This window comes from Cottoperca gobio, chromosome 5, assembly GCF_900634415.1.
Source record: "Cottoperca gobio chromosome 5, fCotGob3.1, whole genome shotgun sequence".
Classification (NCBI taxonomy): domain Eukaryota; kingdom Metazoa; phylum Chordata; class Actinopteri; order Perciformes; family Bovichtidae; genus Cottoperca; species Cottoperca gobio.
Genome location: NC_041359.1, coordinates 18,916,194 through 19,060,372, shown reverse-complemented (window position 1 = coordinate 19,060,372; position 144,179 = coordinate 18,916,194). Strand labels below are relative to the sequence as shown.

At 40.3% G+C, this 144,179-nt stretch overlaps 9 protein-coding genes and 1 pseudogene across 17 annotated transcripts in view; 7 read left to right on the top strand and 3 right to left on the bottom strand.

Moving 5' to 3' along the window:
- Nucleotides 1-595, top strand: part of LOC115008910 (inositol 1,4,5-trisphosphate receptor type 1-like) — a 72,197-nt gene extending 71,602 nt beyond the window's left edge. Inside the window, 1 exon segment of the mRNA XM_029432800.1 lies at nucleotides 1-595. This exon segment is cut by the window's left edge and continues 1,156 nt beyond it. The gene's annotated coding sequence lies outside the window, so the exon portion shown is untranslated.
- Nucleotides 596-2,947: 2,352 nt separating this feature from the next.
- On the top strand, nucleotides 2,948-6,727 carry LOC115008915 (class E basic helix-loop-helix protein 40-like). Its single transcript, XM_029432810.1, has 5 exons — nucleotides 2,948-3,397; nucleotides 3,520-3,583; nucleotides 3,815-3,922; nucleotides 4,340-4,463; nucleotides 4,634-6,727. Exons 1-5 carry the CDS (start codon nucleotides 3,327-3,329, stop codon nucleotides 5,533-5,535), a joined length of 1,269 nt encoding a protein of 422 aa, XP_029288670.1. The 5' UTR covers nucleotides 2,948-3,326; the 3' UTR covers nucleotides 5,536-6,727.
- A 1,240-nt stretch (nucleotides 6,728-7,967) lies between these two features.
- ttll3 (tubulin tyrosine ligase-like family, member 3) lies at nucleotides 7,968-14,857 on the bottom strand. The gene is made up of 13 exons (XM_029432802.1): nucleotides 14,776-14,857; nucleotides 13,977-14,043; nucleotides 13,787-13,905; nucleotides 13,502-13,670; nucleotides 12,360-12,415; nucleotides 12,106-12,234; nucleotides 11,876-11,990; nucleotides 11,610-11,690; nucleotides 11,320-11,500; nucleotides 10,438-10,586; nucleotides 9,856-10,099; nucleotides 9,248-9,683; nucleotides 7,968-9,136 (listed from the first exon to the last, which is right to left on the bottom strand). The coding sequence occupies exons 2-13, from the start codon at nucleotides 13,990-13,992 to the stop codon at nucleotides 8,363-8,365; spliced, it is 2,469 nt and encodes an 822-aa protein (XP_029288662.1). The 5' UTR covers nucleotides 13,993-14,043; nucleotides 14,776-14,857; the 3' UTR covers nucleotides 7,968-8,362.
- Nucleotides 14,858-16,214: 1,357 nt separating this feature from the next.
- Nucleotides 16,215-44,183, top strand: slc4a8 (solute carrier family 4 member 8). The gene is made up of 25 exons (XM_029432801.1): nucleotides 16,215-16,452; nucleotides 26,135-26,216; nucleotides 28,044-28,196; nucleotides 28,667-28,802; nucleotides 29,642-29,802; nucleotides 31,462-31,638; nucleotides 32,092-32,180; nucleotides 32,970-33,127; nucleotides 33,234-33,321; nucleotides 33,437-33,583; nucleotides 33,727-33,827; nucleotides 34,844-35,018; nucleotides 35,149-35,282; nucleotides 35,390-35,635; nucleotides 35,796-35,901; nucleotides 36,154-36,315; nucleotides 36,795-36,908; nucleotides 37,005-37,166; nucleotides 37,272-37,523; nucleotides 37,604-37,672; nucleotides 38,102-38,275; nucleotides 38,378-38,509; nucleotides 38,600-38,706; nucleotides 38,951-39,056; nucleotides 39,232-44,183. The coding sequence occupies exons 1-25, from the start codon at nucleotides 16,414-16,416 to the stop codon at nucleotides 39,235-39,237; spliced, it is 3,276 nt and encodes a 1,091-aa protein (XP_029288661.1). The 5' UTR covers nucleotides 16,215-16,413; the 3' UTR covers nucleotides 39,238-44,183.
- A 5,650-nt stretch (nucleotides 44,184-49,833) lies between these two features.
- LOC115008244 (fidgetin) lies at nucleotides 49,834-64,508 on the top strand. Its single transcript, XM_029431706.1, has 3 exons — nucleotides 49,834-49,945; nucleotides 50,727-50,948; nucleotides 60,610-64,508. Exons 2-3 carry the CDS (start codon nucleotides 50,924-50,926, stop codon nucleotides 61,761-61,763), a joined length of 1,179 nt encoding a protein of 392 aa, XP_029287566.1. The 5' UTR covers nucleotides 49,834-49,945; nucleotides 50,727-50,923; the 3' UTR covers nucleotides 61,764-64,508.
- A 7,363-nt stretch (nucleotides 64,509-71,871) lies between these two features.
- Nucleotides 71,872-121,960, bottom strand: scn8ab (sodium channel, voltage gated, type VIII, alpha subunit b). 4 transcript variants are annotated; one of them, XM_029431701.1, is made up of 28 exons: nucleotides 121,856-121,960; nucleotides 117,616-117,959; nucleotides 108,054-108,172; nucleotides 107,686-107,775; nucleotides 107,467-107,595; nucleotides 105,805-105,896; nucleotides 100,999-101,220; nucleotides 100,722-100,785; nucleotides 99,608-99,749; nucleotides 98,335-98,541; nucleotides 97,967-98,248; nucleotides 93,973-94,296; nucleotides 92,562-92,694; nucleotides 91,815-92,053; nucleotides 88,971-89,144; nucleotides 87,956-88,312; nucleotides 87,664-87,837; nucleotides 87,233-87,526; nucleotides 85,472-85,589; nucleotides 85,209-85,363; nucleotides 84,239-84,412; nucleotides 79,942-80,064; nucleotides 77,812-78,096; nucleotides 77,662-77,715; nucleotides 77,442-77,579; nucleotides 76,907-77,011; nucleotides 76,515-76,785; nucleotides 74,758-75,923 (listed from the first exon to the last, which is right to left on the bottom strand). In XM_029431701.1, exons 2-28 carry the CDS (start codon nucleotides 117,901-117,903, stop codon nucleotides 74,758-74,760), a joined length of 5,919 nt encoding a protein of 1,972 aa, XP_029287561.1. In that variant the 5' UTR covers nucleotides 117,904-117,959; nucleotides 121,856-121,960. The 4 variants fall into 4 exon arrangements, with proteins under 4 accessions (XP_029287564.1, XP_029287561.1, XP_029287563.1 ...); XM_029431703.1 differs by lacking the exon at nucleotides 121,856-121,960 and adding an exon at nucleotides 119,525-119,742; XM_029431704.1 differs by lacking the exon at nucleotides 121,856-121,960 and having other exon boundaries at nucleotides 71,872-75,923; nucleotides 117,616-117,903.
- Nucleotides 121,961-127,443: 5,483 nt separating this feature from the next.
- LOC115008603 (methyltransferase-like protein 7A) lies at nucleotides 127,444-127,966 on the top strand (annotated as a pseudogene).
- A 3,498-nt stretch (nucleotides 127,967-131,464) lies between these two features.
- On the top strand, nucleotides 131,465-133,725 carry LOC115007756 (methyltransferase-like protein 7A). The gene is made up of 2 exons (XM_029430717.1): nucleotides 131,465-132,050; nucleotides 133,065-133,725. Exons 1-2 carry the CDS (start codon nucleotides 131,556-131,558, stop codon nucleotides 133,296-133,298), a joined length of 729 nt encoding a protein of 242 aa, XP_029286577.1. The 5' UTR covers nucleotides 131,465-131,555; the 3' UTR covers nucleotides 133,299-133,725.
- A 229-nt stretch (nucleotides 133,726-133,954) lies between these two features.
- LOC115008724 (methyltransferase-like protein 7A) lies at nucleotides 133,955-135,737 on the top strand. Its single transcript, XM_029432493.1, has 2 exons — nucleotides 133,955-134,437; nucleotides 135,217-135,737. Exons 1-2 carry the CDS (start codon nucleotides 133,955-133,957, stop codon nucleotides 135,451-135,453), a joined length of 720 nt encoding a protein of 239 aa, XP_029288353.1. The 3' UTR covers nucleotides 135,454-135,737.
- Nucleotides 135,672-143,653, bottom strand: atf1 (activating transcription factor 1). Of its 6 annotated transcripts, none has more exons than XM_029432492.1 (8): nucleotides 143,460-143,648; nucleotides 142,553-142,644; nucleotides 141,405-141,530; nucleotides 141,160-141,257; nucleotides 140,946-141,067; nucleotides 140,392-140,571; nucleotides 137,198-137,351; nucleotides 135,672-136,512 (listed from the first exon to the last, which is right to left on the bottom strand). In XM_029432492.1, the coding sequence occupies exons 2-8, from the start codon at nucleotides 142,637-142,639 to the stop codon at nucleotides 136,368-136,370; spliced, it is 912 nt and encodes a 303-aa protein (XP_029288352.1). In that variant the 5' UTR covers nucleotides 142,640-142,644; nucleotides 143,460-143,648; the 3' UTR covers nucleotides 135,672-136,367. The 6 variants fall into 6 exon arrangements, with proteins under 6 accessions (XP_029288352.1, XP_029288350.1, XP_029288349.1 ...); XM_029432490.1 differs by lacking the exons at nucleotides 135,672-136,512; nucleotides 143,460-143,648 and adding exons at nucleotides 136,533-136,920; nucleotides 143,347-143,419; XM_029432489.1 differs by lacking the exons at nucleotides 135,672-136,512; nucleotides 143,460-143,648 and adding exons at nucleotides 136,533-136,920; nucleotides 143,294-143,417.
- Nucleotides 143,654-144,179: the final 526 nt, after the last annotated feature.

Here is a 144,179-nt window from a genome sequence, read left to right as displayed (position 1 = left end):
AATGATTGTTGCATCACTTTGTAAAAGACCCACTAGAGAATGACTGTTTGAGTGTCTGAGCATATGTGAGGGGGGGAAAAAAGATAACTTATAAATGTCATTTGGAGTGCTGCTTGACCAAACTGAACTTTTATACTAATAGATGGTTTGAGTCTGAATTGTACATTCCATTCTTGGAGTCTATTTAAATAAACAAGCGTGTAAAATAATCTGTTGAGCGTAAAGTGGTATCTGCGTCAGTATGGAAGTCAATGCAAAGACCAGAACATATTCGAGACTAAAGGTAATGAGGATGTTGCCATTTTATTATCTGTCTAAGTAATTATTGGTTGACCATTTGAGAGGAGACAATTCTTCTAAAGTACTTCAGTCGGATGAATGAAAAACCTCACAGAAAAAGTACATTTGGGATTTGCCGGCAGATTAAATCTAATCTGTGGTCCTACAGTTCAGGAAGTTCACTTATTTTATAATGAGGAAATATGTTGGCATGTTGGGTATACATAGGGGTTGCACAGTTTTAGTTTTAACTTGACCTTTTTGGATTTTATTTACATCACAGATGGATCATGTAAATATTAAAAGAAAATTAAAACTGCCTTTTTTTTTTCGCAAGACTGACACTATATTATAAATATACTTCATAACAAATACACACTTTACACGTAAGGAGAATTTTATAACCTAAAATGTTAGTTTTTTAATGGCCTATTGTAACTCTTCTGACACCATTACAATTTAAACATCCTGCTATTTATCAGTGGGCATATTTATAATTTAAGTAATATTTTTAGCAGCTCAAGCTTGTGTCCAATTAAACATTTATAATCTTAACATTTTTCAAATAATTTTTGTGGAACAGAATAGACACTTTTATTTTCGGCTTACAGTTATGGGCAAAAGGTGTTTTCCACAATATTCTACAAGAATGAACAAAGGTGCCATTATCAGGATTTTAAAAAATCTAATTCAGTCTTAAATTGTGTTACATTTACCAAGACTGTCTTCAAGGGGCTTTCCATCGTTGTTATTTAATTACAGCTGCATCACTGTGACCGGTGTTATGGTCATTTTGTAATTACAGAGCCCACCCCATTTATATTTAATTAACTACACTCGGGGAATTTTCTAACTGAACATTGGTTGAACTTGTTGAATGAAGACCCTCGCTTGTTTCTGTGAAAGAAATTACTTTCCTGAAAATGTGTTTATGAAAATGCTAATGCTAAGCCAACGGTTCGAGGCCGATGGCTCGGGAGGTTGTGAAAACGAGTTTGGCAGACATTACTTTCCTTATTTATTTTTGTAAAATAAAATAGATGGATAGTGCAAATGAACTAACTCATACTAGTGTGGGGAGAAAACCTCAAAAGGAGCCTTTAAATATTATATTTATCGTAGTAATTTTTGTGTCAGTTGTCCAAAATGATCTAAATAATGTACAATACCTTGTTTTGTATTGACATAATATAGTTTGTGTTGCATCCCGAGCTTGCAAAAAGGGATTCTGCTTTTCTATCTTGTAATCATCTCCAATCATATCATCATTCTTCCTGTGATGGATGTAATTGTTTACAGCTTCGCAAAACCTTCAGTCTAACTTCAGAAGGAGGTCATTAATCCACATTTTAGTTTAACTAGCAAATAATAGCTTTTAATTGGACTATAAAATATGTGATAGTCTTGACATGGATTAGTGTGACCCAATGTACTGTTTACATGTGACATTTACAAACTGTTGGTATATTAGCGTGATTATCCTTGATTAAAGGTCATTAAACTGTAATGCGCCTATAATAGTCTAATTGAGTCTGGATCTGTCCTTGTTTATTACATTTGTTAGGACATAATCAGACCCCAGGCCTACATCAACATATCCTATTATTGTAGGGAAAAATAATGTTAATGAGCGTGTGGTGCTCAGTAGTGGGTTTAAAGACATTTGCTTTTATTTAAGCTTGGATATTACTTTGGAGTCATTAGAGATATGTTTTTCTAGTGGGCTAAATGGAAATAATTGAGGAGTCGTGATCATTTCAATGTAAATGTCAACAGTACTTTTCATTTACAAAAAGGAAAATTACATTATGAAAATCAGCTTTTGAAAAAAGGCTGTAAGTGTGTGTGATCCGCGCTTATAGCCAACAGCAGACAGGTGCAGCCGCCGTGTGCTGGATGAGCTGGATGTGCCCTGCTCGCTCAGCAGGCTCCCGGGGCCATGAGGAGATCAACGTGACAGCCGGCACCGCCTCATGACAACAAACCCACTCCACACGATCAGCCACTAACAGGTGCATGTTGTTTTCCCGCCGTGACCGCATTGTTAATACCGCACATGCCTGCTGCACACATTTGGTTGGATAGAATACACTGCTGAATGTTGTGTATGATCAAATATTATTATCACTATGATATATATATATATATTTGTAGATTATTTATATTTAGTATGAATCGACTCTAACTTGAAAGGAAATCAATAAGATGACATTGTTACTGTAACTAATGAAATGTTGACTAGAAAACTATATTAAAACAATCCTCTATGCATCATAAAACATTCATAAAGCACTATGTTAAAACGTGACTGCATTGCACTTGATTACATTTAGCATCACTGCTGTATAATAATCCTTCAGGATATTAACAGTATAGGCCTACTATTATATTTGTAATTGTGTTAGTGTATATATTTTTCATTGGCACCATACATACTCGCCTCGTGCCTCAAGCCTATTGAAGTCATGCACTCTTTCACTGCCAGCACGTTTCCCGAGCCGTGGCGCACTCAGCCTTGTTTCAATACACTTCAGCATGGTGGTACACGGGATCGGACACGCGCAGCCCTCCGCTCTGACGTACTCCGCCTTCTGCCCACTGAGGCTCCTTATCGGTAGAAAGTGGGCCGTCCCTCCGCCGAGGATACAGCGCCGTTTAACACGTGAGCCTCATGTGACAGAGGTAGGTCAGGCGGAGCGGAGAGTCAGAGGGTTTATTTAACTCGTCGCTCTGTCCTCCCCCACTTCCCCAACGCGCCACCAAGAGGGTTGCTTTCATTCTGCGGTAGGACCACAGCGTGGAAATCGCAGGAACTAACTTGGACCCATCTTCACACGCATAATAACCTTTACCATCAGTACGATTAGTTTTAAATAATTAGAAATTAATACAAATCTTGGCTGTTTTTTGTTGCAGCATTTAGTGCATTTCTTTAGCTGCTGCTTTTTTGCAACTTTTTTTTTCTCCACGCATAAATAAATGCGTATTTATTTGTGACTGCATTGGAAAAGTACCTCGACTTTACTGCGTAATTGGAGTAAAAAAGAATGGAGCGAATTCCAAGCGCACAACCACCTCCTCTGTCCAAACACCAGACTGATCTGTCGGACGTGCAAGGGTAAGTTATACTTTGAGAACATGCTTTCGTCACACGCATGATATATTATTTATCCTGTGTCCTACACTTCACCAAAGCATTACCTCATACCTCACTGTTGTTCTCTCTTTGCATTTCTTCAGGATGGATTTCCCGATGTATGTTTATAAGCCCAGGCGAGGAATAAAGAGAGGAGAGGAGAGCAAGGTTTGTTATTATTTTGATATTTGCCAACTTGTTAAGTTATAACCAAACATTTTGACGGTACTACAGTGGTATTAGTTCTGTAGTCTCATAAATGGTTGACCTGAATTATGCTATGATATCACTCCTGGAGTCCTCCATATCGGAGTGACTGCCTCTGATCATAAAAAAAAACTATAACTGTGTGCTCTCAGATCTGCTAAATGTAACCAAAAATGTCCTTTATTCTTGCAGGAAACATACAAGCTGCCTCACAGACTTATTGAGAAGAAAAGGCGTGACCGGATAAACGAGTGCATCGCTCAGTTGAAAGATTTATTACCAGAGCACCTGAAACTCACGGTAAGTTCATGCTATGGCTGGGAGGGATAATGGGATTCACTGTATTGAGTGGCATACACCATCGAGTGGCTGTACAGTGGTATTACATCCTCTGTGCTGCTGAGTGCGTCAGCAGTCAGTAAATAACAGCTCACAGCCAAGAGGGTGTAAATAAAGAGGATGTGTAATTATTTGAACTAGGGATTATGAAAATGTAATCTAATGCAAATAAAAAAAATATTGCAATATAATTAATACTCATGACTGCAAATTAAATGTATATGTCATATCATATTGAATATTTCTTATGGATTACTTTTGCTGCTGTAGTGTTTTGATGATGAGACAGCTAAGAGCATGTGTACATGAGCAGTAGAGTAGTCTCCACGCGCTCTATCTATGAGTTGAGTATGTGCTGACTGTGTGTGTTTCCTACAGACTCTGGGCCATCTGGAGAAGGCTGTGGTTTTAGAGCTTACACTCAAGCACGTGAAAGCCCTCACCTCTCTTCTGGAGCAACAGCAGCAGAAGATCCTCGCTCTGCAGAACGGCATGCAAATTGGTGAGTAGCAAAACCCACAAGCAAACACAAATACGCACGTGCAGCAGGATGCTTTTGTTGGACAGAATGCAAATGACCAAGATGAATACACAATGACAGGATTGTACAGAACTACAGGCAAATAAGTGATTTTGGATAAAGTTATGACTGGTTTCTTGTTGTCTTTACAGAGCACCCTTCTATCAACCAGGAGAAGTCAGAGGAGATGTTCCGCACTGGCTTCCACATGTGTGCCAAGGAGATGCTTCAGTATCTCGGCAATCATGAGACCGATGCAGACTTCACACCATCCCATGTGATCAATCACCTTCACAAGTTAGCCGCCGAGGTGCTGCATGGTCCAGTCCGTCCTCGCACTTCCCTCAGCCCTCAACCTGAGGAAATCCCTACCTACCACCAGCACCAACTGCACAAGGAGATGCCCACCAGCTTACCCCCTAAACCCAGCGAGGGCTATGGGAGGAACTGTGTGCCTGTTATCCAGCGGGCATACGCTGCAACGAGCAGTGAGCAGAGTGGCAGTGATACAGATACAGACAGCGGCTATGGGGGAGAGCCGGAGAAGGTGCCACAGGGACGTCAAGAGTACTACGTCCAGGAGAGCCAGCTGAAGCGAGCGCTGGGCGAGAGGCAGAGCTCCACCATAAAGCAGGAGGATGACGAGCCGCGCCACAAACGACCCCGGGTGGAGTCGTCTGAGGATGAGCTGCTCTCAGGTGGAGAATCATCATCTTCCTCTTGCGGTTATGGCAGTTACATGAGCGTATCCCCTAACCATCAGCCTACTCCACATCCCCTCTGCATGCCTTTCTACCTCATTCCACCTTCTGCTGCAGCCTACCTGCCGATGCTGGAGAAATGCTGGTACCCCGGGGCCGTGCCCATGCTCTATCCTGGCATGGGAGGCTCTGCATCCACCATGCCAAGCGAAAGGCCGTCTCCATCTCAGTTAGTGTCGTCTAAAAGGGGAGGCTCTCCAGCCCCAGCCATATCTCAGACCCCCATGGACTCCCCTGCCCTCCTTCAGGCACTAAAGCAGGTACCACCCCTTAACCTGGAAACCAAAGACTGATAGATAAGAGAACAGCGGTGAAGAGATGATCCTGTTCTAGTACCAAGGAGCAGAGACAGCAGTAGGAATGATAACATGACTGAACCTTTCCGTAATCCATCCTCATTCCCGTCCTCTGTTCCTCAGCCTGGAGGTCAAAGAGCAAACTAGAGGACTTGTAGAATTAATCAGGAGGAGATGGAGAGAGAGCGACATCCGTCCACACTCGGAGGATGCAAAGCTCTGGTTGAATGTTATATGCTCAGCGGTATTACTCAGTGCAAATGTATCATATAAAGTGGACCTGCCCTGCACATACACACACACACACACACACACACACACACACACACACTTGGTTGAATGTAAAGAAAGACATTTTAGATGCTGCTGTTAAAGTATAAACGCTGATGACACTGATGCATCTCACTTGTAGCTGTTGCGATAGACACGTCATCCTTGTACTTTACAAAGTGTTGCACCAAATGTTAGCAGTAATTTTTCACCCAAAGTTTGTTGCCTACGCCCTATAGGTCACCATTATCATAACTGAGAATGCCCTTTGAACCAGACACTATGATGACTGGCACCATAAGATTAAAAAAAAAGGGTTTCCTCAAGTGTGTACAGACGAGAGTAAAGGTACACCCGATGTATGGATGAAGGAACGGGCCACCACACGACCACACTGAATGAGAAGTCTTGTTTTTAAATGACAGACAGTTTAGATGGATTTTCTGTAATTATTGTTCATAGACTTCTTGTACATTTCTATTTTTGATACCTGTTCTCGCACTCTGACCGTCCGGAGAGATAGAAGGTGGGCAGAGTGCGGACAACTGTACGTCGTGTACTCAGAAACTGTGTACATACTGTAGCACTGTGCTGGACCTGGTCTGCATTCTCAACATCTGTTTCTGCTCAAGTCAAACCTGGTGTTTGTTCTTGCTGTTGCCTTTTACTTGTGAAAAGCTGATAAATCTCAGATGTTTATTCTCTGTACTATGTATGAATACTGGAGTCAAAAGGGGTGAGGAGGAGAGAAGCTGAATGTAAACGTTTTACCAGAAGACTAGTTTTCTACAGAAAGAGGTACTTGAAATGTTATATTTTGGGACCTACATGAAAGATGTTCGATGTACATATTTTGTCTATAAATGTTGGCATACATTCTATAAGTGTATTAATAAAGTATTTTTTTTCCCGTGGAAAATGGCTTTGACTGTATTTATATGAAAGAGAAGGGGAGAAAACATCTAGCAGCTGTTCTTTAACAGTGCCACAATATTCATGTCACAGGGAACACTTATATAATGTCAGATCTGTAGCTCGGCTCTCCTGCTGGTTAACCGTCTGCGCCCACCAATACAACACGTAAACACATGTGAGTGTAAACAGTTTCAGTTACACTCATGAGGCAATGATCAGGATCCATCTGCATCTTGTCAACAGCCTGGACAGGGAGATTCTTTCTCTGTTTCTTTATTGGCTGTATGATTCAATATGAAATGTTGTTATGCCACAATTGCGACATCTCTCTGTATTTACACTCCAAGCATTATGAACGCGTAAATTGCAACAGATACTACTTATAGCCACATCATGTGTTGTGTAATCCCATTTTTTTTTAGCTATGTGATTGCACTTACAATCAACAAGGCTTATCTCTTGCTACAGATTTCTACCCCTGCCTAGCGTATCCAATGTCCAACTCAACCACATATTATTGTTGTTTACACTATCGTTCCTGAGCTGTAGGAGTGTAGTCTAGTTTGTTCAAACTAAATGTCATCAGTTCCTTCTAAACTGATTCTCTTGAAATTAATTTGCAGTCATTTGTTTCAGAAGGGGCTCCATGATTTATTGCTAGCATGAAATATAATATGCTAATGTTAGAGCTGAAGTGAATCCATTATTTCAGCTAGCTACTATTTTTTGTATAGTAAAATAATGCTTTTAACACTCGTCTCAGTAGTCGGGTCCTGGATGCCTAGTGGTTAAGACTCATACCATACAAACACAACATCCCCGGTTTGACCTTGGTTGGTCTCTCCCTCCCTCATCGTTTCCTGTCTGTTTATATTTCTGTCAATGTGACCAATGAAGGGAAAAAATGCCAAAAATAGTGTGTATAGATGTCTAAATCTTTCAGGAAGGGTCTGTTAATCAAGCAGCGGTCAACCGTTTCATGAGCATCGACATTGCTGTAGCTCTCCCAGACTTTTAAAAAATATATATATTTTTAGACTTTGTGTTTTAATAGAGGCCAGATGTTGATGAAGATGTACCAACATCTGGATATGAACTGCCAATTCTTTCCTTTTTAATTCCTTCTCCTTGAAAGGCTTTGGCATAAACATGCAGTTTGATTATTGAGCTTTTATTGCCACCTGCTGGGCATTTAAAATACCTACATCCTGTTCACGCGAAAAAGATTACCTTTCAGCAGAAGATGGAACCAGTGATCATTTTATTATAATTTTCTGCCCAGTCACCTTTGAATATCTGCTGCACTGGAGACTTCTAGATGAACTCTTTCCGTTTGTTTGTTTGTTTGTTATAATACAAATGCAACACATAATTACATTCATGACATAATCATAAAGCATTTCCATTTAGATTCCAGTCATCCAATCAAAGACCTAATTCACATTTACCACGCTCACCATGATTGTATCAAGTTTCTAAAAATAAAATCTGATGCCATCACATCTTGTGATCTACAGTAAATGTATGTCATTTGTTGTTTGTTAGGCTCCGGCCCACTAACATACACATTGATAACAATGTTGTTGCTTTCAAAACCTCTTTAGCCTTCCAACTGTTTTCTTTTCCATCTTTTTAACACTCAATACCACTGGTGTTTATGTTCCCCTGTGCACTCTCCTTTATATTTGGATGTGCTTTGCCTTCGAGAGCAGAGGAATAACTGATGCCTGTGGACGGTGGGATGAGAGGACACGGCAGTGGTTCCAGCCACAATGTTTGGTCGCAAGCTTAAGACCTCCAGGGTAGGAAGGGGACCGCGGAGGGAAGGAAACACCTGGGTAGGAGTCCTGTGTTGGGGCTCAAAAGCTGTCTGGGGAAGAAAGGATCTGGTGATGAGGGATCCATGGCCTGGGTTAGTCTGAGATTTGCAATCTGACAGACCGTTAGGGGGGCTGAGGGAAAAGGAAAAGCTTCGTGGGACCAGAGTTGACCCGTTGGCTCCAAGACTCAAAACCAAGCATTGTGGTTTCCTCTGAGGTTCAGTGTGTACCACCCGAGGCTGTTCACATACCAGACCGAAACCCGTCCTGCGAACACAGGAGGTATTCTGAGCATCTCTCCTCCCTTCCCGTTCCCTTTTAGGAGATGTTGATGTCCACTGCCTCTTTTTCTCCCCAGCAGCTCGGTTCTCCTTGCCTGAACGACAAAGAGCAGAGACTGCATGGGATCGCTGACTTGATGGTTTATGTGTTGTTTCAACCTCTTCTGACGACGACAGGTCTTGAGGGAACTGGATGGTGAGAGGTGTCTGAGAAATAACAGTTTGTCTATGAAGTAGAGGTCTGGATCGCCTTATGGGGGCTCCTTCCACCAGCAGGTTCACTCCCACATACTGAGGAACTTCAACTGCGGCCTGGGAGGGTGATAAAGTAAGACACAAATAAATGCACTTGGTGTAGCCTCTAATATTTAGTGAAATTAACACCCATTGCATAGGCATGATGTGTAAAGATATATTTCCAACCTGCTTCAAGATTAGCTGGAAGCCTCCTGTGTAAGCACTAGGATCAGTGCGTCGGTCGAGCACAACCCTCAGTGTGTCCAGCTGCACAGCAGGGCAGAGGCGAGCGGTCACAGAGGTGGAGCAGGCCATAGTTGGACTGGCATTGATCTCCAGAAGCCATGGCCTCAGATCTCTGCCCAACATGAAGTCGGCTCCGTAGAGCTCAAAGCTCGCCTTGCGGGGCTCGACCAGATCCTGGGCTGTTTGCAGGGCACGGACCACCGCTTGCTGCATGCCCGGGACCACCACTGACTCCCACTCTGCCTCGCGGCCCTGTCGCTGCAGAAAAGCCCTAAACTGAGAGCCGGACCACATGTTGTCCTCAGGCACTCCTGGATGGCGCTCACAGGACGGCTGGAAGTGCTTCTGGATGGAGTTGTTGCACAGGTGGACTGAGCTGAGGAAAAGTAACGACGGAGGAAAGGCCATGAAGGTAAGTGTAAAACATGCTTTGAATGAAATGTGTCTTTTGTATTGCATTGTTAAATCAATTCCTCCACAAAGCACTCTAGATACATGATACAGTAAAGGTAAAGTACAAATATTATAGGTAATATTGTCTGTCTGACCTGTCCAGAGTTTTTGTCGAATAGGGCTGAGTGGAGAACCGCAAGTAGCACTCTCTGTAGAACCAGACAGTCAGAGGGTTCCAGTCGCTGACGAGGAACCACTGGCGGAGGTCAAACTTGGTGCTATGGACCAACAGAGGACGTTCCAGGTATTTCTGAACTACCCACTTACTCTCCTTAGTCGGGGCTCTGTCACTGTCCACGAGTGCCAGAATCTCATCCAGACGATTCATACACATTATACCTTGGTGGTTAGTGTGACATGGAAAAGAAAAAAACTTTTCTTAAACATATCAAACATGCAATTAACTAAGAAGACATGGTGTTTCTGATGACCTACACAAATAACAAATAACAAATAACGTTCCTTTATCATACTGAAGCATTTTTCCAATTTAAAGTAGAAAAGGAAGCAATAATAATATCCGCATGGCAATATAAATGTAAATAAATAATACATGTTGTAATAATACAAATCAACACAGTATATTTTGTTTTCAATATTGTTTCAGTAAAAATAAAATAATTAAAAGATTAATATACCAAGGTGACTATTATTATTTGTATTTGTTTAAACCTCACCTCGTCCTCTTGACTTGGCACCTGGTTTGATGATCCAGATGTTATTTAGTCCATCTGTATCCAGCTGAGGGCAAACCTCCTGCAGTCTGATTAACATGGCCTGGCAGCGCTCCACAAACACACTGCTACCCCTGATCAATGCACCTTCACTACACACAAACATTAGTCTCACACATCGAGTGTATCAATGAGCAGATTCACTAAACCCTTAGTAATTAGAAGGCACACTGTATATTAACAGAGGGGGAAAATGACAGAATTGGACAATAAAAGTACCAATTGATATTAAAAAACGCTTAATTTCTGAGTGTGGTGTTAATACACTGTATTGGCCAATGCAGCGCACAAGGGAAATAAAGGAGCTACTCACAGACTGTGAGGCTACAGGTCCACCGAGCAGGTCAGAAAAAAAAGGTTTGAGATTAAAATAGGCAGTCGTGTTCTGACGGTGTAGCTCATTGACGTCTGTTTGCACAAGTGTTTATACAGCAGGGCTATATCAATCTCCTGTACACCAACTGCAATATTAGCATGCGGTATCATGTGTATTTTATGGTATTTGTAAATACAGTAGTGTGGAACTGGGACATGCTGTATATTTCCAGTGACGTCTACTTTAATGAAAACCCTACACGACTCTATATTTACATGAACTCTAGATAGTGTTATTTTAAGACATGTACTCTGTGTATAGTGGGACCAACTCTGCTCTGAACTTCACCTAAAAGAAATTCTTTAAGATACATTTACAGATACAGAGTTTTGAATGACCTATATTCATTTGATAAACCGACTTGGGTTGTCAGTACCGCAGATAAAGGAAGTGTTACCTAAGAAGGATCATTTAAGGAAATGCAGGAAGCTCCCAGGAAACATACTCACTGCACAACCATGTAGTAGTCTTGCAGAAACTCTGCCCACTGCTGTTCCTTCACTGAGGGTGGTGTTTCTGCAGTTACATCGATGTCGCCGTGTTCTAAAACACTGAGAAACTCTTGACACACGTTCAAAGCTTTGTCGATCATTTCTGGACCAACAAATCGATGCTCCACTTTATCCAACTCTGCAGAGAGAAACAAGATTGGTATCGTAGAATCAAGGCCAGGTCACAATGGAATGTATTTAGCATTTATTATCATCAGAGACACTGATTTTGGCTTTTTATTCCTCACCCTCTGCTCTGTCTCTCCTCCATCTACTTTTCTCAACCACATGCTGAAGCAGGCTGGTGCACGCTGTCCTCCTGAAATCCTCTTCATTGCCAAGAGAGAGAGAAAGGGTGTGTAGTTTTATTTAAGATGATAATGTATCACTAAAAATATAAAAACAGCTGGTGTGACACTTTGTGCATCTATGTTACATTTACACCTGGACACATCTTTGCATCTTTGGTAGGGCAGAACTTTGGCTAATGTGTGACTGGAGCTATACAGCAGACCTATGAATGCATGCTTTTCATCCTGTGCCCCAAGCCTGTAGCATCTTGGGAAGAAAGTGTCAGGATCTGCTGTATCAAACCACTGAAGGTTACGCAGGTTCACACAGAGCCCCACCTGAAAGAAACAGACATATATACATAGGTGATAAAGAGCACTAGTTGACCTATGTCCAATGTTGAAACTGGTATTTTTTACTAGTCGATCATTGGAAACTCTTAAGAGACGAGACCTTGGTAGTAAACGTCCCAGAATTTGCATAGTGATTGATCATTTGGTCATTCCGTAAGGAGCGACAGTCTATGTGATCCCGACGTGTTGTCCAGTGGAAATATGTTGTTTCATTTCGAACCAGGCGAGACTAGAAAAGGTTAGACAAAAGTTAAGTTAGCGAGCTGACTCAGCTATAATGCAGAGCGCGATGACAAAAGACACATGGAAATAGTACTTTTGATTGCTTTCAGACTGTCAGTGTCGTTATCTTACCATGAGGTCATTCATGTCATCAAGGTTCTCCTCTTTCTCGCCTTCATCCACTCTCTCTGTAAAGAGATAAGTAAAGAGTGTGTGTGTGTGTGTGTGCGCGCATGCAGGCTTACATGTATAGATGGGTGTGTTTAGAGGGTAGGGGTCTCTTGTTATAGGTTGGTGTCTGTAATGTGGTACACAATGTATCATTTATCAGGTGTAGGAGTATCCATGTAGCCTTTTAAACTAGTTCTCAAATTACACACACGCTAACTCCTCCTGCACGTTTAGCTTTGACTGAGAGAGAATATTACTGATCTCTTTTTTACACCAAATTTGAATCACTGAATGAACCAACAGACACAAGATGGATGAGTGCAGAAAACATTTGGTAACACTTTATATGACGCCCATTTCTATAATGCATTATAAACATACTTACAATGTGTTATAATCTGCTTTTCGCTCTGTGTAATTATAGTTATAAGCACTTATAGATATTCATAATGCTTTATAACAATAATCATAACATATCATTTTATAATGTCTTATAAAGTCAAGTACCATAAAACGTCATTATTGCTGCTCACACACTGACATTCTAGATTTAATTATATTTTTTTCACTTTACTTTAAGCAAAGAATGACCACTTAGAGTAGCTTTAAACCACATGATAATTCATTATAACCATGATTATAATTATTATTATTACAACTATAGGAATTATAATACAATATGATCCTTGCAAAAGTGAGTGACCAGCAATTAGTATGTAATACTATGATATTTCACCTTATAAGTCATTTTAAAATGCTTTATAATTTGTTATGATTATTTATATAAAGCATTATGACTATTTATGAGTGCTTATAACTATGAGTATTCAGTGTTACAAGCCGATTATAACACATGATAGTTATGCATTACAGACATAGGCCTCATAGAAAGTGTTTGTAAATGTCTGATGCTTGAAGTAAAATAGTACTTTGTTAGTAATACTGTGTACACCTCCATTATTTTCCCAGTATCTCAATCACTCATAAATAATTATGTTTCTTCCCACAGGCTATGAGATCAGTGTGTTATTTGCATGAACATTGCATTTTGTTTTCTCATTATAAATGTCTAAAAGTAAAATGCTCTTGGGACATTGTCTCACCAGTAACATCAGCATTGACATCACCATCGTCGCCATCCTCCTCCTCATTACCATGGCAATGAGGTGCTCTCTGGGCAGGATGGGGCAAACGACGTTCCACCCACCCTCTGGCCCATAAGGCAGCACGGACCACAGGGTAGGGTCCCTGTACTGAAAACACTTTCCTCAGCTGAGAATGAGTGGAAGAGATATAGAAAGAGTCCAATAGGACACATATCACATAAGAGCATAGTGGGTGAACATGCAGAGATGTTACAGTGAAGTCTAGTTTTCACATATAATCACCTTCACGGCTTTCTCCACCAGCGTTTTAGCTGTTTTTAGTCTGTCTGGCTTGATTGCTGGCAGGCTTGGCACGCTGTGACGTAACCTCCCCTCCACTGGAGCCACTGTGGATTGTAACACTGAGACAAACTGCTCGGTCATATTACAGTAAAGTAACTGGTTATGTATACGCAGATGTCTATTCACTTACCTGGCATTTGTTGCATGCTATGTTTATTAAGTTCTATCTTCAGCTGATCAATGTACAGTGTTCAGTTCTGCAGGAGTAGAAATATATTAAACAGCATGATTTCCACATCATATATAGTAGGATATACAATTATACAGATGTATTCATATTAATTACAAGAAAGCCAGACAGACTAGATAGATAGATAGATAGATAGATAGATAGATAGATAGATAGATAGATAGATAGATAGATAGATAGATAGAGAGAGAGAGAGAGAGAGAGAGAGAGAGAGAGATAGATAGATAGATAGAGAGAGAGAGAGAGAGAGAGAGAGAGAGAGAGAGAGAGAGAGAGAGAGAGAGAGAGAGAGAGAGAGAGAGAGAGAGAGATAGATAGATAGATAGATAGATAGATAGATAGATAGATAGATAGATAGATAGATGTAACAACATGAAGCTACAGTACTGGTCTCCTTCATTATACCATTATACTGAAGATGTAAATTGGGTCAAGCTGGCATCTAAATCTGGATAGAGCTGACTGAGGCTGTCATAGCATCTCATTGACATACACATGCGCAAAAAGGCGCGCGCGCGCGCACACACACACACACACGGGCAGACATGCAATACATAGGCATGCACAAACATTTTTAAAAAGCAAGTATATTAGGACATCTACAGCTGGCTCTATCCACGATGGATACATGTGGATTTACGGACCAGCTCTCTGTATGTCATCTATGACTACAAATAAAATGCATCTCAAACTAAACAAACTAGATCATTTACTTTGAACATTAATAGCCTATACAAACCTGTTGCCTCCTCACTGACCCGAGCTCTCTGCCCATAGACTCGCGCAGTCCTGCTTCCTTCATGCTCCCGCAGACCGTTCCCATAACAACTGTGCATGCTCCCACAGAATGTTTACGGTTGCCACAACGACCGTACCCAAGAGAGACAAGACGCCGTGCAATGAAAAAAATCTGCCATCTTCAGCAGGAAGTGGATGACGTATCTGATCTGATGCTATCAGTTGCAGTGTAGCTTACACGTGTTGGCGTCCAACCAAGTGTTTAACAGTGTGGCACGTGGACAGTCTCATATTTGGTTTGATCGAGAGTTCATGCTGAGGCCAATGTGGAGGTTGCTCTGTGCGTCCTTATAGATATGAGCGAACATCAACAGAGGTTAAAGAAAAACTACGTGTCTTGCATCTTAAATCATAGGCCACGCCCGAGTTGCCGTCACTCTGTCAGACATGTGCACATGAGCTTCATGCCAAGCAAACATATATCCACCTTTGCGTAATGCTCTACCTTCCCACAAGGTGGCACCCAAGGCTTGCTAGTATGTTCTTTGTAGTCCCTAGTGTGTGTTGCAGGATCAATAGCTGCTGTTCTCTCTTTCATTGCATGTGCTCACTGCTCACCTTTGCATTCAATTTTTTTACTACTGAAGAGTATTCTACCATTCCATGTCTTATTAGATAATGTACAGGGTGAATGGGCAATATTATCTATATTGTATCACCCCTGCAGATTCACACATATTTTTTTTCTGTGGTGGAAAATAAAGCTTACAAATACTGTATTAAAGTAAAATGTTGAGGTAGTTGTATCTAAGTTGTCTTTCCATTTGATCCTATTATAATAAATCCTAATATGATAGCCTACAATAGAATATAATTGAATGGAATAATAACATAAGCCTTTGAAATGTTAACATTATTATTTAATATAAAGTTAAAGTATATTTTGCCACAAATATTTAGCTACTTTTTCTAGAGTAGACGTTTGAATGTTGTTACTTGTAATGGAGTTTGTTTTTGTTTTTTGCTTTGTTTTTAATTGTGGTATTGTTACTCACGTATGTAAAGGATGTAAACACTTTTTCCATCACTTCTCAGGAAAAGTTTTATCATCATATATTCTAATTATTGTAATAGCTGCCAGGATGCAGAGTGCAGTATGTTAAAAGTAAAAAGAAAACAACAGCTGAACAACATTTTAGCATACTGAAATGTGAGAAGACACCAAACTGGACATTGTGTGGAGTGACGTAGCTCTAAGGTTATAATAGTCTTGGCTTTATTGTGTTGGGTAGCAGCAGTGCGTTGTGTGCCTCTGCACTCTGATTGGCTGAGGCTGCAGTGATGCTCTCTGCATCCTGCTTCCACAGCCAGGACAGGAGGAAGGGGAGCTGGAAGCGCGGCCGGGAAATCAACATAACACACGGGGGGGGGGCACACTTATCATTTTCACGGTTTACCTAATCTTGAAGAGATGTTTACACTCACCATGTCCGCGAAAACAGAAGGAGTCGCAGTTACCAACTCGTGAATGCTTCTTCAAAACGTCCTAAAACAGCGCTGAGAGGCTGATCAGCCCCTGAGAAAGTCTCACCTGTACACTCCGTGAACACTGAGCAGGTTAACTCAAAGGGCCACGAGCATGCCTGTCAACGACCCCGAGAGCATGCTGAGCTACCAGGTACATTTCCCTTTAAATGTCTAATGCATTGCGCGTTGCTTTGGCACTATGGGATGGAACAGATCAAGCTGTACAAAAGCTCCAACAACTGTAGGAAATGATCTAATAGAAATTAATTATTTGCAGCTGGAATGATGGACTGTCATATTTCAGGAACTATTTAATGCCAGCAATTATCACACCTGCTTGTATTTCCTCATGCATGCCTTAGATTGCTGCAATGTTTTAAATGTTTGTTTTTTTTGTGTGAACATTTTATGTTTAAGCTGACTCACTTAATGTTCTCCCAAGATGCTAAATTGTATTAGGTTTATTTTCCTGCAGAATGATGCTGTATGCGGAAGATGTTGTTGATATTGTTATTCTGAGGCGCTAACACGTGCAGTAATTCCGGGCAGCGTATCACATTGCGATGCACTGAGTTATTTTTGACTGTTCCTCAAGCACACACAAAAATGTGTTGTAGCCACGTTAATGTGAGATTGCAGTAGATTATTGATAAGATACAGATGCATTGTAAACACATAAAAAAATGTAAATTGCTCGTCCTCAAGTCGCGTGTGTGTGCGGAATAACTGGAACGGGACAGTGTGCTGGGTTTTCAGATGGCTCTCTGCTCTGACGGCGTGTTATTTTCTCAGTTACCCTCAAATGACCTTGACGCCATCCTTACACCGTGCACCACATACTGTGCTGAACCTTTAACTTCCATGTGTTTTCCTTATTAGCCAATCCTGGCAGCATGGAGAGGATAGCCTGTGGTCAAGTGAGGTTTGGATGGGGAAAATGGCATCATCCTTAATGTGTTGTTGATGTGTGGTCTATTATCAGATCCTGGGTCAGCTGATGAGACAGAGGTAAATGAGGAACCACATCATGTTTATTCAAGCTGATATGCAGTAATGTTTGTATTGCTTGATTAGAACGACCACGGCATGCAGTATGGGACTCGCTTCAAAGGACTCTGTGTAGCCTACCACAACAGAGTCATGTCAACATGGTGATTTAAAATGAGGGCAGGAGACAAGTGGAGGACCAGAGGTCAGACAAGGAGGGGAAACTGCCTTCAAATGTTAGGGCTATGCCAGATTTCTTTCACTACAGAAAACTTGTACGTTTGTCTCTCTTCACCGTTTCTGTGACGGCCCGCTCCGTCAGCATGGACTGTAATCTTTGCCATTGTCGCCTGAGACCAGTTGAAATGTTTGCCAAAGCTCTGAAATGTTCCAAGCAGTGGGAAAGGTAATTGGCTTGTGCAAAAACAGCTATATGAAGATGTATCAAGTAAAAGTTCTGCGTTCAAAATCCACTTAAAAAGTTATGGAAATATTAGGAGAGGTACTGCTTTTGATACATCACTGAACAAAGACAATCACACCCTCCTAAAGCTTAAGGTGATCGTCTGAGCAACTGTCCCAAATGTATTGTTGTGTATTTACAAGTGTGTTTGTAAAGAAGTTATAAAACTGCACAAAAATACTTATTCTACTGAAGGACGATGGACGTAAATGTATGCCTTATATTTATGTGCGCAATGGGACATTTTGAGCACAGGAAAATATTTTTGTTAGATAGATTATATTTCGTAACAAATTAATCTTTAATAAGTATTTCCTGAATAATCCAGAATTGAGGACTATATAGCAGATAATGATATATATATATATATATATATATATATATATATATATATATTATATATTAATGAATCATTTAGTAATGGGTCATGAATGTCTGTGAATCGACATGCTGACATCTTTGTCCATGAGTTGTTCCTGATTAACTATGAATCAGCACAAAACTAGTAACAACTCATTAATTACTCATTACTTAATAGTTAGTTATTTTGTGTATCCCCAGGTAAAGTGATACATCACACTGAGTAGTTAATAAGTAATCCCTCATTACTTCATGATCACCTGACTGTTACTTGCCCCTTTTCTGCACCCTCAATTAAAGTGGTACATCCCACTGAAAACAGCAGCAAATATAAGTTTATGAAGCAATCTCCAAGAGAAGTTGTGTTTATGCAAATACATCTAATGTCATACTGCTGCTTCTTAACTGACAAGTTGACAGCCAATATTACTCTTTATATGTGATCTTTCTGGGAATGATGATGACTCCTGTTCACTGTTTAATCAGTGAGACCCCTCACAATGGGATTGTCTGACTAGCACTACATTATCTCCAGTGCAGGTCCACAGTTACAGACCAGCCTCTTCATTTTCAGTTTGTATTGAGTACTTTTTTAGTACCATTGATGCATACCGAACACCTGCACCACAGAGGAGCACTGTGTTGACAGAAGATGTCTTCTTCAGTTACAGCACTGATTCTCTGATTGTTTTATCATCGTACCGAGATGCGTGGAAATCAATCAGTAAAACAAACAACAAAACCAAGCGGAGACAAATTCACGTGTCATACTACAACTGGCAAAGCTATACTGTACTATAACTGAGCCAAACTAAACCAGTGTGAAGAGCAAAACATATCCACAGAGGTTTCATCTTCCCACCAGTCAGTATAACTGATATGAGGCGGGGAAAAGTCTACAAACAGCAGGTCCAGTTACATTTCACATGAATATTTATCATATGACCAGAAAATCATCCAGATTTGGTCCCTTTAGTCTTTGATTTTGATTTAGAATATTCTTTAATCTTTTATGGTCTCAATTTAAAAGCATATTTTGTAGGTGAAACTCCAAAATGGCTAGGCTGCAGTAATCATTCTGTAAAAAAAAAGCAAAACAATTAGGGAGGGAGGGCTGTGGAGAGGCAGAATTGTATGTGTGGTATTGAAAAGGGTGTGAATGACTCATGCTACCTGTGGGCTGAAGCAGTCAAAACAACCACCCCTTTCATCCTATCTCCTGCAGCTCCCTCCTCTCCTGTCTCACTTACCATTACCTCTTCCTTTCTTCCATTCATGTTAGCACCTGAGGCTCTGCCACATGTGTCTCTCCAGCAGTTTTAGCGATGCCATGCCATGAAGGGGCATTGGTAGGCTGCGGCTTTGATACAGAGCGGCAAGCCTGGCCCTCAGACACGAAGCCTAGTCTGGAAGTGACAGGCCCAGTTGTCTGAGTCAGGATCTGTGTCCCTGCTGTCAGGTCAGGGTACTTCTGGGAAGGAAGAAGAGAAGGCTCAGCTTCCAAAGAGTGGGGGGTGAGGGTGTTAGCGTGGAAAGAAAAACAATCAGGAGGAGTAATGGACATGTTTTGTTAGAGGGAAAGAAATCATCGTAACAGTCAGTTGAGTCAGCAGTGACAGACACCTCGAATGACTTGAAAGCCCACGCTGTGCTGCTGAATCATGGACGCACTTTAATAAATCTAATGTTCACTGTCTTGCTGCGCTCACTGCTGATGTAGTTAATATGTTCATACAGAGTGAAAATCCCCCTTGATAAACTTGCTCTTACAACAATGGAGTGTGCTCACACAGAAATGTTTTTTGCTTCCTTCTTATGAGAAACTACCCGGTCTGTGTCTGCGAGGTGTCTTCTCAGGGTCTCAGGTCGCACTCAGGCTCGTACAAGGTCAGCTGTATATTCTAGAGCTGAAGTCGTGTATACAAACATTTTGTTTTGTCATTTCATAAGTTGGTTCCAACCAAACCTCACTCAAAAATCTGTGATTTGAGTCTGCGTGAAATTTGAAATCCACTCTAAGACGGACGAGGAGCCAATGTGGAGCCAAACCGGTGTGATGTGTTCGCTCCTGTTGCACCTGGTTATGAGTCTGGCTGCAGCTTTTTCAATCAGCTGGAGTTGATTGAGGTTTTGTTTTGTGAGACACGAGAAAAGTGCATTGTAGTAATCTGACCAGAAGTAAATGAATGCATGAATTACTTGTTTGTAAATTCTTTGGCAGAAATACTATTCTGGTCGAAGTTGAGGTGGTTACCAGGGATAATACATATGATGATAATCTCAGTTTACAGATACATGTCTTGTTAGTTAACTTCCCACCTCTTCGTAGTAACCATCAGGCCTCACTCCTCTGGAGCTCATTTCACAGCTCCCGTGCGGTCCTGATGGAGTCAAAGGCCAGTTTTACAGAGTTCATTGATTGCCCCTCTCAGGCCGGAGACTGGGATGCAAATCATTGCTGCTCTATTTGTTCAGGGTGATCACCAGTTCAATGTGTTGCACTGTAATGCACTTTGACAATACCTTCTGATTTTGCTTAAAGTTGTTGCCAAAAAAACTTGTTTTATATCTGGGAGATGTTGAATTGCAAGAATTACAAAAGAGCTTTAACTGCTCACTGACAACGCAGCCTCGGTGTGTTTCCCGGACAGCGAAGTCGTGAACTCTCAGGAAACATATGTTTAATCTAAAACAAAAAATGGGTTTTGTGTTCAACAAGCAGTAGTCTGAGGAATGTTTGATGATTTATCATCCTTATAGGCTGTTTTACAGGTAATTCTTAACTATCAGTTTACATTTATGTCCATAGTCACTTTCTACATCCGTGGGAAGTTTATCAGCATCATAAGTAGGACACTGTGTGCGACTGCAGTATCTTATTCTGCTCTGGGAATCCAACATCTTTCTGGAACGATTTGCCCTGCCAAAAAATTCATCTTGTATTTGTTTAGTTATCAAACGTAGGCGAGTGATAGCATCTTCCTATTTTTAGCTTTTACATGCTGACACACTAAATCAGGGTGCCTGAAGTCCTTGAGCAATGAATAGAAGGATTAGTTTGTGTTTAATCTCTATAAACACATGTCTGCATTTAAATGCAGAATCTGTATACAATATACAAAGCATTCTGGTTTCTGTTTGTACTTCCAATAGTATAGAGTAGACCGATCATGTTCGAGCAGGCTTTGGTTGAATGCAGGCAAAGAGTCCATGTGGAGAGCACAAGAGGGTGTTGGTATCGGATATCGTCTGGCGATGATTTCTCTTTTTATAAGCTTAACATCAGCTTAACTGGCTACTTGTGAAACAATCCGATTATAGACGTCTTCTCTCAACTCATACTCATATGGTACCCTGACTGTTTTTGTAAGATAGACTTGAACATTTAATAAATACAGGTTACACGCAGTTAAGAGAAATCAGATAATATGGTCTTGTTTCTTGGAGCTTGGTTACCACTTGTTCTCTTCTTGTAAAGGACGGAAACTCAAGGACAGGCAGCCATTTTGGGCCTAGCTGTGGAACGCCTCTATGGTGCAGTGGAAGTAATCTGTGTGGAAAATTATTTTTGAGTCATAAACCCTCCCAAGCACTGTGACTGATCCAGAGCTAGAGGACAAGGGTGGAGAAAAAAGTGACGGTTGCCAGGAGAAAGAAACAGGCAGCAAAGCACAATTGGTGTGCCCTGTCAGTGGAAAATCACGCACACGTGCATGCTTTAGGGTCACACAAACCAAACTTTAAGTGCCATGAGAGCTTATAATTAGCTGACGCACATAATGTGACACAAGGGAGGTGAGCTGTGAATGACAAGGAACCATTAACCTGTTGAAAAAACACATATCTGCATATATTATATCTTAGTGAACTGTGACGATGGTCATATTGTGTTGCGAATAGCATGGACAAGGAGAAAGAACATCATAATCACAGCATGGATATACAGCAGTGCAATCTGAAACAAGAGAACATGTTTCTGCCATGTGGTTCTCTTTGTAGTTATAGTTATTGAATGAACCTCAGGAGGTGATTTCCCTCATTTGTGTGTGTGTGTGTGTGTGTGTGTGTGTGTGCATGCACCAAATGGATATAAACTAATTGATGAACTGACGGTCTACAGTCTTTTCTGGGACAAAGAGCTTTTAGTTTCTCTCTCTCACATCCATTCTCTCCTGTTCTGTTTCTATGTGTTCGTTCAAGCTCCAGTTCTAATGGGACCGACTGCCTCCAGCCTGAGCCCAAACCCACACACTGCATAGCAACCCTAATTCACCAGCTGCAGCTGCTCTGACTGATAACGCTGTGTGTGTGTGTGTGTGTGTGTGTGTGTGTGTGTGTGTGTGTGTGTGTGTGTGTGTGTGTGTGTGTATGTGTGTGTGAATCAAGGTTACATGTGAAAGCAAGGAGAGATGCACCCAGGGGAGGTTGCACATTGTTTTCTTTTAAGAAGTGTTTTATCTTGTTTTTCTTTTCTAACATGTTTCAGTTCATTGTCTAGCAACTTTACTGGTTTGGTTCACGGCTCTCATAGCGCATAGTCACGGTTAGCGACTAGCTGGTGAACATAGTGGAGCATTTAGCAGCTGAAGAGATAGATATTTGCCCTCAGGAGTTGGTGGAGACCAAAATCAGAGCTAAAAGAGATTGAATATTGGACTGACATTTATCAGATGGAAACATACACGAAAAACAATGAATGCCGCTCCATATCTGCTGGATGTGTAAATATGCAACTGTTTGCTAACACGCTCACCATAGCAACTTAAAAGGTGATAATAATATGTCAATGTTGTGGTCACACCTCTGGTGCCTCAAAGTGGCAAAAAATGAATTCAATTGACATGGATGTGTACTTAACATGATCCAATATCTATTGTACTCCTAAACATCTGGCTCATTTCTTTCAGTGGCTTTTATTAAACCCATAAGACTAAAGTATGTGCTAATGACATTGTGTAGCTACACTTCAGTCAGTGCAGTTCTTCAAGTTTGTCAATATCTGAACTATCTAAGATAGAAAGACAGAAAGAAATGAGAAATGTTTGGTGTCAACTACCTTTATTCAAAAGCATTTTGACCCGGCAGGTTGACTGGGTGATCTTTCTTATTCACAAAGATAAAGAAGGATATAGTGTGATTTCTTTTTCGCCCCATTTTATCAAAATCAGACGCTGAAATCCTCACACATGCCCTCAGAAGGTCTGCCGGGCTCCACTTCTCTGGAATAATCTCTCACTGCACATTCGGGAGGCAAACTCTGTTAATACTGTCAAATCCAGTGTGATTAAGATCTTTCCTAATATTACCGGCTAAACAAACTGAAGTTGAAATTGATTTGCTGTATATTTTCCCTTCTCGGAGTGGCTCAGTGTTCAGTACAAGCTCCATTGTAGCTACTGCTAGTAAACCAGCATCTCCAAGTGCTGCTTTAGTGCCTTGCTTAAAGCCACTTTGATAGTAACTGATGTTTATCTGTAAGCACTTGTTCTGTTACTGCACTTAATTTCTTGTATAAACATAATTATAAAACCATGAGTCACATTTGGTGTTTGGCCCAAGCATGACTTCTTAATTAGGTGGCCTTATTCTTTACAAGGACATAATTATCTTGGGACAAAGAAGTGCTCAGTCATGGAAAGAGGAAGAAACCCACGGCACAGATATGGTGGAGAGGGTGTGAGACGAGGCAGGGAGGCAACTCCAGGCAGACCACAGCTGTAAAATAAGTGGATGTCTTGGGATCTAAAAGCAGTTTGAAACTGTTGTGTGAATTATAAGTGGCTGTCTGCGCTGCTATTACAGCAGTTGGTGTAATCACAGAAAGCTTTTTGGATCTGATGTTTTGCCTCTAATCAGGTAAGACATTTATCTGGCTGCATGTTAATTCGTTTTTTTCTTATCACAAACGTATGTTAAGCTGTTCAGATTTTTAACAGCATGGAGTGGCTAAAGAAATGAGACAGAAGATTAAAAAAAGCTTAGGGACTTCAGTGGAAATGGAAGAAACCTCAGGGAGAGACTGAGGAGGGATCTCTCTCCCAGGACGGACAGACGTGCACTAGATGTCGTGTGTACAGGATAAACAACAAAGTACAAATACAACATCAATGTGACAGAACTGATGGTGTGAATCCAGGATGATGTCAAAAAGGCTTCCCGGTGTCAGGCAGGACCAGGACAGCAGGTGCAGCCTCGAGTCATGATCCGTATGAAGACATGCTCCACAAGTCCTCCTTTATAACATTTCATAACTGCAGGCGGACACCGGCACCATTCAAAAGTAGGTTTTTTTTGTCAATAAACTGTGTGTGATGTTTTATCAGCCAAAGCCCAAGAGAACTAAGAACAATCACTGCTCTTGCTCAATACACACACATACAGTAATACACACAGTCACACAGACACAGGGCACTTTAGTGCAAATGTAGTTTTATGACTTTAATAAAGGGACCAATCACTCTTATTAACAAGACATATGGTTTTATCTTTTTCATGAGCCAAACTATAATGTTTTTTTCCCCAGAATAAATGAGGATGCTACTCTGACAGACATTTTCATTTCCACTAATACAACGTTTCATGCTCTCTCCAATGGCACTTCTGGAAGACAAATTGCAATTATTTTGGCCCCTGTGGCCGTCATGCAGCAGCCCGACCGTAGTGTGTGCCGCACTCACTGCTCGCCGTTGGATTGACCAATTACAGTAAAAGACTGCATGCACTGTAGATCTTCCATGTTTGACCCTCAGTTTTCACCCTGAAAGGGAGACTTATTGAAAGACTTCCAAGCACACACAAACACTACTCCTTTGTGTGACGTTTCTATTAATATAGTCATCATTAGTCATTATTTCATTTTCAAATCGATTTCCTTTTTTTTTTCTTCGAGAAGTTCAACACTATTATTCCTTTTCTAAGAGTGGGTGTCAGTTTGACCAAATGGTAGATATTTCAATTTTCTGTAACAGAAAATGACATTTGCCACCCTGACGCTCTGAATACATCCAGTTCATACAGATCATGTGTTCATATAGAGTAGGTGGAATCATCTCATATGTAGAGATATGCTTTATGTGCCAGTGTGCCTGTGTGTGTCTCCCTCAACCATTTGTATATATTTATAGATTTTAGCTATAGACCGTTTCAATGAAATTGCATTGCTAGGCAACAGCTTGGGTCTACTTCCTGTCAGTTGCACTGCAACGTGAAATAAACTGGAAACACTTCAAATGTTTATGTTTACAACTTTGAAATGGTTTATTGATTCCATCAACTGCAGCCAGCTTTCTTTACATACTGTGCTCACATACAGGGCGTAATGCAGCATCCAGATGTGTGTCGATCATCCGTGTCAAATGTTTGTTCATACCTTCATGCAGTGGTACATAGTCGACGTCTTTAAACGCATGTGGGAGGTTCAGAGAGATTAAAAATGAAAGATTTACTGTTGCATACACTTGAGGGATGAAAAGAGATCCTGAAAACAGAGACACTGCAGCAGCAAAGACCTCCAGAGCCACTGTAGAGGTTCCTGCAGCACTCTGCCCTCATGACCACGGATAACACTCGCCGCTACACTTAAAGCAAACAGCAGTGTTTCTGAGAGCGCCTCGTCACTGGGATAGTATAACACACAACATCCTGCAGCAGTCTGCCCGCAGCAGCAGGCCTGATGGATGTGGCTCTTTGCTAATTTGATTAGCTTTTCCCTCGATATTAGAGTTTAGCCCATTCTCCAACTGACTCATGCTCTGCGTGTGCTTATATGGATGTGCGTGCGTGCCTGTCCTTCTCTGTGTGTCTGGATCAGATGGTCTGAGAATAGATGCGCATTGTTGAAAAGCTGTTGCCAGTTTGGCCAATTATTGGCTCTGTTACAGCGTGAGGAGTTTGTCTTTAACAGGACATAATGACCTTTCGAAGTTTTCCATAAGAACTGCATGGCTGTTGGAGACAAAGGGCATTATAAATATCACTTTAAAGAAGTAACATTATACTTCCATGTGTTCTGTGTGTCTATCAGAGGCCAGACGAGGAGGTGGTGGTAGACCAGGGAGGGACCAGCTCAGTACTGAACATCCACTATGAGAAGGAGGAATTAGAAGGTGAGTAACACGTGCAGGTGGAAAACATCGTCAAACCCTTTACTTACAAGTATGTGTAGAATATTTCTGTTTATTTCGAATGGTTCTGATGGGATAAGCTTTGATATTGTCACAATGTATCAAGAGTTAGGATTATCAATGATGAAGAATGCATTTGTCTCTTTTTTTAAATTGTTTTCTTCCACTTTCCTCAGCCATTCACCTTTCACCTTCAAGTGTGAAATGTTAATTGCACAGTGAGTGACAGACAGTGATCGAACACTGAAGCAGAAGTTCATTTGATTGGGGTGTGGTCAGGTGTCAGGACAGTTTGAACCAATACAGAGCAGAGCAACTGCTTCAGTGCTTGAAGCAGTTAAAAATGTTTAAACATGAGAAAACATAAAGGGAAGTTGTGTCCTCACAGATGTCTTTCCACCACTTGGATTTCTCAGGACTTTGGATATGTTATAAATGACATATGTATGAGACTAGAGCAGTTGAAAGAGTTTCTGTTGCAATTTGTGTGGGGTCATTTCATATAATGAAGTGTGTGTATTTCACTTTGACATGTTGTGGAGCAGAAGTATGGCCTACATTAACATATTTAAGAAAAGTTCCTATTCTTCAAATTTGTACTTTGCTTAAGGACAGTATACTCCTCAGGTAATTACCTAACACCACCCCACCCCACGGGGGACTTGATCTAACTCAGCCAACAGCAGATCCCCTAAGACCAATTAGGCTACTGTATGTTATTTATAATTTATGAGATCACACAGTTTGATGGACCAGGATTTTCTGTAATTGAACATGTTTGTGAATATGTGTGTGTGTGTGTATTTGTCATGCACAAACAAACACACACACATGTCTTGCTACATTGTATTTCTATACATTTTATACATTCTTACATTCATTCTTTAATTTTGGGATCTCTGCTTTGATATTGGAATAAAACTTCTTGTCAGCGTCATGCTCTTTTGGTGTCCTGTTATCACAGCATGTTGCGTTCAACACTGAATGCACTGATGATGATTACAGATGGCAGTGGTTTGGACTAATGTTGGACAGGAAGCAGAGTGTTTATTGACTTTCACTTTGAGTCTCTTTAACCATCTGAGCAGAGAGAGCACAGTCCACCTTAATCAGATCTACTTTCCCCCATTAGCAGTTGTTCCTTATGGAATACAGAAAGATTATCATCTAAATTAGGATTTCTTTATTATCTCATCAGAACGCCTGAAATTAAATGAACTTATGTATGTATTTATAGAAAGTTACAAAAATACCACAGCCCAACGATAGAAGAGTCATGTCGGCTGGGTGGATACAAACATGAGCTCTACAGTATGTGTTAGCTTCAGAAGAAGTCTGTATCACATCGCAGTCATACCTTATAAAAACTGCCAAATTAACAGAAGGTAAACATGGCAACAACAAAAAGTACAGAGCAGCTGTAAAGGAAACAAAATGTGAAAGGTTTGTACCAGGTTTTGCTTCTTAGAAGCTGCTGAGAAGTAGAAGCAAAAGCCTGTGTTGTTTGGTGCAGCAATGCTCATCGTGCTCTCAAGGCCAAAGTGAAAAATGTTGCAACCTTCATCAGACCACTTGCCAAGAGTTTCATTGTGAGATTTCTCTAAGTATAATTACACACACACCGTTCAGGAAGACAACAGCTTCAATCTTTTTTAGATTATAGTATTCAAAATATTATAAAGTGCTCTTTATTTTGTCCAATTACTGAACCCTCCAGCATCTTTAAGGGCATTAATATCACTATGATGATTTATTTATGCTTGTGTATTGAAGCTTTACTCAGTAACAAAAGTAAAATCTCTTTATCAGGCCACAGGGCTCTGTTTGTTGGGGTTCGGATGCCCAGGCAGAGTCATCGTCACCACAAGGCCCACGGCTCCCGCCACCGCAAGAGAGACAGAAGGGCGGGAAGCATCGCGGCACAACAGAGCGAGGAAAGCGAGACGGCCTGCTCCAGTCATGGTAACACACACGAAACCTCTTCTTTAGGCTACTCCTTTGCTGACAGTGTCTTTTACTTCTCAAATCCAGTCATTTTTCAGTCAGAGAGGGGAAAACAATAGACATTTTGTTACGGCCACGTGTAGAACATTCACATCCACCTCCGAAAGAGGAGGTAGTGGTTGTTAAACAACGCCTGTCAATACTGTTGGCACTTCATACACTTGCACACACACACACATGACACCCTGGGCTAAAATTGACAAGCCCACTAATTAGAAACCAAAGAGTAGGAACTAGAAAGCATTTTGCATGTGTGTGTGTGTGTGTGTGCATGTGCTTGGTTAGATTTGTGTTAATCTGTGTGCGTGCCAGTAGTCATTTAAAAGACATGCTATGACAAAGTAAGCAGTGTTATGTGTGTTTGTGAAAGTCCTTTGAGAACCACAGTTCACCATTTGTTCCTCCCTCACATCCTCTCGCTTCCTCAGACACGCCGTCCCAGCGGGTCCAGTTCATTCTGGGAACAGAGGAGGATGCTGAACATGTGGCCCACGAGCTCTTCACTGAGCTGGATGAGATCTGTGTAAAGGATGGAAAGGATGCTGAGTGGAAGGAAACAGCCAGGTCAGGATCTCCTCAGGGAGCTGTTGGCAACAACGCTTATCAATAACTCTTCGAACAGCCCAGCAGCTCTACAGCTGTACTGTTACGAAGAGAGACGTGTACAAGCGGTTACATTTAAAGCTAAGATTAACTTTTCTTTTGTCGGTTTGCTCGAGGCAAAAAGCTCCAAACAGAGGAGTAATAAAAAAAACTCTGCTGTGATCTCATTCATGCTGGTCTATTGCCAAATCTCAGTGTCACATGCTAGTGTCAAACCTGTCCCTCATATTGTGTGGTTCATATTAATGTCAAAAGCATTTTTCCTGGGAGGACATGATGTACACCACAATGTAAAAGATGTAAAGTTGATGCCCAACATAGGGAGCAAACACTCACACTTACTCCTACACACAGTGAAGTGTAGGAGTAACATTTTGCACATCAGAGTAAAACATTTATGCTACATTTAACATATTGTTAATTTTTTTTTTTTTTTTCATCCTTTGATCAGTTTGATTGTTTAAAAAGTTGCTTTTATTTTCGTGAAATCCTTAATACCACTATAATATCACTAGCATTTAATATGTGAGACAGCAATCTATTTTATATTTCTAATGTGAAAATAGCCTTTCATAAATAGAGATTGAATAATAGTAAAAAAATAAATGTCTGAAATGGAAATGCATTCTGCTGCTGGCAGATGAGACACAGAGATAGCTTTATATATTAAGGAAAATGTAGTATCATATTGACAATAATGATGGCAAACAAAATTATTGTCAGCTTTATTCTTGTTTTTTGTCAAAAAATGTAAAAAGTTAAAATGCATTGCAAACATCTTGCCTGTCTTTTCCCCGCAGGTGGCTGAAGTTTGAGGAAGACGTGGAGGATGGAGGGGAGCGGTGGAGCAAGCCCTACGTCGCTACTCTCTCCCTCCACAGCCTGTTTGAGCTCCGCAGTTGCCTCATCAATGGCAGTGTGTTGCTTGACATGCACGCTGACAGCATCGAAGAGATTGCGGGTGAGAATCTTTCCAACTGACATTAATATATCTCAGTAGCAGAGCGCTGTCTATTCGGAGAGAAGAAGGCAAGCTCTGGCTGAACAATTCTTCATAGGACTGGTGTCACTTATTCAAGTAGATATCTGATTCCACAATTTGTTCTCCTGTCTTCTTCTTGCTCCTGTCCTTGAGTAAATATAACAGTCCCGCTGGATGTCTTCTACAAATTGATTTATCCTCCTAAGAGAGGGGGCACGCCTACAGTACCTGGCCTGCGGGGAGCATCATCATCCTGCTGGATGCAGGAAAAGTCAAAATGACTTTCTTGAGATGTAAACATAAACAGCACTGTCCCATGTCAATACTTACAGTGCGCGAGTGGCCGTCAAGGCTCGGTTAGTAAGCTGAGCAAACTGTATGGTTGCTGTGTGTTTTCCTGGAGTATTGCAGATGAACTTAAGTTGAACCTGAATTGCATTTCAAATCTACAATTAGATAGAACTGCTGCCACAGTTCAAGCACATTTGCATGTAACTACGCACCTTTAGTTTGCATGCAAGCACACGATTGGTTAAGCACTGTCCATGTGAGTGAGTGAATGACTGCAAACAGTCACACACACACACACACGCACACTCACACACACACACACACACACACACACAAAAGATCACAAGGTTCAAGGCTCTCCATCAGTCTTCCTCACAGTCGTATTATGACAGGTTTACAGCCCGCACAGCCTTGTTGCCTGCAATAATTCCTCTTCTGCAGCTCTTCTCACTTCCCTCTCTTCTCCATGTGACTCCTGCCAGCAGCACCTGGACGCCGAACGGTAGCCAAGATGGTAGAAGAGATAGAGACAAAAAAGTTATTTATTTCTTTGCTCGTGTAAAGTGAGACCTGAGAAAGTGTAATAGAAAAGGCTTGAAGTAAATGCATATTTTACACTAGTTCTTTGAACACTATAGAGATCATATTGTCATATGAGTAACTCATGGTGCCTGGTCAAGTGATATACCAGAGGAGGCAGAGCTGTTGCTGCGGTCTTAAATTAGATGAAGCGTTATCCTGTCAAGTGTATGAAGTGTGAGATAGATGTTCCATGATCTTGGTTTTGATTTTAATTTCATGCGGTTCTCTTGTCACTGTCCTTATTAACATGGCTGATTATACTGAGCTCGCAGGCACTGCAGTGTGTGTGTGTGTGTGTGTGTGTGTGTGTGTGTGTGTGTGTGTGTGTGAAAGAGAGAGAGAGAGAGAGAGAGAGAGAGAGAGAGAGAGAGAGAGAGAGAGAGAGAGAGAGAGAGAGAGAGTGTGCCAGGCAGACACTTTGATTGACTGTGGAGGAGGGAAGGAAAGGAGGAAGGAAAGATTCAGTGCTGACTCGGCAAATGTTAGTTTGTAATAGAAAAGACTGGGTGAGGGAGATAAAGAGATGGTGATTATTCTCTGCAGTTCCTCGTGGCCTGATATCTCCACCAAAGCAATTTAAGGAAAAAGCAAATATTTAATAGTTCAAGGAAGCTAATTGGAGCATTATGATTCTTTATTAACGAAGCATTTTCTTATTGATTATAAATGGAATTAAAGTTGTTCTACAAATATAAACATACAAATATCTGTCTGATTCCAATCATTACATTTGCATGTGTGCCTTTCTTTGTCCGTGTGTTGCAGACATGGTGCTGGACCACCAGGAGGCGTCCAATGACCTGGACGACAGTGCGAGAGTGAAGGTGCGTGAGGCTCTGCTGAAGAGACACCACCACCAGAGCGATAAGAAGAAGAACCTGATGCCCATCGTGCGCTCCATCGCTGAGGGAGCCCGCAAACAGTCAGAGCCCCATCTGACAGGTAACATTAGGTTATCACAGATCATTTCTTAGTATGAATCACATGTAGAAATCCACTGTCATGGATTTAAACTATAATTAATTGTGCACATCGGGCTACATAATCAGTGTAAATTATAATAGTACTTTAATATATAAGATGTTTTATCAGAATGATGGATGGAGATAAACTAGAAATAAAAGTAGACATGAGGAGAATAAAGTAACAGACATACACATAGAAAAGCATCTTTAAACAGTGACACAGGCAGACAGGAAGAACCTGTTCCCGAGCAAATGGTCGATATAATGACAGTCAAGCATTATTGCCCTCATAGTTAAGTTTACTTCACTCAGGCAGGCCAATATATATTTGTACTAACTCTGATTCTCTCTCTCTCTCTCTCTCTCTCTCTCTCTCTCTCTCTCTCTCTCAAACACACATACACACACTAACACCATTACTATCGAGCAGGGTCAGCCACATCTCCCCAGGCTGCGCCAGCTACAGAACTCGCTAAGAACGGGGGCGGACAGGACAACACCCATGTGGACCTCAGCAAGGTAAACAAGCAGGCACTCATAAATGTATGCGGTTTCTGAGGATGCTGTGAAGACCTCAAAAGAATATTTAATCTTTATTTTTTATCCGCTCATGGTAGTGCAAAATAACCTATAATATATAATAAACCTTATTTTGCCTGCCCCTTACTCAAAACATAAATAAACAATGTCAAAATAGATGCTTTGTCAATAACAGCTACCTTATCAACTTAATATCTATATGAGTATAGAAAAGGGTATATATAATTAAAACATCAGACAACAGCAGTGTAGACAGACTATGCACTGTAGCACCCTGCTAAGATCTGCACTCAATGTTTGGTGTGCTGTCAGCTGCTACGTCACATTGTGCCCCCGAGGAAACAACAGGAGACTATATTTGTTCAAAGCCCATCACTGCAAGACTGTTAAGTACAGCCAGATAGGACAAAGATAAAAGTTTCCATTTAGCCATTTGTTTCCATGTATGTTATATTATTGAATTATAATTATTGATTGTATTAATGTGTTCATCACTTTAATGTTGAAGCTGGTAAAGATGGAGCTTATTTTATTTATATATATATATATATATATATATATATATATATATATATATATATATATATATATATATATATATATATATATATATATACTACCAGACACATGTCCATCTCCTTGATAGAAGACATTTCTGTTTGCACCGTAGTTCTGAAGTTACAGGATGCAGTTAGTGTATCACTGTAGGTATTACGTGCTTTTGTTTTGTATTCGTAACTGATATTAACTTCTGCCTCGTCTCACCAGGTGGACCTGCATTTCATGAAGAAGATCCCAGAAGGTGCAGAGGCCTCTAATGTACTGGTGGGAGAACTGGACTTCCTGGAGAGGCCCATCGTGGCCTTTGTCCGCCTCTCCCCTGCCGTGCTGCTCACCGGACTCACTGAGGTCCCCATACCTACCAGGTAGACGGCCACACAAACAACGGTTTAGTCATAAAAATCAAATTGTGTGAAGTCAATAACCCAGGAATGATTTTCATACTCTACAACATCTGCGGACTATTATCAGGTTCCTCTTCATTCTCCTGGGCCCAGATGGAAAGGCTCAGCAATACCATGAAATTGGACGCTCCATGGCGACCATCATGACAGATGAAGTAAGAACTCTCCGTCAACTCCAGAAACCTTCACAGAACAAATCAAATCTCAATATCTGTCTCGCAAAGGCAGGCAGTTAAGTTTCCTCTGTCCTTCACTTTTGTCTGGAACCAGATTTTCCATGATGTAGCGTACAAGGCAAAGGACAGACGTGATCTGCTGGCTGGGATAGATGAATTTCTGGACCAGGTGACTGTCCTACCACCAGGAGAGTGGGACCCGTCCATCCGCATCGAACCCCCAAAGAATGTCCCCTCTCAGGTACACAGCTATGGTGACAGGTTTGAATTCTAGCTAAAACTTTGATTAGTTGCTATAAAAATAAGAGTGGTTGTATACATATGTAAGTATCAAGCTATTTGTTTTATTTGTCTGTTCCTTTGTCTGGTATTGGGCGCCTGCAGGAGAAGAGAAAGATGGCAGGAGTCGCTAATGGCACAGCCGGCCAGGGAGAAGAAGAACTACATGCTGAGCACCACGGGCCAGAGCTGCAGAGAACTGGAAGGTAAGCTGTCAGGTTGATCACACAGACTGCTTTCTATAATACATGGTAAATATAAAAAGCAAGTTCAGGTGTCAAGAAGAAAAGATGGGTAACGCTTACTATGTCCATGTCTATAAGGCATTATAAACATACTTCTGCTTATAGAACTGTATAATTATAATAATAGGACAAGGCTTAATGCTTTGCAACAATAATCATAACACATTATAAAGTATTACAAAATGTTGTGGTCACATTTCTATTGATTATATAAGACATGTAACATCTTTTAAAAGGATCATAGTGTATTATTATTATTCTGATTTTTATAATCGCATTATAATCATATACTACAAGCAGTTTAATCTTATAACTCATTATTAGTATGTTGATCTCTATAATCCATAATGTGTCATACAAAGTGTTCCTGAAAGATGTTATACCCCACAAATGGTAAATATCAGGATATGCTGTCATAAAAACGGCCTGTGGAAAATGTGAATTCTGCACCTGCTATGTTTTCTGAAGGGGTGTGTGGAAGCCTGGGGCTGAGTTCGCACTCTCCACCAGTTTTTGTCAGTTGCTGGTGCCACCAAATCTAAATTTGGATTTGTGAGGAGCTGAGGTGGGACAAGCAAGTGACAGCCCATGTGTGATAGCCTGAAAGACAAAACAACATTCTTCCTTTTATTTCTTAAAGAGTGAGTTCCCGTCCCCTGAACATCTTGTTTTTGCTTGATGCAGTGATGTTTTCCTTTTCTCTTAATTAATAAGAAAGAGACATTCAGCAGGTCATAGATATTCTAACAGAGTGTACAAAGGTAAATGTCAATCCAATGTAATATGAAAATTAAATACATCAGTTTAAATATAATGACATGAAATCATAAATTAACAATACCATCAAAAAGTCAATATAGGGGGCACACCGACCACACCCATCGGTGGTTTTGGTTGTGTCAGCTTGACATCTCTTCTCCAGACTCTAAAGCTCTAAACTTCAGCACCTCTCTTATTTTGTTGTTTTCCTTGATCAGGTTGTTTGGAGGTCTGATACTGGACATCAAGAGGAAAGCGCCGTTCTACCTGAGTGACTTTAAGGACGGTATGAGCCTCCAGTGTGTGGCCTCCTTCCTCTTCCTCTACTGTGCCTGCATGTCTCCTGTCATCACCTTTGGAGGACTGCTGGGGGAGGCGACAGAGGGACGCATCGTAAGAGCACAGACGCACTCAGACACAGTCACGTATTGCAATGTGATTAGAAGATTACGAGTCCAACATAGACATTGTACGTGTTACTGAACACGAGAAATACACTCTGTATTTGCATTATGTGTTGTAGAGCGCCATAGAGTCCTTACTCGGTGCGTCTATGACTGGAGTCGCCTACTCTGTGTTTGCTGGTCAGCCTCTCACCATTCTGGGCAGCACAGGTCCTGTGCTGGTTTTTGAGAAAATCCTCTTCAAGTTCTGCAAGTATGTATTACAACAACCGGACATTTTTATGATCCAGCCGCAGTCCTTTGCTAACCGATTATGTCTTCCCCATCATCATCATCTCTCCTCTTCTCCTTTCACATCAGGGACTTCGACCTGTCCTATCTGTCGCTGAGGACTTGCATCGGCCTGTGGACGGCCCTGCTGTGTTTGGTGTTGGTCGCCACTGATGCTAGCTCTCTGGTGTGCTACATCACTCGGTTCACAGAGGAGGCCTTTGCCGCCCTCATCTGCCTCATCTTCATCTACGAGGCCTTGGAGAAGCTCATCCACCTGGGAGAAGTCTACCCCTTCAATGCACAAGGCGATCTGGACAAACTCACACTGGCGTAGTGAGTAACAAAATGTTCACCCTGGTTGTCTCTTCGTTCCCGCTCTCCTCTACCAGCCTGCAGTTCCCTTTATGTCTGGCCTTATTGAAGTGATAAGAGCATGCAAGCCCTACATTCTCATTCCTTTTTCTTCTGTGTTGTGCTGTTTCTGTCTCTGTAGCTGTAGGTGTGCAGAGCCTGATAACCCCAGTAATACAACCTTAGAGCTGTGGAGTGGGAGAAACGTCACAGCCTCAGCTGTTCCCTGGACCAACCTCACTGTCAAGGTAACGTAACTATGTGGGAACACACACACTTTTGTTAACATTCAACTAACCCCCTCACCTTCCCTGGAGCAGCTGACCTCTCTTAAGAACGCATGCGAACACTGACAAGGACATTCAATCGATGAACCTTTCACTGACGTGTGTATAACGAAGCCCGTCGAAAGGCTTGTCTTGTTTCTTCTGTATTGTTGTTTTTTGATCTATTTTTGAGTAATCTGAAGCATTTTTCTTCACCTCTGTGAATCTTTACAGGAGTGTATCAGTCTGCAGGGCCAATTTGTTGGGACGGCATGTGGCCCCCATGGCCCCTACACCCCAGATGTTCTCTTCTGGTCTACCATCTTGTTCTTTCTGACCTTCTTCATGTCTGCCTTCCTCAAACAATTCAAGACAAGTCGTTATTTCCCCACCAAGGTAATCAACCATTACGATTGTTCTTTAAGCAAAGGTGTCACCAGACATCCACGAAAACCTGACACGCTACATTAGTTTATTTTCTATTCTTTACGTTGTTTTTTTAACCCCTTACCCATACCCAATTTAATACAGTTTAACAAAAACAAAAGGAAGAAAGGGAAGGAAAAAACAATCATTTAAACCCAGGTTTTTATTTCATATGTCTCTGTTCTATATCTTTCAGCTGGTTTGTTTGTTGTTGTTTGTCTGCTTACAAACATGTGACCTTGTCTACGCTACTTTTTATCTTTAAAAAAAAGTTTTGTTATCCTTATGACTATTATGATCATTATTTCTATTATCATTTTTCTTTTACCTCATTGGCTACTAATTTGGGAAAACAATATAAACATAGTAAATGTAGTCCTTTAGGTGGGTGGAGACACATGACGCATAGTAACCACTGATATCTGGGTGTTGTTATTTTCCGTGGCCAGGTGCGGTCCATGATCAGCGACTTTGCAATTTTCCTCACGATTGCCCTGATGGTTCTGCTTGATTATGTGATTGGCGTGCCCTCCCAGAAGTTGAAGGTGCCCAGCAAATTCAAGGTAAAGAGGAACTAACAATATATAATGTGAACCTTGATATAAAACACCTCATGGTTACGGTTGAATCATGGCCTCCCTCCTCCTGTGATCCTCCAGCCTACCAGAGACGACCGAGGTTGGTTGATCAATCCAATAGGACGCAACCCATGGTGGACAGTTCTGGCTGCAACTATTCCTGCTCTTCTCTGCACCATCCTCATCTTCATGGACCAACAGATAACTGCCGTCATCATCAACCGCAAAGAGCACAAACTGCTGGTAGGGAAAGATACAGCTGCCCTATGAACCTGTATCTCTGCACTGTTGCTTCCAGCTGTAGCTTAGTTACACATGTACCTATCTGTCCTTCTCTCTGTCATGCAGAAGGGCTGTGGGTACCACCTGGACCTGCTCATGGTCGGGGTGATGCTGGCAGTGTGCTCCATCATGGGTTTGCCCTGGTTTGTAGCAGCCACGGTGCTGTCCATCTCTCACGTCAACAGCCTGAAGCTGGAGTCAGAGAGCTCGGCTCCGGGAGAGCAGCCTCGCTTCCTGGGCATCATAGAACAGAGGTTCACTGGCCTGCTCATCTTCCTGCTCATGGGCTGCTCTGTATTCATGACTGGAGCCCTGCAGGTCAGTCAGACAAGCTATGCAATGCTGCCCCCCTCTGGCTGGGATGCTCATTGATGTATGTTGTTGTTTCCCCCCCCCAGTTCATTCCTATGCCAGTGCTGTATGGTGTTTTCCTTTACATGGGAGTCTCTTCTCTAAAAGGCATCCAGGTAATGTGAAATATGACATTTATAAATGAGACACAGGGACATATGGTAAAGATGATTTACAGGAAAGCCACTATGAGTATCGTAAATGGGAGTCGCTATTTTTCCATATAATCTGAAACTTGTTGTATTCATTCATGTATTCATTCATGTATTCATTCATGTATTCATTGGCATGTTTTCAACTTTTACTATATTCATACTTCAAGTACAAAATGCTCCAAGTTATTATTTTGATCTCTCCAACTTTTATTAATGTGGCTGCTGTCCCTGACGGTTAATTGTCAGACTAATCTAGCTCAATTTGTCATTCATAATCACTTTTATTTATTTCTTGTCATATTCACCATCTGTCTCCCTGCTCTGCTTTCATTCATCTATCTCTCCCCTTTACCCTCTCTCACGTCCCCACCACCTGCGTTCCCCTCTCAGTTCTTTGACCGTCTGAAGCTGTTCGGCATGCCGGCGAAGCACCAGCCGGACTTCATCTACCTGCGCCACGTCCCCTTGAGGAAGGTGCACCTGTTCACTATCACCCAGCTCACCTGTCTGGTGCTGCTCTGGGTCATCAAGACCTCACCTGCCGCTATCGTCTTCCCCATGATGGTGAGTTGACCACTCTCTCTCTTGCTCTCTCTCTCTCTCTCTTTGTTGTTCTCTCAATGTCTATCGTAAAAAAACGGATGTGTTCTTCTTCTGTGCCTGAAGGTGCTTGCTCTGGTTTTCATCCGCAAAATGATGGACTGGTGTTTCTCCAAGCGAGAGCTAAGTTACCTGGATGACCTTATGCCTGAGTGGAAGAAAAAAAACCTTGATGATGCCTCCAAAACGATAGAAGAGGTAGTCTAAAAGGAATCTTGAAATACACAAGACGAAAATAAATAAATATGCACATATTCACATGTTTGTGATATGGATGTGTCTTTGCAGGAATCACAGGTTATGCTCAATACAAACACGGAAGATACTACAACTTCTGTTCAGATTCCCATGGAGCGCAGCAAGCCTGTTCCGACCCCCAAAGCACATGACCCCAGGTGAGCATACACACAAACATACACACCTCCACATACACTCAAATGCACAGGATGGACGTGCGATGATCGGAGTGGTAAGATAATGAGATAAATGCTTCACCTTCTTTATGCACGCTTGTCTTGTTTAGTGTGTTGTGTTCCGTTTTCAAGTGCACCCTGTGAATACTAACACACTGAGACCTCTCCCTGAGCCCCAACTCACTCCCTACAAACTCCCTTTTTCTCTCCTCTCCCCGCTACTCAGGTGTGACCCCTCTGATATTAATATATCTGATGAAATGTCTAAAACTACCGTCTGGAAATCCCTCAACTCCAATCAAAGGGACACTCGTCCTGTGGCTGCTAAGAAGGCAAGGCCATACCCTATTTTTCCTCACCCCCATCATCTGCAAATATTCCCGCTGCACATTGTGGTTACTCGCTTCTTTTGTGCTTTGCAATTGTTGCTCCAACTACTAATTGCAAATTGAGTGCAGCCAAACTGTGCTCTGTTCTGTATTAATGCCAATTTGTTTTACTCTGCAGGATTGAAGGGATCACGTTCATAGACGAATAAACGATGTCCGCCGACAGACTCTAATTCTGGACCACAGGACACTACAATTTGGCTGCTTTGACCGTCAGCCACTTCAGTGGTTAGAGAAACAAGTCTCGATGATTTCTACCAGCTACCTGCAACACATAATACTGTCCACAAGCACACAGTCAAAGAGAAGGTAGTAAACTCTCGCGCACGTAGATAGACATACACATGCACTTCTATCTTTGTGAGGATTAGAAATACTTTTAGAATCTTTATTCCCTAAAATTAAGCCAGTGTTTAACTAATCCTAACTCTGATCCCTTCACTATAAACTAGCACCAACTTCAGCAACGTTAACCATCTTACCAAATCTCAACCATCATCATCGTCTACTTTCAGCTTTCTACTAAACCAGACGGAGAAGCCCTTAGTGATCAGTTCTGGCTTGTTCACTGCCTTTGGCTTCCTGTCTTAATGGTGAGGTTGAAGGATGATGTAAAGCATGACACTTAAAGGCGTCCTCTCCTACAGCAGCAATCACCTTTGAAAATCGAATAGTATCGAATAGTTCTGTTTTAATTCATTTGCGTCTAATAATGTAATCGTGAGACACATCGTGGAGCGGCTCCATTCACAGAGACAGTGAATAATGAAGGACACTGTGACAGCTGCTGGCAGCCATCGGGATTTCACTGAGATAAAGGGACATTTACTGATTCACACCTGAAAGCCATGCATTTCGATCTATCATTTCAAACAGCCTCACAACATGCCGGTTAGTCAGTCAGTCAGTGTCACTGGTCTGTGTGGATGATTCATTTTGAACTCATGGGGGCACAGCTGCTGTTTGTCTATAGATATCCACTTTACTGCCTAACATCTATAAAATAGCTCAAAATAATTTATCTTGTAGAGTGGATTCTTTATTTAATATCAGAACTAGCAATGGCCAAAGCTGTAAACTGAATCCTAGCGCAGATATAAACCAGGAATATGTCCAGTTAATACAACAGTCCTGCAATACATCCTACCTCCATGAAGCTAATGATGTTTGTTTCAGAAAAGAGTAGATATGAAGGCCTCGTTCCAAGGTAACGAAAACACAACGTTTCTTAGTTTCAAGTGATCGTACACTAATGAAAACATAGTTATGAATACTATATTAATTTCTGCTAATAGATACTCCTAAATCCTACACACTGGACCTTTAAATGTAGCTAGTTAACAACTTATTTCACTACTGTTTAATCTGCAATAAATGAAATATCTTTGCCCACTTGGGGGCACCAGAAACCGGATGTAAACCCAACATGGACACATTATCTCCTTATTATAATCATCATCAACCAAGTAGATACTGTGAACTTGTTGGCAAAAAGTTGCTTATTTACATCCAGCAGATATGGAGAAACATAATTGTTTGTGTTTTTGGCCTCCTGATGAATATTCACTCTGCTTTTACCTCCTGAGAAAGTTATCTGACTCTTTAGCTGCTCGATTCTTCACAATGTTCACCAGGTAGTTGCTAACTGTGTCTGTCTGCTGTTTGGTGCTAAGCAGCAGTGTTGGGGAAGCTACTTTGAAAGCGTAGCTTAGCAGCCTACCAAGTTCTTCACACTGGAAGAGGTTTACCTACACCAGAGGACCTATGGGAGAAATATAGTTTGCTTAACTACTTAGAAAAAAGTATTCCATACTACTCAATTTGACCATGTACATGTGATACAAATGTTTAAGAAAATATAATACCACCAAAAAATGACATTGTCATACATAAAGCAAAACAATTAAATACCCCAACCTCTTTTTTGACTTGCACCACACCGTATGAGCAGCTTGAACACTGGTCTGAACAATGTGTCTATATTCTGGCTTGTCAGAACAGAATCACAAAGTTAAATTACAGTAAAGAAGCAATGGTGCATGAACTCATTCGTTTCCTTTTATGGCCCAACATTGTTTTTAGTAGCAGTAAAAACAAAAAAAGGATTTAAACTACTTGAATCACTATGCAAATATGAATGTAGTTAAACTACCAGCAAGCTACTGCAAAATGCAGTTAAACTGTTAGTTCATCACTACAAGCAACCTCTTTCAAATACAAGTAGTCATGTGATCCACCGTTAAACTTTAGACATTTAGTCCTCACAAAAATAGAAGAACACACACACGCATCTAACAACAACAACAACAACCTCTCTTCTCCCTTGTTCACCCTTTCATCACAAACATCCCCCGGGTTTCACCACCTGGGCTACATGATGGAGAGGAAATGCTCCTTTTAAAACAAAACATGTTATTTTTATTAATCGAAGTAGGCCGTCCGTCATCATTCCTTAAATCTACTAAAGGTATCTTTTTATTTAATGTGAGTGTGTTATTTTTCTTAATAGTGACGATACGGTTGATTATTTGTTAGGTTTTAAAACTACGTTGCAGGTTCAGTGATAAATAGCCAAATCTTCTTTTGGGGCATAAAAGTTTGTATCAGTTTTGTGTGATGTAAACTGAAAATGTTAGAAGACCGACTTCAGTTGAAGCAGCGGCATCAATAACTTGTTTTTTGAGCAGTAATATTTTCCCTTTATGGTCGTTTGTCTTTCAACTAATGATTGTGTACAACAGAGGTTGTTCTACAGAATATTTGTCCTGTGTTAGTGCAGTGTCTTATTTCTTTACCTCAGACAAGTTCATGAATCCTCCTGCAGTTCAGCAGAGAGAGGGTGTGTGTGTGTGTGTGTGTGTGTGTGTGTGTGTGTGTGTGTGTGTGTGTGTGTGTGTGTGTGTGTGTGTGTGTGTGTGCAAGAGAGGGAGTGTTAGTCCCTTTGAGTATCAGGAAAATAATGATTGTTTCATTTTGTTTTTGGGGGGAGCTGCAGGGCTTTCTTTTAAGCAATAATTTACCTAAAATCCAACCCAAATTGACCGTACCACAACTCTTTATTTATCAGGGTCCTTTTGGGCCAGTGCAACCTTTTTTATCCATCCCTGTGTGGATTCAAAGCAGTTCAGGATAGATAAACACGGTTCAACTATAACGTGCTCCCCCTCATTCTTAATTATCAGTCACATCTGGTGGTCTTTAATTCATTCTCTCGTTTTGTCTTACTTTTGAGTTTTACACTCCAGTGTCACCTCAAAGCTCGGAGAGCCAAAGGAAGCAGAAAGATTATGGTGTGAAAGAATGACCTTTTAATAATACTTTATTTGTAGTTGCACTTTCTGTAGATAAATAATTTGAAATATATTTTATTTTGAAGAATCTACTAAGCAATGAAATGATTTTATAATCATTTATTACAGTTATTTATTTTTAGATATACAACGAGTTCTCTTTACTTTCTGTATATACTATATTAGGTGAGATGATCTAAGAGAAAAGCTGAAGAATGCAGCACATGAAAAATATACTTATATGAATGAATTCAATAAAATACCTTCAAAAGTTATGATGAAGAGAGCAAAGAGCTCTGATCGGAGACATCCGGATGTCGTCTAATAAACCGCGATTGTCACACTTTTGTCCTCGATGGACCTAGAGAGCCTTGAAACTGATCATAAACCAATTATTGATTAGTAATTAGACAATAAACGTTGAATGACTCATCATTTCAGGCATTTTTGCCTTTTATTTTTGATAGAAATGTGACAGGAAATAAGGGGAGAAATTGGGGATGACATGCAACAGGTCCCAGGACAAACTCACCATTTATTTGAAGATGGATCTTTACTTTAACGTTAAATATCAGAGGATGAACACATTAATATTCATCTATCTAATGTTGTTGATCCATTAATTGATGGATTAATGTAGTCGTGTTTAAAACTCCCTGTCTTACCGTCCAGTTGAATATCAATTCATGAGTTGTTTTATTACCATTTTCACGGCTACCTCCTCTAGAGTCTCCATCATTTCTATTCAAGTGACTTTAAAGCAGAGTGCACAAGTACAGTAATCTATCACTGTAACATCACATGCAGTAATACCTCCTCCAAGACACGTATGAAAGTTTTGTACATTGTGTTTGCTGTCATGTACTTCTGCTTTGACTTTTGAATGTGAATATTCTCTGTGTGTCCGAGGACCCATAACTAAACTAACGAATGGCATGACTAAATATTATTCATTGTGTACATATATGTATTCTAAATTACATGAGTGAGTGCAAACAAATGAAGTGTAAAATGAGAAAAGACGAGATCAAATTGTGAAAAAAAACACTTTTAAACATCCAGAGCTGTAGAAGTGTTTTAACAAAATAACTTAATTATTAAGCAATTGTTCTAGTCATTTTTAATAAGCATCATGTGTCTTAAACTTGATTTTCAAATCATTAATGTATATGCGAATGTATAGTAAACATACAGTTAAATGCCTTCAGTATACTGTATGTTTACTGCATATACATGTGACTCAGAAGGGTCATACATTTTCGATGGATGTGAGTATAAATATACGTGCAGTACGTGTGTGCCTGTCATAGAATACGTAACCATTTCCTGTTGTGCTGTCCTTTGACATCTGACCAAAAACAGGCCTTTTAAAAGCCATTAATGAGGCACAGGCTGCCGAGATAACTTCATCATCCCTGTGTCCCATTTTGTACCATTTCTTTGTCGCACAGCTCATTTTTAAGTGTAGATAAAAGTGAAAACTGTGCACTGTGTGAAGCTTTGTCCTTCTAATGAATATTAGACAAAACTCGTGACTGTTTTAAAGGACAAAGTCGGAGTGACGGAAGAAGAGAAGGATATATAAGACAGAGAGAGAGATGTTAGAAAGCAGGAGGCTTTCCCTGAAAAGAGCACTTGTACTGCAGAAACCTTAATCTTATAGTCTTGGAGCCATAGAAAGAGCGATGCCTTGTCTTGAGCAAAAATAATTCTACATGTTTTATATGTATATGTAATTTAAATTTTGGTTATGTAAAAATTAAAAATAAATACAGTTAAAATTAAATCAACTCTTGTTTTACTTATTGCATCTTGTGTTTACATGTTTGTGATGTGTTTAATGAATTGTCCCACTAGGAGGCAGCAGAGTCACAATCCTGTCAAGTAAATTCTGCCCATGAGGACTTTGCCCTCCTAATATTTATTTTAATTCAAGACTTAATTTTAAGAAAGATAATCTGCTAATTGTGGTCCGAGCACTGGATCCTGAACATGAGGAGTCCAAACCTCCTTCCTCTCTCTTTTACTTCCCTCCCTACCTCTTGGCTATTTCCATTTTCATTGCACTGTCCCCTCCCTCCTTGTGCCGCACCCCTCCCCCGTTTTTCTTATCCTGAGGTGAGAACACAGTGTGCACATCTGGAGGTGATCCTGACTGCAAAGGAGTAGCCTGTTGGAAGGGGTATGAGGTTAAAGATGCACTGCACCCTGTATGTATATATCTATGTGTGCATGTGTGCCTCGAGGGTGTCATGAGACCCGGCCTCCCAAATGCTCCTGATTACAAACAGCTGGCGGGCTGTGGCCTCGACCAATCAGACAAGCTGCTGGCTGTGACATCAGGTGGAAGGAGGGAGGTGGTCAGGATATTTTAGATGGGTTTTTTTAGCCTCTGAATTAAATCAACAACATCAGGCTGATCCATTAAACTGTAGCACTAAAATGCTGCCAGCTGGTCAAGATACACATCATATTTAACCACTATGTCCTTTCAGCTTGTCTGTCTGTGTATTACATTGATTATTATAAAGTGGGTCCAGCATCATTATGGCTCATGGCCAGCACAGGGCCAATTAGCTGAGGAGGGACCCTGGGCCTAATGTCTCTGTTCTAAGACTTAAGCATTCAAAGAAATCCTTTGTGCTCATGGGAAGGTCCTGTGGTTTTTGCGAAGGAAAGCTGAAGAGCCAACGGGAGCTGGAATGCAGACAGGAATGCATTTTTTTCACTGCAGGACTGCCACAAAATATTAAATGATTAGCAGTCATTTGGGGGATTAATGATTTTCAAAAAATTGTTTTCAATTACTTTACTAGAGCATCTGACCTGATGCATTAGAGGGTTTTCACAACAGATTTGTCATGGCCGGATAAGCATTAGGTGCAACTAATTATATTAAGAATATGCTCTGTTTCTATGCCTCATGCATAATATCTGAAAGTGAGACACCTGAATGGAATATGGCTTTTATTACAGTTACAGCTGTGTTTGACAATCAAAATATCTTTCTTAAATAAATGTTTTGATTTACAATATGGTACACACAATAGTGAGTAGTTTCTGAGTGAGGAATGAAAGCTATTTGCTTTTTTTCCGAGAGTTAGATACGAACATTGATACCACTCTCATCCCCAAGATAAATATAAAGCTAAAGCCAGCAACCGGTTAGCTTAGCGTAGCGTAAAGACCTGAAACGGGGAAAACAGCTAGCCTGGCGATTTGTTTCTTTTACCATTTGGTTTTTGTACGGTCTAAACAAACTAGATACAACATGTTAATTAGTGAGCTTAAGAGGTGCTGGGAGGCAGATTTCATTTACTTTGGACAGAGCCATGCTAGCTGTTATGATAAGCCAACGGGCTGCTGGCCCAAGCTACGTATTTATCATGCAGACGTTAGAGAGGTATTGTTCTTCTCATCATACTCTAGGCAAGAAAAAGAATAAGCGTATTTCCCGCAGAGTGGAACTGTTCCTTATAAATCTTCATCTTCTGCCTATGGTTAATTGTTCAGCAATAGCATAATAAATAAATGTAGCGCATGACTGATAGCCTTTGTTCACAGAACAGGTTTTGACAAGAACAGGTTTAAAATAATAAAATTAATTATGGCTGCAGAGCTATCTTTAATTTGATTAGTAACACCTGTGCTTTTTCTACTATGACAAGTCAAAAGGTCTGTGTGAACTACTCTTGGTGCTAATTAAAGAGTGATTTATTGGTATGACTTAAGAATTCAACTCTAACATTCACCATATTGCGTTTGAGAGAAATAAAAGGAAAAAAAGACATTTTTGGAGGTACATTTTCTGGTTACAACAGCGTTACGTATATATTGTACAGTGTATGCCTCCTATAAACTCAAAGACAAAATTGTTGGTCATGTGTAAGATCCCACCAAAACATTCCTGTTTTTTTTCTCTGTTTCTATTTGACTCGCTGAGCTGTTGTCCTCTTTTCTCACTGAACAGAGGCGACTCTCGGCTCGTCCCTCCCCTCCATCAATCTCTGTCATAAATCTGTCAAGCGGAGAGAAAGGGAACTGCTGAATACAGATTTGTCAGCAATTAATCTAACCTCTATTACTAGACTTGGATATTGTGTTCTCTATAACAGAGAACAATAAGCCACTCTAACATGGAGCACTGCGCTGCATGTGTGTGTGGTGTGCAATCATGTGTGTATGCGTGTTTGAGGAAAAAAGTGCATGTGTGTGTGTGTGTGTGTGTGTGCATGCATTAAGCTTCCTTGGGTTGTGTTTCAACTGTTTTGTTGATTACATATAAAACCATGTGAATCAAAGTCCACATTTTTCTGCTCAGCATTATTATTTTTTGCTTTCATTGCCTTTTTAAACAACAGTACAAGCTGCTGGCAGACAGGTACCTGCCATTTAACCTTGAAGAGACATACAGTATGCTGAATGTGAGGCATTGACATTCTGCACTTGATGAGAAGTGCGGACACATGATGACTGTTAGTGAGTGCATACACATTTGCTGGTGTGTGTGTGTGTGTGTGTGTGTGTTTCTTGGCTCTGTCTTATTGATTTTTCTTAAGGATGTGGATTCTGGAGTCAATATCATGTTTCCCAGACAAGGAAACTATGAGGATAATAAATCAACAAAAATCAGCATTAGTAATATTAAGTGTTCATGTTTGCATGTTTCTGTGCTTATTCACAGCACATAAATTCATTTGAACAAATCCCATGAAAAGACCAAAACCTACTACGCATTAGTCTCTCAATACTCTGACCTTCTTACCGTGTCACACTCAGAGCCAGGCCTATGTGTCCCTGTCCTTCTGAAGACATAAATCTTTAACGTCAGCTCATACATATGCAGTTAGGTTTTTCAATTTCCTAAAAACATGTTTCTTGACTATTGCAGTACTTTGCCTATATTGTTATTTCCTCCGAATATGTTTATTGTATGCACCAAAGACCAAGGCAAATCTCTTATGCATGTGAATAACTATCTTGCCAATAAAGCCTTTTCTGATTCTAAGATGGACGTGTATACATGGTTGATTTAAAATAACCCATGTTTGTCATGATGAAGGAATATGTCACGCAGTGCAACAGTGTGACTCAGTAGTGTGTTTGTAATTGTTTTGTTTTTTTAACAAACAGTGGCGCTCTATGGCACAGTAGAATAAGACACTGGCAAAACCTGTTAGGGGGATTATTCATTGTTCGTTTTTGTCTCGTCAGTGGATTTGTTGACAGTCAGAACAATATAAAATATCACCAGATAATATCCATTGAGTACACGCTCAGTGCTGACAGTGACATTGCCTTTTGGAGACAATACACACATTTCCTGTTCTTTTTCCAAAGATTTCCTCTTCCTGTTTTGCCCTCTCTCCTCTCTGCCAGATGATTCACCGCTCACATTATTTTCTGTACATGTGAACATGCTCAGGCATGTGGGAATGAAAGTTGTACTCCCGCTTTTTAACTCTGTAGCCACAAGCTACTTTTGAAGGTATGGTCTTATTTTCATCACTAACCTCATTCCCTCTTCCTGCATGGACGCACGTACGCACACACACACACGTACACACACACACAATTATCATTACTGGGACAGTTCAGTGGAGCAGTGGGCCAGTGCTCAGCTGCTTGAGACAGAATTAGAGTGGCAAACAGCTGAGCTTCTCTGGGGTGCTATCATGTGACCTATCCCACCCACAGGGCCAAAGGGACCAACGTTTAGAGTTACCATTTCCAATTTCCAGCATAGCTGTTGTGTGTGTGTGTTTAAATCTGTCTTCCTGTGTGTAGTATCTGTTCCAGTAGTTGTAAGAGGAATTTCTCTCCTCTGTCTCTGCCAGTAAACTTGCTCTCCAACCTGCTGATAGCCGCACCTTTCTGTTCGCCTGTCATTAGCACACACTTTGCCCTTTGTCCCTCTGCTTGTCTCAGTGACCTGCTTAGGGCCACACGGCTACATGGGGAGGTGTTCCTGACGTAACAAGAGACCACATCTGGGGGAGAATGTATCAAACAGCCTACCTTATCTATGATGAAAAGAAAAGCCCCTGCAGCACATTTGGGATTGTTTAGATGTATTGTTTCCTAGCCTGAAAAATAACAGCGTGGCTTTTTTTTCAGTGTCCGTCAGCAAAGCAGGTAAGGGAGAAAGAGCTGAGCGCTGCACTAGCCATTACTCCTCACCTGACGAAAGGTCTTGTAACAAACCTCCACGGCTATTATTGGCAACAGTCTAACTGAGATGACAGTCCACTTATGGCTCACAAGAGCTTTATCTCCATTAATCAGAGGACACTGCAATCAGCAACTATTGTAGAGTTTTGGTGTAACGACGAGGTTATTATTATGAAAAGTGTTCCTTTTTGTTAAAACGGCGCTTTGTAATCATAGTCATGTGATTACGGTCCAAAAAAAATGAAATTGCAAAGGAGTGTTATAGTTTGAGCAGTGAACGACCTTCTGAAACACGGCTCACACATGTCAAACATGTGCCTGTGTGTGTGTGTTGTTGGGGGGGGGGGGGGAGAGATCAGGGCCCAAAGCAGAAGGAGTGTGTCCTGCAGGGCCTTGAGTGTTTACAGCAGAGTAACATGAGGAGTGGACCAGCTTGTCCCGCCTACTCCATAACTCTAAATGCAGAACCACAGCTGTGTTTCTATGTATGAGTTACTGGGGAGCAAAAATAGGGACTAAAGGGAAATAGTTAAATGAGCCCATGAAAATAAAATGATATAAAAAGCAGTGTGAGTTTATATTAGAACATCAGGTATTGCGTTGATCAATTACAGATGAAGAAATGTACCCACTTCTTAGTCAAAGGGTTGAGGCCAATGTGGAGGTCATTTACTGCTGCCCATGCATGTGTGCAGGCTAGTGTGTGTGTGTAAGGGGGGATGGGGTACCACAGGAATTAGGTAATATTGACATGGTTCTTTCAACTCCACCCTCCCAACACCACTCAGATCAATGTACCAGATCAATAGAAGTCATTGACAATAACTGAACTTCTCATGTGATCAGTGAAGGAGAAAATTCACTATTTTTCAGTAGCGTGTGCCCCCACATGCCCATTCATCACACTGAAGGTCTGCAATAAAAAACAAAAACATGCAAACACACTTGCACATAAGACCATACACAAATGCACACACGCCGAAATTTATGCAAACACACACAGCAGGGGGAAACAGGCTATTCTCTGACACTGTATGATTGGTCACTTTTTCCCTCTCTCTCCCTTTCTACTGAAATAGTTTTAACAAAAGAGAGGGAGAGGGAGGAGGGGGAGGGGTGGCTTGGTTGGGGGAGGGGATGTATGTGCTGCTCTGTTGTCACTGGGCGAGGGAGAACGAGAGGGGGGAGGGAGAAGGGAGCTGCAGGGAGAGCAAGCGAGGGAGAGAAGGATAGGGTCCCAGAAGAGAGTACAAGCTGCACACACACACATACACACTCACATGTACATGTCGGCTCCCCTGTTGTACTTTGTGGAATAGTGGATTACTTTCCAAATTGATCCACTCGTCCAGCAAATCCAGGCATGATCAGGTCAGTAACCATTTAGTCACTTGTTGAGAAAATGTTTTGCTTTTATCTCCTTTCAGCAGGAATGTCAATGTTTCTGCTGCTTCTTGCACATTCCTGTCATTTCCAATGCTCTCTATTCCCTCTTTTATGTGCTGCTTACTCCATTATACTTGCTATAGTTTCTCTTCTTTACATATACGTATGACATAATCAATAGTTTGTCCTTTATATGTCAAACCAGGTTACATGTCTTTGCACTCTCCTATTTTTCCCCTCATGTATTTCATGTTAGACATGATAGCTTCCTTGTTCTGCAGAGAGTACAAAGTTCCTGTGGCTGTTGTGGTTTGTAGTGTTTGTGTTGAAACGTGGGTGGCTTCAAAGAATTAGAAACTTGTCTCCGCTGGCCGTGCGGTTTTGTGGTCAGAGGGTAAAAGCCCCCTCTCTGTCAGTGCATTTAGCGTTCAAACTCTCTCTTGATCGGACGCTCACACACGTGCATGCACATAAACAGACAGAAAAACTGAGGAAAGCAAAAGTGAGCATGTGAGAAACTCATTATGAGTCAATATCAGTTGCTTTCTGCAAGTATTTATCTTATTATTTTCACTTTTATATGAGAATATTGAATTCACCAATTAATAACTGCAAGCAAAATATGGGCTTTCTTTCTGTTTATACATGAATTGATTTCTCAAAATTTCCCTATAATCTGGCCTTGAGTGGCCGAAATCAAAACAAACACTCTCGTTTTATTCACTGTGTGTTTTGGCTCTGACATTGGCATGTGTATGCTCTTCAGGTGGCAGCGTGTCGGAGCGGTGTTGAACTGTGAAATGAACCATGGAGGGGTCCAGGAGGCCAGTCACTAGCCGAGCCAACAGCCGCACAAGCAGCAGCAGGAGAAGCAGGAGGCCCCGCAGCATGCAGCTGGGCCCTCACTAGCACCAAGTGGACCCGGTCCCCCCCCCCCTCTTCACCTGGGGCCAGGGCTGCAGAATGCTCAGTCCTGTCACCCCATACAGTAAGTCTGCACTGCTTTTTAAAACGTTTTTATTTTTTTACACGTGTGTACACAGCCCGTGTGCTTGGATTAATATGTTGGTATTGTCCAATGATGGGTCTGAGGCTGCACGTGAACAATGCCACCTCGATTGGTTTGAGTTTTTCTGTACAACTTCTTCTTTTGTCCAGGGCTCATCTCCTGTGGCTCAGTAGAGGGAAGCGAGGGGCTGGGGGGTCTCAGAGAAGTCATTTTGAGAAGACAGATATGCTAATGGCTTTAACAGCTGAGTCTTCAGGCTTTGCATTGAGGAATTTCACAGAAAGTGTTCATTTGCTGTTTTTTCAGCCCCTCCATGTGAATATAGTAAGAATTTGTTGAAACAGACAGCAGCAAAAGCACCACTGTCTTCCTAAGGAGCAGCGTGCACTTGTGAAGCAGTGCAGAGGAGCAGTTATTCAGAGCTTTTCTTTAAGAATGGAAGATACATAAAATCATGGTCATACTTATTTTGAAACAATGATAGCACTATCCCACCTTAATGTATCTATATAAATGAACTTAAATGTAAAAGCTTGTACATATGTTTGCATTATTAGTATGTAAAAGCAGATTAAATCACATAAATCTCTGCGACACATCACAGTATAGGCCTCGCTTGTGTGCTAATCATGAGAGGTTGCTATCCCGGCTGATGAATATGCTCATATTGATTGACTGGGCTATTGATTCGGCCAAGCTTTAACAGGATTACAACGCTAACCTGATTGGAATAATGCAACAGGGATTTATTGATAGGTTTTAATATTCTAAAGAGCGACGCAGATGCACAGAGACAAACCACGGAAAACTTCCAGGGAGAAGGAGGGAGTTCTTTCTGAGCGGACAGAAGTTTTAGTAACGTACGTATGTCACATTCCTCCCTCAAAAAGACTCACAGCGTCACGTTAGATTTCCTACCACAGATACTTCGACTACACACAATCCTATGATGCCAGTAATGTTTTACAACCACAACTACTCAAACCAAATCTCACAGAATCACACACACACAGACACACACACACACTCAAACAAGTAAACATACAATCACAATCAACCACACCTCATCATGGGCTATGTCTATAATGATGATTAGCAGTTTTAGCCACCAGTTACCAGGGTGAAGCGATTCTGTGGATAAAAGCCAGATCGTTAGTAACCTGGTGTCACCAGCTCCTCATTAGTCCTGTATAGAGGGACAAATAAACATCACCCTCCGCCTCCATTCACACACACACATTAGTCCTCCATGGCAATCACAAAAGCTCGTAAAGCAAATTGTAGCACACCTTAGATCCTCATTAGGTGGTATAGTTAAGACCTGTGCTGCTGGTGGTAAAATGACAGAGAAAGAGCAAAGTGAAGGGCAGATGGAGGGGGACGTGAGGAGGGACTGGTCAGCTGCAGCCTGATATATGAGTGGACACAATAAGCAAAGAGGGGCCAGGCCAGCCTCTGCCACATGTGTGTGTGTGTGAGCTAAAGGAGTGGGGGAGGGGGAAACTGACCACACAGGCTCGGACACACGGTCCTGTCTTTGCTACAGCACAGAGAGAAGGAGGGAGGCCTAAAGAAAGGAAGACGTTGGGGGGGGGGAAATCAGAGTGAAAGAAAAGTAACACAATTAAATACAATGAGAGGAAAAAGGAGGATAGACATTTTTCAAAGTAAACTAGTTTCTCAGTCGTGCTTTGAGATAAATCTGTGTGATGTGTCCGTTTTAGTGGGTAAAACCACAATCTGACTTAAAGCGCAATGTGATTTGAAGTAAGAAATGACTTGTAGGTTAAGAGGTGTGTAAAACATAACTTAGATAAGGTACAGTAGTTGATTGACTGACAGCAGTTTGGCCTGGTGGACTGTGCAGGCCTGGAGCAAAGGGGGAAGGGGAAAAGGGTGGGAGAGGGTTTTTTTTTTCCTCTCATCAGCAGATCCTCCTTCACACTGGCTGCAGCGTTTAGACTTACATAACAATCTAACCCTCATTCACTCTGTAAGCAAAGAAGACATAGATAGCTGTGTGATGTGTGTGTGGTCCATTGTATATTGAGAATCTCGACATGCTCCGTGTATATTCATATCCCATTTCTCCTCTGATGTATTGATCTTCCAAGCAGTGGTGTGAATTAGCCCTAACTAATACAAATTGCCCAATAATGTGCGACCAGCTGATAGGGCATGTTCTCTGGCTGCCTTCCTTTAGCCTGAGAGTGGATGCTGCGTGCTGAGCGTATGGAGAGGATATGTGCTTTGTAAATAGATCTCAGGTTAGATTCCTGGCATTCCAGCCGCCTGACTCATCCGATAGATGACTAAGAGCTCCTCTGCCTGTTGGCCAGAAGAAGCTAAACACAGCGCCCAAAGCACAATATAGGAGTTTGCTTGAGCCTGTGTGTTCTTCTGGGTGTGTATTTCTGAGTGTCTGTCCATCCTCAGGAAATGTAAGTCTTTGTTTATTGTGAGTGGAGTAAAAAGCACTAACAGAGGACCTTTCAGCTCCAGATTTTTGTTTCCAGCCTCTAATGCCTCACAACCCCCAAATCCCCATTCCGGTCAACCCCTTCCCCCACACGCACTTTCATCTAATTAACCCCTAATTACTCATACTGACCATGCAGTGGACTGCGAGTCAAGCTAGCCTGCACTGATGCACATAATACATCCATGACTTGCATAAATGTGTTTTCCTTAAAAGAGAAAATCATTTGGTGAATATATTACATATCCCATCGATGATCATCGGAGACTCATTAAGACGTGACGGTTGGAGCACTGAAACTGGTTTTAGTGGAGGTTGTTGACAGCTCAACAGAGAGCTGCGAGTTACACTCAGTCCCTCTCTTTATTGGATTGATCCGTTCCTGTTACAAACACACGACTACCTGCTTTCAGGGTTTCTGCAAGTTTCAACAAGTGAAATGTAGGACTTCTAAAGAACACATAGAATTAAATAAAAAAACCCATTTGTATGTTGCGCTCATACTGGCAGAGGGATAGAGTCCTAGAATGACTTACAAGTACATGCAATAATTGACATTATTATTATTAAACAATATAATAGTAATACACTATTTAACAGCAATGAATATATTATACGGTTAGTTTACTGAGGAAAACCTTTCAATTCAATTCATTCATAAAAGACTTACAAAACCTAATTTACATAAAAAAGCTAAGGATTAAAACATGGAGGCAAGAAAAAAGAAACTAATTCTGATAACCCTCTTGTTAATTTGCAGCTCATTTTAAGACCTATAAAATCGAATTCAAGACAATCGTAGGACACATTTTAAGACCCACAGAAACCCTGGCATTACACATTGGTGCGTACAAACACACACACTCACACACACACACACACACACACACACACACACACACACACACAACATGCTTATTTTTGATGTTTTGGTGAACCCCGAGGCCGTGTAGGATCCATGTATGGGTCTTGATTCGGACAGAAGAGGAAGAGTTTACCTCACTTCCTGCTCTGGGTAGATTAAAGGAGACTTACTTGCTTGTGTTGGGATGATTAATTACACGCACACTCAAGTCCGATTTATAATTGCGAGTGTCATGGCAGCTACACTGTAGGTCACTGTGGTGTTTCTCTGGGTTCCCAGAGGATTTCGCCGCAGCCTACAATCGCCTCTAACCACATGTATATAACTACATGCAGTGTCTGCTTGGGATGTTAGTATTTCCCTCTAACCTCGTTATGCTTGATCCCCTCTTGCCACAACACGCTCAGTGCTCTCACAGGCCATCCCCTCTTCTGATCTAATCTCGCTCTTCTCAATAATGCTACATGAATCTTTCATCTCGCAAAGCCATTTTGAAGCGTAAACGTTTCCTTCACCACAACTGTTACTGGTCTATGTGATGAAGTGAAGGTGAGAGTATGTTAACATAACTATGTTTGGATTTAGAATAAATGCATAATAGCAAAAGTTCCTACTTGTCTGCCAGAGGCCGCCTTTTTAGTGTCACATCACCTCAGCTAGAGGTCAGGTGTCTGAGGTTTCTGCATAAGTACAAATGATTAGACATTCTCATTCATTTCAATGTGAGAAAGATCCCACCGCAAAGGGCTCTGGCAAGAAAAGGCAGCAAACACTGATCTGTAGATACATTGAGTGTAGGGCACTGCACATGCAGTACGTTGTCAGAAGGTTTCAATATGTTAGAAACATATTGAACACAGGGAGAAAAGTGTATTTTCTTATGTGTTTATGTTTTTTAGGACTTTTCAACTTTAAAACATTTGTTAGAAAAGTAATCAAATGTAATAAAGTACATTATTTTGATTAAGTAATTAAATTTATAACTAGGTTATTATAATTATTTTTACTAGGGTAACTGGTAATCTGTTACATATCTATAGTAACTTGGGGTGACGTAGGACGTAGTGACAGCGCAGCATAGATAACATATTTCTTAAATAAACCGCCTGCTCTTTCATGCTCTGGCTTTCTTTGGTTTTCTCATCCCTGCTAGCTTCCCCTCCATCTGATGTGTCCTGTAGCCAAACTGCTGCAGGACAAAAGAGGAAACACTGGTGCTGGTCGACAGTATGATAATCACAATGATTAAGGAAAGCTGTCATAGCATCAAGTCGGCTTAGTACTCATCTTTGTCTCTTGGTAAGCCAAGCATGGCCAAGAATGGAGGGGTGTTTCCAAGCCCTGAGCCAACATGAGGTGCTAGATTAGGGCTAGGGGCTCCCTCACTCATCCCTTCTAATACCCCAACCCTGTGCCCTAATATCCTCACTTTAACACAGATGTCTGATGCTACAGCACTCGTGAACAGTAAGAGGTTTTAATCTGCCGCAGGAATTCCTGGAAAATAGGCAAACATGGTCGCATTCTCTTACATTTCTTCTTATTAAGAAGCAGTCTTGGTAAAATAAGAACTATTTTACTGTGTACAAAGAGAAAGAATGAGGAGTTGGGAATATAATGGGAGCGTGACTGAATTTGTAATATTGGTCATCTGATAGAGAACACAGAGTTACATTAACACACTCTAGTTTTCCCCTTTGAGACATTTCAGTCTTTTTAGTAATTAGTGCTTTCCTATAATAGGTACGATATACCCTCTATTAGGTAGATCTACTGTATGGACTTGTATCTCGTGGTGTCATCTGCCGATACAGTGTGTAACAAAACAACAGTTTTTTCTTTCAATAAGAAAGAAACAGGTGAAAGTTTGACACGACAATTATTACCAGTATTAATGGCCAAGTCACTACTGCCTAGGGCTGGGCGGTGTGAGCAGATTCACTTCATGTTTCTATAACGATATACATCATGATAGAGTATGTTTCTGGTAATTCAATAACCAAATAGTCTATATATGATATAACCACTAAATTTATAAAAATAGTCCGAGCCTATACCACAACAGAAACGATATAGAAAGTATACGCTGTAGACATTTCTATATCGTCATATTGCCCAGCCCTAACACTTCCTTTAAACAATCTTATTTCATAGTTACTGCCATAACAAAGAAAATCAATATCATTTTGTGCTATTGCACACAAACATAATCAAGTAAGATAATCGTTGCTTAGCCTTGGAATAAAGCCTTCCTTGATTTTTAAGTTTACAGTCAGCCTAAGGAGTAAGCTCAGCAGTGGTGATGCTTCTTTAATTCTTGTCCACGACTGTCAGATTGTCACAGAGCACTGACACTGCCATAAGCCTCGTGTGCTCTAATCCTTCATTAGACTGGGACTGGAATGAGTGTGTAAACATTGCAACCAGGCCACAGATTATTTCAACACACATGATTCTTCATATAGTGATGGATTTCATATTGTAGATTAATGTTCTGTCCGTCTGCAAGAAGTGTGTATGTATTAAAGCATTTCTAAAAACATATATATAATATATTTAGCATTTAGCTGAAGTCTGCAAAGAGCTGCAGAATGATTTTCATTGGGAGAACAAACAAGTTTTTCAGATTACAGGGAGTCATCTGATACTATACGACATTCACATCTTCCAATGAACACAACTGTTTTCCAGGTTCTTATCTTCCAATCAACTATATATACTATATATATATATATATATACACTATATATATATATAGTATATACATATATACTATATATATATACTATATATTATAGTATATATACATATATACTATATATAGTAGATATAGACATATATACTATATATGTATATATATACTATATAGTATATAGATAGATAGAGATAGAGAGGATAGATAGATGAGATGAAGAGAGAGGAAGAGATATAGAGATTAATATAGATATAGAGATAGAGAGGTATTAGGAGAAGAGATGAATGATAAGAGAGAGGAAATGAGAGATTAGAGAGAGACATAATAAGACGATATAACTCTATTCGAAGTAGATAGTATCTATATATATACTATATATATAGTATATTATATAGATTATAGATACTATATATATTAGACATATAGTAGAGACACATAGATATACAGAGATAGACACTATATATAGAATATATAGAATAATAGACTATATATATATATATACATATATAATATATACATATATATACACAGATATATACTATATATATACTATATATATATATACCATATATATACTATATATATATATACTATACATACACATATATATATATATACTATATATATATTTAGTGTATATATATATATACACATATATATATACACATATATATATATATACACACACTATATATATATATATATATATATATATATATATATATATATATATATATATATATACACACACTATATATATACATATTTATAAAACGGACATGTCAAATCAAGCAATCTGATTGGTTCTTAGCCGTGATATAATGAGCGTATATCACGGGTAGAATTGTAGTTACTTTTCACAACAAGTCAGTATCCCTCAGCGTCTGACAAAAAGCTACAACCGTTACAGCTGTTAAATTATGTCCGTTAAGAAACAAACTTACAAAGCTTTACTATGTAAATAAGAACAGAGTTCCATTCATTCGGTTGCTTTTATCATAAATAATATCAGCGTGAAATGACAATAATCAAACACGTACTATACAGGCTGAAACACAGACATGTTTACAGTTCAATCTGCTTCCGGGTTCCGGTCGCGCATGCGCCAATACAAGGGACTGTCCATTTATGCAATCCGTATAGTACAACGTTCTCTACTATGGAGGAGTGGATTGATCAGTGCCTATCGCCAGATAAAAAAGACCCTAAAAGACGACATGCAGAGCTACGTGTAGAGCAGGTAGACCAAATGGAAAAAAACGAAACGAACAGAACACCGCGCTAACTGTTAGCGCGCTAGCTGTTAGCACTATGTTTTGTGCAGAAGGCAACGGAGGGACTATTTTATTTTGAACATCATTATTTAATAATAAAAACTATTTAAATTGGAGTGTGTATTTTTCTTTCATATTGCCACACTTGGTAACCGTTTTATAAAAGCAATAGCTCACTTCAGACCGTGATATATGGTCATTATATCACAGTTAAGGGGGTTGAACCACGCCCCTTAACTGTGATATAATAAGCATATACCACGGCCTGTGGTGAGCTATTGCTTAAATATACACTATATATATATATATATATATATATATATATATATATATATATACATATACACTATATATATATATATATATATATATATATATATACATACTATATACACATATACACATTTATATACATATATATACTATATATACACATATATATACTATATATATATACATATATATATATATATATATATATATATATATATATATATATGTATATATATATATATGTATATATATATATATATATATATATATATATATATATATATATATATATATATATATATATATATATATATATATATAAACCCTGATGGCTTCTTCCTGGTGAACATTTAGTGTATCTCCTCTGGTTTTTCCAAAGGACCTTTCGGGGCTCTGATATTGACATGGAACTTTTTGGCTCGGTTGCTCCACAGTAGGCACTGTGGTTAGGGTTTAGGGGGCTTAGGGGCTTCCTGACCCTGCGCCCAGAAGACCCATTCAGTAATCAAGCCATGATCTGTAGATTACTGTTAAATACAATGAATATAACCCTCTGGTATTTTCCTAGATTGTGATGTGCAGTGATTTAGATTATGACCTTAGTGTACAGAAGGATCTCTCATATTCCTTCCTGAGATATTGTGTTTAGCTAGATATGAATGTGTGTTGGTGGGAATATAAACAGTTTTCTGCCCTGTGCCAATAATGTTTTTGTGCACGGGATGAGCACCGTAACCAATCAGAATTCCCAGGAGCATAGGGTGGAGTTTGTGCTGGTCGAGAGCGCTCCGATCCCTGGATTGGATGAGTGGAATTATTGGGTTGAAGGATAATTTAATTCAGGGATCAACATGTGGACCGTTTGAGGCCCATCTGTTTCAAAACAGTTTCAGACCAGACGTGTGAGTGAGTAAGTGTGTGTGTCAACACCTGCCACTTCTGCTTTTTATGCATTTTAAAATCTTCAACAGGCATGGCCCAATACATAGAACATCTAGATAAACGGGCTTGAATAGAGATGGAACAATACGTCTATTACTTGAAGGACAATTAATCAGCAATTATTTTTGATCATTCTCATTTTTTTTACATTTTCTGGTTCCAGGTTCTCCAGTATGAATTATTTGTCCATCCCTGTTGGTGAAACTGCGGCAGTAACTTCTTCCTCTGTCCTGTGCTGTTGCGGGGAAGCCCCTCTGGCTCAGGCCCGAGGTCAGGACAGTTTATTAATAATCTCCAATGCCTGGAATGTCAGAGTAATGCCAGTTCAAAAAGACCAGGCCTGCAGAAGCCAATCAAAGCCCACGACCACTAAACCAGTGGATCAATTGTTTGTGTAGATGTTTATGTATTATCTAACATGGCATGTGGAAATCAGATCAAATTAATCAGTGCACTTGTAATAGTGTTCCTGGATATACTGGTGCGGTCTCTCAGTGTGTAGTATAATAAAAAAACTACTCTGATCCCCACTCTCCACACGGACCCCACCTCCTATTCCCCCCGTTCAGCAGACCCCTGAGGTTTGGGCCGAATTAGATCACACGCTCGGTGGGGATGGCTTTGTGGACTAAGAGAGTCACAGAGAGACAACAATGGCTCTAATGTGAGAGAGGCAAAGGCAGAGGGCAGCCTGATAGAGGCTTATCGCCGTGGAGACCAAGCTGGGGGCTATGTTGCCGGCTTCACATAAAGATTACAACAGTTGTCCCCTGCCTGGATGAGACTGTGTAGAAGAGCACAGGCTAAGCATTGACATGATTCTGGAAAAGGGGCGGTCAGCCGATGTGATTATGAGGGCAGATATTCATGAAGTTTTGGAAGAGGCTAAATATAATAAAAAAAAACTATCTGGTCGAGATAAAATGCTGTATAAGCTGTATGTATGTTTCATTTAACACATCTTAAACATTTTGGAGGGTTCCTGATCTTCAAAAAAACAAACATAAATATATATATATATATATATATATATATATATATATATATATATATATACATATATAATGTCACTATTGTGTGAACTAACTCAGCTTTGGTCTTGTATCTGTCAGGTCTGTTGAAGATGCACTGGTCCCCGGAGCACGCCGCCCCCTTATCTCAGTGGCCTGAGCAGCACCTAGATGTCACCTCTACCACCTCACCGCCGTCTGGCCACAAACACGACCCTTACGCCACAGCTGGTCGCCGTGGCTATGCCCCTGGAGGTTACCCTTGGGCCAGTGATGACATATCAGCCCTTACAGCTTCTTCTCTGCTCAAACGCTACGCTGAGAAGTACTCGGGTTTGGAGCTGTCCTATGATCGCCCTCCTACAGGGGTCTACCCAGAGCCTGGAACTTTCCTGAAAACTGAATCTGAGCCATGGGCTCTGGGTCAGGGCATCGAGTGTTACCCTGGACTGGAGGCATTAACTGGCACCAAGGTGGGCTCTCTATCTGTGGGCATCCCAGCCACAGGAAGTGTGACAGTAGTGAGCAGTAACTTGGCCTCTGAGCCAGGTTATAGTGGCGCTGGCACCTGCAGTGCTCCGTCATCTCAGGAATACCCTCCTGCCTACAACAGCACCTATCTGTCCTCAGGATACTGCCCTCAGCCCAGCGCAGCACTTCCCCCTGGCTCTCTACACTCTTTGCAGGCCGCACCCACTCTAGTGCCCAGCTACAGTGCCAGCACTCCTGTCTACAACTACCCTCCAGGGTGCTACCCCCAAACCAGCCTGTCCTCTGGATACAGCCACCCCAGTGCCTCCTACCTGCCCCCTGGGATTAGTGCCCCAACTCCTCTGGCCCCTAGACCCACCATGGTGGGGGGCAGTTACAGCTACCCATCTCACAGCCTTGGAGGGAGCTCCGAGGGAGGGGTGCCGCTGAAACGCAAGGCCTTTGAGATGGCGGAGGAAGGACAGGAGGGAGCAGAGGTGGAAGGATCCCGCTACAGAAAGTACGGCAACGGTCATAGTAAAGGCCACGGCAACGGGCACGGCAATGGCTACGATATGAGCGGCTCTGCCTCAGACCCACAGGCCTACAAACCTGGAAAGCCCATGATGTCACCCCCTTATGGAGGAGCAGGGGACTACAGCCCACCATCAGGCCTGGCAGGAGAGAGTGTGTCAGGGGAGCACAACTTTCCTCAGCAACAGAGAATGTCTATGAAGATACCCTCATCGCACACACGATCTGAGGACCCCACTGCAGGGCGCTGACGACACTGAGAGGATCTCTCTCTTTGAAACCAACCAGGGTTCTTAATCCAGGGAACAAAATTGGATTAGTCAATGAAAGGTTTAATTTCACTAGCGAACACAAGAGGGCACAAGACTGGTATTTCTTATGTATCTTTACCATTTTCATTATTCCTGTTTTTCCAAAGATTCACAGGGGCATTTGCCCGGTAAGGTTGAGGTAAGTCTTAGGGGTGAGGTTAAGGTTCTCTACATAGATAGCTTTAAGACAGTCTAACGTATGAGTGTCTGTTTCTCTCAGGATCCTATTTATTTCCTTTCTGCTACTGCTGCAGCCGCACTGCAACGTGTGCTGTTTTAGAAGTGTGGCCATTATGTATGTAAAAGGAGTTTGACTGCAATACGTTCTACCGCACCACAAAAATCATTACCGACCAAAAAGTAAGGAGAGCAATAACTGAAATGGTGAGATTGCCATACTACTTCAGCACAATCACTGCTACTTTACACAGCTGACTCCGAGGCTCGGTGTGTCACCCGGCCTTGAGAAATGAATGTTTCCCAGCTCATCCCTCGCTTTCCCCCTAGCTTTACTCATTCTTGACTTTTTTTCAGCTTCTTTTCATGTTTCTTGATCTTATTCTATCCCGGTGTCCTGCTTCTTGTTCGCAACCTTTTTCATTGCAGAACAACCTTTTGTTTTTTTTGTCCAGTTTATACATTACAAGCTGCTTATCAAATGATTACATATAGTATACATGAAGCCGCCCTTTAAAATTGTTTTAGTTTAAAGAAAGGGGAATAATCTAAGATTGTATGTTCATTTAAAAATGTATTTAGCATTCACACAATGACAGCATACGAGTAGATGCGGATCGTCTTCAAAGTGTGTTGTTTACTTGCAGATTTCTTCTGAACTTGGAAATAACAAAGAATCTGCGAATATTGGTGCAGCTTACGCCTTTAATATTACAACTATTACAATAAATAATGAGTATAGAAAACAACCGAAAAACAAACAACCATGCTTAAGTCTGCATACTGCAAAGATTCACTCAGAGCGAACGGTTTAAAAGCCTGTTTGTTACTTCTGTTTGGATGCACAGCCCAGACTGAGAGGCATGCAAGTCTCAGAGGAGGATGAATGCGTCCGAGTGAGTGCCTCAAACTATTTTTGCTCAACATTATATTCTTTATGATCATCTTACCTGCTTGTCTGCTATAGGATTTACATTTTTTTTTTTTTTATATGCATTCTCTTTACTTTTGCCTCTCAAAAGGATGATTTATAGTCGTGTTATTGAATACTCAGGAAGAATAATGTTACCTCAGAATGATAAAATAAGAATGTATGTTATTACCTTAGGGTGTTTGTAAGGAGCTTTATGGAGCAAGATGAAAACGGAGCCATGGCTTTTATTAAGAGCAAAACATACTCTGAACACTTCAGGGAAACCATGAACTTACAAGGCCTTTGATGCTAACAATAGAAAACGCACGCACGCGCACACACACACACACACACACACACACACACACACACACACACACACACACACACAGCTTCTTAGCTCTGGGAAAATGAAACTTGAGGTTTTTGTACCAAGGCCTGAAATGTTGAATGTAATTCAGATATTTTTTTTAAAAGGACAATACATGCCATAATGTACATCGATGATGTTTTTAGATATACAAAACATATTTTCTTCATGTATAAATGTAATTCTCTTATAGGTTTTTGGTGGAGAAATGAATGACATGTTAAGTGTTAGTGTAGTTAGCAGTGGGGAAAAGGTTTTTTGTGGACAAACTCGAAATAAAGCACTCCTGATAAACAACTTTTGACATATCAAGACGTACACATATTACATTATATGCTCTATAATAAGTATGTTTATTAAATGTCTTAATAAAGAGTCCAATTTTAAAGTATGTTAAAACCGCTTGACACAGTGTCACCAGTCAATCAGCTTCATTTGAGCTCTAACATGAATTAACAACATGAAGAAGGGAGAAGTTAAATATTTAGCAAGTATGTGCACTGTCAAAAAATATGTACAGTTACAACTGTAAATCCTTTTTTTTTAAACGAGTTGTAGCTTTGTTGCTCCACTAATGCCATCCCTTCATAAATTGTGCCATATCAATATTTCTTTGGCAAAATTAAGAACTCATGCCTCAAAGCATGCCCAGAGAGTGGATCCCCTTTAATAGTAAGATTTAGGCTGAAACGCAGCTTCAGATTTAGTCTTAAATTCAATGTGATGAAAATGTATTTTAATTTGGAAATATATTCATAAAATTGAGCTTGCTGAAAAAAAACCATCACAAAAATATTTAGCTTCAAAATATGCTGGAGTAAAAATAGATTAATAAAAAGGTGTTACGCAAAAAACAACGTGTTCTTACCCCCAGATTAAAAAAAGTATTTAAGCGCTTAGCTACAAAAATGGAATGCTCTTCAATGCCACACAAAGAATGTGCTCTACATTAACCTACACGCTGGTGTTACTCTGATTCATTGAAGTAATGAGTTGAATTTGTCCAACTGATGGAAAAAAGCATTTCAGTGTTATCTTTCAGTTGTACTTTTGTTGTATCTTGTACATTCTCTGTAACCATTTCTACCTCATTTTGAAGACATTGTACATGGAAATATTTATTTCATGTCATTTCACATGCCAGTTTAAGGAGCAATGTTTCCAATGTTTTTGACCTGTTATAGTCTACCTCACTAAAGACTGTTGTGTCATGGAAATGAAGATATCACACCAAAAAAAAAACTTGACTCTGTCTTTTTGTTTGTGTAATTCAACAATGTTTGAGGTTTGAGTGTCCTTATCATTCACTAAAATATATTAATGTTTTCTCTTTGAAAATATAAATCTGCTCTATTCAACCAGTGATAAACCTGAGGTTAGATCTTTGATGGCTAATTTCAAATCTTGATAATGATTTATTTTATATATTCAAGACTTTTTCCTAATAATTTCCTCGGACGTTTCCTGGAAAGAAAAATGTAATTTGGCACTATATTATATTCAGATGGTACAATTAATTCCAATTAATTAACGTAGAGTCTTTGAGTCAGTAGACAACAGATCAGCTGAACATGCAAAAGTGTGCAATTGCATACAGGCAAGCATACAATTCACCAGATAAGGGGAGTAAAGGCTCCTATTATAAATGAAAGACTATAAATGTTTAACTGGATTTAAATAGAGCTGTTCTTTCAAGACAAGTCCTCTGGAAAAACAACAAATAAAAGTAAAGTAAATTAACTACCAGTCTCAGAACATTGTCCATGTTTCAATACAATCTGTATCATATCTTTCCTATAGACTTTCTAGAAATTCTTAAGAAATAATAAAAGAGCAGTAAAATCAAGTGTTACCCAAATCTTTATTTCTCTTGTGAGTAATTTTATTAAATCAATATTTTTAGCCGAAGTTGTCAAACTGGTGGGAAACCACAGGGCCATTTGTGTTGTGTAAAGACCCCATACGAAGCTCAAGAGAGCATAGAATAAAAGGACAGGAAGAGTGGAGAAGATCCTGACCCTCTTCCCCTGGACACCACCCCCTATCCACAGCTTTATTGTCTGGAGGGCGGAGGGCATGCGCTGGCGTGTGACAGATGTCTAAAACTTTTGTCCTTTCCATCCACAGTGAAATAACCCTCCTGCCTGCAACGTCAAAGTATCTCACAGCAAACCCTCTTTGTCCAAAGCTCTTTAACATAAAACGTATCTTTAACTATAGTGATCATTAGCATCAATCGCTTAAAGACCCTGCATCTTAAAGAAACCTCAAACCACATTCCTGACACTGGCTGCAGGAACCACCAGCCATCCTCATTAAAACCTTTCACTAAGTGTCTAGTCCCATCTATTAACCTCAGCAGCCTCGCAGAGCCAGGCTCACTTCTCATTCTGAGCAACCAGTTTAGCAAACCATAAAAAAAGAATTACGTTTTAATTTAAATGCCATTAAATTGAATGTGTAAAATGCATATATAGCCAGCCCCTTTGCCAAAATGCAGTGCCTCTGTCTGCCTAACAATCATATCAATTTCTTCTTCAACTCACACAAACAATAGCTGCAGCAGCTGCTTATGTGGCAGATAACAAGTACAACAGTGACCCCTACAGGGTCCTATTTATACCTCATTAAACAACTGTGAAAATAATAGTGATAATTGGTAGACATTCAGTCATTTACCAAATATAGTGACCATGGAAATAAATATGAACAAATAAGCATAAATGTAAAAGGACCTCCTGATGAAGGAGTATTAACAAACATTATAAACAGATTATAAGCAAATGAACAAAACATGACTTACAGCTTCCAGGTTTAGTTTGTGCTTTCACTTTTCACTCCTCTACTCCGTTTTCTTCTTGTCGTCTCTAGGCTGGGTTCAGGTTTACTTATAAAAGAGTGATGTCTTTCCCAAACAGGCTCTTGATCTCCAAAGGTCGGCACAGTTTGCACTGTAGGTGTTTGTACAAAAAAGTATAAAACGTATAACACAATTGGTATCTATTTAATATACAGTGGACTGTGCATGAGACATGGCCATGTTCATTCATTACTGTCACCCTGATGTGTCAGGATCTCACCCAGTGGTGATACCATACTGTTGTGTGTTGATGTAAGGAGAAGTAAATAGGGCACATAATTAGCACCATTTACCAGCCAAATGCTGGAAAATATGCAAATAGTTATTAGATTTAGAACACTTACCAGCCCAAAAACATAATGGTTATCTATTGAGTGGCTGGTAAAAGTTGAACATTGACTTTCCATTTGGCCAGTGGAAAAAATAAATTCATTTTGCACTCTGCAAGTAAAGTACAAGCACTTGTGTACATTTAATTATGTTACGCCTCTTAAAAAAGCAGTCAATATTAAGGAAAGGATAACCTCCTCTGTTTTTACATTTGCTGGCCATGCTTTTTAGAAACAGATTTACAGCAGCACATCTTGTGGTTGGTTTTAGTTGTAAAAACATTCCTTCTTTAAAAATGTTTGTTTCACATTTGCATTAGCTAATATTTTAGACTAGACTTGGGGTACATTTTAACAATGCCTCCCTGTATATCTGACCAATGCTTCTCCTTATTATTCCAAGTAAATCATATATGTGTATACATTTCAGCAGCTAGCTTAAAGTTACATCTGGTATTGGACTCACTGCAGAGAGGGGAGTTAGCTGTTAGCATGTTAGCTAGCTGTGAATCTAACAGCAGAGGAGAACTGGGGACTTCATGGTCTGAACTGGAAGGACATGTGGTGGCAATAAACAACATTTTTGGTAAAGAATTATCTTTGTAAGTTTAATTAGTAGCATTTTGACTGCATAAAGTTGTCACCAGTTGACGCAGTCGTTTCAAGCCCCTCGAGGCCGGTGTTAGGCTCTGTTAGGTCGGGTACTAGTAATGCAATTGCACTTATGTCTATTTAACTGTAGCTATTTGTATGATTAAATTACTGTTGATTAAAGCTGACACATCTTTTCACTGAGTCCCAAACAGGAAGCTAGAGGCAATTAACCTTTGAAACCATCGGACTTGTTTGGACTTTCACAAATGAAAGGGGGTTTGAGCCCTACATTTGTCTTACAGGCTAACCAGCAGGGGCGTAGCTAGGTTTTCAAATTTTGGTGCGCTTAGCCCAGAGGTGAGGTGAGCTGTGTGCACCTCCATGGTAGTACAATTACCATTAAAGGAACTCAGATGGCATGATGATGGATAAGTAAGTCTGGGAGTTTTGCACTAAGCAAAGACACTACACACCCATAGTGTTTTGTGCTGGTTGCGTCATGTTATCCAGGTCCATGTTACCTGGCCTTAGTCATGTTGACATGTTTTAGGAGTAGGGTGGACTTCACAACATTTTAAAGTGAATTGTATGCATCTGGTGCACTTTGAGAGCAACATTAAGATGCTAGATCTAATAGAACTTTGTGGTCTTGGTTAGGGGAGTGGGCACAACTCTCAACACTAATATGAAAAATATATCAATCAATCCATAAAATACCATAACCAATGACAATTAAGTGAAATATTTTCATTTTGAAAACGTTATTCTTCAAAAAGGAGCATGTTTTTTTCATTTGGATGTGAATTTATAATTGTTTCTTACTAATCTTATACTTGCTCATCTCTGTGAGCCCATGGGGTTGGGGTGAAAATATAAACTGTAGCCCACCTAAAATAGGCCTAGCTACGCCACTCCTAACCAGTAAAGAAGATTTCACCTTTATCGGTTTATTTTTTTACATTTATAGGTTATTATTTTTTTAGGTTTATTAAACTATTTCATAAGATAATGTAAACACATTTTTGAAATATAGATACAATTCATTGTATGTAAAATGTGTTGTAGAAGGCTCTGCTACAAAACCCTGCTTTGAACCTGTCATTATACTTTTACAGATTCAATTAAGTCAATTGTAAGTCAAGATAAATTAACCGTAGTGGGTTTCTTCAAGAAGCTTTACTTGCCCAGGATTGACACATATTCTGCCCGTGTCCACGTTGAGACTTTAAAAATAACAATACAATTGTTGGATTTGTTTTATGTGATATAGGTGCCATTTTCTGACTAACTGCTGGCTTGGTGTTATCTCCGAACATAGGATCACCAGACATTTAATACCCATACACTACACCCGTAAGTAACTCTTACCACCTTATGTCTAATTTCAAATATCCCTCTAACCTTCGGATGTGACACACTCGTCTTGAGGTCTTTCCTTCAAGCCCCACTAGATGGTGTTAGATAGCTGTAAGAAGTTATTTCACTTCACTAAAGTCTACTGGAGGTGTTACAGCCATAAACACAGTAGATAAAAGCCGTGATCTCCGCAGACACTTTCAGGGGCAGGGATGAAAAACTGAAAACCCAACCCAGCAAGAGCAGAGAGCGCTCTGCTCTGTGATAGACAGGCCAAACCAGGGATCAGCATAAATCTGTCACATCTTTTTTTTTTTTTTTACATTTTTGCTAAATGGAATTAATTTAAATTCCTTTCTCAGGTAGGTAATAGAAACTACGTGAAAACGGTTGAACTCAAGACAATAATATCATGCCCTTTTGTTCAACAGTGATTGGACTGAGTGAAACTGGGTGTGTGTGTGTATATATATATATATATATATATATATATATATATATATATACAGTATTTGATCCATGCATACTGCCTTTCCACTCATCTTCTGTAGACATGACACATAAATAGAAAAACTATAAGTGACCAACAACCACTGCCTCACCCAGATACTTGATCATGGCGATACTGCAGATTACATGTTATTGATTCCTTAAAGACATACAATCTTCCTCTCTCTCTATCCCTTACACACACTTCCCTATGTCTCCCTCCCTCCCCCTCCCTCCCTCTCACACAAACTTGCTCAGACAGCCCGACAGATCAAACCAATGTCCTACTTAATCCATGCCCCACCTCTGCAACCAAATCCTGCTGTTTAGATAGATGCAAGGTGGAGAGAAACCTAAAGGGAAAAAAACAAGACAAAGCATGTGTATAGCGCAGAATTTGACATTTTGATACTAGAGGAGAGCCACAAGGTATGGAAATCAACAATCTTTACACATAAATTATATACAATAAAGAGTTAAATGTTTCATAATCATCTAAAATGTATATTTATTACAACACTGCTAACTACATTTATCAATATTTTAGACTCCTTTGATTTTTAACAACCCAGTGTAAGATTACAGCATCAAACTGTACAAAATAATGTGATGCACTGAAAACGCATGCAGCACTGCAGGTAGGAGGTGAAGGATAAACCCATAGCAACAGACTAGCTTTTCACTGTGTGTGCCTCTGTTCATTGTTCTCATTTACTTTTCATCTTCCTGCTGTAGCTCGCTCTCGCTCTGCTTGCTTACTGTGGGTAAGGAGGTGCTATACAGTGCACTGTACAGTCTGAGCCTATTGGGAACATGCTGCTGACTCAGCCCAGGCCACTGCATTCATATATCTGCACTGCAGTGCTGTCTCTGCTCACTCCCCCCTCCCTTCGCTGCTCCTTCCCTTATTCAGTGCGCCACCTTCCCCACACACACACACACACACACACACACACACACACACACACACACACACACAGAGGGGAGGGGGAAGGAAGGAAAGAAACATGCACACACACACACCTGCTTTTAGTCGTTTCAGTGCTGTTGCACCATGACACACCCAACTACATCAACTCAAACAATGATCTTATGCAAATATTGTTAAAAAATGAACAAAGACAATGTGATTTAGGCATCTTTTGTAGTATATTGAGTTGTTGATTCCAAACCTAAACAGACTGTAGTCTTCTCTTGCTGCTTGTGTCTGTCCCTCCCTGTCCTGTGTGGCTTTCAAACATTTTTCTCTGCCATGTTAGCATTGTGCAATTTAAGTGATTATTAGCAACAACAAAAAACAAACAAAATCACCTTCTTTAGAGCGTCAACGTATAACATATCACTTAAAAATTTAAATTCTCAGTTATCACAGTAAAAGAGGTGGTTAAACAGCAACAAAAACACCCATTGTCAGACATAGTGGAACATATTCTGCAGGATAAAGTGACAGTCATTAATGTTGTATCCAAAAACGACACCAGCCAGAGGTGTAACTGGAAGGCTGCTTTATTGTTTGGAAATAGATTCGTGCTCAAATGAAGATATTCTTTCACTGATTCTCATGTAATCGTCCCATGTGGTTGTGCAACACACGTCCTCTCTCTGACTGTATTAGTGGCAAGAGATAATGACAGTCAAAAGATTTTATTTTTTTCAGTTAGCCTATTTTCAGGAAAGAAAAGAAATTTATCTCAGTCATGCTACAAAAGAATGGCCTCATATACCGATTGGTAAACCAACATTTTGGAAATGAACAGAAGTGTAAAACAGAAGGCAAGCTGTTCCCTTTACTAGCCCAAGAGCTGGTAAACAGAACACACAGAGAGAGCACTTGTACTACATGACTCTACAAGATGTTAGTCCAGACAGTCTAATCTAGGTGGTGAGTTTTCAGTTTACAAGTTAATTTTGAACTCAATACATCGTTTCTATCGTGCTCCGTTTTAATTCACTCCCATGGGTTTTTGAGATCCTCATTGCTGATTTTATCGACAGACTAAATAGGAAGCTAAAAAGGCACGTGCCGTTAAGAGATATTGCACCATAAACAAACACACAGACAGTTAAGACAACTAACCCTTAAATCATTAGATATATCATATTGAAAGTGACAGCAAAATTAAAGATCAACTCCAAACTGCAGCAGTGTGTTAAGGGGAAACATGGAGAAGGGTTAGAGCTGAAACGAGCAAAACATTGTCACACAAAGTGAGCTGTGGCTCATACCGGGGCGCACTGGTTAACCAGCGGTTGCCTGTAAAAGGCTGTGAGTGTGCGTGTAAGTGTTTGTGTCTGTCTGCGTCTGTATTCTCTTTGTGTGTACAATATAGGAAACTAGGGGCAAGACATCTTCACACATGTTCAAAAAGGGTATGCTGGTAGTGCAATCCTCTCACCAAGGCAGGCTCCACAATTCTCAGCAAGCAGCCAGTACAACACCATGCATTGTACGCTGGTACCCAGTATGCAGAAGTCCTGGGCAGGCCAGAGTTTTGGTTATTCTCTGAGCATACCACACAAAGAAAGAAGCATGATCAGTTACACTCTGTGGTTCTGGAATCACCTCAATGCAAGGAGTGGACAGGAGAGTATATATACTATATATATATATATGGTAGAATATATATATATAATATATATATGTAATATAGCTCTGTATATGTATGTATTGATTTATACACTTTTAAATACAATTTCTGCTTTTTAATATAGATTCTTTTAGCTTACTCCCTTCTTTTTTTGTGAAAAGTGACTCAAAAAATCTACTCCATCTAACAAACGTGTCACAGCCTAACAAGTGTGACAAGGGGTGTCAGCTGGAAGCCATTCTATTTACGGTTATTAATATTTAGTGTTAGATTAATAGCTGTAGTTTTTTAAGTAATCCTGTATTTACAAAAAACTACACATGCCGTTAAAATAAAATAATATATTACATTATTTATAGTTTCTTTAAAAAGTCCATTCTTTGCTTTTGCAGTTTGAGCCGCGTAGAACATATCCTGAACTGTATTTACTTTTTTTTCTTTTTTTTTTTCGAATGGATGTATGTGTTTATTTTTTTAGGTTTCTTTCTGTAGAACGCATCTGTATATCCATGGTCATCTTGGAGAAAATGGACGGCGGTTGCTTTTATGCTCATCATTCAGAGTTTTATTTGGTTCAAGGTAACACCCACACTGATTTTGGAGATCTCATGCAGCAACTGGACCATAGAACTTGAGAACGGATGAGGGAGTTATTCATAAACAGGAAGTGACATCACTGCACAACAGGAAGTGCAAAAGCTGTGGTGTGGTGCTTAGGCTCACAGTACCATTAGAATGCATCCAGTGCTCTGTTGTTTATTTGGTATTTGTTATGCAATAGAGCAAAATGACGGGAAAAAAGGGCAAATAAGAGGCTTAGAGCACGTGTTGTTAAATACTGAAATCTGGGGCCTATCCACTGAGCACGCCACTTCTGCTTCGGGAAGAATTAAGTGTGCTGCTCAAACAAACATATCCCAATTCACTCTCATGACATCTCCTCACAGTGTTTCCTATATCTGTGATCGCTATCGGGGGTGAACAATATTGTTTTGTTTATCGAAATTAATTGAGATCAGACTACGGTCCATAATGACTTAACCACAAATGTAATCTGCTATCAATATAAACGCCGCCATTACAAGCGAGCGAAATGTTGCTGTTTCACTGAGATGCTTCTAGCCCTATAATTCTAAGCGTCATAAGCAGGAAGCGCCAAACTGGCCCCTGACCGGGCGGCTGCCGAGATTATTGTCCATCGACATGGCATTGAACACAAAAAGAGTAAAACATGATTTCATAAATACTCCCATCACATTCACTTGCATTTTGTTGCAGAGCTCATAATAGTACATCTATAATATCTCCTGAGAAAAAGGGATTAATTTTTCAAGCATTGCATACATTTCTAGGGTCTCTCTGTCTAATAATGACAGTGAAAAAACTGAATGGGCAGGGCATACTTCACCCAATCCCACTCCATGGACAAAGGGCAACAAGGGATAACAAGGCAGATCTCTTTGGCTTCTCCACACACAATGTTCTCATCACCCATCTATCATTTTCTGTTTCTCATCAAAATAGGATACTACCAACACCCGACAAATATGTTCCAGCACAAGACCGTTTCCCTCAACATCATCATAGATGTGGCTTATAAAAGTGTGTAAAATAAGACTCATTACCCACCAAAACATGAAAATTACATTAGGGAATAAAACAAAAAACAAACACACATGTAAACAAGCTACAATAATCAAAACCATTCTCAGCTCTTCCAGAAAGATCTAACCACCCATAGAGAAACATCAGAAATAGAAAGGAGTTTGCCATACCTGTGAAATCCCCACAAACCACTTATAACCGACAGTAGGACTCCCAAAATGCCCGCTCGCACAAAACTAAAGGCAGATGGTATGGAACATTACATAGGTGCATACAAATTATAATTATAAGCATTTTAGTTTCAAAGCGTTGCGCCGTTGAAAACTTTTCAGTCCAAATTAACAAACATTTCAGTCCCATGAAACACACAGACATCCGTTTCTACATCTTACACACTCAAAATCTCCAGAGCAGCAAATAAATAGTTTTGATATTACCCACTGATCCACTGTGACGGTATTATTCACCAACATATTCCATTCTTCTGTCTATAGAGGCAACAATTTAAACATTTGAAATAAGTTGAGTAATGAGATAAAAATTCAGATCCATTTTAGATTATCAACCCCAATATCACTTATCTTTGTTAAACAAATTACTCTGAACTTTGAGCTTTCAAATTTTGACAATGCCTCAATCGTACAGTCGAGCCACTGTTGTGGTCTGAGTATTAGTGTCTTGTGGACTATGATAATTCATGCAAGATTTCTGATCAAAACATGCCATCATGCAAGTCATTTCTATGCATTGAACAAGCACAATTATTTATGTATTTGTTTGGAAATCTTTCTGAGTAAATATAAGCCCTTGGCCCGAGTTGACCCCATAATAAACAGACCTTAACCTTAACCAATTGGTGTGAAAGCCCATGTAAAAAAAGCGTTTTGATGTGGGTATAACAAAGATAAAATGAGTAGAAGAGTTAAGTGACATGGGCAAAATGTTGAATATTGTTCTTTTTTTGTCTGTTTGCATTTTTGCTGCTCAAATGAACAATTTCTAGCTTTAATAAAACGGAAAAGTACTTCCAACGCTCTCTGTCATTTGTGTCTTTCACTCACCAGTCATCCTTCTGTTTGCTCTTATAGAGTGAGTGTGTCATTTTGCTCTATACATTTCGGTACTTGATGACACAGAAGCACTCATTGGCTGCTTTAAAAGGACAATTCTTCAGCATCAAGCAGCAGCATCCTTGTTCTTCCTTCACAACACTGTCTTCCATAGGAATTCATTACTGCGTCCAGGCGCTGAATTCCTTTAGTGTTTTTTCATTCTACCTCTTGATGTAGAGTTACTTGTCTTATCTGTAGACCAGTGGTAAAGTGAGCAATCTGCCTTTCAACAGACATTTCCTTGTCTGTTTTTCATTCCCTTTTGTTAAGATCAGTAGTTTAGATACAACAATGTCACACAGTATGTTGATTATGTTTGGTTTGACTGAAGTTCAAGAGTCTTCAAGCTGTAACAGACCAAGCTGCTTCCCTCTGCATCAATATAAGAATGAAGTCTGTAAACAAAATTATTGAGTATTATTTTTTCTGACTTGCAAATGAAATAATCTGTACATCTGTGTGGGTGAGTTTCCTCTCGCTTTGCTTGAAGTTACATTATTATAATTTTTATTGTTATTACTGTGATTATTATTCCAACGCTCTAACATTTAGATTCCCTGATGTCTTTTTGGTTTCTTCCTTTCTCTTTCCTTCCTCCCTTGCCCTCATTGTTGTCATCCTGTTTCTCCTTGTCAGGTTTGGTTACACTGTCATAAGAGGGCAGGGAGGCAGTTGAGGGAGTTCCCTCCTTCTTTTCTTGTTCCTCATTGTTCCCGCCATTCTCCACTTTGTTATTGGCTGGTTTGCGCTTACAGATGAAACCCCGCCTCGCCAGGTAGGAACGGTAGGACCTTTGAATGATTCTGGAGGACACATCCTCCTGCTTACGCCTCAGAGTGGTGGTGATTGGCTCGTACGAGACCTTGGAAGGATTGGCTGCCACAAAACGCTCCTCCATTTGTTGCCTCAACATGTCCAACTCGCCACTGTCACCCAGCACACGCTTAGTGAAGGCAAACAGGATGTCCAGGCAGTGGATGCGGTCGCCACTCACCATAGGCATGTCCATGGCGATCAGTTCAATGGTGTTGGGCTTAGGGATTCGGAGTGGATGTTCAAGTGCATCAGCAAAGTCAGAAAGCTTGGAATAGGTGATGAACTGGGATGCATCAGGGTCAAACTTCTCCCAAATCTCATAAAAGGTCTCAAAGTCATCCTCACTGAGTGGGTCGGCACTCTCCTCTGTGGCCACACTGAAGTTCTCCAGGATGATGGCGATGTACATGTTGACCACAATAAGGAAAGAAATGATGATGTACATAACAAAGAAGAAGATGCCCACAGAAGGGTTGCCACAGTCTCCTGTGGCGGGGGTGCCAGCATTCTCCAGTAAGGGGTCGCAGTCTGGATCGTAGTTAAGAATGGGCAGCAGCAGGCCGTCCCAGCCAGCTGACGTGGTGATCATAAACAGGATGATCATGCTGTTGCCGAAGGTCTCAAAGTTGTACATGTCATCAATTCCAGATTCGTGTTTCACATAGCCGAAGTTGGACATGCCAAAGATGGAGAAAATGAACATAACCAGGAAAAGTAGTAGGCCAATGTTGAACAAGGCAGGAAGTGACATCATTAGGGCAAACAGTAGAGTTCTGATTCCTTTGGCCCCCTTGATGAGACGCAGGATTCTGCCGATACGAGCGAGACGAATCACCCTGAAGAGTGTTGGTGACACAAAGTACTTCTCAATAATGTCAGCCAGAAACATTCCTGAAGTTAAAAGGGAGCAAAAAGAGATACAGCATACATTAGGATAAAATATATATTTCTGAAACACTGACTGCTTTACTTAATACACATTGCCTACAAGCAAGAACAGCACTTAATAGTTTTGTGCAAATTGGGGAAGAAATCAGGAGAACCAAAGAACACACTATCAACTGTTGATATGAGGGATGTTATTCTCTGTAGAAGGTTGTTGCAATGGATACAGTGAAGTATGTACATTATCCAGAGTAATGGCGGACATTTGTTTCTTTGCTGTTCATGGAGCCCCATGATCTTTCACTAGCTCATTTTATTTTGTGGCTTTTCAGTTTAGTTTTGTCTTAGCACATGCTTAATGATTTATCATTTTAATTATTGATATATTCAGTTAAGACATTTTGAGTTATCTGATTTTCTGGAAATGTATTGCATGGCCTCATACCACTCGTTGAAAGTTACAAAATGTCCTTTTTATTTTTAAATGACCATTTTAACCATCTGCGTGTGCTGTGCCATTACAAACTATTTATATGAGCAATATCTGAGCTTCACACTTCTTTTACCGTTCACAAACAATCCTTTTTGAATACTTGCCCACAATTGAAAGGATGACCACAACCACGTCAAAGATGTTCCAGCCGTTGGTGAAGTAGTAGTGACGTAGCGCAAAGAGCTTCAATACAAACTCGCAGGTGAAGACCACAATGAAGATGAAGTTGACCCAGTAAAGCACAACCTCTGTGTCCTCTGTCTGATCGTCCGTCTCCACCATCATGGTGACCATGTTGAGGCAGATGAGGATCATGATGGAGATGTCGAACACCTGCTGCGTCACAAAGTCAAACACGAAGCCCTGGAAGTTGTTCTGAGGAACAAAGGGAGTGAAAAGGCGGAGGGATATTTTGAATCATTTTCTAAATCTTTAGAAATGTATAACTACAAACCGGTTTGACAGTAAAGATGAAGAGTGCAAAAAAGATTTCTACCTGAGGCCTGGGTATTGGTTTTTGTGGCTTCTTTGACCCTAGTTTCTTCATAGCATTGTAGTATTTCTTTTGCTCTTCTGTCATGAAGATATCCTGACCTCCAAAGTGAAGGAACAAAAGAAGTCTGATTACAATTTGCAAGGATTTGACAAGTTCAATACAAAAATGCTTATAATATTTGTTCATATTCTAAGCTTCAAGTAATAATTCGACATTTTGGGGAAATACGCTTACTTGCTTTCTTGCTGATATTTAGACCACTAGGAGATAGCTAGCCTGGCTCTGCTAAAAGTTACAAAATCCTCTTACCAGCTCCTCTAAAGCTCATGAATTAACATTTCCCCTCGTTTCCAGTCTTTATGCTAAACTGAGATACCTGGCTGCTGGCAGTGGCTTCGTAGAAATTAGATGTGGTATTGATCTTCTCATCTAACTAACGAGAAAGCAAATAAGCATATTTTCCCAAACGATTCCTTTAAATAATCTACAAAGCAGCATGTACTCAGAAGGTGAAAGTGAGGAAAATAAATCTTATCTTTTTCTTTTGTTGGTTGAAGTTATCAATGATGACACCAATGAAGAGGTTTAAGGTGAAGAACGAGCCGAAGATGATGAAGATGACAAAGTAGATGTACATGTACAAGTTGTCCTCGTAGACAGGCTGGTCCTCCACCTGTAAAGTGGCAAAAAGGAAAGTTGTGTAAAACTGAACATGTTGATGTGGAAGTCCGACTTAAAAACTGCACAAAGCGTACCTTTCTAGAATCTATTGCTGCGTACATAATGTCCATCCAGCCTTTGAATGTTGCCTGTTAAATGGGCAGACACAGTGCGGGAAAAAAACAGGTTAACACTTGATCTCAGAGGGGAGAAACAAATGCAAACTGACAGTAAATGTTTCTCACCACTTGCAGGAGTGCCAGGTATCCTGCACCCACATTGTCGAAATTGATCTTGACGTTTTTCCACCTGACTTCAGTGTAGTTTGAATTAATGAGTGCAAAACACTGTGTTTTGTTGTTGACGTCATCACGGAGGAAGACAGCCTCCGCTGTGTCATTGTAACAGTAGTAATACTTTCCAGCAAACAGATTGACACCCATGATGCTGAAGATGAGCCAGAAGATGAGACACACCAGCAGCACATTCATAATGGAGGGAATTGCACCCACCAAGGCGTTCACCACAACCTGAGGAGAACAGCAAGGAAACAGCGGCAATGAAACTAAGCAGTCAGACACACCAACTGCATGGAGATGTTCACACGTAAGAACATCAACACATACATACATAGAAATGCACATTCTTTCCCTCCATTAGAGGCTGTAGGTCTGTTCTCTGATTTCATAGCACAAGATGAAGCCTATCACAATAAAATACTAGGGGTGTAACAATACTGTCAGTTCATGGTTCCACCGAGTCATGGTTTGATGCACTCATGATATTCTTATTAAGTGAGTGAAAATAATATGTGACAGTGACTTGGTGCAAAATGTGAACAATAGAGTCCACTACATATTAAAAAAAAGGTTGATCTTTATCCACGCAAAATGAAACAGAAAAATATAAATGTCTAGTTGGATGACATGTGTGCTCATGCAATTCATTTTCAGCTCCATATTATCCAATATTTGTATCGCAATGTATTGTGCCATGATATATATATGTAGGGATTATATGGATGTATCGTACACAATCATATATAATGTATGTGTGTATATATACAGTATATATAGTATATATATATATATATATATATATATATATATATATATATATATATATATATATATATAAACAATGACATTATATAGCCAATTGAACATATGAGTATGGCTTATATAACCTTTTCTGCATTGAAGCAGTGTGTGAATGTTAGAGGAGATAAAGCTATTAGCTTAAGGAGGACACCACATGAATGTGCATTTCCAAACACAGAGGTGCCATGGTAACAGAAAGCCAAATAAAGCAAAACTATATAGGAAAACATCGAATGTCAATTATTTCTTTACATTTAAGACTTCTGCCTAATACTATATAGAGAGAGACAAAGCATCCATATGATCAGTTAATATAACTACTGAAAAATGGTCATGATCATGAAAATCATGGTGATGACATTCACTGAGGAGTGGTGAGCAAGGATGGCGAGGGGGGGAGGGGGTATGCAACCAGAAGTTTGTTGATCTTCCAGTGTGACAATGCCAAAGCCAAACTGTGATAAGATCAGATAACAGGACACTTGAGGCAGAGCAACAGTGAGAGGATGCTGAGCTTAGACACTGACAAGGTTTATTGTTCTGCCCAGCAACAACCAGAGGCTGAATCAACCAATCACACAACGAAATAATGTTTAGAAGAACCCAGCTATCATTGTGGAAAGAAAGTGTGTTTTTCTCAGGCAAAGCTCAGTACAGATTCCCCAGGGTCACATGGTATCAAAATATTTGACTTGGAAACTGTACACAAGGTCAAGGATTAATCAAATGTGTGCATGCTGTAAAATAAACATGCACACAGTTTAATTGACCATCTGCACACAGTTTTATATGAATGTGTTTGTCTATCACATGACAACTGGGGGGCTCGTAGCTCTGAAACACTTTAACAGGTATGGGTTTGCTTGCTCAGATTGCATAACTTCAGGCTACATTATGAATCAGTTTAAACAGGATTTGTGTGATGGTTCATACCAACCTCTAGTTGTGCTCTCAGCTGGTACTGATCTAGAATTTTAAGGTGTTTTGTTAATATTTCTAAACGATGAATCATTTCAAATTGCCTTAACATATTACTACATTTATAATAAATGAAATGAAATATGATAAATCAAATCAGATGTGTTATGACCATCTGAGATGATCTGCATCCATGCAAAAAAAAAAAAGCTTCTCATAGATAAAAGCTTTTACCTAAAAGAATTCCCTTTAGTGATATAAAAAATAAATAATCTAGATTGCCATCTCTAGCATGCGTTGATGCTTTTATTTATTCGGCATGCAGAAGGACCAGCTGTCTGGTATCTTAGGTCTTACCCTCATCCCTTCAAAACGTGACAGGGCCCTGAGGGGTCTCAAGGCCCTCAGTGTCCTGAGTGATTTAATCGGGCCTAGATCGGAGTAGCCCAACGCATTAGCTATAAGGCTGACTATAGACACCTACACAGATAGGGACAGAAGGAGAGGGAAAGACAGAGGCAAAGGAAGAGAGGACCCACATAGTTAGAGGGGATATAGAGAGAAAGGTGTGCCCTATATATACTGTAAGGATGGCTAAATGGTTATATACAGATATATATAAGTACATATATAGTTTATATATGTGTAAGTATATGTATCTATATAACATAAGGTAAACAGGGGTTATTACAATAGACAAAGGTCAAAAGTGTACATGACCCAAGTTTTCTTTTTTTTACGTGTTTCTTTGCTTATGTTTGTGTTTGGTTTAGTTTGGCAAGCCAGTCTAGCGTGATAACCAGCTTAACAGCACACTAAGCACACCTGGAAAGAAACTTGTGGTTGACACAGTGAGAGGGAGAGAAGATAAAGAGTCAAACAAAGGGAAAAAATTAGAGGAGAGATGTATTCACAAACACTAAATCAATGTGACACAATCATATACGCACAGTACACAGTACAAAACAGTACAGTTTCCACACCAGAGAGCATCTTACTTAAAGAGGGGGAGAGAAAACGCAGAAGGTTGAGGACAACTTTCAGGGTTAGAAGAGAGAGGGTAACCTGTGAAAGTACGAGTCCCAACACAGCACATAAACCTTACCCTGGACCCTCAAACACCGACCCCTCAGTCCCTCTCGAGAGCTGCACAATGTCTCTCTTAACTTAAAGAGAGACAAAGTTAGAGGCACCTGCTGTGAGAGAGAGGACAGGTCAATATTAGGGTAGAGTTTTGCATGGAAAGTCAGGATAAGTTATCTGCACAACACACGGGCCAATTTAAAATGTATTGAGATTTCTGCACATTTGAGGTTTTCTATTGGAGGATCAGTAAGGGGTTTGACAAGCAGTGGATCCCACTACATAACCTGGAGAACTTGACTCATCTCTCCTCTATCACAAGCTGCATTCATAAACTAGGCTTCTAACAGTGAGGAGAAAGAGAGAACCAGCTCACACAGGGAGAAGGTTGATTATGTTATGTCCTATGATTTCTCACTTCTTTTGGTGACAATTGGAGCCCTTGTTCTATTTTACATCTATTTCACTTAAGTTATTGTTATAAATATTGTTCAGTAATCTTGTAAGCGTGGGTTGAGTGGGTGGTGGTGTATCACTGGTTGAGTTTTGGTGGGCCGCTCTGAGTCAAAAGGTCCAGGGCCTGTTTTCATTCCCAGTCCATCCACAAAGTCCACAACACAATCTCATAACCTAAATGCTAGTTTTTCATTAAATTTTCTGAACACACGCGTGTTCTCAAGAGGATAAATCTAATTTTAATGACCCAATGTCATTTCAAAAGTGCCCCCTCAGGATAAGCAATGTCCCATGTTTGACAAACGGCAACCCACGCTTGATGCACTCTTCTCCTAGTTCTACTTTGGTCCGCTGTACCCCACGATTCATCATGGTTTAGGGCGCAATACCAGAGCAGTTGTCGGCGGTAATACACCTATAAGATTGTTTTAGGACGAATAATAATCAGCAGTCATGAAGAAGTAGAAGTTTGTGAAATGCTGGACATTATTATGAGTGTATCACCGCTTATCCCTTAGAATGAATGATGTATTCTTCATAATGGGACTAATAAACATAATATTGAGAAATAGGCTATCAAATCCTGAGAAATGTAAAAACTGTATAAGACAGAAACTATTCAGAATAATCTTTAATGTGTAGAAGACTTAATTGCTTGTAGGTGACTTGGTTTATTTGCTTTATTAATTGTATTACACCTCTCAGCTCCTGTGCGTTATTTTAACATCATCTGATTGTATCTGGAATACTGTCTGGTTGATCCTACCTATTTGTTCATCATGTTGAATTAAAATTAAATGAACAAAGCATCTGCGCTTGATTGAGCCATGTATTTGTGCAAGCCAGATTCATGAATCAAGTGTGTCCCAGTGAGCTCTGATAAACTTCCACACGCTTGTGGCCTTAATGTGCTCGTTGGCACTGTGGGAGTCACCGGAAACACATCAACACAAGTGGGCACTTGACTACTGCCAAATACCACAAGTGTGGGTATTGGGAAAGACCCAAAGAGAAGTTCAGAAAACCGACAGGAAACACATTAATGCATTCTTATCATGTGACAAAGGATGTTAATATTGAATCACGGACAGATTGGTCTAGTGATAATGGAAGTCTTACCAACCGATACATGACTAAGCACAACATAAAATCATCATCAAATACATGTAAAAGGATTAAGAAGGAAAAATCTGAATTCTCAGATTCATTTTAATATTCTGAAAAAAGAAATCAGAATTATAAGAAAGAAGTCAGTGGCTGTTTGGGGAATTGAATTAGTAACCATTACTAATTCACTGCTTTTTACTTTTTGCGTGGTGGCATAATTTGAGTCCACTATATAGTAGGGCTTAATTATTTAAATTTGGGAATAGAAGAACTACAAAATGGCAGACACAAAATATAGGACTATGCTGTGTACTCAATATTTAACCAACGCAACAAAGACTTTCTTCTCTAAATTCTGACTTCTTTTTTTTATTCTTAGATAAATCTCTGAACTTAAATATTTTTTTTACCTGGTCCTATTCTTCTTCAGTCTATGACAATACCATAACATTTAAAGACATCATAAAAAGATGCCTTTACGTTCTATTACAATATTAATTAATATTACACAGTGACCTCATTGTGCAAGTATGAACATAAAGTCCCGCCCCGGTGCTCATCAACTGCCTTTCTCTTCTTAACTGATATACCTTTGGCTTACGGTAAAAAAACAACTTACGCTGATTATGTCCCACCTCAACTTCCTGTTTCAACAGGAAATACATCACATTAAGGGTTACAGCCAGACAGAACATGGCGAAACTGGCAGGCGCCACTAACACCTCCCGCAATCAGCTGCTTGTGGAAAGATCAATCATGCTGTCAATCCAACTGCAGTTCAGCAGCTTGCTACTGTAGTTTCACAAATGACACTACAGAAGCTACGTCTGGTGTGAGTTTTATGTCAGCAGCTGTATTTAATTAATGTCACATGTGATTGGTGACCATACCATGATTTTCTACCCCTTCCAGGTCACAGGTAATTTATTAGAACTAGGTCTGCCATCTTGCCTGCCTCGCCCTTACTACGTGTTATCCTGTCGTGCACACATGCCATTTCTTGCAATTTGCCGAGCTTGCCATGTTCGGTCTGGCTGTATTTTATAGAACTAAGGACCCATTTCATGTGGCCTTTAAGCATACCATGTAATGTATACGTTCACATAATACAGACACAGGAGGAAATTCAAGTCAGAAACTCATCATGCACAAATGACAGAAAAGGACAAACCATATGCGCAATAGTACTTGTCAGTGGGAAGACACTGACTGACTCAGCAGTCCGGAGCTAGACAGGAGCTCCGAAACATACCAGGGTTTATAGATATTTCCAGTGTCAGGGCTGCTGTTGTGCTGCTGTCATGGGGCCCAAAAATACCAATGCCCCCAGTTTTCAGCAGTAACATTTAAAGTTGCAGCATTTTGCTGACTGCAAATGTGGTCCACAAAGCACTGCAGCAGAGCCTGGATATCACATAGGAAACAATGATCCCAATTTATCATATTCTCTGGAGAGTCAGGGTAATACTGTGGGCAGTATCCATAATGTAGAGACAATTTTGTGATAAAGGTACTCTTATGTGACCTGTAGATTTAAAAAGAAATATTGTCATAATTCCAGTTAATTCAGTGTGACAAGCTGAAACCTGAGTGACATATGGATATCTGTTGGAGTGGTGAGCAGAATATTTCATCTCTGGCAAGGAACAAATCTGGTACTGAAGAATATGTATTTATAATATTTCATCTGTGCATTTATTGACAAAATGCACAGATTTGTACTCTATGTTGTCTATGTTTTATTTACAATAACAAAGAGGCTTTTTGAAATGGTGGTCTAATGAAAATATATAAAAAAAAGATTCTGTGTTTGCAATAACAATTGAAAAATGACCATTAACCTTATACGTCATGTACGGTTCTACGTAATGGTTTAAGTTAACCAATGAGCCAATCGTGCAAATGTATGCCTTCCTTTGATGTTGAAATATAAAAATATCATCATGAGGAGTTGAACCAAATACATTTTTAGTTTAGTATACAAAAAATGGTAGGCAAATATACTTACATCCACAATGAAGAAGTCTAACCAACACCAGGCATTAGTGAAGTACTTGACAAAGCCGTAGGCCACCCATTTCAGCAACATCTCCAGGATGAAGATGTAGGTGAAAACCCGATCAGCATACTCCAGAATGATCTTGACTGTCTTCCTTTGCTCAATGTAAACATCCTCAAAGGCCTAAAGAGCAGTAAAGAAACATTACATGGAAAATGGCTTAACTGATCTCTTTCAGCATTTACATGTTGATGTTGCAAATGAGTCAACTGTAAGGTAAGCCACACCTTACAGCGGTTTAGCTACAAAACGGATAGAAATGGCATGAAATCTTTATCAACCAATACTATTATCTATATGGGGTGTTTTTTAATTGCACTGAAGAATGGCAGACCTGGATTTTTATTGTTCTAAAACGTCTTTACTTGAGTTATATTTTGCAAAGCATCTTATATTTCAGACAGAGAGTTGTTTACATAGTCAAGAAAAACTAGTCAAACTAGACGTATCATTCCCACAGCTCTTCCATTCTCTATTGCCTGTATCCATTCTTCAGCACATACGTAAGTGTTTTGATTTGGCCACAGGCCTTCCCCCCCCCCCCCAGGAAGCTGCAAACCTAAGCTGGATTCTGCCAGTCAAAAGGTTGGTGCATTACAGCACTTTGCTGTCCATTAGCAACAATCATATGAAGAGCAGTTGCAGAAGAAAAGCAGGCGATGATCTTGCTTACACACATCCTTATGAGATTCAACTTTTGCTGAATAAATGCCACATTGTTGTTTTATTTATTCTTTTAATTTTTCTTTTTTGTTCACATGTTATCTCCTACATTTATCATAATAGTGTAAAGCACTGGGGAACTTTGTTTTAATATGTGCTACATAATAATAAATAGAAGCACTAGTAGTGGAATAAGTATGACGTATACAAAAGTGGGAACACCCATACTTGTGTGTGTGTGCATGTGTGCTCCTACCAGGGCTCCACTGCTGAGCAGGATCATGAAGATGATGACGGTTTCAAACCAGTTGTGTTCTACAATCAAGTAGCAGGTCTTCCTCAGGAACCACCAGTGTTTCCCCCAGCCGTGAGTGATGGGAACATCACAGCATTTGTATTTGGCTACGCACTCTGTATGACAAATAGAAACACAACTACTGATATACACAGAAGAGACAATGCATAAATTACTACCAAGGACACATAATAATTTACCACCAGATAATAAAGAACACCTACCATCTGTCCAGCAGGCTTCTGGGTCAACATACTCCTCCACTACCTCCACCACTGCAACGTCCTCCACATCAGGCTTGATGTCTATTGTGCTGCCCTCAGAAGAACTGGTGTCATCCAGCTAGGACAAACAGAGGACCAAAAAGATCAGTTCAACCTCTGATTTCCTCTCAGAACATTACAGGCTCAGCGGTGAGATGCTGAAAGTCTATGGAAACGGCACAGTGCCAGTACAGCCATTACATTAATGTCCCTTTGGGTTTATATGCATGCCATGATTTATTGCTAGAGGTATACATGTTGTAGCCATGTAGTGTAGCTAGTTCTCCCTCTGCCACGCCTATTCTGCAGGGTTATTAATAGAGTCACAAGGATGTCGTAAAAGTTGATCAGGGATTGATTGCGCTGGTAATGATAGTCATTGTTACACATCATAAATAGAGATTCTTCTGTGATGAAGGATTCATTTATTTGTGATAAAGGAATTAAACAAAAGCTTGTACAAGTCAAACAAAAGACCCAAAATATATCTGTTATGATTAAAAATACAATTAGCATAAACAATTCATATCAAGTATATTTTTGGATACCTAGTACTGTTTTACTAATGTCTTCAAATAAGAATTGCTCTGAAAATGAATTGTAAGGTACAGTAAAGAGGAGAGGTATGTGAAATTCTCATTTTTAGTCATTAAAACCATGGCTTGATGAAGTTCATCTGTACCAATAAATCATGCCATATCTTAACAATAGGTCAAGGTTAGGCAGGGCAAACTAGTGATACACCAGCCTAACAGCAGCCTTATTGCAATACAGTACACACACATGCAGACACTCTATTCACAAGAGAACGATACTGCACTTTATGATCCTAAATTGTCAGCAAAGGACCACATTCGCACTCTCTTCTGCCTCTCTTTTCTATTTCTCTCTACCAAAGAGCCAGATGGATCCCTGCTTTTCTGATTGGCTGTTAGCAGCGCTGTCTGTGTCTACTCCCTGCAGTGTAGCCCGTGGCTGGCTGTGGTGCAGGGAAGATTGTCGTGTGGTTGGTTAAGGGAGCCCAGTGGAATATGAACCTGGTGCATGTACAGTAGTGATGCTGCTGCATTATCTCCTTTCTTCCCACTACAAACCAGGTCAAGGTGACCCAGGCATCAGACTTCTCTACAAGCTTTGGGTCTGGCTAACCCTTCTCACACATTCATGTTAAACAGTAGAGTAGACAGTGTGTTTCTCTCGTCAGGGCTTCCTTTGTGTCTGTCTGTCTGCAGGGTCAGCACTTAGGCACAGTGTTGCAGCTCTCATGTCTAAATGGATGTTCTGAAACGTCAAGTAAACTAAATGTCTTCAGTGTGGCAGCTCAGACCAGTTCTGCTTAATGGATCAAAAGATGCTACATGGGCACAAACCCAAACAAACACACACACTTACGCACGTGCTGTCTGATTTATGACATCATCTTATATTACACGATTAAGGCACCTTTTTGGTAAACATAACTGTGTTGTGCCATTTGTTTAGACTATGTTAAAATCCAGATTTAGAAGATAAATTCCTAAACTTGTAAATTAGTTATTATACACAGGCAATATCACGGCTCTGGTGTATCTCTAAATTGGCCCAAAGTGTAATCCAAAGTAAAAGCACCACGTAATCTACCGCCATCAAACTATCATCAAACTCTTAAGCAACGACATCACCACTGCCATCTCTCTGCTCTCATCCCTCCTCCATTCTCACTCTCCAGTCTTTCCTACTCACATCTTTACTGTTCTCCACATCCGATTCACTGCTGAAGTCTTCCGTGTTAAGGTTTTCAAAGTCCGACTCGCCGACAGCGATAGGGACACAGACAGTGAGGTTGGGGTTGTGGATGAAGGACATGTAGTCTTCATCAATCATATACTTTCCCACACTGCTCCCAATGCCGCTGGTGGTGCCATTGCCATTTTTAGCATAGTCCAGTTCACGGTTGATGTCCACTGTGTGGTTTGCAATGCAGTTGAGCTTCTTCTCGTACATTTCATCCAGAGGCTTCTGTTCATCCTCTTCAGGCTGCTTGCCAGAGTGAGAAAATAGAACAAACAAAAAAGGTTACTAAAAAACAAGAACTCCACCTCCAACTCTCTGACTGAAACACACATTCATATAACAACTTGGTCATGCATATATAGCATTTAAATATATGGTACCTTCTTGAGCACTGTGGCTACAAAGATCCGCATGTGAACCTTGAACCACGCAATCCCTATCTTAATGCGGGCAACAGCAAGCTGGAGGTTGTTGGGCTCTCCATCGTCGTCTGTGGCAGCAAGGTTGTCTGCACTGAATGAGCTCAGCAACAAGGCCAGGAACAAGTTCAGCACCTCAGAAACAAACACCACAGAAGTTGGAACCCATGCACTCACAGTATATGGTTCACAACTGGGAAAACTACAGAGGGCAACTATCACTATACACTATGTTATTTTTGTCTTTTCTTACCACCAGGTTTCCGATGACCATGACCATCATGAAGACGGTGAGGCACATGGTCTGTCCAGCCACTTCCATACAGTCCCACATGGTCTCAATCCACTCCCCGCACAACACTCTGAACACAATCAGGAAGGAGTGGAAGAAGTCATGCATGTGCCAGCGAGGCAGTGTACAGGTCTCGGCGATCTTACACACACAGTCCTTGTAGCTTTTGCCAAACAGCTGCATCCCAACCACGGCAAAGATGAAGACGATGATGGCCAGCACCAGGGTCAGATTACCCAGAGCTCCCACTGAGTTACCAATGATCTTGATCAGCATGTTGAGGGTGGGCCACGATTTGGCTAGTTTGAACACTCTCAACTACAAGAGAAAAGGACACTGGATTATTCCACAGTTATTCCTGTTAGGACAATGGTCGGAAAGGGGTTGGATTTAAGCTGACTTAACTTTTTTATTTAATTTTAAAAGGTCGCATGAAGCAAATGTAATGACCATTTGGTCCAGCACAAGCACAAGATATATACATTAAGAGGGTTTACACAATATAATAAGGATTTCATTGTCTATAATGTATTATAATCTACTTATAGCACTGTATAATTATAGTTACAAGCACTCATAAATGTTAATAATTATTTATAACAGCGTAACACATTATAAAGCATTTTATAATGACTTATGAGGTCAAGTATCATAATATCTTATGTCACTCCATTGACATAAACATACTTATTATGCATTATGTGATTATAATGCATCATATGGCATTATAAAAATATTAAGTATGTTTTATAATACATTATCGACATTGGTGTCATATAAAGTGTTACTGAAGTTCTTTCAAGGCTTTAACTCAGCCTTGATTTGGAGCTTTAAAGAGACATTTGATGATAAACTTTGACAACAATAAGGGTAAATCAAAGTGTGACAGATTGATATTTTTAGAATAAATCTTTTCAGCCTATCCACGAGGGTCAGAAGAGATAAACAAATGGTGTTTCTACTTTCTTCCACTTACCAATCGGAATGACCTGAGCACTGACAGACCTTCCACATCAGCCAGTCCCAGCTCAACTAAACTCAGAGTCACAATGAAGCCATCAAAGATGTTCCAGCCTTCCTGGAAGTAGTAATAAGGATCCATGGCAATCAGCTTGGCAAACATTTCTCCGGCAAAGATGCCTGTGAAAACCTGTGGACCCACACAGAATATTACACAGGGTTTATTAAGGGTTTATTAATTTGACCACAAAATCAAATGTAGGTAGGATCCATAAAATGTTGTGATTTATTTTATGGTGAAACAGGATGATAAGGGTCTCTACACAGTGAGCGATCAATCTAAAGTGAGAGGATTTCAGCGGGATCGATGATTGCTTTATTTGATTGATTTTTTAGCTACACCTACTAGTGCAGCATGACGTTAATATTGATGTTACACTGCTTTCCGGAAAGCGACAGTAGCAGTAATAGATAATTGCAGTTTTGTTTCATAAGACTGTGACTTTTCTAAATCTAGCTTTAAAATTTGAGATTCAATTTACTGTAAAAAGATCCAATAATAATGTTATAATATCACAAATGGCAAACATAAAAAAACAGCAACATTTAAAAAAATCCTTTTCTCATTCTAGAAGACTTGAGGGGAAAATTCAGTGCAGAACAAAAAACCTGGCTTGCTTACATTGCATTTTATTTGATGTAGTGCTGATTAAAAATGGATTGGGATTTGCTTAGAGTGAGGACTTTTCTGGCAGTGCAAGGTCATTTGCACCGTGTTGTAGCAGAACTTGTATGGAGCTGTAGTATTTCAGCGTGTCCCATGTTGTCCACCTTACAACTAATCGTGTGCCCAAACAGTGCCGCAGAGAACATCCAATGATTCATACTGCACCATCCATCAAGCTGATTCCTCTGACTTCAGTTCCTGTTCACTCCTGACAGCATGCCAATCCCGATGACCTCATTTCCTGTCTTAGTACTAACACTGTGCCAGAGCTGCTGCCCTCAGACAGCTGTGCTACGGTGATATCTGACAGCAAGGGCAGAGCACGGACAAATCAAAAGGTCTGCTGTACATTTGGTTATTATGTACACTGCCAAACCAGTCCTGGACAGATCGGGGGCAAGCCTTATTACTATGTCTGCTATTTTGTGTGTGTCTGTGTGTTTGTGAGAGAGAGAGAGAGAGAGAGAGAGAGAGAGAGAGAGAGAGAGAGAGAGAGAGAGAGAGAGAGAGAGAGAGAGAGACAGAGAGACAGAGAGAGACAGAGAGACAGAGAGACAGAGACAGAGAGAGACAGAGAGAGACAGAGAGATAGAGTTCAGTATAGTTGAGGTAAGCAGGATGCAACGGAAGTACGAGAGTGACCTGAGTGGGGGTGATGAGAGTTTGGGGAGCAGGCTGGCTGGCTACATTAAAATGGAACTAAATATTTAATGAGACCCCATCAGAGTCCTAAACACTATGCGTGTGTGTATTCTTAAGTGCATTGAGTATTGGTTTGAGGTCAGGACAAGTAGGTGGGGCAAACCTGCAATGCTTCTGTAACTCCTGCGAAAGATACTGAGATTCATGCAGGTATGTGTGGAGGAATGGAAACAGATACAAAACCAACACTAATTCAAATGTCATGCTACATAAGAGAGAGTAAAGAACTGTAAATCAATCGGATTATTACAAACCAACCAAAGCACTATTTATTAACTTACATGCTTTAAAAGGTTGTGATTTAGTGGATCTTAAAACAAAATTGCACACAATCTTTTTGCTTCCTAACTGTATTCGGAGGTTGTATGAAATCAGAGAGAGGCTGGCATGAAACATGTTTAGAAAAAGGCTAAGGACTAATATGAAGAGTAGATGTGTATCTGTCAAAGGGTGTGACTTGTGGAATGGATGTGACAATGAATTAAGAATGTGTATTTCAAATTTCTCTTTACAAATTTGAAAAAAAATGTTGATAAACACATAAAATTAAGATATGACTATTATTTTGTAAAAAACTTTTGGAAATCTGTTTTCGTTTCTGTTTTGTTTTTTGGAAACCTATTGCCTATTGGAACATGAAACATTTGTAGGTATAATAAGCTTAAGCTTCAGCCTACACCTTTTCAATCAATTGTTATCATTGTTTCCCCTTTTAATTTAATGCCTTACTGTTATTTATTTATTTTATTGTGCATTCTTTTTGGAAAATTGTCAACAAGGACCAAAATTAATTATTACTACTACTACTACTACTACTACTACTGCTACTGCTACTGCTACTACTACTGCTACTGGTACTACTACTACTGCTACTACTACTACTACTGCTACTGCTACTGCTACTGCTACTACTAGTACTACTACTACTGCTACTGCTACTGCTACTACTACTACTACTACTACTACTACTGCTACTACTACTACTAGTAGTACTACTGCTACTACTACTACTACTACTACTACTACTACTACTACTACTACTACTACTACTGCTACTGCTACTACTAGTACTATTACTACTACGGCTACTGCTACTACTGCTACTACTACTACTACTACTACTAGTACTACTAGTACTACTGCTACTGCTACTACTACTACTACTACCACTACTACTACTGCTACTACTACTACTGCTACTACTGCTACTACTACTACTACTACTACAAATACTACCACTGCTACTGCTACTGCTACTACTACTACTACTACTACTACTACTACTACTACTACTACCACTACCACTGCTACTACTACTGCTACTACTACTACTACTACTGCTACTGCTACTACGACTACTACTACTACTACTCAAAAGTTACAAAGACAAATGGTACACGAAAGGACAAAAAAAGAACTGCAGTTTCTCACCAGGTTACCAACAGACAGAACCCCCTCAAACTGTTCAGTCATGGGGTAGTGTTCCATGGCCATGAAAAGGGTGTTGAGGACAATACAGATGGTGATGGCCAGGTCAACAAATGGGTCCATGACAATCAAGTAGACTATGTGCTTGATCTTCAGCCACATGGGAAAGCACTCCCAGATGAGGAAGATGTTGGCAAACCTGTACCAACAGGGAGGACATTTCCTCTGAGACTCCTCCAACTCTGCCGGAAGAGATGAAGTAGAAAGAAACCAGGAAGGGTGACAAAAACAAAACAGTTATAAATGAGTCCCTTTAATCACACAAGCAATGTTTTTTCAATGTTATTATGTTCACCAAAAGCTTCCCGGTGAATAACAGACACCAGCTGTATCTGGATGCCTTGTCTGCGTGAGGAAAATATCAATTTGAGGTGTAATTGCAAACAGTGTCTAGTGCAACATTTACACCACAGCTGGCTCGAATTGTGATTATGTCTCATGCAGGTAAGAATTAAATGCAACTTGCACATTTTTGTGAGTAAGAATCTGCCCACAAATTGCAGAAGACAGCTGACAGTTTGTTGACGTCAGACTGCCTTCCTACTTGCAATTTCCATATCCAGATCTAATGCAAGAACACATATTTAACTACAGGTGTCAATGCAAGGCTCATAATCTGAATAATACAGATCATATTTTGGTACAAGATCTAAATTCGAAAAGGCAAGAAGAAACGTGCACTGTCTGTACCCTCTAAGAGTGTGTTGGTGACTACGCTCATCTGACTGTTGGCACGGTCCTTTCCTTTGAAGGAGGAGTTGAGCTGATCCACGGATACCATGAGAGAGCCAGAGTGCTTCTTCTTAATCTCCACGTCAGTAGTCTGTACTCAGAGAAAGACAACATGTCAGTCAGAGATAGTACTCACATAGATGCATACTCACAAACATCCAAAACTCATGCTCTTAAGCTATCTAAACGATGAATGATGCCATCAGTGGACGCGGAAATCCTAATGTGATGAAAGCAGCTTTTCACATGAGATCATTAAATCTTTTTTACAATATATGATTCCCCACAATTACCAGATTTGTTCAATTTATGTATTTTTGGCAACATATCATACAGCACACTTCAAATTCATACTGTCAATTCTCAAATAGTTGCCTTGATTCACCACAACTGAGGAGAGAATGAGGACTTTATTGAAACCAAGAATTATTTGATATTGATACTTTATTTCTTATTTCCCCTATTTTCTATTTATGACATTTTAGTAAGTGGTCATTATTGAAGTACTGGCTTTTATTTGAGAATGTCCGGTAAAGTTTCCAAACCCTTCGTTGTTTGCTGTGCGTAACATAGCTACAACCCCTAAGTAAACACATTAAACTGCATGCAATGACATGCATGTCAAGAACAGAGGGGAATTCAAGACATCATTTGCTGCTACACCATGCTACATTTTAAGAAAGGTAAAACGGTAAAAGCAGGTAGATTGTTTGAGATTAAAAGAAGGGTCTCTCATGCTAGCTAGGAGGAGAAATATTGTTATAGAAAAAATTTGTTCTTGCACCATCCAGTGGCTCAGGAGCGGAGGATAAATGTGAAAGAAAGACAGAAATAAATAGGGGAATATAAAAGCAGGGATAAAAAACTGGATGTGGAAAGCCCCTAAGAATGAAAGAAGTAGAAGTAGGGATTTTGTTTTTCCTGTAAAATATTTTGATAGTTTCGTTTATTATGAATGACAATGACTGTGTACGTAAACTTGGTGATATAATTGTTATAGGAACCAAAAAGGGCTGATATCATATTGCATTGTTGTAAGATATTAATCAATGAAGTGATTATCATGATGATGGGAAGGCAGTGAGTTTGTAGATTCTGTTTGTTAGTGCCTTCTAGAGCTGTTTAAAAAAGGAGCAGTGGAAAAAGGGCATTAGTGTAAATATAGGTGTTAGATTAAATAATAAGACAGAATCCAGATATTCAGGGCAGGAAAAGGGATCTACTGAGTTCAGGGAAAAGAGGATAAAGAGCCAAGGGGAAGAGGTTGTGAAGCTGCAGAGACCGGGGCCACCACCATCATGCCTAAACTGTATTGGTGTCCCATGGACGTCCTTACACTGTCATCAGTGGCTGCCTTATCTATTTTCACCTCAGGCAGAAGCCGTCTGCCGGGCCCAGGGCCGATGAGAGACACCACGCCATTGCAGTCCACTGTGCTGTTCCTCTTCCCTCCAGAATGGGGTGCCAGCGGGTGGATGCGTGAAGAGCCCTGGCTGTAGCCACTGTAGCTGTTGCGGCGGTAAGGGATGAACAAGGAGCCTCGACGGTCTTCGCTCTCCTCTACTGTACTGTGCTCGTCGTCGGCAAACTCGTTCTCAGAGCCCATGTCCTTGGAACGGCCTTTGAAGCTGAAGATGCTGCTGCGGCTGTTGTGGCGCGACATGAAGGGAGAGCCTGGGATGCTGAGTAGTGACTGAAGAGGGAGAAACAGATGTGGAGGGGGAGAGTTGAGGAGTTAATAAAAACAGCAGGAGTTAGTCCATGTGTAAATAAAAGGAACAGACAAGGTGAAGAAGGCAAGTGGGGCACAGAGTTAATAAGAAATAAACCAGAAGACAAAGAGAAACACATAACAGGAGTTATTTTGTACCCAACCACTTGTTTATCACAAAATGAGTGATACAAGAATGATAAAGAATACTAGAGAGATTTTGTTGTAATCATGCTCAATCACAGTTATAACATGAGAACATCATCATTATATTATAATTAAAGGGACACAATTTAACAAATAAACTGACCATGACCTATAAGACAAACAATAGAGGTTATTTCCTTTTCGTTTAAAGGTGCAATGTGTAGTTGCGAGCCAGCTGCTCCAAAGAAATAAGGGCCATTATTTCACCTCTACTACTGGATCCATACAATCTCAATTTACAGTATTTTAAAAAAGCCTAATATAGTATGTTAACAACTATGTTTATATTTCAGTTGTAGTAGTTTAACATATTTATTGCATTCTAAATTTAAAATATTCAAATGTATTCTTTATAGTGTGTATTGTAATCTTTAGCTATACATCTCTCTCTCTTCTATTGATATATGTACTGTGGACTTCTTTTACTCCTGTGTAATGCATGCCTGCCTGTCAGTCCGTCAGTCCGTCAGTCAGTCAATCAGTGGGCAAGAATACTGCAAAGTTCGACCTAACTGCTGAAACTCTTAAAAAAACATTGCGATCTTATAATCTTCATATGTGGGTTCGGCCTTTACTGTAGGACTTAAGTTAACCGGGCTGTGTGGTCTGTGTAATGTTACGTTAGTTTACTTATTGAATTTATCGTTTCTGCCACTTTAAATGTTGTTCAACAAACAAACTATACAATGGCCTACCGTGACTATTACCTCTAGAGGAACAAGTGGTATTAAAAGACAGGACGGACCTGGACTAGTCAATTAGATTGCTAATTTCAGTAGATATCTCTGCAACACAATATATAGACGTCTTTGACATAACGTCAACACTTTTACCTCTTTATATTGTGTTGACAATGTTAGTTAATTTTTTTAATGTTAAAAGTAAAATTCTAGCATATATTACACATGGCACCTTTAAGCTTGGTATGTTGGTATATTGTTAACTCATCAATGAAATAACAGAACACAATTGCAGCCCAATGCATGCTCTGGGGATGTTTTGAGCTGGAACAAAGCCTTGCGTAGGACAAAAGAATGGTTGGTCAGTGTAGGCAAGGCAGTTGGAGAAGAAGATGCAGCCCAATCTCTTGCCAAAGCGTCCAAAATGCTGGGAATTGAGTGAGAGAGGAGGAGAAGAGCCATCCACTACACCACTAAAGTGGCAGAAAGAGCCTCAAGATGGCTGTGGCTCAAGAGAGGAGAGCCAAGGGGCAGGACGTAGCTAATGTGCCATCTAAGCGCATGTTAAGGCCTTATCAACCTCACCTGAGTCAAATGGAAGGTGTAAAATGTTGAAAGACCCAAAACATCTGATGATTCCAGGAACACCACTGATGATGTATCCAGAGGCCCTAGAGCCCAACTGTTTATCGGTTAGCCGATTTTATAAGCCGATATTCGCATATCACAGATATATCGGTATGGGCGTATATCTTGTTACTTTTGCACCAAAGTGTAAAGTATGATCTTCTTCTAAAGCAGAAGATGCCGCTTGAGTTTGTTAAATATGGTGTTATTCAGGAGTTTGTCTAGCAGAGCACACTCCAATTAGAAGTAGCACAGTATTTAAAACAGCTGTCTGCAGTGTCAACCCAACACCTATGTTACCAAATGGAATACAGCTGGTCTATTAGAAAGCAACCTCACTAAAGGTTTAAGATTATAAACCAGCACAAAAATGACATTAAAAACCCAAAGTACTACAAAAACAAAATTAACAAATAGTACCATTTACATTTTATAACATAAAACAGCAAACTACTCAGTCCAGCACTAGGCACGAGTCAGTTGTGATGGGAAATTTGGGCCAGCCGTATCGCTACAATACTCTCAGCACTGCATCATAGCTGAACAGAGTACTTGAAACCATGTCATTCATGCTCAGGCCCATCATGTGTCTTGCTTGTGCCCCAACTGCGCACATTATACCTGATTTTTGCTTCCATCAACCTACCGACTGCGCCAAAAAGGGAATTAATGCTCTGGATCATTGCTACATGGCATGCAAAAACGGCTATAGAGTGTAACCGCTGTCCACGTTACGGAAGAGCAACCATGTGATCAAATTATGTAAACAGACTACAATGCATTGCCCCCAGTAACGCGAAAGGTCAGGAAATAATAACTTATTTTCTCTTTTTCATTTCTTGTTTTCGTTTATATATACACACATTATTTGCAAAAGTCCAGATGAGATTCAAACCAGGCAAATGCAGTTTTCTGCTGCTCAAGAAGGACAAGGTTGATATTCTTCGCAAGCACCATGATGCCACCATCACAGAAAAGCCAGTGCAAAGCATAGGCCAGGTATTTGACATCACCCTGAGGGATCCAAAATCCATCCTATCTACCTGCAATGAACTAGAGAGCCAGACTTGGATCCTCCAGAATAGGAAAGCCTCTCCAACTCCATGGGGACTTGAGGGCAGCAGTGGATGAAGAGAGGTGGCAATGAAACAACAAGGAGCCTGGTCAAGATGAAACAATGCTCTAGAGAAAAAGGTGACCTGGGCTAAGCTGTGGTATGCCGACATCCACCGGATCAAGTTCTTTGTCCAGGAAGTGTTTGATGTGATTTCCAATCAATGAAACATCCACACATTTGGCAAATAATAGTCACCAGCATGTTCACTGTGCATGGAAAGGGGAATCCCTGAAACTCATCTTAAGCTGCTGCTCTAAAGCCCTAGCAGAGGGACTATATCACTGGTTTCATGACCACCATGACCAGGTCTTGAAGGTCATTGCCCAAGCCATCATCATAGCCAAGATCTGTTTCTGCCGGAATCCTGGACTGGACTGGAAGCTGTTTATAGTCCCGGAGAACATGGATGGGTACCAAACCTTTTACTTTTAAGGGTACCCAACCCTACTGGACAGGTAGTTGATGTTCCCTCAGCACATTGCAAACACTACGAGACCAGATATTGTTCTCTGGTCTGACCGATCAAACATATCACCTTGCTGGAGCAGGCAGTCTGTTGGGAAGTTTGCTTGGATGAGGCTTTTGAGAGGAAACTCGCAAAGTGTTAGGAACTGGTCAGCAACTGGAGGCAAGGTGGTAAGAAAGCAAGGTCTGCCTTTTAAAGTTGGATGCAGGGGCTTTGCAGCCCGATCTCTGCCAAGACAACAACTTTACAACACACTAATCATCAAGAGAGGCAGGCGCAAAAGAGCCATCAGCAATACCACTGAAGTAGCAGAAAGAGCCTCAAGATGGCTGTGGATCAAGAGAGAAGAGCCATGGGGAGGACATAGCTAACTTGTCTTCTGGTCATAATCCGAGACTTACTTTAGCTGGGTCACATGGGGAAGACCCCAAAACACAAAATAATTCCTGTAACATCATTAATAATGTGTTCGGGAAGCATCAGCAGATGTATCTGCACATGCTCAGTCAACCAGCAGCTGTGCATTTGCTGTACGGTTTTTCATGCTAACTTTACCTGGTTCATAATGGAGGTCTTCCTCCCTAGCCGGCTTCCAGGGAAACGCATGCTGCTTTTCTTGCTGCCATCGTCTGACTCAGACTTAACAACCTTCTCGCTGTCTCCCTTCTCTTTCTCTTGTTCTTTCTGACGCCATTTCTTCTTGCGATTACGACGCTCCTTGGCACTCTTGGAGCTCAGCTTGGAGACCTCAGATGAGCTGCGGGACAAGTGCCCTCCTCCTTCATCCTCTAACGCAGCCTCTGACACCGTGCCTGCAGAAGTTGCCATGGCAGCAGCCTGAGAAAGAAAGAATCCACATCATAACCACAAACTATGAAAAACAGGTAAAGGTGTATGTGTGTGTGAGAGAGAGTGAGACCAACCTGTGTTTCCTCTTGCTGCCTCTTGAGCTGCTCCAGCATGGCCTTGAATTCGGCCTCTTTCTGCTCCGCCTCCTCAATAGTGGCCTGGTTCTGCTCCTCATAAGCCATGGCCACCACAGCCAAGATGAGATTCACCAGGTAGAAGGAGCCCACAAAGATGACCAGCACAAAGAAGATCATGTAGGTCTTTCCTGCTGCTCGCAGAGTCTGACAGATACACAGAAACAAAACAAGGAGAACAAATCAGAGATTTAGAGTGATTTAACATGAAAAATAATGTTTTTAACTGACATATTGTCCTGTTGATAAGATAATACATCTTCTATATCCAGTTCATGGCTTTCTCCAGGAAAATCTCCAGACAGGAAAGAAGCAGGAGAGTGCAGGAATTCCCATTTTTACACACACACACACACACACACACACACACACACACACACACACACACACACACACACACACACACACACACACACACACACACTAAGACAGCGACTGGCCTATTTGCCAAATGAAGTGAATCTATTATGGCTGCGGTATTGCAGGTCTGGAGAAGCAGGACAGAAATGCTAGTGCAGTGTCATGGTGGTGCAGTTTAACATTACGGATGGCACATGTTGTATATTTTTGTACATGCATGTGTGTCAAAACAGAACAAAAGAAGTGGGAGGACTAAAGTAAGCAGCGATGTAATACTGGTTCACTGGTCTCTTAAGAAATACATTTGGCAGAGAACATGACTGTTCTAAAGGTCATTTAACAAACAATGAATTCAATTTTGTTCATTGCTTCATTACAAATGCAAATAACGAAATGATTTTCTCCCTGCATGAAAGACAAACACAATTCTAGTTGTTATTCACACACTCCTAGTCACAGTATTTCTGATCAGCTGTCCTTCCTTCCCTTTTATTCAGAGGGCGAGTGAACTGTTGGGGGAGAGCTCATGAGAGCTGATTCATTATGGTATTAGGATGATGATGATGTGTGTGTATATATACACATACACATACACATATATATACATATATATATTTACTTTTTAACAATGAAGTGAGGACAAAATCATTACTATTGCTTAGGGGGTGTTTTCCTTCTCTTGGTAGGACTAAAAAGGCTTTAATATAGGTCTCTAAAACAGGCACAAGAAGGGTCAAGGACTTCATCCATTGGTCATACTGTGACAAAATATGCAGTCTTACTTTTAGCTTCCTCTGGGCCATTTGAGACTAAGAAGAAGAGACAGAAACATTTTAGGAAAACACTGCTTTACCAGCATGTAGAGATTTTCCCAGAAGTCTTGGGTCATGAGGCGAAAGAGGGTGAGGAAAGCCCATCCAAAGCTGTCAAAGCTGGTGTAACCATAGTTGGGGTTCCTTCCAGCTTTCATACACATAAAGCCCTCTGGACAACGTCTGAAAAGAACACACAGGAATACAAAACTGTAAGCTGGAGTGTGGAACTATTGTCTTCCATCCTCTAGCAGTGATAGTTACACAAACTCTGCCGACGCTGCTTATGACGTATGCCTGCAGGTGAGCTTGTAGCATCTCCCCGGCCCCAGAAATGTTTGTCCTCTCCGTCGATCGCTTCCAGTTTTTTATTTTTTATTATTTAATCCTTCCTATGAACACAGAGTTTATTTTTTAACAGTAGCATCCACATCAGAAACGTTTCTTAGATGCTTCTAAGGATTCTCCATGATAGTTTCTGCCATACACCTGAGCCACTGCTCCGTCACTAAGGTCTCTCCTCCTTTAGCTCTGGCTGGTTGACGTAAAACGGATACCACCACAGACACCATACAACACAATTCTGGTATACTGCAAAATACAGAAAGACTTCCTTGGCGGCGATAGGCGAAATTAGCATTGCCAAGTTGTTTGGCAAGGGCTTGAATATAACGGACGTTTATTTATATAGAGCGTGGGACTTTTACATATAAATGAACGTCATTTAGAAGTAAAAGTCCCACACTCCAGCTTTAACAAATGCTACTTTAGCATCAACACAGTTGGCATGACAGATCCAAGCGAGTCTGGCTCATGACTTATGGATACATGTTTGACAGCTTACAAATAGTATGTGAATTATTGTATATTATTATATTATTGTGTGTAATTATTTACACCAACAACATCAACTTCTTTGTAAAATACTATTAACATTTTTTGTGTGTGGTAAACTTTGCAAAAACCAATGTGCATCCATCAGGCCAAAATGAGATGCATGAGGGGGCTGCGAGTGCGAGAGCGGGTTACATCACTAATGATGTGTCCAAGTGCATCGTAAGATGTGCGAAAGAACAACAGAAAAATTAGAGACTGCTGAAAACATTAAAGTATAAATATGGAGGAATGCATTTAGGGAGTGAATCACTAACTTACCCTGAGTCCGAACTATTTCCACATAGTAGAGCATCAAGCTGATTAGGAAGGAAGTAGAAATTAGCTATAAAGAAAAAGAGAAAAGAGTCACTTGTATTAGCCCCTGTGCAAAAAATGTCTGTTTTGTGTTTTTATATCAGCAATTAACATTTCTCCAAAACAAAACAATACAAAGAGAAAAAGAAAAAGAATGACCAGGATGCACACACTCTCTGTTAGGTCCCATTTATGTAATCATGTGGAACTAGTTTAATCAAGCGTCATGGTAATCACTCACAGTTATTCATGATGAATGCCTTCCATTCAAAGCCCCTGCTGCCATTTGCCAGGTACTGCTCAGTCATGTTGATTGGCCAGATTACACACTTCTGCCGCAAGTTCCCCATAAAGAGCTGCAGTCCAATCAGAGCAAAGACGCTGAGACAGAAGACGGTCAGGATCATCACATCCGACAGCTTCTTCACAGACTGGATCAGAGCACCCACAATGGTCTTCAGGCCTGTCGATTAATATACAATAAACACACACACACACACACACACACACACACACGCACACACACACACACACACACACACACACAAATTTGCACAAACACACAAACATGAAAACAGACAAGTTCACATACACACATACACCAGCATACAAATTCAAATGCACATACACACACACACGCACACACACAAAAACACACACATAGACAGATATAAAAAGAATTGCAATTTTCGCCTCTGCAAGAGTGCACAAGCTGAGTTTGGTTTTATAGCTGCAATTCAGAGCTGACTCAAGTCAAGCACGGAAAAAGTTAAGTTAGGTAACGTATATCTAATCCTGTATTTAACCCTGTGCTGGGCAGCCTCTTACATAAATCTAAACTTGGCAGGCATCAGAATTATTTTTCAAGCACCTACGCCCACACTGCCAAGCCTCAACACCAGAGATTGACTCAGTGTGTCATGTACATTCCTTTATATTAGAGAATAAAACCAGTGTGTAGACCATGCTTGTTGTTGTTCGTCCTGGATAGAAATCTGTAGTTCAGGCTGCTCTTTTCTTTTAATTAATTATTCAGATAGTTACTAGCCATGATGTGGGTATTTAGTTACTTGACCTATGATTTAAGCATAATGAGAGACTGCAATTTTAACACCTTCAACAGTAGGTGAAAAAGGGCAAACAGAGGCTCGGCTTCAAGGTTATAACAGATATGCTTGTGTTTGCTGCTATGCAAAATCAATCAATAGAACTTTAATAAAAAAGTAAAATGGTTGAGGAAACCACAGGGAAAATAAGTTTATTGTTATTTTGCAGCTTTACCTGATGAAGTCAAGATATCTGAGTACTTTAAATCATGTTTAAATGTAATAAGTATCATATTATCATATAAATGTAATAAGGTAACTGCTATGACATTGTTTAATTGTTACATAATGTGCTACTGTACAGTAAGAACACAATAAAGTAGAGTACAGTAGAGTACATTCTAACATAAATATTGTAAGCACAAGTGTTCCCATAAGGTCATTTAAATAAGGTAGCTATTGTATGCGAGCACAACTGGGCAGTGCAGAGGCAGAACAACATGTCGTCCTGCATCTCCACGTCTCCTGGGAGGAGAAACCCTGTCTCCTTTCCTGTGCTAATTGTCTTGCTTGTTTCTTGTTTAGCTCATTTAGAAAGACTTCAGGCTTTTACTTATTATGAGTACTACTTATTTCTTATTAAGTGTGATATCATTTAAGAAATATATCTTCCTGTGAATAAAAATGCAGTTTATTAATATATTTAAAATCAATGATAAGTTGGATGTGTTGATTATTAGTCGTTTTTAGAAGCTACATAATTATACTCACTTTTCTACTCTTGTCTAGCTTTGCTGGGCTTAGTGCTTGTTTCTCCCTAACTTCTTTTTATAGCACCACTTGCCTGTTTTCAGTATTATCATAGACTGAAATGTTTATTTGCACCACAACACTTGTCAGCACTTTCTTAGAGAGTAGATACTGCATATTAAAGGCCCTGATAACCTTTTTTTCTCAATCAGCTCCTCACTACAAAGGATCAGGTACTACATACACAAATACTTTTCTGCCAAAGCTTTTGGTTATTTCACTGGAGTTTTGAGTATGTTGTCTGTGCTACTCTCTGTGGTGTGAAGTAGGCAGGGCTCAGTTGGAAAACGTAATGTCAAATATTTCCCTGCACCAATCAGGATTTACCAACATTTGACTCTGAGAGGTAAATTCACAAAGGATGGATTGTGGCCCCTGATAGCACCATGAATTGCGCATAATTTGCAACCGCTAATATATATATATAAGATATTGAACTAATGATATTACAGCTGAGTGAAATTATCCATGTGGCAAAGTATGACTGTTGCCTTTGTGCCAAGAACACAGTAGGCAGAACAATGGTAGAGAGAGAAATGTAATAATCAAGACTGCAAACTGCACGTCCTGACCGACGAGGTGCATAGGCATTCCTGGAAACGGATTTAGCCTGTCAGTGATGTGGGTGTTTTCAAACTCACACCTACATAATAATATTATTTTATTTTATTTAAACATCTCTTTTCAAGCCATAAGCAGAAAATGCTTTCCAAGGTGAGGCAATTCAAAAACATAAGCAATATAAGGGACCATCGCAAGGGATATATTACTTATTAATAAAAGATGACATGATTTGAAGCGGAGGAAAGTCTGGGGATGACACCCCTTATAAATGTGCTTCAGTTACCACCAACTATCTGAAGATGCTGATCATTTCACTGTAACTGTGTTTGGCTATTAGCGCTGATCTTTTTTCAATGAGGCACATTTGCCTAGAAAGGGGCCATTTTTGCACAAAATGTATTCATATTATCAGTGAGTGGTGCATATCCCTTCGCGGGTGCTTTGAGAATTACACGGTTTCTTTTCATGTCATTTGTGCAGGTTTATCAGACGCAAAAGCAGAGCAATCCTTTTTGCGAATTCGTCCCTGAATCTGACGACAGTTGTTGGGTAGTTTGCTGATGTTGCCAGGCCTCTGTGAATCTGTTGAAGTCTTAAAATATAATACCTAAGTGTGTGTTACATTTAAATTCGATTTTCACTTATTTAGTAATGACTATTTAATATTATAGAACAATGTATGTGTATGTTCCAACTACAAACATCTGAGCATTGTATTTTAAAATAATCTCATTCCATGACAAAAGTAGCCTATGTCTGGGGAAATAGTGCATAGATTCTGCATTAAAACCCACTACGAAACGTTATCCGAACTCTTAATGTCAGCTTGTTATTACCTGAGAAGATTTTATAGCATAATATAATAGTACATTTGCAGTCTCTCTCAAATTTAAACTTTTACTGGTCAGATTTCATCGTTATCAAAAAGAGATATTTCTAGAAACATTCATTACAATCAAAGAAATGACTATCTAGTATGTAATAGCAGCAAACTGATTTGATTATAATAGTGAATTCAAGTTTAACCACAGATAAAGGTCACATTCAGTTTGTTTTTCTTCATATAACACAAAGCACCACAACAAACACTGCAGCTGTCTGGGATGTTTCCATCAGAAAGACACGTTTTCATTTCCCCACTTTTATAGTAACTAGCCCATGTAAGTGAATAGATGGAAAAGGATTTCGGATCCATCTGGAGAAGAGAAATTGCATAATTTCCCTTCACTCCTTGTGTCTATGGGAACATTCCTGACTAGCTGCAGTTAATTATTATAATGCATTCAACAAATCAACTGAACGCAGCAGGACCACAAACAGCAAACAGCGCACAGAACCAGGCTCAGTCAAAGGAAGCAGGAAGTGAAGAGGAGAAAGAAAGGACAGGCGAGGAAGAGTTGGAGTTTAGGGGGGTGGGAGGGGGGGGCTGGGCAATGAGAGGTGGCATGCAGGTCATTTAAACGCCAAGGCTGAAGGAATTGACTCGTTGTCAGCATCACCTGTCTGTAAACTGTGATGGTGACCTTGCCTTAACCGAAGAACCGTTCCCATCCCAGGCACCTCTTTCTCCTGGGCGAGCCCTCAGGCTGGTTTAGCCCAGAGCACAACTGAGCGCTATATGCTGGAGGCTGAGCTTATTGTACTGTACTGTGTTTGTGTGTGTGTGTGTGTGTGTGTGTGTGTGTGTGTGTGTGTGTGTGTGTGTGTGTGTGTGTATGGTATATGTGTGTGTATCTGCTTAAATACATTAACTTCATAGTGTCATATTGTTTTACATGCTATTTGAGTGGATATCATGTACAAGCAAATTAATTTGTGTTACTGTGTGTTTCCTAGGGAAAAAAATAGTATTGATTCCAACACATTTGCACAGAGTTTTGCTTATTTGTGATCTTTATTTATGTTTCCCTTTCACTCCCAGGATGGACAAAGATCTTCAAAAAAAATAATAACAAAAAACTAAAGCCTGAATCAAATAACTCTTAGAACTAAAAGATAACAAAATCCAAAAGAAAAGCCCCTTAAAGCCAAACTCGTAAAAGCATGTGTCTCAAAGCTTCATGCAGCGTTGATGTGTTATCAAATTAGGCTTGGCAGTCTTAGGGAATCAAATACTCTTTAGAAACAAGAAGGCAGTGACATAGATTATGAGAATTTGGATCCATGTATGAAATCTGATCACAAACCAGATTTAAACAAATCATAATCATGTTTTTTTCCAATAATTAGTTTGTTCATCTAACCCCTCATAATAACATCCTTAAAGTCATGTCCTTTGGAAATAATATTTTAAACTCTTCCCCTATATTATCACATTGTTTTGGTCATTCATTTCTAATTCACTTGGGGTAGAAATGTACAGACATAAGTGTTGCATATCCTGATGTGCTGCATACACCCAGCTGTCCATATGGGACATGTGAGTCCAGAAGACTGCCAGTAGACTGCTAAGCCTATCAAAAATGTATTGCTACCATTTTTGATTGTCATAAAAACAAAAGTAAAACATTAAAAAATGAAGAAATTCTAAAACATCCTCTTTAAAAAATTAAAAGAAAAGAAAAGTAAAAGAAATAAAGACAGGTAATAGATAAAGCTCAGCCTTAGTGTTTAAATGGGAGTCTCACCTGGAATGACAGAAATTGTTTTCAATGCTCGGAGAACCCTGAACGTTCTCAGCGCCGAGACATTCCCAAGGTCCACAAACTCTGTTATATATCTGTAACAAGGTAGGATGACACACAGAACAGAACCCCATGACACACAACACACACGATAACAACACACACACACGCACGCATGTACGCGCAAGAGCACGACACCAGCACCACCATCGAGGACCAGGAGGGGACACCACGGTGAGAGAGAGAACGCCTGTCCGACCAGAGGGAAGAGAACGAAGGAGGAAGAGGAGAGGGACTGAAACAAAACCACACCTAACATCAACCCCGTGACTCGCCCCCCGCAAACACAAACACCTGGACTGTCTTACCTGGGATAACTGAAATTGTTTTCAATGCCCTCAGAACCCTGAACGTACGCAGAGCTGACACATTGCCTAGGTTTACAAACTCTGTTATATACCTGCAAGGTGGATCAGATACAATTATTCAGTAGCCATTCCAAACTGAGGAAAGAAATAATAGATTGTTACATAATATTTTTATCAGCATTATCAACGTGGTGCGATGGACTGATGTTGGATTGCTGTGGGCAATTTTCTTTAGAAACGGTTTTTGAAATTCACCTTATATCCCACCAAAAATCATGAAATAAAACATACTTAAGACTTAGTGACCGATCAGGAGAGCGAGCATGCATACTGCCTGTCAATCACACATGAACCCAGTCTAGTATTTACAAGCTCCCAAACAGCAGCAAGGAAACAAACCCATGTCTACAGTGGCGGTCATATGAACCAAAATACTGGCCCTAAAATACATTTAAATAAGGAATATAATATGTTTTGGGTAATGACAGCTTTGCAATTGTGCTAATCTATATTTATCAAAGGTTTGGAGGTAATACATTTACTAATAACTATACTGAGTTCACAAAGTTGTGCCATGTGTTGCCTAATGCTAACACAATGATGTTTGCCCTCGACTGTAGAGTTGATGTAATGGCTAAGTGTCTTAACGTTTTATTTTCAGGTTTTTGGGGGCTTTGTTTAAACCGATTCTTACTCGTTTCTCTGAATTTGCCCACAACAGCTTTTAGTTTGAGGAAGTCTTTGTCCATCTTTGAATATAAAATAAACACTATATTGCTTATTTTAAAAACCACTCCAGCAGACTGCAAAAACAGAGGTTTGTTGTTAAAAGATTCAATGTTCGATGGACATGTGTTATGATACCCACACAATGAATCTGTATGTTTATAATCAAATTCTAACTAATACACCAACATTTAAATGACTTTTCTGAAAGAAAACATTTGACTCGTAAAAGGTAAAAGCACGGGCGTCACCAATAACTGTAATGATTTCTCTGTTCCACTCATATGTCTCATAAGCCATGCCAGTGAGTCAGCAGTGTTAACTGATTTCACTGCTGTTATCTTGTAACTAGTATGTGTAAATAAATCACGTCTCACAATTTACTTCTATCCATATATGCTAAAATATTACGATATTTTTATTAGTCATGTTGAAATCCCCTTTTTGATGTTTTGCTTATATACTCAAGAATAAAATATATATATATATTTAAAATATATATATTTATTTTTATATATATATTTTATTCTTTAACGCTTTATTGTTAATAACTACGAGTTCAAATACTTACGCCATTGAGATGACCATGAAATCCAGCCAGTTCCATGGGTCTCTGAGAAAGGTGAACCCATCTATAGCGAATCCTCGGGCAACAATTTTTGTGAGTGACTCAAACGTATAGATACCTGTGAAGGTGTACCTTGAGAACAAAGAGAGAAGAGAGTAAAACGGCGACAAGCACATCAAACCACAATATGATGACTGAGGAGAAGTATGGACGTGTACTCACTCTACTTGTTTGGACCACTCCGGGGGGTCACTAAATGTCATGAATATACAGTTGGTCAAAATCGTACACATGATGATCATGCTGAATAACGTGAGAAGACAGAAGTTAAGGAAAGTATGAACAGGGCTACCCAAAACACCCCATACATTTCAATACAACAGCTACTGAAATAAAACTTTAGCAGTGCAGTAAATCTTAAGAAAGAGTGCCGAGCAGGGAGAAGACAGTGATTTAGAGCTTACATTAGCTTTCCTTACTTTGTACTGACGACGTGTGGCAAAAGCACAAAAGACTAACATGTTTGAAACACTGAAACATCTCTTTTGATTCACCGTAAAACATAGAAAATAAATCACTTGAAAGGATATGAATGTATCAAAATCTTAATAGCTATTCGCCTAAGTAGATTAAAAGGGCTTAAGATGTACACGGAGGGCGTGGCACTGAAGCGGAAGAGTGTTTTCCCTTTGTTGAGGACTATAAATGTCTGTGGAGAGAGAGAGAGAGAGAGAAAGACAAAGAGACAACAACAGTTAGAACATATAGGTTATCATTAATTATATGGCACATACTATTCAGTACACATGGTCAGCAAACCTTTCTTCTTTTTATTTTTAAAGAAAGAGACTGCAGCTTGACCGAGTAGCTGATGTGATTTCATGTGGCACTCGAGCTACAGGGCTGATTCTCACCATGAAGGTGATACTGTAATTCATTTGAACATAGCATTTTGATGAGAGTGCTCACTGTGTTGTTACTTTACCCATTTTGACATCTTTACAGCGAGACAACAGTGAACACAGTCTTCTGTTTGTAATGGCGTTACACTATACACAGAACATAAGATTAAAAAAAAACAAAAGGTATTGAAAAGGGCACATAGTGAGAAAGACAAGGATCACTCCCTCTGTGGCGAGTCACCCGAGAGCCAGGAGTACAGTTAACACCTCTGTCCGGGTTGCATCAAACCGAGTCTCTATTCTGGAGAGCTTTTCACCGTAACAGTAGCTCTGTGAGCAGCAGACATGTGCTTGGGAAGCTCTTCCCTCTTTGTGGCCAAATGACTCTCTTCGCCCCAAGTTTAAAGCTCTTACTGGAAGAGAACCGCAAATGCTGTCATCGATCAGGAGCAGATCTGCTGACTCGAGGCTCTCAATAACCACTCCCCACCCATAAAAAGCACTGGGCCAAGTGGGGATGTGCACTGGGGTGAGGCAGCAGTGTGTGTTTGTTTGTGCCCAATTGTGGACAAAGACAATGTGGGTGCATTATTTACAAACAAATAGATTACTGGATTACTTTACAAACGTGTGGTTTGGATGAAACTCTGTGAGTTATGAATGTGCCACATTCTTCACCAGACCCCCTTATGTGTATTTATGACACCACTGACAATGTTGCCTGTCAGTAATCACTGGTTACATAGAGACATAGCATTTCCTGTATGTAAACAGTATTGAAGAAACAGAATGTCCTTTGCATTCAACAGAAAGCAACATTATATAACTATTTGATTTGTAATAGGGAGAATGGTGCCTCTGTCTGTCCCACTCTGCGTCCCTAAAGACTGTTATTGCACGATGTAACTTTGGTGAGCGGGTCATACAATCACCCGTGACAAGAAAACCGGAGACAGGTGAGTGGACGACGGAGCCGGGTTTAGCCGCCTCTAGGGACTAGTGAGGGAGATTAGCTGGCTCGCTATGTCTTGTGTTGTTGCACTTGATGTTCAGCTGTGTTTCGCTCGCTAGTTTTTATAAGTAATATAAACAATGTAATCATAACAAATGAATATGCCACGTAACAGCTGTCCATATTTACTACAGCGGTGTATAAGTGATGAGCACTCTGAAGCTGTAGGAGTGCTAAATTGCAAAAATCTTAAATATATATATATACGCAGTATATATATGCAGTTAACAGCTTCTGTAACAGATTTAAAATATTTTACACTAAGGGTTACCCATTTTAAGAATGATTGTTTAATTTACAAATAATTATCACTGCACTCACAATGATAATGACAGTATTATGATGACAACCCAGTGGGGCAGCGTATACATGTATAATAGAAGCGTTTTAGTATGCATATCAAAATACACACACCACGGGAAACACTTGAAAATGGGGAGGCGACCAGAAGTGTCCTGAGACAAGTGGTGTCCTGAAATCTCATTAAATTAAAAATAGCGCCTGCGGTCTGGGGAAAGACAAAATGTATCAGAAGACTCCTCTCTCTCTCTCTCGCCCTCCCTTCCCCTCCCCTGTTCTTTTTTACCTATAGAGCATTTGCACTACTTGAAACATCTTCTCACTATTATTCATGTCACATGGAGAAAGGATCTATACTTAACCAACACAATACAAACCGGAACACACGCGACCTACAGTCATGTTTAAAGGGTAAATCTTTCTCTTAGAGGTCAAGTGTGTTGCCGAACACGCAAATACAGTATGTTGAGGAAAGGGGAGGTTGTAAAATGAGCAGTATCTCATTAGCACTTCACAGATGCCCCCGCATGCATAACTATGTTCAATATGTTGATCAATGTGAAGCATAATGCCGTGGTTAAAGCCTATAGATTTGTACATCTTATAAACATGATCTTATAGAAAACATGTCTGCTTTGTCCGTATTGAGTCTGAGTTTCAATGTAGGTCATCCTCTACAGCAGATTTTCATAAGAATTCACAATACAACTCCAAAGAGGCTTGCTTCAGTTACTCAATGAACTACGTCGAAAAATCTGCTGTTGATGCAAACTTGGCAACCTGGCACAATTACAACAAGGGATGCAGATGTCAGGCAATCTCCTTAGTTGATTGTGCCAAAATAATCGATAACCGATCAATTATTGAATTGATCAATTATAAAAATACTAAATGTATGATTTTTCTTAATGAAAGCTTCATTGTTATGGGCTTTTTTATCACAGCACTATTTACTGTAAATCTAAATCTAAATAAAGTAATATGATTGGAATCACATTCTTATATTATATATACTACTGAAAACAATGCATCCACCAGTACGGTTAGGAAACTGAGGATGAATTGCATCTATGCACATGGATAAACAAAGTGACTATGATAGTGGACAGGCACCATGGATCACAATATGTAATACAATGTTTGTTGAAGTCACACACACACACACACACACACACACACACACACACACACACACGCACTCGCTACAACACTGATCTGCCTACATTATTGCATAATTAAATATACATACATACTTGGGCATACACACATGCAATAAATGTACAACTCAGCAGAGCAAGCTTCACTGTAAGGAAGACTTATTTGCTGCAAAGATGGTGAAATGTTCCTAATTCTCCACAGAGCGTTCAAGAAAAAGGCACATATGCAAGAATCGGGAGGCAGAATGCAGCTGCAAAGGACAGTGTGTGTGTGTGTGTGTGTGTGTGTGTGTGTGTGTGTGTGTGTGTGTGTGTGTGTGTGTGTGTGTGTGTGTGAAGAGGAGGAATAATGGAGCAGGGATATGGAGAGGGGCTTGCAGGGGTATGGGACAGCAGCAAAGAGAGCTGGAGAGAGAGAGAGAGAGAGAGAGAGAGAGAGAGAGAGAGAGAGAGAGAGAGAGAGAGAGAGAGAGAGATGAGGGGGTGGAGGGGGAGTGATGCAGAACAGAAAGCCAGAGAGCTGCAGAGGGGAGAGAGCCAAACCTGAGATGGATGGGTAGACGGAGGGAGGAGGAGGACTGGGTAGGCATGCAGCAGAGAGAGAAACTGAGAATGAGACGAGGAGGGGTAGACAGAGAGAGAGAGCGAGAGCTGAGTGAGATCTAAGCAGGGAAACAATAGAGACTAAATCATGGGGAGGGGGTGTTGTACTTCTCTTAATCATCCCAGGACCCCAGCCTGACACAGACTGGTATATCACATCACTAAACCGACCGCAGATTTGGACTGTGATTGCAAATCATTTACCTTAGGGTCTTATTCATTTCAAAACATCATCTAGGGTTCAGGGAATTAATCACTAATGATATTTAATAGACTTAACACATATATTTCTTATTGTTAGTTGGAGACCTAAATGACCTTCATAAACCGTAACATACTGTAAATCAGAACGCAAGAATTTTGAAAGAACATTTCTCTTTGCTGACTGGAAAGAGAAAACATGACACACATACACTATTAGCTGGATTTTAGCCCATTTTGTAAAGAGCACCTGGTATTGAATATGGGCATCTTGATTCAATTTAGATAGAAGCAAAAATATCAACAATAGGTCAGCCTTGACATAAAATAAATGACGTAAATCTTTGGCGCTTTGGGACAAAACAGCGTTCTCTCATGAGGACGTTAGATTTAATATCTATTATTAGCATTATCACCTGAAACATAACTCATGTACCTCTGATTAAGATCACTGCAGTGAGGACTTAGCCAGTTATGTCTAAATACATATGACTGCAAACTAATTTCCCTGCATATTATACCATGTCAAAAAATGTGCGTCATCCCACTTCTTTACCTGTATGCTGTGCTGCAAACTCCAGTTTCCCCTCCTAACCCCACCCTACTTCTTTAGACCAAACCTAGCTAGCAGTGGAAGCACGCTCAACCACCACCCCCACCCCATCCCATCCTCACTCGGGCCAGTACAGGAGGATGCTGTGTCATCAGAGACTGAGGACTCAGACAAAGCACTAAAGCCTGGCCCTCCCTCTAATTTACTACACCCTGAAAAAAAAAAAATAGAACGCAAGACAGGAGGCAGCAAATGGGAGAGGGAAAAGGAGAGTAATGGACAGAGACACACACAGAGACAGAGATGGTGGGACAGGAGCATAATGTAATGGTGTGTACAGTGCTACATGCTGAGATTAAGAGGCTGCTGCTGCTTTAGCCGTGAGCTCCCTTTGTGTGCTCACTAGTAGCTGCTGCCCTGCAGAAGTCTGAACAGCGATGACTGGTCTGCTGCACACTCCTGTTATAAAACGGTCACCAAAATGCCACATTCAGGAGGAGAATATAGCCTCTGCATCAACAAAACCTGAAAGCTGTTCAAACTGCTTTTTGTCCATACTGTGCAGCAGCCAATTCAAGCTGAATCATCTCAACTGTTTTGCCATGTAAATCAAAATGTCCGTCCGTCCGTCCCCCCCGACACATGTCTACACCTGCACAGTGCAAGCTAAAACACTATGCCCTCCATCCATCCCTCTTGCATGACCACAGCAGCTTTAACATTGCCTAATCACATCAGACATTTGAAAAGCCCAGGCAGTCCTCTCCCCATCACAGGGGAAAACAAGAACTGCAACGCTGCATTTCTCTTCCTCACCACTTGCCCCCTCTTCCACTCTTTGATGCATGAGTGCTGTGATCAGGTTTCCTGCAGCTGACACACTCATTGACATACAGTGCAATGGTGAGCGATAGGATGACTGTCGGTCGAGTAGAGGAGACGAGCAGCCCGGAAAGGTGAGGACAGGAACAGTAGAGGAAGAATGGACGCTAACCGTGAATATACTTAGAGGCACTTCTTCAAGTATGATAAAGGACAAATACATTAGTGGATTAGGAAAAATGATTGATATGAATGATAGTGAGATGGAGAGGGAAGATGAGGTCTTAACCTGTGACTCTTCTTGAACTTGCTGATACAACACATAGATGGGTATGATGAGGTGAGCAGATCTAAGCAGAAGAGAAGTCAGAACCTGAAGCAGTAGCTAGGTTTGAGAAACTAAACTAGCTGGCAGTCTAAAAGTCTACTAACCCCATCCCTCCCTTTTGAAATTCCCTTAGCGTGTGCCCTTTAGCAAGGCACCATAGCCATTGCTGCATTAGTGGCCAGAAAATACAGGGCTGTGGCTGAGATGGGTCTATACTGCAACTACCTCCCCAGGTCATGGATTTATTTCTTTAAGATAAACAAAATTTAGATTTTTTTATCGGGTAAATGGAGAAATGCCAATGAAACACACTAATGTATTAATGTTAGGCATTAAACATCCCGAAGTACACATGCTGCAGTTATCCATTATCTAACAATTATTCCATTGATAGCAGCTAAAATCCATCGTGGCACACAATCCTGATCATTTGGAAAGAACATTCATTTTGTAGATAAACCATCTCTTGTTCTGGAGAGTAACCCTGTCCTACTGATAATGTAGGTGGTATCATATTTCACAACTCTTGCCAATAACAGTTTGAGAGGAAGATAAATAAGGAGTCCATTTGCCATGTATTTTCAATGTTCTGACAGCTCGGGCTGTATCTCTATGACTGGAATTATTATCAAACGAGAGACCATTTTGAGTTTCTTCGAACTCTGCCTTCATTTTGATCTCAACACTACCGGCAAGTATCATGACTGCATCTTCCACATTTGCTATCACGGCCACCAAATCTGTCCACAGACATAAACACTTGGCAAATTACTCAAAATGGCTTCTGTGGTAGTTTGTGCTACAGTAGGTGTCTCCAGCTGCTCATTTTGCCAGGATAACACACACACACACACACACACACAGACTGACAAGGTAAAAACAATGCCAGTGTCCCTGTCGAGGCTGGTAATTAATATTTTAAAACAAAACACTATTTCAGTACCATCATACTGTAAATGAGGAAGAGAGGCACATTGATAGCATCTGGGGGGGGCTGAACATTTAAATTTTTCATGTCTGGTTTATGTTCATTGCAGTGTTTCTTATACTTACGCTTTAAAGTAACATACTGTATTTAAGTGTTCATCTGAGTTTTTTGTTGAGCCTAATATGCCCATCTTTTATGCTCTATGAAAAACACCATTTTGAAATCATCACATTTTAGTTTAATATCCTTTTCTGAATGTAGTTTCTTCTGCACACACACACCATCGCACATGTAGGAGGTAGAGGAGACGTGTGAGTGGAAGCCATTACAAACAACTCCGCAGCAACTTTCCTTCAAACACCAAAGTGAGATGCCACAGAAGAAAGTAAGGAGCGGTAATAAAGTATTGCCTTGGTCAACAAGCATAGCGGGAAAGGATAATAGCACAAGAATGCAACCCTTCCTGTGACCACCACTGAACTAGGGCTGTGGATCAATAGATCACAAAAAGCACATACACTGGATAGTTACATCCGCCCTATGAGGGAGTGCTGCTGGCTGAGATGGCCAGTCCTGCTGACTGAGCTTCTTGCTGCTGTACAGGTCACAGATTCTCTTACACATTATAACCACACAGGAGACTGGCTCCTCCATATGTCTACACAGCTGAAGGCACTACAGCTACTCCTGCCCTTTTCTCTCCACTTCCTGTCCTCTCCTGTTCTCTCCTGCCATCTTCTGCCATTTTGCATTCCTCTTTCGCTAGTGCAGAGCTACAGTGAGGGCACAGCCATGCTGGAGTTTGAGTGGTGTGGAAAAGATGCCTAAAATGTCTTATTCTGATTAATAAGAAATACATGGTAACACTTTCTATGATGCCTATAATGCATTATTAACATACTTATAATGCTTTATAATCTGCTTATTATAGCACTGTATAATTGTAGTTTTAAGCACTCATAATGCTGGATAACACATTATAAAGCATTTTATAATTACTTATAAAGGTCAATTATCATAAGACTTCATAATTGTCACTCTCTGTCATTTTGTTTAGCAAGGATCTTAGTGCATCATACTACCCATAGTAATACATTAAATATTTTTATAATACAATAAGTTTCTCTAATTGGTCAATGGGTGCTTTAAGTGAAACTCCTGAGCTATAGTCAGATATAATATATTACAATCGGGTTATAAGTCCCTATAAGTGGTCATTGTTTGCTTTAAGTAAAGTGAAAACATATCATTAAATCCAAAATGTCATTGAGTAACGAGCAACTATGAAGTATTTGATCTTATAACTCAATATTAAATGTGTTATTATGTGTTATGATTATTGTTATAAAGCATTATGAATGTGTAAGTGTTTATCAGTTATTATAGACATAAAATACATCATTTGGAGAGAAAATATGGAGATGAGGGTTGGTGTCATCTGCACCTGTATCACATTAATTCAGAAGTTGATGTATACATTATTTTATGATCTTGAATAACAGTAACACTGATAAGACCACCTGAGCCAATCACGAGCCGAGCACGGCAACAGCTTGTTAGCACGGCAACAGCTTGTTAGCACGAGCCCCGGCTGCTATGTAGCACCACGGTAGCTGTTTAGCTAGAAAGACACAACATCTAACCATCATATCTCTATAAATGACTTTATCAAATTGACAAATGTTCGATTACACAGACATGCAGTTACATATAGTTACTACTTCACTCCGAGCAGCTGTCAATCATGACGTCCAACCCCCTTTTCATAGCATTAAATAACTAATTAAAACCAAACTAAGCAGAAAAATTAACACTTGAACATACATCCGTGTGATAAGAGCATCCTAACATGACAGAAACCATCTTTGAGAAAAATGTATTTGATGTGTACTTTGACTTTTTTGTTTGACCCATGTCCCATCTGCTAACACTGAGGGGGGCAGGATTTGTGACCTATATGGCAGCCAGCTCCTAGGGGTCGATCGAGATGTTTTGGCTTCACTTTTGGGGGGAGCTCGTCCATTTTTTTATACAGTCTATGGTTTTAACCTGTGTTGTCTGGGTCAAAGTCACATGATTACTTCAAACCTCATTGCTGTTTCCTCAGAAGCTGCAGTTTAAACTGAGGTTTAGTCTGAACCCGGTTGTGTGTCATGTAGAAATCATCTAAACTCCTGTGGAGCTCACAGTATCTGAGTTTTAATTTAAACCTTCTGCAGACACATTTTAACTGAGGTTTCAACATAAGGACATATGTATACTGCTCAGATCATCTTATTCATTTCTAAAATGTCTTAGATGCATGTTCTTTTGAAGTCAACACTATATCAAGCTGTGTGTAACTACAATTAAAAGGTATAACTTCTTCCTCATTTAATTTCTGATAGCAGAAACAGGGCTACTGATTATCTGCTAAACATATTGTTAATGAATGCACCCCCACAAGTAAATAATATTAAATATATGTACATTTCTCACATATTAGCAGGGAGACCGTTTCTCACTTAATAAGATGCCTTATTGAAATGGGTCATGGGTGAGAATATAAATAAGTGTGCACATCACTCACACACATTCACTCATATTGTACAACAATGTGGAAAACGATGAAAACATTGCAGAACGTAATGTAAATCAAAATGAGACCAGTAACAACGCAGCAATACAGATAAAATGATGATAACAATGATAATTCCACTGCCCCAGTGCATGCTGGGAAACCATCTGATACGCCTACTATGGACAGAGATGTGTGTTTTGTCACAAAATAATTTAATTAGCTATAGTATTTATGGCACATAAACATAGATGGGAATTTGTCATCCCCTCGAGCTCAGGTCATCTTTACCATACACAGATAATTAACCAACACTGCAGAAACCTTTGTGATTGCCACTCATCGAGAAATGCATTGTTCTTGCATGTACTGCATCGCTTTGATTGTACAGGTCTACTAAAAGAACATCACAGGCCTTGTATGATCTAATAATGCAGTGACGGTATCTAAGCAGTGACTAAAAGGTCATCAAAAGCTCTTAAATATCTTTCCTATTATTACATCCCTATCCCTACATAGTGAATACAAAAACTTCTATTTTGTATGAATTGATATAAAATCTGGATCTATTATGACAGCGCATTCCATATTACCTATGTCGATGGCATGGTTAGTTTACAATGCTGGCAATTTAAAAGGTAAACACTAAGCCCATTGGAAGGTTACGCACCAGCTGAATAATACATGCGTTAAAGCTCTCACTATCTATAACTACATTAAGCAAATGCTTCTTCATTTGAGTGTTTTGGGGAAAACTGGGTGGTGCATTTGACTTGTGTTACAACTCACTTTCAGGTTCAGGTTCTGATAGTATGGGTCCAAATCCTCCAGCGGTACGCCCGACATTCCTTTTGGAACATCGCCGTAGATGAACGGCAGGCTCTTCCCAGCCTCCAGGTCACGGTTGGGCTTGGGTTCATTCTCGTCAGACGTGTCGCGATGACTACTGTCCGATCTGGGCTTGGGTGGCTTCTTGTTCTTCTCTTCTGCGATGCGCCTCTCGATGTTAGCGAGCGACTCATGGGTGAATTTCTTGAAGCTGTCAGGTCCTGGGGGTGACATAAGGGGTGCGGCCATGTTTTCATCCTGCAGCTATTTCCTCTTTATTTGTTTTCCATCACAGATATCCAGCTCTGAGAGGAAGAGAGGGACAAGGAGAGAGAAAGAGTACGCATAGGGTACTGATCAAAGAGGATGTTGAATAAGTGATGGAACACAAAATGAAAAAACAATCATCCTTTAAAATAATGTCAAATGTGGTTTTTTTGTCAATGTAATTGCATAAATAACACAGACTGGACAACAAAGGGTTATGATTACGTTGGTTGACATATGTATATGTTAGTCCAGTTGCTTTGCATCCCTTTTCAGGTTCAGTGCTGCTCAAAGCCTTGCAGATGGAATTTTCTAGTTCAGCCAGGGAACGCAAACAAAGCAAAATAAAGCTGAAAAAGTGCAAACATTTGGAACATGGGCCAGTAGGCATTATTTCTGCTCTCTCCATCAACCTTAATGACTAAAGCACTGATCCTGGATCCACAAAAGCTAAGCCCAGGTATCCAGACTATACAACATTTAATTCCCTTTTTCTCTCATCTTTGTTACCTCAACAGCAAGGAAATATGTTAAGTTTATTCTTCTTGTGTTTATGCTCACAAATGATGGGCTCTTTATCCAGCCAGGAACTCATCTGGCTGACTCTCTCCTTCACAATCTTCTTTCTCAGGACATTTCCTTGTATATAAGCATGCCATAATGCAGCACTTAGAGTTATGTGTATCCTTTAACTTCCATGGTGTTGATACTAAAAATTTTATAAATGTGATGTGAATGTGTTGTTGTTTCTTTTAGCTTGGATGTCTCTCTGGTCCAAACAGCTCTCACTGACGATATATATAAAATAAGTGGGAAATAAGCTTCCAGCACACAGGTATCTGTCCTGTGCAAAATTACAAGGAGCCAAACAATCAACCCAGGAAAGAAGAGCAGACAGATATTAGTGCTAGACGTATGCAAAGAGTCTAGTGTTAAATGTTCACCGTAAGAAATTAATAAGTTGATAATGAATATCAAAGCTCCTTGCTGTAAAAATTTAAATATAGATGAAGTATATCAATGAATGTAACTGGGATTAGTGGTAAAGAAAATAATGGGTGGGGTTTATTGCCTAACAATATTTCAAATGTTGACAGTTTATTTGTCATAGGACTATATTCTGAGCTGACTTTAAAATACATTATAAACATTACTTGTTGTGTTTTTGTTGTTCTCTGTGACAAACCCATCCACCTGCTAATTTATTTGAAAAATTCAAACCTAATAAAAGAAATGTCACCTGGTCCATGTTTATCATATGTAACACCCGACACAGGCCACAGTGGGCATGGTGGTGTCTTACACCCTACTGTGCTGACTGACTAATAATTAAGCATTGTTAACTGTCGAAAGATAGTCAACAAATGATTGCCGGAATGGAAATTATTCAACCTCTGGGGTTCTCATTGTTTAAACAGTAAGGTTGAAATAGCATCATCATCTGCATCTCTTCAGGCTCATACAACAGATGCATTTCTCTCCCCAGTTGGCTGATGGCCATTCTGTTTGATACAACATATTTGACAGTCAAGTCACAGATCAGGCTATCGAAAAATAGACAGTGTGTGCAACATTATATGGAGACAATGACGAAGGTACAGACCTGGAAATAAATCAGAAAGAAAAGAGAAGAAATCCAAAAGCAGATTTAGATCCAACAGCCCAGTATCTTCCGAGAAAAAGCACAGGCAACCAGAAAAGGGTTGAAGTCCGATTCAAGTAACCGAACCTCGGCACAACCTCCAAGTCTCCTTCCACCAATGTTACATCAATTGATCTACCGTCAAGGTGATTCAAACCAGAATGCAATAGCATGGCCAGAATATAGCCTACAATTTACACAAAACGCTGGGACATTCCTAAAAACAGGCAGCAACACTGCAAGGCGACGAGGAGAAGCTGCCTGGAAATGTTGCAGATGCTGCTCAACGCTTTCGATATCCACTATCTCCCTAGGTCATATGAAGAAAAAAAACCCGGCATAAATCGCAAGAATCTGATCACATTTAGTGACACAAGACTGCTCGGTAAACTCTTAAATCAATTACAGTGATATAATAGCTCACATAATCGGCACCAAATGCGCGCAGCCTATAACCGCGCTCGGTTCTGTTCAATCCGTTATGAGTCAATGGATTCCGGACATGAAAGCTGATGGATGACAGCGAAAACTAACAACTCCGGCAGGCTCGTTTGCCTCGCAGGGAAAAGACAAGCTTGTCGCCGTCCGGATAAGCAGCGTTTAGCAAAAACGCTCATATATGCGGCATCCTCTGTGCAGAGGAAAGACACCCAAATGCACCTGGAAAAATCTCCTATTGTGCTCTATGAGATGTGATGATGACCTGACATCAGATGGAGCTAACCGGACACCGCGGCGACACAGATCTAGTGAGGAGGAGTCACATGGGCCGGTAAAAAGAAACGTACACATCCTTCATTTCCTGCAGTGATGTCTTAATGTTGCCTGTCACTAGATGCCATCCCAGTCCAAATACACAGCATCAATGAGAATAGGTGAGCCCAGCAGGCCCAAGTCCAACATTAGAGAGAATAACTTGGCAGCCAAATATTAAAGAGGCCCCTCATGTCCTAAATGGGTGGGTGCCACTTCATGCCCGAGCTCTGAGTCAATTTCAGGTAAAGTTATGACGTCCTGACCGGAAATTTTGATGTGCTATGATAATTCAGTTTAAGATGTTTTTTCCCCTCAAAGGACAGACGAGGTGTGAGGAGGAAAGGCGAAAAATAATTAAGCATGATACCTCAGGCCACTGTAGATATAAACACAGATAAAGAAAACCTCGGAGAACTTTCTCACCGTGTGGGATAAAGACCACCCGCTCCCCTTCACATTGTGTGTCTCATCATGTAAATGATTTTCAATTCCTGAGAGGGCTTTGTAGTCTATGTAGTCCTCAGGAAAGTCCACTGTTTAATACCGAGGCGCGCCGTTGTCCTATAGGGCCAAAGCCTAAAATACTGCAGTGTGGTTTATTGCTGCTATAGGCTCTAACTAACAAACTCGTAGTAGGTCAGTTGAATGCACAAGCCATGTTCCGACAATACATTCCTGGCCTCAACTCAAAGCAGTCCATAGCACAAACCAATTTCACATCTAAAAAGGTAAAAATATTTACAGCAAAAAAAAAAGGACAAAAAAAAAAAGAGAAACTAAAATGGTCTTAAGGCTGTACCACACCCGTATTTATATCATCGAGGCGATTCGGAGACGCCATATGGTGCAGGTTTATAGAGCTATACCCTGATGGGAAAATGTGTTTTTAATGGCTGGGATTGCGTGAAAATACCAGAAAAGGGTGCCGCGGCCCCTTTGAGGACTGCCAAACTAAAGACGCACCTACCTCCTCACGCAATACAGTCTCCAACGAGATTGCAAGAGGGAGGGGGCGCAGAGGTGGAGTGTGGGGGTGGGGGTGGGGGGGGATAAAACTATCATAGTTATAAAATAATGGTAACGAGGAGATTGCTACCTAAAATGATTTTGCAAACGACGCATTATTCGTGCACTTGGAGCATGCAGGCTATGGTATTGTCGCCACTCAGAGAAGTTTGACGTGATCTCATTTATATATCCCATATGCGTATGTTTCACATTCTGACACAGTGAAATGTCATTCCATCCAGCGGCAGGCCAACACCCCAAATAACCTGCTGTCCCCCCTGTTTTCTACCGCGTCGCGGCACAAATCCGTGTGTCCCCTCGAAAAAATCACATCTTCCCTTCGTCTAACGGGTACCTCGCATGCATATTTGTCCATGTACTGGAAAGGAGCCTTCCACAGACGCTAGGAAAAGATGCTGAGAGGGACCGCTCTGCGGCACTGGGATGCAGTCAGTCGACAAAGTAGGACTGCGATCCATCCCACGACACGAAAAACCAGACAAAGCAGAAAACAGATTGTCTACTTACTTTTTCTCGCATTAACAGAAATTCAGACAGCTGTCACTGAACTGCAGATGTAGAAAAGAGTCGAGAGTAACTGCGGCTGTCGCCATATTGTTGCTGCTATCTTCCTTCCCAGTGCGTGCGGCTACCCTGCATAATTGATGACTCTCAGCAAATTGTTAGGGAGTGTCGGTAAATGCCTTTAGTTTCAATAACGGACAAGAGACCGCAGCATCGTAAGCAGAAAAAAACACTGTTCACTGTTCATGTAACAACAGTCATTGATATTCTGGTTGGGATAGGTATTGCGATATGAAACATATTTGTTTTTAATCTTGATCTGCTATGATAATAATTGAGTGTGGGATTACATATCATTATTAAAATCAGGCCAGGAAGCAAAGACCACTCTGAGATTACAATACGATTTTATGTAACCAAGGTGATGGTATCTTTCAATTTAATTTAAATACAACATTTCAAACATTTAATTTGTGTCATCAATAATATCAATTTTATTTCAGAGCTCTAGGTGCATGATCAAAAACAATGAATTCAAAAGTTATTTTTATTTCCCATAAAACCAGCGAGACAGTTTACTCAAGTTGCATTGTTTATTCTTGATTAAAACCAGCCTAGTTAGTAGTCGGACCTACAAATCAATGAACGCCAACCAATCTGTGAACCTTGTACCCCTATGCTATATCTATCTTGCCTTAACTATAATGGCTTCGTTTGTTTGAATGATTTGTTTGCTTTAAAATAGATTGTATGTATATACACATTTTCCCAGCAGAACTTTTGACTTGCCATAGTAGCAAAAAAGCAGATGTTAGTAAAATTAACAAAGATGGCTCTGTCTATTCAAATGTACAAATAAGCCCATGACATTGATCCAGCATGAACAATACCAGGAACCTGAAACTAAAGCAGCTAAATGGAATTAACTCATTATTTATTTTAATATTTACACCTGTGATTTACTGTGATATGGTAAATAGCCTACATTTCTTGAAAATGGCCTATTACTGTAACTGACAGTTCCACATTGCACAGACCCAGTGACCAACATATTGAATTATTCTGCATGCATATTCAAAGCACCTTATAACTATCTATGTAACCACATATACTAAACCTCTGCTGACAACAGACTAAATCATATCCACATCCATAGTCTGGTATTTCCCTTGAGGATGTAAGCACACAATAATGAATGTGGAGGTTGTGATCCCAGTCCCATATGTGCATGTCCTACATGACATAGGTTTCAAACCTTGATTTAATTATTACACTTAATCTACACCATGTTGTCTTAACAAACAGACTATGAAGAATTGTTTATGGGTCAATCAGCAAACTGTGTGTTACTGTATGCAATTAATGTTTTGTGGTTCCATAAATGTTGTATTGTGCTGGCTTTAGCTGGACGAAGTTCTTTTTGTTTGTTTGTGTCGTTTTGAGAGTACAATCACATGCACACACTGCTCACATTCAGTCAATGAAGGAGAAATCACTTTCAACATATCGTGACCCTTTGTCTAAAGCCTCCACCCTTCAAAATACAAGGTTGAAGGATTTTATAAAAGAGGTGTTTTGAATTTGACCCAACAATGTCTCTATCTGGTGGAATTCTGAAGAACTGCAGTTTAAGATCTACAGGAAATCAAGTCTGGTATGTATTTTCATTCATCCAGCTACTTTGCATTTCAGTGCACTTCAATACAGTGAGCAATGGAAATACTTAAGAATATAACCCCATTCCCATTAAACCTTTACATAGTGTGCTGTAGAACGGATAAATAAACTTGAAGTACAGCCATAGACTGTATCCTGGAGTTTTTAGGCAATTTTGCATACAGTATTGAACCAACGCAGCCTGGACCCAGATAGGTGATTGAAAATGAATGGAAAATATTCTAAAACAATGTGTATTACTTTTATCTGTATCTCAATAAACATTCCCAATTTAATTAGCCTAAAGAGAAGTGCACATCAATCTCAGCAAACGGGACTGTAACCAAACAGGACTTGTTTAAGGTGCAGTAGAATTACTGAGCCCTCGATAGGTAGGAGAGTGAAAAGTTTTTCTGGCTCCGTTCTGAAGCACATTGCATTTGAAATGAAACAATAACTATGAAGTAAGTTGAAACAGCTGTTTCAAAAGGTCAATGAGCTGTCAAACTCAACTTTTTAACCCACATTATCCATTCACGAGAATCATGGAAAGTTTGAACATCTATAGTGTAATGACAACTGAGCAGATTTCATCCTCAAATGAAGACTGTATAATATGGTCATAACAAAAAACTCCATAACATTTGAGTAAGTAGACCTTGAGTTGAGATTGTTTAGTCAAATGACTATGAGGCCTTAGTGTCAACTTTCAGAGATAACATTTTTTATATAGCAGCAAACAACTATTTGCTATGTAAAGATAAAGTGGAGTAATCGAGTGCTGCAGGGATGATGTGTTTTTCTAGGACAGTTTGCACAATCTGGTTTTCGTGTTTCCTGTTTTATTTTGAAATGTTCACTTCCCCTTGTGTCCCTCCCTCTGTGATTGTTAATTTGATCCTCCTGTATCCACTCATCATGCCCTTGTGTTTTTGCCTTTCTCCCCAGCTGTGTCTTGTTTCCTCGTTTGGTGTCTGTCCTGGTCTGTGTCGCTGTTCCTTGTCGGTTTGTCAGTAATGTTACCTGGTGGCCTACCCTCACCTACCCTCGTATTTTTGTACTTTTGTACTTTAGATTCAGCTTTTGTTATATTAAAGGCTCGCTTTTTGTTACATCATTGTCTGCTGAACTGCTTTTGGGTCCTCTCCTACACCACAATGTGACAATGAGATTTTCCCATTGGATTTTGGATCATAGCAGAAACGCTTATGATACTTACACATTTTGTTTGTCAAGATAATCTTCACAAATGATTACTACTTTTATGATTTTTGAGACGTAAATTCAATCGGCAGAAGTATAAAAGTTAATGTTAGGCTTCGAACGAACTACACCACCGTCGCATAACTCACGTCAACACTACAAAGCTAATGTGTGATGAGGTTTAGTAGTAACATTTAGTGGGGTATTTACTATAGTGGTGTATTTTATGTCAAGAAACAGAACACAATTCAAAAAACCTATTTACTTCGAGACGAGGGAACCGTAAATGCTAAAATGCTAACTTATTCACTGGTTTTAGGACTCAATCACTCTGCCATCCTGAACAGTGTCATGGAAAAGTAACGCCAACCCTCCGGTTCCAACTCAGGTTAACACTGTTAGCTCTGTCAGCCCTGTTGCCGTTGTTTGTACTGTTTTAGCACTGTTATCTGCCAGATGGTTATGATCATAGATATGCTCTGAACTTCGTATAGAAAATATTTAAGCTTTCATTTAAAGGTGTCAATATTCATATCAGATGAACAATGTAGTAATTGTAGTCTTTTTTTAGACATAGTCCCCCAATCTTATGTAGGTAACCAAATGATCAATTAATACAAGCTCAAAAACGCAATAGCTGCGACTACATACGCAGGGTGCACACTTTCTCGCTTACTCTCTCTCAGACCCGACAGAGCAAACTATAGAGCTGCTGGTTGCAGCAAGTAAACATAGAATATAAATCATCATATTTAATACTTAGTTTTTAGCTAATTCTTAGCTGTCAGTGATTCTGTTAAATGTACGACCCACTGAGAAGGTGGAATGGATACCTTTTTTGTTTATATACACATAATCCATATAAAGAGCTCTCAGGAATATATCATTCAGTTAGTTCACTTAATCAATTGTCTGGAAATGCATAAAACATTTTTGACCATTCGGCCTTCATCTGTATTTGCTAATGCAGGGATACAATCCCGATTTGATTTGAAAAGGTTTTGTGTATTTCCAGACGAATTATCAAGTAGATGGATACATGCATCTAGGACAGGGGTCGGCAACCTTTACTATTAAATGGGCCATTTTGTTCCATCTTCCACCAAATAAGATTTGTCTGGAGCCGCAAAACATATTTGATAACTCATCTTATCAATTTTACATATAGTTATACTATATTTGTTGCATCTATGAAATTACAGAATGACAACAAAGGAAACTGTTGGCATCGTATTCCTATTTTAAGGAAAACGCCAAACTCTTTTGAAGAGAAGGAAAAAATACACTGGCATGTTTAGGCCTACTTTGAAATAAATTAAATACAGGACTATGCAGCCCTATTTGTATAATAAATTGAAATGAATATACAAAACAAGTAAAAATACAATATAAAAATTAAATGAATAAAAAAAAGTAGCCCACTTTGAAAAAAAACAAACATATAGCTGCAGGTAAAAAGCTTAAAGAGTTAAAATAAAATAAAATATGCCAGTTTGTATTTAATTATGTCCATTGTAGTGTGTTTTCATCCACATGGAGGTGGTGATAATTTATTTGGCTTTTAAACACACAACAGCCTCACAAATTAAGAGCATACAGGTAAGCCAGCATTGTTGGCAGGGGAAGCAAATGTATCTGTCCAGGCAGAAATGTTTTGGTTTTATCCATGGTTAGCATATCGAGTTAGGCGGGGGTCTGACACTCAAGATAAGCCACCTGCAGGGAAAGACGCCTTTAGACGCAGTAGAAAATTACGCATTTTTCAGTGTTACAATATCACCTCGAACTCCAAGATAAGAGGTGTTCCCTTTGAAAGATTGTCCACTGTACAACAAAAAATACATAAAAATAAATATTTAGTACCATGGTTTTCTTGGTCAAAGCTACAGGGAGCCACTACAGATGGGTTAAAGAGGATAACCTAGGATAACACACCAGTTGGTCAGAGGACAGTGGAAACCCCTCAAATGCACACAGTATAACAAATATTTGCTTTGCAGGGGGGAGCCCTCTTTTTCCTAGAGCATGTTGTTGGAGATCCCTCAACTTGGACACACTTCTTCCAGCATGTTCTGCAGCCTCCTTGGTAATTTGTTGGGGACGGATGTGAGCTCATCCGGGATACATGGAAACCTCTGGAGACAGCTGGATTATCTAAACTCAAACTGAGACACAGAAGCACCACTCATGTTCCTAATCAAACCACACATCATGGGTCATGCTGTGAAATAAATTCTGTCTCATTAGCTTTGTAGTAAGCTTGCCTCAGTGCATGAATATGCCAAGCACCTAATGCCTCTACTCGTCTTTGTGATATGATCCCTTTAATACTCATTTTATTTTTGTATAAAAAAATAAAAAAGAATCTGTGTTTTGTTTTGTACACAATACAACATGAGAATTGTAAATGTTTGTTTGACAGGTGTGTCACTGAAAACATATATTTTCACAGTCACTCAGCAGAGTGTGTGGTGTCTTATTAAAGATTTAAATTCTGCTTCATGCCTTTTTCATGCCATGCGTTTTCTCATTAAACAAGTATTAATATAATGGACAGGAGAGCCAAAAATGTGGTCTCACTTTTGCACCAATGCACACTACAGTATATTTGCGCCATCGTGTGGTGAAAGTGCAACACAGACATTATCTCTCGGGTATTAGTGTAATCTTGGTCTTGTCGCCTGTTTTAAAATGCCTCCAGCAAGGCTTTGTTTAGCTCAGAATAAAATGAAGACATGTCTCATGAAATTATGCAGACTGCTTTGTTTTGTGTTGACTTTACCCTTACATCTAATGGAGATCACGGGCCTGTACGGCATGTACAAACGCTTGTTTCCACTGCTTGCCTACAATATAACATTTTCATACAACGACAAAATGCACAAAACGAAGAGAGCTTTTCCGAAATGTGGGAAAATTTGCAAACACGGACGGTACTCTTCGCTTGCTGGAGATCGGCTGTGGCAGCGGGGCAAACTTCAAGTTTTATCCCTACGGCTGCACGGTGATCTGCACCGACCCCAACCCGCACTTCGAGAAGTACCTGCGGATGAGCATGGACGCGAACAAGCATTTGATTTATGACACGTTTATAGTCGTCTCCGGGGAGGACATGGAGAAGGTAAAGGACGAGTCAGTGGACGTTGTTGTCTGCACCTTGGTCAAATCAGTGAGGATGCTGCCTTCAGGTGCTGTAGGAGATATTTTATGAGACTCTTCGCGCTTGTTAATTGTGGTAGGCTTTAAAACTGGATTGGTTATGGGGGCATGCCCAGAGACCCAGAAATCAACCAGTGCTGGATTAATACCACCTGTCCCCAAATATTATGTGTGTCAATTTGTGGAAATAATAACAAAACAAGATTGTGTAACAGGTCCCTTCTACAAGACAAGGCTACGATCCAGAGATTTTATGGGCCCTATGAGGTTCTGGGGCATAATTGGAAATTAGCACCAGCCATCAGCCAAAAGGTGGTAAAATATGCACGTGACTGCTAGATTTGCTTCACTCACTAGCCAAAAAACAAAAACAATGGTAATTTAATTAGTGGCTGGTAGATTTTGGAATCCACCAGCCACAGTGGCAGGAGGACAAAAAAGTTAATTTCTAACACTGTTCTGGGGTCACTTGGTAATCCAGCTATGTGTCTTGCCATAGACGTCAGATATAAATAATTTACATTACACCTGTATAAAAACACATTTTCTCTCGTCTATTTGTCTACATTGTATTGGGAGGCTGCACAATGCAACTGTGAACATTTTGAATGATCATCACACTCAGTTCAAAATGGTGAATTCACATCTATTGTGTTAACTTCTGAGTCACTGTAGATATTATGTATCCCTTCCATCTGCCTGTCTTTCTGCTTCACAGCCCCTGCAGCCACAGAATTGCAGAAATGGTTTGGATTAATCATGGAACTATCTGTCTTTGTTCTGCCTTCTACTTCTTGGAGCATGTTGTCTCAGATCCTTCCTCCTGGACATACCTCTGTGGTACTATCTTGAAGATGGATGCATGATTACTAGAGCAACATGGAAAGATCTAGAGGCAGCTGGCTTTCTGAACTTCACCTAAAACACGTTGAGGCACCGGAGGTTACTCTGATGATAAGACCACATATCATGGGGTATTCCATTAAATGACCTTAAGGGAGAATGGATTAAATGTTATCATGATAACACCTTGTTCCATGAATCTATTTTTTTAACAGTATATCAGAATTAATGTCACATTGAACAATAAATCAAAGATCATTTTTTGGCCCAATTTGTTTTTAGGACTGATAAAATGTCACCTGAAATATTAAATGTTATTTTGAAGCTAATCATATAATCATATAATCATATAATCTATTAAGTGTGTAGAATACAGTGTTTACTATTCACTACTAGTTTTGGTATATTGAACTTGGTAATCCAGCTATGTGTAACGTCCCATCATGTGTGTTAATGTATTTATGTTATATGTTTCATGTTTAGTTTATAGTCCATGTTTAGTCTTGTCTCATTGTTCACTTATGTTACAGTCACTCATGTCTAGGCTCGTCACTTCCTGTTTTATTTTGTAATTACTTGTTCCTCTCGTTTCAGAGCTCTTCCTGTTTGTGAGTTTTCCCGTCTATTGATTGTTGCCAGCTGTTCCCCATTACCTCGTGTGTGTATAAATAGTCTTCGTCTCCCTTTGTCCGTCAGTGCCAGTTCGTCTTGTGTTTCTGCCACCAAGAGAGACATCGTTTTTGGACTCAAGTAGCCATCATAGAAGATTGCCTTTAGTCAAGTTTAGTTCATGTTTTCTGCATTTCCTTTTGTTCTACGTTTTTTCCTCATATGAGTGATTTTTTGTTGTAATTGCACAGTCTTCATTAAAAACCTTTTTACTTTTCGAAATATTATCTTGAGTTGTTGCGTTTGAGTCTACCCTTTTGTGTCACGTTGATAACACTATGTGTTTTGCCATAGACGTCATATATAAATTATTTGCATTACACCTGTTTAAAAACAAATTTTCTCATCTTATTTTTCAACATTGTATTGGGAGGCTGTACAATGCAATTGTGGACATTTTGAATGATCATCACACTCAATTCAAAATGTTGAATTCACATCTATTGTGTTAACGTCTGAGTCACCATAGATTCCATTGATCCCTTCCCTCTGCCTGTCTTTCTGCTTCACAGTCACAGCCAGCGGGCACATTGCAGCCACAAAATTGCAGAACCGGCTTGGATTAATCATGGAACTATCTGTCTTTGTTGGCTCTCTCTCTCTTGCAGGGTGGAGCCTTCTACTTTTTGGAGCATGTTGTCTCAGATCCTTCCTCCTGGACATACCTCTGGGGTACTTCTTGGAGATGGATGCATGATTACTAGAACAACATGGAAAGATCTAGAGGCAGCTGCTTTTTCTGAACTTCACCTAGGGCACGTTGAGGCTCCGTAGGTTACTCTGATGATAAGACTACATATCATGGGGTATTCCATTAAATGACTGCAAGGGAGAATGGACTAAATGTGCCTCTTATATATTTGCTTCAGAAGAGTTATAGTATTAACCCATGACATTGATCCAGCATGAACAATACCAGGAATCTGAAACTAAAGCAGCTAAATGGAATTAACTCATTATTTATTTTTAATATTTACACCTGTGATTTACTGTGATATGGTAAATAGCCTACATTTCTTGAAAATGGCCTATTACTGTAACTGACAGTTCCACATTGCATAGACCCAGTGAATTATTCTGCATGCATATTCAAATCAAATCAAATCAAATGTATTTATATAGCCCAATATCACAAATTATACATTTGTCTCAGTGTGCTTTACAGACTGTACAGGTTACGACACCCTCTGTCCTTAGACCCTCGCATCGCACAAGGAAAAACTTCCTAAAAGAAACCCCATAATTAAAGGGGGACACCTGGGGTAGGCCTATGTCATGTTTGGTTTAGTTTCACACAGCTCTCATCATGGCAGCAGTTTGGGACTAACTTTAACATTTAATAGTGAAGAGGGTCAAAGTGCAGGCAAACTAAGGACCCCAAAAGTGTCTTTAGGGGGGGTCTCGTTATTTTTCTTCTTTAAAATTAAAATAAACATGCCGTAATAACCAGATAACCTATTGTTATTATGTCATGTCAGCTTCTTGAGGAGTTATTCTGCTCACAGGTGGCAAAAATTACATTAATGAATGCAGTTTAAACGTTGAGGACTTGAACGTCACACTTAACTACAGTTTCATTTAAAATTCAACACACTGGACTAGAGCCAACACGCGTTTATCAATAACGTTATAGCTAACGCAATGCTACTTGTCAGCGTACATACTGCACGTCAAATTCAGGCAGTTAAATTTAGATTAGCTAAAACACTAAGTTAGCTAAACACTCAGGGACCTAACAGTTAATTGAACGTATAGCAATTATCTTTTAAAATACGAAATAATGTGTGTCCAGTAACATAATTTTAGTCACCACTAGCTTGAAAGGCGAACGTTAAAAGTGCCTGTTTCGTCCAACAACGGCTGACAGTTTGAATTCAGTCAGTTAGCGTTACAATGCATTCACGTGGGGACAGCTTTAACGGTGTACAAAGACAGCATGTGTAATTAATTTAATTTAGTATTAACATTAAAGTTCGGGGGGGCAAATAAGTAACTTCTTTTACACTAGTACGTTATGTTTATACTTATCGACTTTTATTTTGAAAACGCACAATGACTTCCTGTTTCAGATGTATAAAGACAGCAGTTGGCTCAGTTCGCTGTTGTTGACGCTCTTCTGGTCGCCGCTGTAGGCTACATGAAATAGGTCCCTACGTAGGTCTGGGCTGCAAAAATGGCTTTCCTAATGACATTTTGTACTTTAATCGTCAATGTGTTATGCTTGCCCCTTCATCTGATCAAAGCCGTCGGCATGTATGAAATATACAAACGTTTCTTTCCTATTTGTTTATACCGGTGTTCAATCATGTACAACAAGAACATGTACGACAAGAAGAAGGAGCTGTTTCGCAGTATCCCCGAGTTCAACAAGCCTGGTGGGCAGCTCACAATTTTGGAGATCGGTTGCGGCACTGGCACAAATTTTGAGTTTTATCCGCCCGGTTGCAAGGTGATCTGCACTGACCCGAACCCTCATTTCAAGAAATATCTGAAGACAAGCATGGAAGGGAATGACCACCTCACATTTGAGAAATTTCTGGTGTCATCGGGAGAGGACATGGGGTCAATTGAGAGCGAGACGGTAGACGTAGTTGTCTGCACCCTGGTGCTCTGCTCTGTCAACAACATACCGCAAACTCTGCAGGAGGTTCGTCGCATGCTGAGACCGGTAAGATCATGACTCCTGAAATAAACATTCGTCCAAAGCGAATTGATTCCCAATATTAAATGCTGAATTGCTGCCATAGCCTGCATTGTCATTGAGGCTACTGTTTAATTGCAGTGCAACTACTGGATTATTCATTCAGAATCAAAATCAGAAATCCTTTATTTGTCCCACGACGGGGAAATTTACATTGTTACAGCAAGAGAGTAAAGTGGCGAGTAACAATTCAATAGAATAAAATACCGTAACAGTAATTAAGTAAAGTACAGTCATTGAAAAAAAAATGGTGTAGGAGTGAATATTACACATGACTAATTGCAAAAGTTATAAAAAGTGAATACTGCACTTGACAGTGGTAATTGCATGCACCAGTATACATTAATAACAAACACAAAGCAAAGAAGACAACTTCAATTATTTGTATATTGGCTTTGACATGCAACACAGATAAATGACTCTCCACACATGAACCAGCCATTACGAATTTTTTTTAATCTTTAGGTTGTTACCAATGGATTTCTCCATGACTTTATCCATCATGCACTGCTGCTGCTTGCTACCTTTGACCTGTGTGCTAACATTGGCCTACTTATCAGAAAATGGTGCCCTTTTTTTAATCAATCATACACTATAGTTAGCTTTTGGACCTGTTTGCCAACAATAGATGGTGCCCTCATTGGGTATAATATACTCAAGGTAACAAGCATGCATCAGGTGGATGGATACATTTAAAGTTTTTAACAGTATACATATAATCCATATAAAGAAGAGCTCTCAGGAATATATCATTCAGTTAGTTCACTTAATCAATTGTCTGGAAATACATAACACATTTTTGACCATTCGGCCTTCATCTGTGTTTGTTGATGCAGGGAAACAATCCCGATTTGATTTGAAAAGGTTTTGTGTATTTCCAGACAAATTATCAAGTAAATGGATACATGCATCTAGATAACGCACCAGAGGACAGTGGAAACCTCTCAAATGCACACAGTATAACAAATATTTGCTTTGCAGGGGGGAGCCCTCTTTTTCCTAGAGCATGTTGTTGGAGAGCCCTCAACTTGGACACACTTCTTCCAGCATGTTCTGCAGCCTCCTTGGTACTACTTTGGGGACGGATGTGAGGTCACCCGGGATACATGGAAACCTCTGGAGGCAGCTGGATTCTCTAAACTCAAACTGAGACACATGGAAGCACCACTCATGTTCCTAATCAAACCACACATCATGGGTCATGCTGTGAAATAAATGCATTCATAAATTCTGTCTCATTAGCTTTGTAGTAAACTTGCCTCAGTGCATGAATGTGCCAAGCGCCTGATGCCTCTACTCGTCTTTGTGATATGATTGATCACCAGTGATATAGAGAATGCCAGTCCCTTTTAATACTAATTTTTGTATAAAAAAAAAAAATAAAACCTGTGGGTTTTTTTTGTACACAATACAACATGAGAATTTTAAATGTTTGTTTGATCTTCTAACTATTATTTCCCCTCTCCAAGTTGCTATGCTGATAAATCAATATGATGATGCCATAAGGGATTTCTGTCAGTGTTTGCTACTGCTGGATTTATATGTAACATTTAGCCTATGACATGACAGGTGTGTCACTGAAAACATATATTTTCGCAGTCACTCAACAGTGTGTGGTGTCTTATTAAAGATTTAAACTCTGCTGCATGACTTTTTGTTTTTCTTATCAAACGAGTATTAATATAATGGACAGGAGAGCCAAAAATGTGGTCTCACATTTGCACCAATACAGTATATTTGCGCCATCGTGTGGTGAAAGTGCAACACAGACATTATCTCTCGGGTATTAGTGTAATCTTGGTCTTGTCGCCTGTCTTAAAATGCCTCCAGCAAGGCTTTGTTTAGCTCAGAATAAAATGAAGACATGTCTCATGAAGTTATGCAGACTGCTTTGTTTTGTGTTGACTTTACCCTTACATCTAATGGAGATCACGGGCCTGTACGGCATGTACAAACGCTTGTTTCCACTGCTTGCCTACAATATAACATTTTCATACAACGACAAAATGCACAAAACGAAGAGAGAGCTTTTCCGAAACGTGGGCAAATTTGCAAACACGGACGGTACTCTTCGCTTGCTGGAGATCGGCTGTGGCAGCGGGGCAAACTTCAAGTTTTATCCCTACGGCTGCACGGTGATCTGCACCGACCCCAACCCGCACTTCGAGAAGTACCTGCGGATGAGCATGGACGCGAACAAGCATTTGACTTATGACACGTTTATAGTCGTCTCCGGGGAGGACATGGAGAAGGTAAAGGACGAGTCAGTGGACGTTGTTGTCTGCACCTTGGTCCTCTGTTCTGTCTGCAACGTGCAGAAAGTGCTGCAGGAGGTGCGACGCATACTCAGACCAGTGAGTATGCTGCCTTCAGGTGCTGTAGGAGATATTTTATGAGTGACTTCACGCTTGTTAATTGTGGTAGGCTTTAAAACTGGATTGGTTATGGGGGCATACCCAGAGTCCCAGAAATTAACCAGTGCTGGATTTATTCCACCTGTTCCCAAATATTATGTGTGTCAGTTTGTGGAAGTAATAACAAAACAAGATTGTGTAACAGGTCCCTTCTACAAGAAAAGGCTACGATCCAGAGATTTTATGGGCCCTATGAGGTTCTGGGGCATGATTGGAAATTAGCACCAGCCATCAGCCAAAAGGTGGTAAAATATGCAAGTGGCTGCTAGATTTGCTTCACTCACTAGCCAAAAAAACAAAAACAATGGTAATTTAATTAGTGGCTGGTAGTTTTTGAAATCCACCAGCCACAGTGGCAGGAGGACAAAAAAGTTAATTTCTAACACTGTTCTGGGGTCACTTGGTAATCCAGCTATGTGTCTTGCCATAGACGTCAGATATAAATAATTTACATTACACCTGTATAAAAACACATTTTCTCTCGTCTTATTTTTCTACATTGTATTGGGAGGCTGCACAATGCAACTGTGAACATTTTGAATGATCATCACACTCAATTCAAAATGGTGAATTCACATCTATTGTGTTAACTTCTGAGTCACCATAGATTACATTGATCCCTTCCCTCTGCCTGTCTTTCTGCCACTGCAGCTACAGAATTGCATAACCGGTTTGGATTAATCGTGGAACTATCTGTCTTTGTTGGCTCTCTCTTGCAGGGTGGAGCCTTCTACTTTTTGGAGCATGTTGTCTCAGATCCCTCCTCCTGGACATACTTCTTCCAGCATGTGTTTGAGCCTCTGTGGTACTATCTTGGAGATGGATGCATGATTACTAGAGCAACATGGAAAGATCTAGAGGCAGCTGGTTTTTCTGAACTTCACCTAAAACACGTTGAGGCTCCAGAGGTTACTCTGATGATAAGACCACATATCATGGGGTATTCCATTAAATGACTGCAAGGGAGAATGGACTAAATGGGCCTCTTATATATGGGCTTCAGAATAGTTATAGGTGTATTAGGCACTAGAATATTTGACTTATTAATTTTTTTATTGGGCTAACATTCATTAGAAATCAGTGTCCACATTAAGTCTGCAGGTATTGCCAAAAGCTGTCAATCTGTACATTTATATTTCCATTTAACAAAAATACACTAGCCACATTGCAATTATTGAGTGAAAATAGATTTATTTACTCATAGAATCAGCAACATTTCATACACCATTTGTTCTTCTTCCCCACCCCTCCCAAGATGTACATAATAAATATTACCTGGACACTGTGCTTTTTTTCCCTGATTGTCTAAGTAACTGCCAAGAAACAACCAAACAATGTCATCATTTCTGTTACCCTTTATATTCCATTGCACAAAAATAAGGAATGACAATTGTAACATCTCCTTATAGGGAAATGAGGGGAATTGCTGGTTTACAATATAAACAGTAATTTATGTCTGTGTGGTAAATATACAGTCAACATTCTGCAGATGCTGTTAGAACATTATTTAAAAAAAAAATAATTCCAACAGCAACATTTTTAAAAACACAAGAAAAGAAGGAAAGGGATACATTTACAAACTGAGACTCAAAGTTAAAGCTCACAATTTCAAACCTCCCAGTATTAAAAATGTACACAACTATAAATGTTATAGCATTAGCAAATTTTTATTAAAAAAACAGCAGGGGAAAAAATGTGTTTGTTGAGTATATCTTACTGCCATCACATGTCACTTTTATATCAAACAGAGTAAAAAACTGTAGGATGTCAGCCTGAAATGAAGTGTTCCCAGAAACCCAGTTCATGTCCAAATGTCTGAGCTGTGCCGCTCCCACATTATGTTCCAATCCTCAACCTCTATTCAAACAGGTTATCCTGTTTTAACACAATAAAGGTCCTTTAATGTTTTGAGTTCTTCAATCAGGGTCTTGTTTTGGTTTTCAAGAACAGCAACACGATTTTCGAGGCATTTAACATATTCCTTTTTCTTCCGCCGACATTCACGGGCTGCCTCTCTGAAAGAGGGACAAAAATGTGCAGTTAGTCCAACTGAGTAGGGATGCAAGTTTTTCAGCTGATAATTACCTTCTTCTCATGGCCGAATCCCATAAGATGACCAATAATTTAGCATTTTCGTATTTTAAAAAGTGTTCATAACCAGAAAAGATACAAAAGGCTGAGGTGTAGTGCCGTGGTGGATGATTTAGTATTCCATAGTTCTGACCCAAACAATTCTAACAGACATTACTATGGTTTACACAACAAAAACAAACAACAGTTCTGAATCTTCAAATGTAAATTTATTTTTTCTAGTAAATACAACTGATATTGCAAATTGCAATTGGACACCAGCGACGACGTGGCGTGGTTCTCTAGTCAGCGTGCTGCGCTTGTTCCTCCTTGATACTTCAATGAAAGACACTCTAAATTAAATAGGAAAAAAATTGCCTGTTCGTTAACTTTACATAATACCAGTAATGTAGTCACTTCATCATCACAAAAACCATTTTACCATGTCCAGTTAATTTCTCCTGTAATAGTCCTATGCATTGTTCAACACAAAAGAGGTTGGCATGTTGCCATTCTTTCAACTAATTAATGACCCGTCAACCACACATCTTGGGAAACACCCAATGCAGAGAAGTGTTCTATACGAGTATGATAAAATGATTTGTGATTAATCAAATGGCGAAAACAAACCTGTTTTTTGCGAGCCTGATTTCCCTCTTCATTGTTGGATCGTCACTCTTACCCTGAGATATTCCCATAGGAGAGGTCATAACTACCGTCTGAGGCATGGAGCCGGATGAGGGCGCTGTGCGGATCTGGTATGTTTGCACCTCTCCTCCTGCACCTGAGGGAAACATGACAGTCAAACGATGACAGCAAGGCTCATAACAGCTCTGCCACACAGAATGCATCACATGAGAGATCTCACTTGGGATTATTAGACCGTTTCTTCTTATTTGTTAACCATAAACACACATTACATTTGAGCCCTTCAGGAGACATATTATTTCACTTGAGAAACACCAGGTATTTTTTTAGTGAACATTAATATACACATGTAGGGCTGGGCAATATACTGATATTATATTGATATTGGGATACGAGACAAATTTTGCCGCTATGTTATGCAACTGTTCCATCCATCCAGCCAGCCAGCCAGCCAGCCAGCCATCCATCCATCCATCCATCGTCTACCGCTTATCCGGGGTCGGGTGACGGGGGCAGCAGCTCCAGTAAGGAACCCCAAACTTCCCTTCTCCGGGCCACATCCGCCAGCTCCAACTGGGGGATCCCGAGGCGTTCCCAGGCCAGTGAGGAGATAATCTCTCCACCGAGTCCTGGGTCTTCCCCGGGGTCTCTTCCCAGCTGGACGTGCCTGGAACACCTCCCTAGGGGAGGCGGCCAGGTGGCACCCTTACTTGATGCCCGAACCACCTCAACTGGCTCCTTTCAACGCAAAGAAGCAGCGGCTCTACTCAGAGTCTCTCACCCTATCTCTAAGGGAGACGCCAGCCACCCGTCTGAGAAAACCCATTTCGGCCGCTTGTACCTGTGATCTTGTTATTTTGGTCATGACCCAGCCTTCATGACCATAGGTGAGGGTAGGAACGAAGATCGCCCGGAAGATCACTTGGGGTAAGGGCTCATTTCCTACACGGAGTAGGCAATCCACCGGTTTCCTGCTGAGAGCCATGGCCTCAGATTTTGAGGTGCTGATCCTCATCCCAACCGCTTCACACTCGGCTGCGAACCGATCCAGTGACTGCTGAAGGTCACAGACCGATGACGCCATCAGGACCACATCATCTGCAAAGAGCAGCGATGAGATCCTCAGGCCACTGAACTGCAACCCCTCTCCTCCACGACTACTGCCTCGATAAGTGCGATACCCCTGTAGTTGACACATTCTCTGGTCCCCCTTTTTGAATAGGGGAACCACAACCCCGGTCTGCCACCCCCTAGGCACTGTCCCAGACTTCCACGCAATGTTGACGAGGCGTGTCAACCAAGATAGCCGCTCAACACCTTCAAAGCCTTCAGCATTTCTGGACGGATCTCATCAACCTCTGCGGCTTTGCCACTGTGGAGTTGTTTGACTACCTCAGTGACTTCCGTCAGGGAAATTGACGATGATCCCCATCAGCTTCCAACTTTGCCTCTACCATAGAGGGCGTGTTAGTCGGATTCAGGAGTTCCTCAAAGTGCTCCTTCCACCGATAACCTTCTCAGTCAAAGTCAGCAGGGTCCCACCCTTGCTGTACACAGCTTGGATGGTTCACCGCTTCCCCCTCCTGAGGTTCCGGACGGTTTTCCAGAAGCACCTTGGTGCTGACCGAAAATCCTTCTCCATAGCTTCTCCGAACTTCTCCCACACCCGCTGCTTTGCCTCTGCCATCCTTCGAGTCCATCGGTACCCTGCAACTGTTTCCAGAGTCCTCCCGGATAACATAACCCGGAAGGACTCATTCTTCAGCCGAACGGCTTCCCTGACCACGGTGTTCTAGAGTTACTGCCCCTTGAGGCTCCTAAGACCTTGAGTACCACAGCTCCTCACCGCAGCTTCAGCAATAGAGGTTTTGAACATCGCCCACTCAGGTTCAATGCCCCCAACCTCCACAGGGATGTCTGAAAAGCTCCTGCCGGAGGTGTGAGTTGAAGATCTCCCAGACAGGGTCTTCCTCCAGACGTTCCCAGTTCACCCGCACTACCCGTTTGGGCTTACCAGGTCTGTCCAGAGTCGTCCCCCACCCCTTGATCCAACTCACCACCAGATGGTGATCAGTTGACAGCTCTGCCCCTCTCTTCACCCGAGTGTCCAAAACATGCAGCCTCAGATCAGATGATAAGATCACAAAATCAATCATTGACCTTTGGCCTAGGGTGCTCTGGTACCACGTGCACTTATGAGCAACCTTATGTTCGAACATGGTCTTTATTATGACCATTCCATTACTAGCACAGAAGTCCAACAACAAACGACCGTTCGGGTTTAGATCAGGGAGGCCGTTCCTCCCAATCACGCCTCTCCAGGTGTCTCCATCGTTTCCCACTTGCGCGTTAAAGTCTCCCAGCAAGACTACGGAGTCCCCTACTGGAGCCCCCTGCAGGGCTCCATTCAGGGTCTCCAAGAAGGCAGAATACTCCGCATTGCGGTTTGGGGCATAGGCACAAACAACAGTCAGAGTCCCCCCCCCCCCCCCCATAGCCCGAAGGCTCAGCCGGGGGGCTTGTGAGTATCCTCACACCCGCCCGACGCCTCACACCTTGGGCAACTACGGAGAAGAATAGAGTCCAACCCCTATCCAGGAGTACGGTTCCAGACCCCAGACTGTGCTTAGAGGTAAGCCCCACCAGATCCAACTGGTAGCACTCCACCTCGCGCACTAGTTCCGGCTCCTTCCCCCACAGAGAGGTGACGTTCCACGTCCCCAGAGCCAGCCTCTGCTGCCTGGGTCTGGTCCGTCGAGGTCCCTGACCATCACTGCCACCCGTGTGACAGCGCACCCGACCCCAGCGGTTCTTCCTGCGAGTGGTGGGCCCACAGGATGGATGGATGGGAGTCACCACGTAGCTTCTTCGGGCCCAACTGTTCTATTATTTCTATATTTAATATTGATATTGAAAATTACAATAACAATCTAATCATCATGTTGGAAGTAAGGCTAGTTGAAGTACACAGAAGCCCATAGCATAGACCTGGAGCTCCATGCTAAATACCTAGCTATTTGGCACTCAATACGTGCTACAAACACTGTTTTATCGCACATTTGTAAATAACTGATATTCTAAAAGCAATGACTGGCAGATGATACACTCATCAACGATATTATGTACTGCTGCAAAATATAGATACATTTACTTAGAATATGTCATATTTTGCTCACCTTGTACAACAACCTGGTTGCTCGGCACCAGTATCTGCTGGCCGTCAGGTGTCTGGGCATACTGAAGGATGGTTGTGCCTTGTTGGGCTCCAGTGTTGGCCATGGTGACAGTCTGTAGCCCCTGAATGCCTTCAGACCCCGAAGTCGCCAGCTGAATTGTACCATTAGCAGATATGGTAACTAGAATAATAACAAAGATGGTATCAGTAAAAATCACACTTCAGTGGGCTAGGTTAACATTCTGGGTACTGCAGAATACTCTATTTTTAAATAGGTTAAAAAAAAATCATACAGGCTTTTGGGGAATTTTGCCCATTAGTTTACAAGAAGTTTGGTTTCTAGTATTCAGCTCTGTCAGATGAGCATACTAACGCAGAAGCATACAGTTTGTAATATTACATAACAATCATAATTATCCCATGTGTCCCTTTGCAGAAATATAACACGTGACTTCTTTTTATAATTCCGTGGACTTGAAATTCATAACAGAACAAATTCTCAATTTGGGGCCTGCACATTTTTATGCAAGTATTATTGAAAAGAGAAGTTCATACTGTATTGGCCGGTGCTGGTCTGGTAGATTTGGCTGGTTGGTACGGTAACTCCTGTGGATATCTGGTTATCTTTTCCGTCACCGTGTGAAACTTCCTCAGATGAAAGTTCATTTAAGATTTTTCTACAAGGTGAGAGGAGGAGGGTCACTTGATTTAGTATTCATCCCACAACATTGTTTTGTGATGCGCCTGTGCTTTTATGTTTTATTTTTACCTGTATGAAGGCCGTCTTGCCAGTATTTCTCTGGTCTTATGGGTTGCAGCTCCACTGTCTGATGAGTCCTGTGAATCATCACTATCTGAATCCAGGGCCTTGAAAGAGGGAGGTGGATTAACAAAGTGCATACGAATAATTGTATAAAATTACATATTGACAGTTTGTAAAAAAATAAAATAAAAAAAAAAGGCAAGGAGATTAATTAAACAATGTCTAGTGTCTAGAAAACCAGGTGGTCTCACCTGTGCAGTCTGCATCTGAGGGGACTGAATGACTGATGACTGTGCAGACTGGATCACACCTTGAACCTGAAATTGACCCCCTGGCAGCTGTACAACAGCCACAGAACCACCACCAGCCAGTGACATCTACAAAAACCCAAACTCAGTTTAGATCCACACCACAACAACAACATATTTATCATGGAAACAAAAATATTACACGCTTTCCGAGTCATTGCTTTGGCAAAAAGTTATTTTTTTTGTCATAATTTCCACATCATTGGAGTGAACTGTTGTGGGCTGAAATCATCCAAGATGGATATCTCATAACCCCAAAACTATCTGCATGACTAGATACCACAAATGATGAACTGATCATTTAAAACTACTTTAAGAAACCTACTCACTATATCCTTTCATCTAAGTAATGAATAAGTCATAATGTGTCTTGTCGCAATAGAATTAGGCTTAAGTATGTCTTCATTTACTCTCATTAAAAGTATTCAAGCACAAACAAATCCAAAAAAGTTGAGAACTACTGTCTTATCAGATGCTCAGAGAGGAACTTATTGTCCTTCAGGAAGATACATTTTTTCTACTGCCAAGACAGAAATTACACCAACAAGTAATTAAGAATGCAACAGAGAAGCAGAACTCCTACACACTAAATCCCAGATTCAGTAATCCCTCCCTTTATTACAAAATTGACTGTGCAGATACCGCAAGTAGTTTTGTTAAAGACTTAATTTATACTGGATAGTGGGAATAAGCACTATAAATACTTCAAATGTCAATTTGCAGATTACTTTCTTTTTTTGAAGATGTGGTTTCAATTCCAATTGTCTTTCTCTAATTTTGTTGATAAAGGCTGACAAAATAAAAGCTATGTTGACGACTGTTAGTTCATGATAACCATGACGGTCTTCTTGGATCGTTTTTACACATCAATCTGTATAATAACAACAGCAAGAGTCAAAACATACTTGTTAAATATATAATGCCGAAGATGTAGCTGTATTAATAAGCAAATATTAAGACCTTGCAAGTGTGCTTTCAGCATGGCATTCATAAACAAAGTGGACTACAGGTATTAGCAGTGCAAGAGCTACAGTAGCAATATAGAGTGGCAGTATTATGATATGGTATTTTGAAAGGGGTGTATTAGTTACCTGTTGGGCTATCTGTGAGAACTGAGAGGCTGTGATGGTGGTAGTCTGTAAGTCAGTGCCATTGCTGCCCTGCTGTACGTCTTCCATAGTAACTGAGAACAAATAAATCAATATTACGGTTTTACAATGGCGCTAATGTAACACAACAACAAATGAATGTGGCGGGTTGCCTGCTGTACTCCGCTGTGGCCTGCGCGTTATTTGTTTGATATAATAAACAACTCTTCCGGACAGATGTAAAACAGATCAGAGCGATATAAAAGCAAACTTTCTCACTTTAACAACATTTATTTCTAAAGTTGAACAGGTGAGTTTAAGCTAAGCAAAGAATCGACTTCCTCTTTGGTTCAATTGTGTTAGCCAATGCAACTAACGTTAACATGGAGTTACGGAACATAGCTAGGCCCGACAGTCAATACTGTTAACTTTTTACCCTCATGAATTAAATGCATTTTTTTTACATTTTAAGTGAGCCACTTCATCCTTAAAACACGTTAACAGCTGAAATATAAAGTTATAATTTTAGTCATAGTGCTAGAATGCTCGACCGTACCAACATTGCCGTTGCTAGTTAACGGTAGCTAACGTTCCGTTTAACGGATGTTAACCAGTTTAAACCGCTAAAAACAACAGTTTTCGAGCGACAAGCGGGGCAAGTTTTGTTACTCTGGTTCACAGGATGGATGAGCTTTTGTCTCAATGAGCAAATATGTGTAACTCTGTCACTGGCACGCAAGTTACCGCGTCAATAGACGTCAGCGATACGGGGAGCCATTAAGCTAACTACACCTTCCCTTTTCGTAAAACGGCGAGGAGTTGACGAAGCAGCAGCCGCCATTACAGCCACTGCGGAGCAGACTGCCAGACAGACGAGCACAAAATTGCGGCTCAGCCAGTCAAAATTTACCTTTTCAAGGGCCGCGTAACTGCTCTTGTTCACAGCGCGGACTTCGTGCAATTCGGGTGTTTACTTTGACACAAGAAATACCTTAAAAAGTTACTTAGCAGCAATGGCTAACAGCTAAAAATACAAAGATGTCAGCTAAAAAAAAATAGCTGACCACTTTTTTCCCAAAGGAAATGGGCGGCGCTGAATGGCAAAGACGCATTACGTAATAGTTTCTTTCGGCTTTGTGATTGGTGAAAAGAGTTTGAACTAATGGTAGCTACATAAAGCAGAGTGGAAAAGTGTAATTAGTTTCAGAGTGCTTTACTCAAGTATTCATGTTATGCTACTTTATATAATAATAATAATAATAATAATAATAATAATAATAATAATAATAATAATAATAATAAATACAAATATTTCAATACTTTTCATATGTGCAATAATGTGAACTCAACAATTCAGTCTGTTACTACTTATTATATTGTGTGTACTTATTACATTTAGTTTTTTACTTTTGTATTTATTTATTATATCGTTTTGTTTTTTTTATACTAATGCCTCTTGTTGCACTATCCCATTTGCTACTGTAACATTGCAAATGTCCCCGCTGTGAGACTAATGAAGGATATCTCTATGTTTTATATTTAAAGTTTACATATGTATTAATTTCAGCTGCATTGCAAAAAACAGCTAAAATCCTGTTTACACGGTGATGCATAAACAATTATAATCCAA

What these genes read in the sequence shown, in the direction of transcription:
- LOC115008915 (XM_029432810.1), top strand. Translation starts at nt 3,327, where the DNA reads ATGGAGCGAATTCCAAGCGCACAACCACCTCCTCTGTCCAAACACCAG. An exon ending in CAGAGCACCTGAAACTCACG is followed by an intron (nt 3,923 to 4,339) that starts GTAAGTTCATGC and finishes TGTTTCCTACAG; the next exon opens with ACTCTGGGCCATCTGGAGAA. An exon ending in GCAGAACGGCATGCAAATTG is followed by an intron (nt 4,464 to 4,633) that starts GTGAGTAGCAAA and finishes TTGTCTTTACAG; the next exon opens with AGCACCCTTCTATCAACCAG.
- ttll3 (XM_029432802.1), bottom strand. An exon ending in GAGGAGAGACAGAGCAGAGG is followed by an intron (nt 11,501 to 11,609) that starts GTGAGGAATAAA and finishes TTCTCTCTGCAG; the next exon opens with AGTTGGATAAAGTGGAGCAT. An exon ending in GACTACTACATGGTTGTGCA is followed by an intron (nt 10,587 to 11,319) that starts GTGAGTATGTTT and finishes GTTTGTGTGTAG; the next exon opens with TGAAGGTGCATTGATCAGGG.
- slc4a8 (XM_029432801.1), top strand. Translation starts at nt 16,414, where the DNA reads ATGCCTGTCAACGACCCCGAGAGCATGCTGAGCTACCAG. An exon ending in CGACCATCATGACAGATGAA is followed by an intron (nt 33,322 to 33,436) that starts GTAAGAACTCTC and finishes GTCTGGAACCAG; the next exon opens with ATTTTCCATGATGTAGCGTA. An exon ending in CAAAGAATGTCCCCTCTCAG is followed by an intron (nt 33,584 to 33,726) that starts GTACACAGCTAT and finishes GGGCGCCTGCAG; the next exon opens with GAGAAGAGAAAGATGGCAGG.
- LOC115008244 (XM_029431706.1), top strand. Translation starts at nt 50,924, where the DNA reads ATGCTCAGTCCTGTCACCCCATACA. An exon ending in CAGTCCTGTCACCCCATACA is followed by an intron (nt 50,949 to 60,609) that starts GTAAGTCTGCAC and finishes TGTATCTGTCAG; the next exon opens with GTCTGTTGAAGATGCACTGG.
- scn8ab (XM_029431701.1), bottom strand. Translation starts at nt 117,903, where the DNA reads ATGGCCGCACCCCTTATGTCACCCCCAGGACCTGACAGCTTCAAGAAA. An exon ending in CACCAACACACTCTTAGAGG is followed by an intron (nt 92,054 to 92,561) that starts GTACAGACAGTG and finishes CTCTTCCGGCAG; the next exon opens with AGTTGGAGGAGTCTCAGAGG. An exon ending in TGCTCAGCAGTGGAGCCCTG is followed by an intron (nt 84,413 to 85,208) that starts GTAGGAGCACAC and finishes ACTGCTCTTTAG; the next exon opens with GCCTTTGAGGATGTTTACAT.
- LOC115007756 (XM_029430717.1), top strand. Translation starts at nt 131,556, where the DNA reads ATGGCTTTCCTAATGACATTTTGTACTTTAATCGTCAATGTGTTATGC. An exon ending in TTCGTCGCATGCTGAGACCG is followed by an intron (nt 132,051 to 133,064) that starts GTAAGATCATGA and finishes TTTGCTTTGCAG; the next exon opens with GGGGGAGCCCTCTTTTTCCT.
- LOC115008724 (XM_029432493.1), top strand. Translation starts at nt 133,955, where the DNA reads ATGAAGTTATGCAGACTGCTTTGTTTTGTGTTGACTTTACCCTTACAT. An exon ending in TGCGACGCATACTCAGACCA is followed by an intron (nt 134,438 to 135,216) that starts GTGAGTATGCTG and finishes TCTCTCTTGCAG; the next exon opens with GGTGGAGCCTTCTACTTTTT.
- atf1 (XM_029432487.1), bottom strand. Translation starts at nt 142,639, where the DNA reads ATGGAAGACGTACAGCAGGGCAGCAATGGCACTGACTTACAGACTACC. An exon ending in CTCAGATGCAGACTGCACAG is followed by an intron (nt 141,258 to 141,404) that starts GTGAGACCACCT and finishes CCCTCTTTCAAG; the next exon opens with GCCCTGGATTCAGATAGTGA. An exon ending in GCAAGACGGCCTTCATACAG is followed by an intron (nt 141,068 to 141,159) that starts GTAAAAATAAAA and finishes CTCACCTTGTAG; the next exon opens with AAAAATCTTAAATGAACTTT.